At 42.7% G+C, this 144,179-nt stretch overlaps 5 protein-coding genes and 1 pseudogene across 7 annotated transcripts; 5 read left to right on the top strand and 1 right to left on the bottom strand.

The window, feature by feature from the left end:
• Positions 1–9,268: 9,268 nt before the first annotated feature.
• Positions 9,269–16,542, top strand: LOC134481935 (disks large homolog 5-like). Of its 2 annotated transcripts, XM_063274752.1 has the most exons (5): positions 9,269–9,471; positions 10,213–10,375; positions 11,509–11,640; positions 12,098–12,274; positions 15,947–16,542. In XM_063274752.1, exons 1-5 carry the CDS (start codon positions 9,321–9,323, stop codon positions 16,029–16,031), a joined length of 708 nt encoding a protein of 235 aa, XP_063130822.1. In that variant the 5' UTR covers positions 9,269–9,320; the 3' UTR covers positions 16,032–16,542. The 2 variants fall into 2 exon arrangements, with proteins under 2 accessions (XP_063130822.1, XP_063130823.1); XM_063274753.1 differs by lacking the exon at positions 12,098–12,274 and having other exon boundaries at positions 9,275–9,471.
• Positions 16,543–24,254: 7,712 nt separating this feature from the next.
• Positions 24,255–24,681, top strand: LOC134482072 (glutaredoxin-1-like; annotated as a pseudogene).
• An 8,675-nt stretch (positions 24,682–33,356) lies between these two features.
• On the top strand, positions 33,357–50,278 carry LOC120096905 (uncharacterized). 2 transcript variants are annotated; one of them, XM_063274750.1, is made up of 9 exons: positions 33,357–33,525; positions 34,276–34,435; positions 36,938–37,113; positions 38,227–38,496; positions 40,547–43,627; positions 44,366–44,528; positions 45,692–45,823; positions 46,282–46,458; positions 49,684–50,278. In XM_063274750.1, the coding sequence occupies exons 5-9, from the start codon at positions 43,477–43,479 to the stop codon at positions 49,766–49,768; spliced, it is 708 nt and encodes a 235-aa protein (XP_063130820.1). In that variant the 5' UTR covers positions 33,357–33,525; positions 34,276–34,435; positions 36,938–37,113; positions 38,227–38,496; positions 40,547–43,476; the 3' UTR covers positions 49,769–50,278. The 2 variants fall into 2 exon arrangements, with proteins under 2 accessions (XP_063130820.1, XP_063130821.1); XM_063274751.1 differs by lacking the exon at positions 36,938–37,113.
• Positions 50,279–63,504: 13,226 nt separating this feature from the next.
• Spetex2b (Spetex-2B protein) lies at positions 63,505–66,655 on the top strand. Its single transcript, NM_001011697.1, has 4 exons — positions 63,505–63,595; positions 64,346–64,505; positions 65,880–66,011; positions 66,454–66,655. The coding sequence occupies exons 1-4, from the start codon at positions 63,505–63,507 to the stop codon at positions 66,653–66,655; spliced, it is 585 nt and encodes a 194-aa protein (NP_001011697.1).
• A 19,289-nt stretch (positions 66,656–85,944) lies between these two features.
• Positions 85,945–93,219, top strand: LOC134481934 (uncharacterized). Its single transcript, XM_063274749.1, has 5 exons — positions 85,945–86,217; positions 86,958–87,120; positions 88,282–88,413; positions 88,872–89,048; positions 92,658–93,219. Exons 1-5 carry the CDS (start codon positions 86,067–86,069, stop codon positions 92,740–92,742), a joined length of 708 nt encoding a protein of 235 aa, XP_063130819.1. The 5' UTR covers positions 85,945–86,066; the 3' UTR covers positions 92,743–93,219.
• A 24,331-nt stretch (positions 93,220–117,550) lies between these two features.
• On the bottom strand, positions 117,551–117,850 carry LOC134482246 (small integral membrane protein 14-like). Its single transcript, XM_063274939.1, has one exon. The coding sequence runs from the start codon at positions 117,848–117,850 to the stop codon at positions 117,551–117,553; it is 300 nt and encodes a 99-aa protein (XP_063131009.1).
• Positions 117,851–144,179: the final 26,329 nt, after the last annotated feature.

Genomic DNA, 144,179 nt, shown 5'->3' with positions numbered 1-144,179 from the left:
GATCTGACGCCCTCTTCTGGTGTGTTTGAAGATAGCTACAATGTACTCACACAAGTAAAAATTAAATATTAAAAAAAAAGGAAAAATGTGACCTCTCAGGATAATCTGGCAGACGTGACCATCATGGACTTGCTGGGTGAAGCAGGGTGGCCTTGATCCTACAGGAATCTACCTACTTCTTTATCCCAAGTACTGAAATTGGCACTTTGAGTCACTATGCCCAGTTGTGAAGAGTCCTTTCGTGGTTGTGGTGAGCAACTTTGCTTATCATTTCCCTTCAGCCAATTCTTTCTATGTAAATGAGACCATGTCTGTAGTGTCTGGTTTCAGGTGAATTCTGATTGGCTGTGTGATTCTGACATTTTTGTGGCTCCAGTTGACTAAAGAGGAACCCATCCACGTTTTTCTAGGTCTCTGAGTGTTTTTACCTCTTTTAAAAATATTAATCAATCATGCTTACTTAAACTATTGTTTATCAGAAATTTTTAATGGGAATTTAAAAGAAATCAGTAAACAACCAAATCGATTTTCCTATTCTAGCCATATAAGCCAGCTGGACTTTGTAAGAAAAATGATCTAAAGCATCAGTGTCAAGGACTACAGAAAACTGCCACCCACAGGTAAACTGCCACAGAAAAGTGACTACAGCACGGCTCTGTCACTCATACCAGACAACCCAGAATAAATACCTGGGGCTTCAGCACTTTGTCTGAGTCACTGTCATTGCCCACTTCACTATTGTTCTTCCCGTCACGGTGCACATTGTTCCTGCTGCTTCCATTTGAAGAAATTGCCTCATTTTACCTGATGAAGAAGAAAGAGAAAATCCTGGGACTCTTCATACTGGACGTCCAGAAAGAGTTCTATTTCCTGAGCATTCACTGTACTGGGTTATATTAACCAAGTAGGCATGTTCTCCTTCTGTCGTTCCTTCCTTTCTTCTTTCTTCCTTCCTTTTGCTAAAGCATCGAATTAAAAAGACAGGGAAATATCTACTGAATATGTACCAGTGTGCACTATTCAGGAAGACACTTTAGACCTCGCTTGCCTTTAGAAGTCCTTAGGTAGACATTATGTTCAGTGCCTCTGTGAAAGTAGAGTTTCAAGGATCAACTCTGGCTTTGCCTTCTAAGGTCAAGTCTGTGCTCTCTCGTGATGGGGAAAGTTAATGACAGAAATTGTCTTATGGGAGGTGAAGACTGATACAAACATTATCCCTACGGAATTAGCAGGGATTGGGCTGGTGCTGTAAGTCTGTTATTTCATCTACTCTTCCACTTAGGCCTGTGCACGCAGGATGGTTTGACACACAACTGACAAAAGAACCGAGTCAGTGGAAGGATTGACCATTTCACATTTCTGAAGGGTTGTTTGACTGAGTAGGAATTAGGCATTTTATTCATTTCTTTACTTTGTAGTCCAGGAGTAGAACAGGAACCAAAAGAGGAGAGGGGTATATGTTCCCTCGAAAATGTGCATCAATAATTCAGTAGGCACACCTAAGAGTTAATGAGATCTTGACTCAGGAAATATTCAGGCAAAGGTTGCCCTGTGTGGGCCAGTGAGATATCTCCATGGGTAAAGTGCTCGTCAGGCTCACAGAAGAACCTCAGTTCAGTGTGTACAACCCATGTCAAAAGCCAGGTACATATACACATGGCCAATATCAGAGAAGGAGTGATAAAGACATTTTGGTGGCCAAGTCTTCTTATCAACTTCCAAGCCAGTGAAAGACTTCATCTCATAAAGCACTGTGGACAATAGCTACTATGAAAAAAATACCATAAGTTGATAGTCTCCATTTTCACATAAATATATAGATACATAAATACACAAACATACCCAAAGAAACAAACAGACACACATAAACACACACACAGAATGCACAAAGACACACACACACACACACACACACAAACACACACACCACCCAAGTCATCATATTCCTTAGTAATTCTGTCCAGAGCAGAGTGGTTATAGGGATAGAAGAAAGTACAATTCCGAGCAATTCCAACTGAATATCATGTAATGCATATTTATGAAATACGTATTTCACGGTATTTTAGGATTCAAGTACATTATACTATCTATCCTTTATTTTCAAAAGTATCGAAAGTTATGAAGAGAATTCAGGCCTAGTATCAGACTTGGGGCCATCAGAATCAGAACAGGTTGCTGATTGAAACTTTCTTTTATTACAACTATTTCCTAATGTCACATAGGAAAACCAGCTTCAGCCAGAAATGCCTTTAGCTACCACATGCATCTGAATCTCACCCTGGGAAAACCATGAGAATCCATAAGAGAATGTGTGTGGCTCTTTGATGTCCAGCTTTCCTGTAGGTCTCTTCTGGCTTGCACGGATACCACTCCTTGATTCCTCCCTCTAAATGGCCATGCTACCTTCTTGTCTTTGCTCTGCTGATGATCATTGACAATTTGAGGAAGGTTAAAAAGTGCCTAGTGTGTTAGTGAAGCACGCCTTTGAATGTCACTCTGAGGGGTTTTGGGGAGAGAATCGACGTAAAACTCACTCTGAATGGTGGTAACACCATAACTCTCAGGCCAGGTGCCTGCACTAAATGGCACAGAGAGGAAGCTAAGAGCTAGAATTTCCCTATTTCTGCTCCCTGCTCCACCCACATGGAAAGAGTCTCATTCACATCCTGCCAGCCAGTCCACTTCTACCAACTGCACCTCTCACGGCTACACTCACCCCTTCTAGGATGGAGTCTATGCTTCCCGACTCTGAGCCAATGGAACCCTCCTTTCTTAAAATGCTTCTGTGACAGAACGGAAAACACGACCAGTGCAGTCACTGCTTCCTTCTGCCCTTTGCAGTCTCCTCCCACCTGGCTCCCTCACAGCCTTTCCAGTCCAATGTGTCTCCAAGAAAACAGGCTAAAGATGTCACCTTAATTCTCCTTTGACTTGTCTCTGGAAAGAGCCTTTTGCTACATCAGCCCAGGTAGAAGAGTGAAAGAGGAAAAAGAGAAGAGAAGACAGTAGATGGCCTAGGCAAGGGATAACTGAAGTTCTCCTTGTAACACAAGCTACTTCCCAAGATATTACCATTAATCCAGTTTCTGTGTCAATATGGCCCCCAAAACCTAATCACCTATCATTAGAGCACATTTGCTGACACACTTTTATTGCAGTTCAATTTCTAATACATGACTTTTGAAAACACATCTAAAAGTGGGGTGGGCTTTTCCAGCTGGATTCATGACCTCTTCTCTCCCACTCAGCACCCATACTCAAATCACCTGTGATATCTTGTTTCCTAAACACAGGTGTGGCTGTCTCTTTTACTTTTCCCCATGGGATAGTTTAGTTAGAATGACCTTACCGCACCAGCCCATCAATTACTGGCCTTCTAGCTTTAATGACTTAGGAAAATTTTTGTTTGTTGATAATGGAAATCGCCCGCTGTATAAAGTCATTTGCTCCTGCTCTCAAACAGAGGAAAAGAAAGAGAGAGAAGGTCTGCCTGCTAGGCATAGTCAAGGTAAGTCAAGGCCCGTGGGCAGATTTTTCAGCCTGCTGAGGTATGGAACCTTAAGAGAAGGTGTACCTGAGGCTTAAAATTCTATTGACCTTGGTGGAAAAAATGGAGAAGTTTGGGGAACGGGAACGAATGCATTGTTTATTTTAACAATTTGTTCCTGTCAGCTTGTGGTTATGCTTCCCACAGTGCTATAGTAAAACAGGGCTTTGAGAATTACGCTTGTTGTTGCCTTGTACCCACCAGCAGCCCTTTCATAACAGTGTCTTTCCTCTTCTTTTGGCCTTTCCTATTATGATCCTCATCTGCCCCTCAGAGGACCTTTCCACTTCCTACCAGTCAGTCCACCAAAGTAGGGCCATTCCGTTTCAGGAAACTGGAATTTCTGAAAAGCCCACTGAATCTGGAAGGCAATGTACCCCAGGATATGTCCTGCAGCTCAGAGTAAGATGTTGCAAAAAGAGGAAAACTGACTGATCTCCCACTTTGTGCTTTCAAACAGAACAAATACTTAAAAACTTAGTTTCTCCCTCCGCCCCATTACAGAATCCGATTTCAGCCCTGCACACTGTGCTCTCTTGGATCCGTGGATGCTAAGCTGCAGGTTCTGGAGATGCCAACCCCTCAGATGAATTCAATGTCTGCTCAACTCAGTCCATTCATTCACAGTTCCTGGAGTCATTGTGTCCACGGACCCAGACACCCATCGCCGATCGAGAGTATTCCACGCAGGGGATCGAGTTCCAGCAAGCAGAAGGATCTTCAGTCACAGAGCACATTGCTGAACTTACCTGACAAGCTGGACAGAACTAAGAGGTTAGTGAGAAACAAGTGTGTGTGAATACCATCCTATGTCGCCATCTGCTGGGCAAATTCAGAATTACATCCTATTACCTTACTTTGGAGTCAGAGGCTTCCTTCTAGCCTCTCATGTGCCTCTGTTCAAGTCACAGATGCAGATATTCACAGCCAACCATTGGACTAAGCCTGGGGACCACAATGAAAGAGTTAGGGGAAAGCCTGAAGGAGATGAAGGGGATTGGAACCCAATATGAAGAACAACAATATCAATTAACTGGAGCCTTCAGAGTTCCTCGGGACTAAACTACCAACTAAAGAGGATATATGGTCCCGGCCATGGCTCCTGATACATATAGTGTAGAGCACGTGTAGCAACAACTGGTTCATCTGACATCTCTGGGAAGGGAGGCAACTGGCCCTGTAGAAACTTGATGTCCCAGAGAAGGGGGATGCTAGAGGGGTGAAGTGGAAGTGGGTAGGTAGGTGGAGGAGTGCCCTCTTAGAACAAAGAGGATTGGGAGGGTATGGGGGTTCAAAGTGGAGAGACCAATGATGGGGATGACATTTGAAATGTAAACAAATAAAATGACTACTGTATAATAGATGGTAACAGATGTCTCCATAAGGACTAGATATTCATTATCTGAAACAGGTTCATTGAAAGTCAAAATCCATAATTGTTGTGACTTACTTATTATTGAAATTTCACATAGATGAACCCAATCAACATTTAACTTCTCTCCTTGCACCTATAATAAATCATTAGTTACCTTTATAAAACAATTTAAAAAGCAGTTAGGGTTTCTACTCTCTTAGGCTTCGATACAGTGCCTCATTTTAGCTGTCCCTCTCTATGTTCCCTCCATTGCTGCCCTCTCCCTGTCTCTTCACATTTCACATTCCTATCCCTGACACTGTCCCTCAGCAATCCATGAGTGAACTTGTACTTCCCTAAATGAGGACAGTCTGGCCCACGTCCCTAGACCCTCACACTAAACTGATCATACAGTTACACAGATTGAAGAATTAACAGCTAACATCCACATTTAAGTGAATATGTATCCCATTTGTCTTTTTCAGTCTAGATTACCTCATCCAGAATGACTTTTACTAGATCCATTCATTGTCCTGCATATTGCATGCTTCCTTTTGCCTTTTGTAATTGTTAAGCAGCAATGCAGTGTGTAAATGCACCACGTTTTCTTTATGCATTCATCCGTTAAGGGACAACTTAAATATTTCCAAATTCTAAGTATTATAAACGAGCTTCACTGAACATGGTTGAGCAAAGGTCTCTATTCTAGGATGAATCAACATCTGGACATGAGACCTGGAGTTGTATCTTAAGGTATAACAATTTTCACCTTCCTGAAGAACCGTCGTACTGATTTCAGAAGTTGTTGTAGAAGTTTGCCTTTTCACCAGGAGAATATGAATGTTCCCCTTGCTCCATAACCCAGTCAGCTTGAGTTGTCACACGTGTTATTAACCTTAGTCATACTGGCTAATATGAAAAGTGATCTCAGAGTAATTTTGATTTGCATTTGTGTGATGTACAAGAATGATGAATATTTCTTATGAATTTCTCAGTCATTTGAGTTTTTTCTATTATGAATGTTATGCTTAGATATGTAGCACATTTTAATTATTTTTCTTGATATATAGTGTTTTCATTTTTCAAATATATTTTTATATTAGCCTGTTGGGCCCTACCTTGGAGTGTTTCCCTTCCCCCTCACTGTGCCTTTCAGCCAAAAGTTGTTTACACCCTTGGCAGCTGCTCTCAGCCCCTGATTTGGGGCCAGGACTTGTCACAATGCAGATTTCTCCTGTTTTCCTATTTTCCTGGTTGGGGATTTTCACCTGCTTTATTGTTTTTCCACAGCTTTTGCCTCTGGTATATAAGGAGATCTCAGTAAAGCCTGGACAGCATTCTTTTAACACGAATGACCCCAGTGTGTGTTTCTTCTTAACTCTTATAGGCCTATGCCCGGTACTGAGTGTCCTGATGACACAGGCATCATCAAATGGAGGTCGCACGAAGATTGGGAAAGAGAGGACAACCTGACGAGATGGTCCCAGGAAACCGGCCAGTGAAGGAGGGACACATTGGGGAAAATGGGCCAGGAAAGGTCCCAGTGAACAGGATACAGAAGCACCGTGGGAATTGAAAGCACATGCAAAGAAAAATAAAGATTTGGGGTAGTGGTGAGTAAACCTTGTAAAAAGGGACAAGGTAATAATGGTAAAATGTTTCTTTGTGTGTGTTCTTTTAGAGTTATGCTACAATCTAGAGAAGCAAAGTCAATTCTCATAGATGCTTTTAGTCTTTGGACCCTGATTAGAGACAGTTTACACCCTAGATAAGAGAGAAAATGCTTTGAGAAAAGCATTCCTCCCAGACGCTCCACAGATGCTTTGGCAAAAGAAGGAAAATGAGATTAAGCTTTTTAAGAGCTCTCCTAGGGACATCCTGCCGCCTTGCTGGTTCCTATTGGAGAAGTGTTTATTTCTGGTTCTGGGTCCTTCAAGTAGGGTATCTGGGTCCTTTTAGTGGGACACCATTTGCTCCTTCCTCTATGTCTATTGTCTGTCCTTGGTGTACCAAGCTGTCCATGGATGTCAATTTATGTCTGGGTTTTGCTTCTCGTTGCTTGAATGTTTTATGTTTCATGTTTAAAAGAAAAAATGGTGAAAACTTTAAATGCTGGTTGATTCCCACCTTGATTTAGTTTTAAGTCCTTTCAAGAAAGGAACAAATAGGGGTTGGGGATTTAGCTCAGTGGTAGAGCGCTTGCCTAGGAAGCGCAAGGCCCTGGGTTCGGTCCCCAGCTCCGAAAAAAAGAACCAAAAAAAAAAAAAAAAGAAAGGAACAAATAAACAAAAACAGTTTCAATTGACCTTTGGAGCCCTGCATCCTAGATAACTGGTTATCTCTGGTGTTAACTGTCATGTGTGTCTCTGACTGGATCCGGCCTCAAAAGAGGAATGTAGCTAGGAGCCTAGGTCTTTCCACTGGGGAAGCTCCCCAGGGGGCTGGCTAAATGTCTACACTAGCTGGCCTTAAAGGTGCCAGCAGCTTCAAAGCTTCTATGGTAAGGGAGCTGATGTCTGATTCTCTTAGAGAAATCTGTGACTGTGATTATTGGAATCAACAGGTAACAAGGTGCTTCTTTTAAAATGACAGCTAAAAAAGTAAGAATGGTGTTTGATCTAAATACTAAAGATATGTGTACTCACTTCATTTTTTTGTTTTAAATGTATAATACGCTTTACATGTCTTAGCTATAGGTGATTGGCTTTTAAGTTATTGGTTATGGTTGAAAATTTGTAACATTGGTAATAGAGAGTTGGCTTAAAAAAGGAGTCATTCTAGACAACACGTGGCATGAGCCAACCCAGGGAAACAGGTCTAGATTGGGATAATATTTTAATATATTTCTTATCATGGAAACTGGACTAATAAAAGAATTTAGGGCAATGTCTCTTTGCTGAGGTATTAGAGCCTGCACCATCGTTCCTTCATATGCAAGGCTTGGCCGCCATACTTTATAGCATGAGGAATGGACTTGGTGTTCTGGAGAGACTGGATTTTGGAGGATAGATAGTTTGGTGGAGGGTGAGTTTTGCTTTCCAAAGTTATGGCTGTGCTCTGGTGTTAGGAGGGAAACTTGAAGATTGTGGCTAATGATTGCTAGTGTTACATTGACTACAGTTTACAGTCTGATCCCAGACAGACTCGGGATTCTAACTCACACATATTTGTGCTTAAGAAAAAGTCAAACAGGTGGAGACTGTGACAAGGGATGATGGGGCTATGGAACTTATAAGAGCATTACAGCCCGGTTGCTTACTGCAACTGCTATTTCAAGAAATACATATAGAATGATTATAGATTTAAGAGATTGTTTTTATGCTGTTTCTTGCACTCTTGGGTTGTTGTGAAATATTTCATTTCTTGTGTTTCCTTGGGTTTTGTTTGACTTGCCCATACATTTGTATGTCTTTTTGAAAGAAAAATGTATTTATTTTTATTTATTTTGGTGAATTGTTCTTTGTATGACTTTTGTCTGTGGTTCCTCTGAATGCAGTTCCGTCGGTGGCCAGAGGAGGGCATCAGATACCGAGTTATAAATGATAGTTAAGCACCCTGTAGGTCCTCTGAGTGAAGCCAGCAGGTTGTCCAGGTCCAACTCTAGTTGTAGCTCCCTGTGCACCATGATGTGCTATAGCTTCTCTGCTTCCTCCTGCTCTTCCTTGGCCAGCAGCACCTCTGCATTCTGCCCCTCCATGGCTCTCGCTTGGGTCTCAGTTCCCTCACTTTTGGGGATTTTAAATTTTAAGAATGGACAGAAAGATTACAATTTGATGTTTGCCCTATACCTGAGAAGCTTTTTGCCAGGAAAAGGGAGTTTCCATTGCACAAAATGGGATGGTAAGGCCAAGATTTCAGGAAAAACATGGGTGAATATATTGAAACCATGACCCCTCTCAAGGCACACTCCATGAAACAACATTCTCCAACTAGCATACATTTAAAGGTGTAGGAAAAAAATATTGGCCTCTGGGGAACAGTAAAAATTGTGGCAAATGGATTATATGTCACATGCATGGACCCTGGGTTTATACATTTCAGGAAGAAGAATATCCCTCATCCACGGTCTTTAGATCTTTGGCTGTTAACAAGGATGTTCTATCCATTTCAAGGCCTGATACAACTCTCCCTCTCCTCAGCAACTGCGTTGTAATGAAGCAGTGAGAACTCTGAAGCTCTGGAAGGAGAGTGTGCGAATGGGTGTCCCTGGCTCAAAAGTGAGTCTCTGGAAAAGCCACTGCAGAACCTGGTCAGTCTGGGTGGAGGTAGTTAGCAAGTAAGCTATGGCATTTCCCACTGACATCACCGGTAGTGTCTTCCCAGGAAATTCTCTTGTATCCAGGAGACACTAGAATCTTCTGTGATGTCACCAGTGTTGTGGTGACACCAACTGCCTGAGCGATTTCCCTTCAGTTTCTAATGGGTTTCCGAGGAGGCATGTTCTCCAGGATCCTCAGTCTCTTTCAGAGGGACAATCATATCCATGCAGGCACCAGACCAAGGCAGAGGGAGGCCAGCCTTCCATCACGTTGGAGAACAAGACGAATGGAAAGATCCTTGAAGAGGTCAAGTGAGTACTGGGCAGGGCAAGGGGAGCTTCCTGGAGGAGGTTGGCTTGAGGTGGTCCTTCCAGGAGTAGGACGTATGATTTAGAGCCTCAGTCTTCCTAAATGGCTGACCCAGACTCAACAATTTCTGATCATTAGTTTGACAGAAAACCAAGAACTGTTATATGTCAAGGGGCTTTCCTTGGATCTCTTTAACATCATGGGCAGTGTCAAAGAATACCAGGATGAGCCTCTGTAAGAATAACAAAGTGTCTCTCTCAGGATCGGCTGTTGAAGCACTTCATTCTCAGCAGTGTCCTGTAGATTACGTGGGTAATAGATGCCAAGAGGGATACTCTCCTGGTCATATATCAAGGTCTCAGTCACTTTGTCCTTGAACACACAGACTAGGGATTCAAGATGTTAAGCAGCTTGGACTCAAGGACTTACCTGCTTCACATCAGACATTAGCTGAGAATGTCCTCCAATTCTTCTTGTTTAGGCCAGCTTTAGAATTTCAGTGCCAGAGGAATGGCTTTAGGAGGTGTAGTCTATATCTATGATGGCATGTGTCATCCTATGGCTATGATGGTGGGAACAGGGTCCTAGCTGAGTTCAGCTTAAAGATAGCTTTCTTGCTCTGTCAGGGATTCACTGTATCTGTAGAACTGTTTATCCTCAGACTTCTGTTTTAGACTAAGCATAGTTTTCCTTGACACTGTGTCCACATATATGCCTGTTCCTTGGTGTTTATCTACCTACAGAGTCTGATCAGAAGGCATCGTCCCAACCCTCCATGACACCTGTTGAGGAGGAGAGAATGAAGCGTCTGGAGAACCTCAAAATTGCTCTCCACAAGATGCAAAAGGAGAGAGATGAACTCAGGAGAATCCTGGCGGATTACCCGGGAAAGAATTTAAATGACAGGTAGTCACAATGCAACTTCTGTTATATCCACATTTCCTCACATCACAGTAGGCTACAACTCCAGGGTGTCCTCATGGTCAAAATCACTTTCCTGATTGCATCAGAATGTGAAGTTCAGATGGGAATGGGATGGTGGCACAGGCTATTTTGATTCCTACAAATGTAAATCATAGCCTGTGGCCTGAATCACAGTCTGGGAATGAGGGTATAGTGTGTGAGCTCTCATTGTGTGGTATAAGTAGCCTGAACAGGTGTTGGCTTGTGGGAATTTCTAGGTGCTCTGATTATGACCAATCATTGTTGTAATTGACGTGGAGGTGCTTTGGGTTCAGTAGGTCCTGTGAAGAGCTGGAGAAGCCCAATCCCACTTGGTGCCTCACAGTGTGTGACTGGACTGACAACAGGGGATCATTGGTGTTCTCTGATTTTATTCATTGTATTTGGAGATAATGCCACATCCTTGTATTTAATTGGCATTCTAATTGTATTTGAGAGAGAGAGAGTGTGTGTGTGTGTTTTGTGTGAGTTTGTGTGTGTGTATGCATGTGTGAGTGTGTTTGTGTGTATCACTTAAGATCTGGGTATTCTATGTACTGATTTGGACTAAGAATTATCCTGTGTCAATTTTCATGGCATGATGATGATGAGGGTGAGAGCCTCACTGTGATCAGTAGAACATTTCACATCTGCTCAGGTGGACGCACATGGGAATCTCCTGGTGCGTGTTATAAATTCTTTTCCCAGTAAATACTGTTCATGTTCCTTTGGGTTTTCATGTAGCAATAGATTGTATGATTGAGAATTGTTACCTAAGAATAGGAGAATAGTCTTCATGGGCTTAAGTTGGAGCCTGGATCGTGGCACAGGGTCCTCGAATGTTCTTGGCAAGCTTGTCAATTCCTTCAAACTCTCTCAGGGAGCTCAAGGAAATCAGCTCCCTCCTTTTGTTTGCTGGCACTGCTGTCCCTGTGTCCATAATAATAAACTTATAAATACCAAATGGACCCAGTACCAAGAAGCAAGGGCGTGGCATGTCCTAGGCTGGGGTAGTTCAGGATTCAGTCTGAATTCATGTAATACTTGAATCCTTCATTCATAATGCTATTTCATCCTTGGACCATGCCTTACCACAGGAACAACTTTGAGTCTGAGATGCTCACGATGCAGCACCAGGAAGTGATGACCGACATGAAGAAAATGAGCGAGCAGGTCAATAGAGCTTTGGTCAAATGTACACACCTTACACTGGAAAATGACTGGTACTGGTGAGTAACTTACAAGGCTGTGACCCCAGCACAAGGCACAGCATGTGTCAGCCCATTCTTATGTTTGAAGTAAAGTGAGGATCAGGCTTTATAGTGTTTGAAGCAGACCAGGAAGCCTGTGTCTAAGGAAGGCTCTAGGACACACAGGACACAGAAAGATTGCCCTCAAGCGACATTCTAATAAAATGGACAAATAAGCACACATAGGGATTAAGTCCTCTTCTGGGAAAAACTTGAATCAATGGTGTCAGGTTTTTGAGAAGTGCCCTGAGTCTTCTGGAATGTGGCTCTTTTCTCCATTTGACCTGTCTCTAGGTGATGCTCCATGGCTACTGTGGACTTGGAGTATAATCTGGGGCTCTCTTTGGATCAGGACCCTAGAAGGAGTAATGGACTTGGAGACGTGGGAGGAAGTTGGAGACTGGCTGGGATTCACCATTTTTTCTTTGTGTCTCAGCCGCAGCTTCTGCCCCCTCCTAACTGAGTTGTTTGAGCTGAAGAACAATGCCCAGAGAGCACAGAATGAGAACAGGGAGCTTCTATGGGAACAGATTGCACTGGAAGAGTCCATTAAGGAAACAACAAGGATCTGTGGGGAAGCCAGTATGAAAATCCGCATAACAAGCAGCCTCAGGTAGATGAATGAAGCATCAAGGGCAGGTTTTCCTGATATCTAAGCATAAACCACGTCAAACCAGTTCAACCTTCTCCACCTTATCCAGACACTCTCCTAGTTCTCATCCAGTTGTTCATCTCTTTGACCATTTACTAAACGTTCTGTGATGTTAGCTTCATGCAAGAAACTGGAGGATTGACAACCAAATCCTCCTGCTCAACTAGAAAATGCATTTCCTTAAGGGGGATCTGTTGATCACACACTGCACACTTACATGCCATTATGCTAGAGGGATGCCATGAGGTAGCCGTCTTTGTAGTGCACAGAACTGATTAGAGTTCAGTTCAATTGCCAAAAGAATGGTTCTCATTGTCAATCATGATGGGGCTTGTGGACTTTCTCTCCTTTTCCCCGTACATTGAAAATGGTCCCTTCTGCCTGTCCAAATCGTGGTTTCTAGTGACAGAGCTTGAGAAGCAGTTTGTCAGTCCTGTTCTATGTCAGTGTTTTAGTGTTCTTTCCTGTGGCTTATGTCCTGGAGCTGACTGGATGAACAGGGATGTAGGAAAGACTTCTCTCAGGGTGAGGGTTTGTGTGAGATATGTGAGGATTAGAGGGAAATTTTTCTCCAACTCCCTCAACCTAGTGTGCCCAAGAAGTGCATTCCCTACACAGGTTTACTCTATAAGGGATGGAGAGCAGTGTCTAAGCTCTCACTTGACACATTTCCTTTGCCTAATCTGCATTCAACAACTGTTCTTCCAGCATGATGGCCTCCCCATTCTTTTCTGCTTCTCACTTATGATTTCTGTTCTCTCTCTTCTCTCTCTCTCTCTCTCTCTCTCTCTCTCTCTCTCTCTCTCTCTCTCTCTCTCCCTCACCCCGGCCTCTCTCTCACTCTGTGTGTGTGCGTGTGTGTGTGTGTGTGTGTGTGTGTGTGTGTGTGTGTGTGTGTTTGTCTGTGGGCACAGATGTGTGAGCATATTTATTGCTATGGTGCATATTGAACATTGGGAGTTTTAAGTGTTTGTGGTATGGGTGCTTATATATAGAAGTGTGTGTATATGTGTGTATTTGTGCATGTGTGTGTGTGTGTATGAGAGAGAGTGTGTGTGAACTCATCTAGTTTCTGAACACAGACACATATATTTATATATGTTGTATTAGTCTATATGAACATATATAGAACCATGTTAAAGTATATATATATATATATATATATATATGTATATATATGGAGAGAGAGAGAGAGAGAGAGAGAGAGAGAGAGAGAGAGAGAGAGAGAGAGGAGACACAATTTTTCCAATTAGTTTTAAACTGTTCTTAATGGGATTTTGATTACTATTAAAATTATTACACTGGGGAAACTATTCATCAACATTGACAATATTTGGAGAAAAACTCAGGAATGGGGTACAGGGATGTGAGGAGAGGCTGCTGTGTGATATTCATGTACCTGAGTGTGGAAACTGCTGACTCAGGGCTCTTCTGCCTCCTTTGCTCTCGGTGTATAGTAACACTGGAAGGTCATGTGCTTGTTGTCTCTACTCAACATCCTGGTTATGTTAATCGTTACCTGGCACCACTTTCTCTCCAGAATCGCCTAAACTTGGTTGAATACACCTTGGCTTTGGAGTTTGGCCTGGAATTTGTTAATTGAAAGATTAATTTGCTTAGAGTTGAATCTGCAAGCAGAAGATGTCCAGGAGTTATGCTGAGGTGGAATCACATCTTTGCCTCAGACAGAAACTTAGGCCCAAAATAGTCGACAGCACTCACCCTGTGTTGTGTTGTGGCAATCTTAACCATTGTTATTCAAAATCATTTGATCTGAGTGAAAATCATCTGTAAGGAGGGTTTAGAACAGTGATGACCCTCAGACATTGCTGGAGGTGTCAAATGGGTAGCCCTGTGAGAAACCATGTACAACTCTTGTGAAAGTTCAACCTTTGACACAGCGATTCCAGAACAAGAAGTCGGTGTGAGCAGAGAAACTGTGGCACATTAGTGTTGTAGTGGTTCACCTCACAGCAGCCATGAAGCAAAATTATCCAGATGTCCATCAATCAGAAAGGGAAAAGGTACAATGTTGTCCAGCCCTTCCATGGACTGTGGCTGAGTTTGATTATACCTGCCAGCATTTGGCTTTGAATTAGCCTTCTCTTACTCGAATTATATCTGATAGCATCCCATTACAAGTTTTACCTTGGATTGTGGTTATGGAGATTTCCTAGCTGTTTGTGCTGGTAATTTGTTTCCCCTGTCAGGTACTGTATGGTAAAGGGACCTCATATTGAAAAATGCAGCTCACTTTGCATGCACTGGGAAACAGTGAGCAGAGGGCAGAAGAGGCTCACCTGCCCCCACCCAGTGCTCTGTTGCCTGAAATCAGCCTCCTGTGCACAGCCTTGTGAACTTGCTAAGGAGGCTTGGCTAACAGGCCTAGATGTCACATTTCTAATTTCTGATTTTCAGGGGAATACACTTTATTGGCTGAGCTGTCTTTAGGCTATGCTCACTGTGTACTTACCCCATTCCAGGTTTTTTTTTTTTTTCTTATGCCACAATAGTAGACTGGGTGATCTCTTCTATTGCCATTAACTGGGAAACCAACCACGTTCTGCAAAATACTCTGCTTGTATGTGTGAACAAATATATTTGGGTGAGTTCAAAAGTGTGTATTTCTGGGTGTCTGTCTGTCTGTGTCTGTATACATGCCTGTCTCCATGGACAATATAATCTTCTAACGACCAGGATGAGGAGAGCATGGAGGAAAGTCTGCAGGACCCCCTGAATCAGAAAAAACTGGTTACTGAGGAAAAGGCCTTGTGTGAGAAGATGCAGCATCATTTCAGTGTCACTGAGACGGTTTGAAAGCACAGGATGAAAGGACCCAAGTAGATTCCCTGTACTTATAAACTGTCTTATTGGGTGTGTGACTTTCTCCATAGTTCTCAGCATCTGTCAGCTAGGAGCAGCTCAGAATATTATTCTTGTGCATTTAAAAGAAATTCCGTCCATGAAGTGTATGTGATCCATAGAGATTCTGGCTACTGTGTACTGATCCCTCCAGTCTGAGCTCTCTTGTATTATCTGAGCCCAGTGCCTTTAAGTCTCCCCATAAATAGTTTTACGATACCCATAAACAGAGGAGTGTATAGTTTATTTTCTGCATGAGAATCTCCTTTAGAGTTCAATGCTTAGTCTTGGCAAGATTTCCATGCACCATATTCTTGCCAAATATAATATCACTTCGGTGTGCATGTACTTCTTGAGATATTGTTTCTCTGGGTCTTTGCAGACATTGAGGTTGTCAGGTGGACCCCAGGCATATTCCTGCACTGGAGGAATAATAATAGTCTTCATTGCAGACATGGCCAAGCTTCCAAGGCCTTCCTATTGTTTTCTAGGTTGTTCATATCTCTCCTCAAATGACATTTAGACATTGTTACATAATATTAAAATATAATATATATGAACGATTAGAATTATCTGCTTTTCACTGTTCAATTTTTAGCAGTTTTAAAAGCTGAGAAAATATGCAGGCCTGTGGGATCTCTTACCCTTCTCTCTTGGGCATGAGTTAATGGCCTCAGATGAAAGATCATCCTGCATTATCCTGCTGAATTGTGCTGCTGTGTATGGGATAAGTGACATGGCAGGTCCTCACCAGGTCTTTTCCACCCCTAGGTCTGAACACTGCAGCAGAAGCTTTCCCAGGGCCCAGACCAGGACTACAGCTCTCAGAGACAGGACTGTCCACCAGGAGCACTGAGGGTGCAAAGATTGACACCACCTCCCGCATCTCAGTCCTTGTAACCATACCAATCTTGGGCTAAATTTGAAAGACCTTGAGATGTGGCCTGGAACATGCCTCACGTTTAACCTTTTGATGACTTGTCCACCAACAACCAACTACACTGAATGAGGCGTCTACATGCCTCTTGAAGAGATTTTTACCATCTTACCTGCCGTTCTGCTGTGTTTGCAAGGCCAGCAACAGGCTGGAGTTATATGTTGAAAAATCAGCAGGAATTGAATGCTGACTAATTTACTTGTTATATTTAGTTTTTAGTTTGAAATTTGGTTGTTTTATGCATTTGGTTTTATTTGTTTACATTTGAAGTTTTGTTATTTATTTGTTAACATTAGATTTTTAATTAATATGCTATATTCTTAAGGCTATATACATTGAACTCATTGACTCCCTACTTTAAAATTTTCTTGAATAAATTAATGTTTGTCTATAAATAAAAATGTGACCTTTAATCCCTAACTCACAAGACCGTCCTGAGTCGTGTGTGGTTCTTCCTCCTGTAACAGCACAAGTGTAAGGCAAGAGTGGTTTTCTGCAAGTCTCATGCAGCTTAGGCTTCACCATCAGTTCACAGCCAGCCAGAGCTGCACAGGAAACTGTGCTCTTGATGTAGACAGTGTGTCGTGCTCTGTGGAACCCACCTTCATGATGAAAAATATCCTTGCTTTATCCTGGGGCTCACAAATTTGGCTTCCTTTATAATGACAGACAAAGGAGAAACACAGAAGTATTTCTCTAATACCTTAGAGGAAATAAAACCATTCAGTAGGGGAATATAAAAAGCGATCAGGACACACGGAGCTGTATGCCTCTGCATTCCTTGTAATATAGCATCGGTTATTACTGCAGATTTATTGAATTCCAGCAATTTTGGAGGAACGATATTTTTAAAATTTTTTATTATATATATCTCTTTACTTACATTTCAAACGTTATTCCCCATCCTTGTTTCCTTCCTTAAGCACCCATTCCCTTCCCTCTCCCTTCCCCATATGTGTATCCCCCTATACATCCCCCTTATTGTTCACCCATATTCCCCTGCACTGCCCCTGGAACATTTTCTCTATTGTTTTTGTTGGTTTGTTTGTTGTTATTCTTTTTCTCCCATTTTTATTAAATTGGGCATTTCTTATTTACATTTCAAATGTTATTCCTTTTCCCGGTTTCCTGTGCATCAGCCCCCTAACCCCTCCTCTTCCCGTTCTAAATGGGTGTCCCCCCCCCACCCTACCCCCGTTACTGCCCTCTCCAAAATTCCCTTCACTGTGGGTTCAACCTTGGTAGTACCAAAGGCTTCCCCTTCCAGTGTTGCCCCAACAATGCTATTTACTGCTACCTATGGAGGGTCAGTCCATGTGTAGTCTTTGGGCAGTGGTTTGGTCCCTGGAAGCTCTGGTTGGTTTTTATGGGGTTGCAAGCCCCTTCAGCTCCTTCAGTCCTTTCCCTAGTTCCTCCAATGGGTGTCCCGTTCTCAGTTCAGTGGTTTCCTTCTGGCAGTTGACTCTGTATTTGACATGTTCTGGCTGTGTATTTCAGGAGAGATCTATATCTGGTACATGTCAGCATGCACTTCTTAGCTTCATCCCTCTTATCTAGTTTTGGTGGACATAGATAGATAGATAGATAGATAGATAGATAGATAGATAGATAGATAGATAGAAAGATAGGTGTGGACCACATGTGGGGCAGGCTCTGAATGGCGTTCCTTCATTCTCTGCTCTAAAATTTGCCTCCCTATCCCCTCCTGTGGATATTTTTGTTCCCCCTTTAAAGAAGGAGGCTTCACTCCTTCTTTAAAGGGGGAACAAGAATACCCTTGGCAGGGAAGAGAGAGGCAAAGATTAAAACAGAGACTGATGGAACACCCATTCAGAGCCTGCCCCACATGTGGCCCATATATATACAGCCACCCAATTAGACAAGATGGATGAAGCAAAGAAGTGCAGACTGACAGGAGCCGGATGTAGATCGCTCCTGAGAGACACAGCCAGAATACAGCAAATACAGAGGCGAATGCCAGCAGCAAACCACTGAACTGAGAATAGGACCCCCGTTGAAGGAATCAGAGAAAGAACTGGAAGAGCTTGAAGGGGCTCGAGACCCCATATGAACAACAATGCCAAGCAACCAGAGCTTCCAGGGACTAAAGACTAAATAACTTCCAATACCTAAAGACTATACATGGACTGACCCTGGACTCTGACCTCATAGGTAGCAATGAATATTCTAGTAAGAGCACCAGTGGAAGGGGAAGCCCTGGGTCCTGCTAAGACTGAACCCCCAGTGAACTAGACTGTTGGGGGGAGGGCAGCAATGGGGGGAGGGTTGGGAGGGGAACACCCATAAAGAAGGGGAGGGGGGAGGGGGATGTTTGCCCGGAAACCCGGAAAGGGAATAACACTCGAAATGAATATAAGAAATACTCAAATTAATAAAAAAAAATGGAGTGAAGCATCCACATTTCAGTCATCCTTCTTGAGTTTTATGTGGTCTGTGCCTTAGATCTTGTGTATTTCGAGTATAACCAAGAGGTGAGGATGCAAAAGAATCAAATGGATAGCTTGACGCCAGAGGTTGGTGGTGAACACCAGAGGGAAAGATCATTCTTCCAGAAATAATTGGCAGGTTTCTGGTAACTCACCTTTACCAGACTACTTGTTTGGGTCCACAGAACTCTCTCAGTTGCCATCAGCAAGGTATGTTATACCCACATACACTGGACAGTGTAGAAGGAGATGTCAAAGCCAGATGCCACATTTACACCTATGTAAATAAAAAACAGAGATCATTTACCCATAAAGGATTGCATACAGGTAGCCAACGCTATAATAAATTATGGGAACCTGAATTAACTGACACATGGCCTCCTAGAATAAGATAAAAGTACCTGCTTGTTTTATTGATACCTTTTCTGGGTGAGTAGAAACTCACTACATCAGACTGAAACTGATCATAGAGCAACTAGAAAGCTCTGCTAGGAACTTTCCCCCTAATTTTGCCACTCACTAGGAATGCTGCCATATAATAGCCCAGCTCTCACAGCCAAAGCCTGTAAATAACAGTCAAAGATGTATGCATAGTTTGGAGTCTTTGTTGTGCAGAATTCTGGGCAGGTGGAAATAATGAACAAGACGTTAAAGGAAACACTATGGAAACTCTCATTAGAGTCCAGGAAGGGTGGAAAGGCTCTTTTCTTATTTTGGGCCTGCTGTACTCCATACAAGGAGGGATTGAACCATATGATATTATGTTTACAATACACCCCCCCCATGGCTTCTAAGTCTTAGAGATCAGCACTTGGCAGAATTCTTCAACTATTTTATTCTTGAAATCCTGTCCGTCCAGTTCTCTGTAAAGTCTATTACTTTGACTATCAGAGAGACCCAGTAAACCTCTAAATCTATCAACAATATCCCCTAATTTGGACCTGGTGGTAGTGAAACTGCATGAGCCAAGTGGGCATCGAAAAGGACAATGAAAGCAATTTACAAGGACCTACGTGGCGATGTTTTACACTCTTACAGTTATGAGGTTAGGTGGAATTTTAACATGGATTCCTTACAACTAGGTCAAGAAGGTAGAAGCCACAGATGACAAGGCCAAATAGACTCCCTCCAGAACTTCTGGACCTATTAACGTTGAGCTTTCACCTGACCTCAAGCCCTTCCACTCCCTGCCCAACCTCCTGGATCTTATGTTTGGCATGAATACAGGGTCATGGTCCAAACTCTAACACCCTCAGGCCTGTCCCTGGGAACTCAGGAAGGTGGACACTAGAGAAGTGACGTCTAATGGAACTGCAGAGGACCAATCTCCGTCCACGTTGTCCTTTGCTCACTGATATCTGGTTATTTTTTGGAGAAAGGATTTGGAAGTTTATCATTTGAAGTAGGTGCACAACATTTAAAGTTTTATATTCACTGTATAACTGGGTTCACTATGTTACCAAGATCATTGCAACAGAGGGATGCAAAACAGAGACTTTGTGAGTACACATCCATGAATATGTGTAAAGAAAGACACCTTGGAAGGAATGCACAATAAGAAAATGAAATCAATATCCAATAAATTAAAGGTCTGGAGGGAAATACTGGCTTTTGGGAAACCAGGAAAACCTAGGAAATTGGAATGTATGTCACAGGACTGGATCTGGGAATAAAATTATTATCCAGAAGAATCTTCCACCCCGTGTCCCTTGATGTTTTCTCCCCATGCCAGGCCCCTGACGCAATCTGCCCTTTCAGAGCAGGTAACTACTAATGAAGCAAAGAGAAATCTCTAGCTTTAGAGGGAGGAGACATGGAAAGGGTTCCATTGTGTCACTGGAGAGCCTCCTGGAGATGGCACCTCAGAATCTGGTCACCATAAGGAAAGCTGGTTAGCAGGAGGCCCTGGCAGTTCCCGGTGACGTCGTCAGTAGACCCTTCCCTGAACAATCTCTTGTATCCAGGAGAGCCCTGGCATCTTCTGTGGTGTCACAAGTGTTGTGGTGGCACCAACTGCCTGTGGGATATTCCTTCAGTGCCTCTATGGTTCACTGATTGACCTGTTGTCCAGGCTAAGCAGGCCATTTGTGAGAAAGAACAAAGAGCATGAAGAGATGAGAGTTGGGGAGAAGGAAGATGCCCTTCTGTCTTGTCGTATAAAAGGAAGAAATAAATGGTCCTTGGGAAAGCTCAGTGACCTCTGGGCAAAGGGTGAGGAGGTTCCTTGAGGAGAGAGCCTTGAGCTGAGGCTTCCAGGTATGGAAATCTGGAGCTGGGAGCATATAAGAAGCAGCTGGACTTCCCTGCTTGTTATGGTTCCTGGAAGTCAGAGCCTTTACATCATTAATTTCTCTATTTCAGAAGCCAGTTGTTGGGAAGGACACCACTGTTTTCCTGAGACATTATGCCTTTTACTCCTTTTACTTAGAAGACAAAGGTCCTTAGGAAGAAGGGAGAGACTAGTGTCGTATCCTCGGCTCAGAGCTGACTCTTCCCCCTTTGGATTGGTTCAGTTTGTGTCTGACACTCATATCTGGGAGAGAGAAGACTTCTAGATGAGACCTCATCATCTCTGGCTTTCCACTAGAGTTATTCTGACTACCATTCCCTGATAGTGGTCCCCTTAGATTTCTGAGTCAACACGTGTGAGTGTCATGCAGTTTTCTAGTGCAGTGAAGAACTGTTAGTCAGTGAACCAGAACCAGGACTGGCTCCTTCCTGACTTCTCTAGGTGTCCTGAGCAGTAAGTGGGTGCACTAAACGATCATGTTCTACCAATACAAGGCATCTATTACTACAGTCCTGGGGTCTAGAGAGATCGATCTGTGATTCTGGGCATCACCACAGCAAATGAGTGCTGATGGAGTTTGTATTTTCATCCTGGCTTTGTACCTACAGACTACGGTGTTCTGAAGCCAAGTTCCATCCTGTGCAGCTGTGAATATGCCTGAGGAGGCTGTCTCCTTGGTTTTCTGAAGCATTGCTAAGGGAGCCAGAGGAAATCAGCTCCCCCTGCTCAACAGAGCTCTGGGGATGTTGACATTCTCAGCTTCAGCTACATATTAAGCTAGGTCAAAAGATCACCTGTCAGGTCCATTCTTAAATACCCTTCAGGGTGCTAGGGGTGGACTATAATGAAGTAGTATGCAGGAGAGGCGCTTGCCCTCTGGTGCTACAAAGCAGTGTGTGTGAGAAACACCTGAACTCTTCTATTACAGATCAGAGAGATGAGCTGCGATCACATTCAATAGACTGTGTACATTCCTGGGCTTTGGCTTTGACCATGCAGGTCTGTTGTTTCTCACTGCATTGTTCATGTGGCCAAGGTGTGGGAAAGCCCCACTCACAATTGTTTCCCATCCTCTATCCTAGGGTCTTAGAGTTTAGCACAACACTTCACCTCTTATCTTCTAGATCCACTGTCCTAACTTTACTTCAACATGCACATCTCTATTATCCTTGCACCGTGTGTGTGTGTGTGTGTGTGTGTGTGTGTGTGTGTGTGTGTGTGTGTGCGTGTGTGTATGGTTAGTTTGCATACAACTTTAGGGAAACCTTGCCACTGAATTCCTCTAGGAGTCTATATAAGTAATCTGTAAACTGTGGATGGGGCAAAATCCAAATGCTCTCCCGCAACGTGGCCTTCTAGAAAGAGTAGCATAAACTGCAATAAAAGGATATACTTGAAAGTAAAACTTGGAGGAAATGCCCTGGCATATCTACATTGTCACTGTGAACTGTGACATTGCTCTCTTGGCTTCTGTGCCCAGACATGAGGGCTCTGAAGCTATGCTGCATCCTGTGGAACTGTGAATGAGCTTGTGTCACACGAAGCATGTGAATGCAGTGAGAAGACAGTAGGAGGACATTGTGACACTGCCCTCCCAATGGAGACATGGAAGTGTTGACAATCACAGTGGGTGAGTCTCAAGCTGCACTTTGAGACCCAGCAAGGCTACGTTTCACCTATCAGCTCACTTCCTGCACATCCACCACAGGCCAAGGGCAGGCTCAGATGAAGCCCTGTTGAAGACAGGTGCTGTCCCTTGTGAGCTGCGTCTCAGGGTATGCGGAAGACCATTCAGCCTCCTGTGATGTGGGACATCAGAGTAGTAAGAGGCAGACAGAGGGGACAGTTCTGTGTTTGTTTTCTTGGCTACCATAACTACATCTTCCAGGCTAAGGATTTGCTCATGGAAGTCTGCTGTGTCACTTTTCTAAAGGCCAAGCTGTCTGAAGTCTCAATAACACAACTGGCTCCAGGCTGCTTTCTCAGTCACTAGGATTTTCACGCAGTCCTTCGTACCTTGTCTTCTAGAACCACAAATTCTTTTCTGGCTTCATATGTACAAGGCATATTTTCTCACTCTTGCCCCGACCCGCAGGGCAGTCGACCAGGGTCTGGGGTCCACCTAGGAGAGAATGGGGGACAAGAGACACATAGAACGGACAGCAAGTCAAGAAGTCTGATCAAGCTGACAATTTTTAATTTTTCTCAGGCTGAAGATATACTGGTAGAAGCAAAATGTGGGGAGGGGTTGGGTGACCAGAAAGAATGGGCCTGGCTTGATAACCAGGATATTGGCCAGGTAAATCGGCCAAGCGGGGGAACAGCAGGGTGGGTTGCTTAGTGACCTGACCATCAGTGCCTGACCACCGGTACTCAGTGATCTGACACCTAGATTTATGCTATCTATTGAATTTATGTAGAGCTGCAGGTGCTGCTTTGATCTAACCTAAGGCTATTGTTTTTTGTTCTATCATAAGGCTAAAATATAATGCTTTTTAGCCTGAAGAATATTGCTTATTATTCCAGCATAAGGCTAGAACACAATTGCTTTTTAACTTGAAGGCTGCTTTCGCCATCTTGAGGCTGCTCCCAACACACTCTCTCTTACTAGAGACCAGTAGGAACACATATATTGGACAGTCGTGATTATTGTCTAAACTGCTGGTGTCCATGTACGGCATTAGTGGGTACAGCATCATATCTCAGCATCTCTTACTGTAAGGGTTGGAGCAGAACTCCCACATCTCATCCTGCGTGACGATGTAGATTAGACCCATCAGATTAAATAAAGAATTGAAAAACTCTCCTGGGGGTGAGGTGGTAAGGAAATCATGTTGCCGTCCCATAAATGCACTGCTATGAGCAAGCTTCAGACACCCTCAGGGATGCAGCCTGCAGCAGAGACCACAGGCCTTTGGTGGAGAATGATTCAGTTCAAAAAGGGGAAGAGAGAAGGATGGTTGATATTGTTCCAGTAGATCTCACTGCCTATAAAAAGAGTTTCTTCCAGATCAGTGAATGGTTCTTGTAAAGCAGCTCCTGGACTGGACTACTGAGACCAACTATGAGCCCTCCAGACTGGCCTTTCCAACCAACAGACAAAAGTATCCACTCTGCGAATGATACATAGATACATACACAGAATACCAGGAAGGATACAGAGTTTCTTCAGTTCCATGATTGAGGGATTCAGCAGGAGAGATGGCTCAGCAGATAAAGGTAAACGTTGCCAACTCCCTACACCTGAGCTCCTTCCCTAGGACCTACATGATTGAAGGAAAGAACAAACCTCTCACACCTTGTCCTCAGATTTTTATGTAGTTTGGTTTTCCGGTCTTGGTCCACAGAAGCAAAGACATCAGGTTTTCCAATTCCATTTGACACGGGACCAGTACCTTCAACCGAATGTTCCTTCCTGGAAAGCTGCAGCCTGTCAGCGTGGCTCAGTGGTTTGTGAACTGCAAGTTCCCATCTGGGAAGGTGGTCGTGTTCATCCAGCACACCTGCCCCTATTGCAGAAAGACCCAAGAAATCCTCAGTCAACTGCCTTTCAAACATGGTCTTCTGGAATCTGTGAACATCACAGCCACTAACAACACCAATGAGATTCAAGATTAATTACAACAGCTCACTGGATGGAGAACAGTTCCTCAGGTTTTCATAGGTAAAGAAAGACTGCATAGGCAGACGCAGCGATCTGATCTCCATGCAACAGAATGGGGAGCTGATGACCTGACTGGAGGAGATTTGAGCTCTGCAGTTAGGAAAGGGATGCAGGCAGAGCCCATGCCAAGAGCCATCATTCAGCCATTCTGACGGCCAGTGCCCCTGAGAGATGATGTGCATCACAGAGGATGTCAGTATTTTCTGGTGACCAGACTTTTCAACAAATTGGCTTTTATTTCTTCTTTTCCTCAGTGCTAAACCCTGTTGCCGTTTGCCTCTAACCATGAGGATGAGAAGCTTAACAGACAACACTGGCTTGATTTTCCACTCTTCATGTGCTGACACGTCTCTGCCTCTAAGCCCATGTTTCCCATCCAGTTGATCTAAATCCCCATTGAATCTGTTTCTGGTTTCCTGCCATGCTGGTCAGCTCAAGTCATTTTGCAGAAGTCCACTTCCTGAATGGTTATTAAATCAATGGATATTGTGAATTTGTTCATGAGCCACACTCAGGCCTTTCCCTCCCTCCTGCATGCACCGTCCCACTTCTCCATTCACAGCTCTGAGCCAGTGTTCTCAACCTTGCCCTCCCACAACCCACAGAAGTTCACACTTGTATGAGCACGCTGTTTGAAAAATCAGATGAAGAGCTTTAGCATACTTGGTCCTCACTGTAGCCATAATAACATAGACGACAGAGCTGATGGTTCATTCATCTCTATTCTTAAAGGAGATTAAGAAAATCCCAAGAAGTTTTATGTTGATCCCAGTCAGAGTACCAGCAAAGTCAAATATGAAATGCAAAATTGCAGAGCTCTCCTACCAAGAATATCTGTATCAAAACTTGTTGGCAAAACACTGTCCTAAATAATTTCCTCCATTCACACTTCGACATTTTGTTTTGATGTCTTGCTATGACATTTAAGTATCATGGAACTGTAGGTCTCTTCTTTGGTCTCCAGTGAGAAGGACACATTCCTAATAATGATGTATCTGTAGATGACTAAAAAAGAAAAAAGAAGATCAGGATTAAAGTTCTGGGTTAAAGGTGTGACTTCCTACCTCAATTATCCAGATTAGAAGTAAATTTGAATTTACATTAAACAGAAATCCCTCACAGATTTCCCCTCTACTTTTGTGGTTTGGTAAATCTCAGATGAAGACAATTCAACAACCAAGAATAACCTTTAGAGTCATATTCTCCTCCTCACTAATATTCTTAAACAAATGGAACACTAAAAGATCAAAAGGAAGGGATGGTTATAATCAAAAGCTACATCTGGGTCAGCTCTAACTCTCTTAGTCAAGGTGACTTTGGATTCGCTCCTTAATGCCCATGGATTGCTCACATAGGACTCTGTAGAGTGTTGTTTCTACTGCCTCACTTTAAGCTCTAGGCAGACCAAGCCATCAGGTTTCTTTGGATTGCACATAAAAGACACACACATTAAGATACTTTGGATGAGATGGCTCAGTGGCCAGGTTCTTCTAAGTCTCCTCCAAATAGGATGCCCTCCTTTTTACTCCCAACTCAGCACCTCTAAATCTGCCCGCAGCTCAGTTGCTCAGGTGCCTTTAGTCATAGCTCAGCTCCCCAAATCAGCTTATTGTGTTTCTAACCTCCTGCCTGCTACACCAAGCCCAGTCTGGGAGGCCACCAATTGCCACTCAGCCCTAGATCTCAAATGGCTGGTAGTTTTTACTCCCTCTGAAGTATTAAATCCCTTCTCCTCTCCTGTGTCTCCTAGCCTGCCTGGAGGAAAACTAGAAGACCTGACTATGCCACCCAGCTGGTTGGCCAACAGCATCTTTATTGAACTATCAGGGATCAGTGTTCACAGGAAGATTCCTGATCTAAGCATCAAAACCACACCCTACAGGACTCAACGCCTGTCTCTGGTTTGGGATAGGAGATAGAGTAGTTAGAATTGGATAATTGAAATTCAAATAATTATGATAGATATGTTACTAATTATGACTGGATAAAAGCATGCAAGAGAGTGAAAATGAGTAACATGTAAGGCAAAAGGGAAAAAGCCCTAATGCAGCAAACACAGTGGACCTGCCAGAAAGACTGGGGTCTTTCTGTGCATCTGAATTTGTACTTGACCTTTTTCCGACCACTTCTTGACCACTCCATGCACCCTAAGAAGAATAGAACAAAAAGAAAAACAAAACAAAATAAAACAAAATAAAATAAAAAACAACCAAAACGAAACAAAAAGCAAAAGCAAAAGCAAAAAAAAAAAAATACCCTTGCTAAAACAGGAGGACTGAGGGAAGATTGCTTGAGGTCTTCATTGTTAACTACAACTACAAGCTACCAATGGCTTTCAATGCAAAAAGTATTTATTATTTTACTTGAAGCTTCTGTCTGGGTCAAAGAAACAGGGTTTGGAAGCAGCACCACCAGGAAACTGGAACAAATAATACTATAGAGCTCACCACTGATATTACCGTGGTGACTGAGGGCACAGCAGAGAATACTGGTGTGAGACAATGAGTCTTGTGGTGTTCTAGATGCTTGCGATATCTATGACTCTGAAGTTAGTTAGAGCCGTCCCCAAGTCAAGGCTAAATGGATTCCTCCATGTCTTTGGAGCACAAGATCTGTCATCCAATTGACTGACTATGGTTTGTACCTGGGACCTAGGCTCTGTAGTAAGGCTAAGGCTTCTGATGGAAAATCCTCCACCAAAACTCTGGATGGTCCATGGTGGTGCCAGCCAACAACCATGCCCTGAGTCCACCCTGCAGCCTCCAGAAGAGGTTTCAAGAAGTCAAAGTTACCAACATTTTATTTGTGGCTTCAGCTTGTTGTCACTTTTTATTTTAAATAAAGTGCAATTTCTGTCATAATTCCTTCTAATTTCTTCCTCACATGAAACTTCACTTTTGACCTCAAATTCTATTCATGAAGTGTTACTTTTATCTGGAGCAGGCTAAGGTTTGTATTTTCCTTTTATAACTTACTGTGATGGCTAATTGTAGTTGTCTAAATGATGCATTCTGGAGCAATTGACGCCATCAGAATGGCTGGCAGGCTGTGTCTTTGGCATTTTCTTGATGGCAGTTGATGTATGGGGACTTAGCCCACTGTGGGTGGTACCAGCCCTAGTAAGGGGAGGAGAGGTCATAGAGAAAGGTAGCTGAGCAGATGAGTAAGCAGAGTTCCTATCTGTTTTGAAGCTGCTGCCTTGTGTTCTTATCTCGTATTCCATTGATGATGAACTGTAACTTATGGGGTGAATAAAACCTTCACTTTCCCACATTGGCATTTTTATGTTTCCTATAACAATAGGAAACTAACTTGAACATTCGGAATTTTCTTGAGATCTGCTCTGATAGTCCCTCCTCCTGCAGGTATGGGACCTCAGTTTTTAAATCAATAAACACAGTTCCTGGACACCCTAAACTGTTGAAATATTCGCTCTGCCAACCGCATGACACTGCTTAAGTATCTATCACATTTTTTCTCATGACAATTTTTCCTTCCTCTTTTTTTCTCTTTAAAATTATATTTCTAAACATGTTAGCTCTTTGTACTTTAAAAGTTGTCCTTTTTCCCATAGTAGAATATTTATATTCAAATTCATGCGTTTCATAAAAGTGGGTGATTTATTGTAGTAAAATATTCTAATCACTATTTATTGTATTAATTTTATTAATTCATCAAAAACTGACCTTATTATATTATCTACTTATCCATAAAGATATAAAAGCTTTGATTTATTCAAGTCTTTAAGGTCTTTCAGAACATCAGCTGGAAAGTTCTTATATGTGTTCAGGATGGATCGTGGGTACTTCCTATGTCTTCTTACTAATAGTATGCTTTATAAGTGTGCTTATCCAGGGTGTTTTGTTATATATTTTAAGACTATTTTGAGTAGAATATTTCCCTGATTTCTTTCCCATGGTTTGTTTTTGGTATACAGGAAAGGTAATGAGTTTTGTGTGTTATTTTGCATTCTACTACTTTAATGAATGTATTTTCAGCTTTAAGAAACTTAATTTTTTAGAGACAACTTGTCTGTTTAGCATCACCTGTAGCTAATTCATAGTTGTCTTTGCATTAAATATTTTAATCCACATCATTTTATTTTATATTTTCAAATTATTATGAGGGGAATTTTTCCCAGATTGTCTCATGGTATGAATTGGATTGGCATAAAGGAAGGCTAAGGAATTTTGTGTGTTCACATTGTATTGTGCTTTTATGAATGTATTTATCAGTCTTAAGAGACGGTGATACATTTTTAGAGTTTTTAAAATAGAATCAGGTCATCTGTAAATGAGGACATTTTGACTTCTTCATTTTTCATTTGGGTTACCCAAGTTCACCACCCACCACTGGTGCTTATTGTCATTGATTCCACTTTTCCTCTGGGTTTCTCTCTTGTCTCTTTTCATTGTTGCTACTCCCCCCCGCCCCTTGTCCATCCTTCCCTGCCTCTACCTAGGTCCCTCCATCCCTCTGCCTCCCATGATTATGTTCTTCCCCCTTCTGAGTGGGTTTCAAGCATCCACAATTTGGCCTTCTGACATGTTACCGTTCATGTGATCAATGAAGTGGCTATGCAGCCAGTAATGGCACCAGCAATGGAGGAGTGTTCCACTTTCTCTACATCCCAGCCCACTCTGCTGCTGCCCCAGTTTTTTATCTTTGCCATTCTGATTGGTGTAATGAAGAATCTCAGGTTCGTTTTGATTTTCCTTTTTCTGATAAGTAAGGATGTTCAACATTTCTTTTTTTTTTTTTTTTTTTTTGGTTCTTTTTTTCGGAGCTGGGGACCGAACCCAGGGCTTTGCGCTTCCTAGGCAAGCGCTCTACCACTGAGCTAAATCCCCAACCCCGGCATTTCTTGATCTGTTTCTCAGGCATTGAGATACCTCAGGTGAGAATTCTTAGTTTAGCTCTCTGTCCCAGTTTAAAAGTCGGGTTATTTGGTTGTCTGGGAGTTTACCTTTTTGAGTATTTTGTTTATTTTGAATTTTGGCACTCTCTCAGATATAGGGTTGGTAAAACTCTTCTCTGAATCTGTAGCTTGCTGTTTTACCTATTGGCAGTGTCCTTTGCTTTCACGAAAGTTTTCAGATTGTTGAGATTTCATACATTTACTGTTGATCTTAGAGCCTGACCCTTTGGTATTCTGTTCTGAAAACTTTCTCCTGTGCAACTGTGTTCTAGGAACTTGGCGACAGTTTCCCTTCTATTAGCTTCTGCATGTTTGGTTTTAAGTGGATTTCCTTCATTCACTTGGACTTGAACTGTGTAGAAAGAGATAGAAATGGATCCATTGGCACTCAACTACATGCAGACCACCAGTTAGGGTAGCATCATTTCTTAAAATGTCTTCTGTTATGTTCAAAATCCTCAGTCATCAGGGAAATGCAAATCAAAACAACCCTGAGATTCCACTTCACACCAGTCAGAATGGCTAAGATCAAAAACTCAGGTGTCAGCAGATGCTGATGAGAATGTGGAGAAAGAGGAACACTCCTCCACTGTTGGTAGGATTGCAAACTGGACAACCTCTCTGGAAATCAGTCTGGAGTTTCCTCAAAAATTGAACATTGCACTGCCTGAGGACCCAGCTATACCTCTCCTGGGCATATACCCAAAAGATGCTCCAACATACAATGAAGGCACATGGTCCACTATGTTCATAGTAGCCACATTCATAGCAGCCAAAAGCTGGGAAAAACCCAGATGCCCTTCAACAGAGGAATGGATACAGAAAATGGGGTACATCTACACAGTGAATACTACTCAGCTATTAAGAACAATGACTTCATGGAAATCTTACGGCAATGGAAGGAACCAGATAATTATCATCCTGAGTGAGGTAACCCAATCACAAGAAAAGACACATGGTATGCACTCACTGATAAGTGGAGTTTAGCCCAAGATCTCAGATTACCCAAGATGCAATCCACAGACCACATGAAGCTCAAGAAGGATGACCAAAGTGTGGAAGCTTCAGTCCCTCTCAGAAGGGGGAACAAAAATACTCACAGGAGGAAGTGTGGAGATGAAGTCTGGAGCAGAGACTGGAGGAAAGGCTACCCAGGGACTGCCCTAACTGGGGATCCAGTCTATATACATCCACCAACCTCAGACAATATTGGTGATGCCAAGAAGTGCGAGCTGACAGGAGCCTGATATAGCTGTCTTCTGAAAGGCACTGCCAGAGCATGACAAATACAGAGGCGGATGTTTGAAGTCAACCATTGAACTGAGAACAATGGAGGAGGCAGAGAAAGGATTGAAGGAGCTGAAGGGGTTTGCAACCCCATAACAACAATAATACCAACCAACTACAGCTCCAAGAGACTAAACCACCATTCAAATGGTACACATGGACAGACCCAGGGCTCCAGCAGCATGTGTAGAAAAAGATTGGCTTGTTGGGCATCAATGAGAGAAGAAGCCCTTGGTCCTGCGAAGGCTCTATGCCCCAGTGTAGAAGAATGTGAGGGCAGGGTGGCAGGAAGGGTTGGGTGGGTGGGAGAACACCCTCAGAGAAACAGGGTGAGGGGGATGGGGTAGGGGGGATATGGGTGTGAAACAGAGAAAGGCTGTAACATTTGAATGTAACTAAAAACATATAAAGAATAAAAAAATTTAAAAGGCATAACAAATGCAAAAGATTGTGGTGCCATTCCATAGTCGTGATGTGTTTCTTCTGTGAGAGCATAATGGTTAACTCACTTCTCTATGACTGTCTTCTTATTTGAAAGTAAATAATGGGATCATCTGTGGAGTGGTTGGTAAAAATAAAAGCATTGCCTAACATGAATAAGTTCCTCCAGAGCATGTGCTTAACATTCTAGGTATAGAGCAATTAGCTGGGGGGATTAAAAAGAAAAACCAAACAAAAAACAACATCAATGATTAAAATAAATTTTGAATGCTGGGATTAAGGTGTGTGCCAACTGTGATAGGCTTTGTAGATATTTCTAATAAAGAAACACAGGTCCTGTCACAATTCTAGCAGTCGCCAGCAGAGAGAGCTGTGAGGTAGTGTGTGCTTCTTCCTTTCCAAGATACCCCATGGACTCAGGCCTGCATCCAGTGAGCTGGAAGGAAGAGCAGCCTAGTTGAAACTGCTGATGTGTTGATTACCTGAGACCATATGAGTTAACTCTCTTTTTCATGCCTGTTTTTCTTATTTGAAAGTAAATAATGTGATCATGTGCGGTGTGGGTGGTAAGAATAAAATCTTTAACATGAAGAATAGGGCCATGAAGAGTGTGGGTAACATTCTAGGTACAGAGTAAATAGAGGGAATTACCAAAGAAAACAATGGGAATTCTAACAACAATTGCAAAAAAAGAAGAGAAAAAAGGAGAAAAAAACTTTATGGGTGCTGGGATTAAAGGCATGTATCAACACTGACCAGCATTGTAGGTATTTCCAATAAAATATTAACAAACAAACAACCCTATTATTCTTTTAGCAATTGCAGCGGAGAAGACTGAGAGATCGTGTGCTGCTGCCGCCATGCCAAGATTCTGTAGCAACAACTTCCTTGGTGATAGGAGCCTGTATGCAGCAGGCCCCTTGGTGGGCCTGTCATCTCACAAAAAGATGCTTCAGTAATCCAAAAGATTGGACTCCAGTATACTTCAGGCCAGGAAAGAAGCCAGCTACCATGGGTGAAAGAACAAAGGAAAAATTACATTGGAAAAATCTGTGCCTTATTTGGCAGAAATGACCCTAAACTTCTGAGGCGTCCACCATCTCCACCCCTCTGTTTTGAGCTTTGCATAGCGATGCTTTCCAACTCCAGGTGGGAGTCAAAGCCAGAGCCCTTCCCAGAGAAGCCATACGTGTTTTTGTCTCTTACATCTGTGAGGTTAGGAGGCGTCATAGCACAGACTGAGCACACCTAGGATAAGAACACAGAAGCCACACATGACAATGCCAAATGGACTTTCCCCTGAACTTATGGACCCACTAAAATTGAGGTTTAACCTGACCTCAGGCTGTTCGACTCCCTGCCCATCCTGCTGATTCTTATGTTTGTTAGGAATAAAGTATCAAGGGGCAACCCCCAATATCCTCATGCCTGGACTTGGAAATTAAGGAAGACAGATATTGGAGAAGTGATGGCTATCGGGCTACAATGGAGGAACACGCAGTCCAGGTTGACCTTTACTCACTGATGACCAATTTAATTGTCTGAGTGTATTTGAGAAAGGGAGGATGTCCAACTTAATATGTAAAAGAAGGGACAGAAATTTATGATTTTATATTTGCCCTGTATCTGATCCCCTATATTCCCAAGAAAAGGGAGTTTTTATTGCAAGAAGTAGGATTATTAACCATTGACTTTGTGAAATACATGGACGTGTATGTGGAAATAGTCCTGGCTATCAAGGAATGCACAATAAGCAAATATTATTCAGGTTTTATAAAATTAAAAGTACAGGAGAAATATATTGGCCTCTAGGAAACAGGGAAACTTTGGGAATTGGACTGTATGTATGTGCATTGTCTCAGGTGTAGACTTATTATTGAGAGAAATCTCCCTCATTTATGGTCCCTAGAGATTTGGGTACTAACAAAAGTCTCTTATCCAATTCAGGGTTGTAACCAACTCTCCCCATCAAAAGCATTGATGACATCCGATGAAGCAGAGAGAAATATCTAACTTTGGAGGAGAAGTTGCCAAAGGATATTCCCTGGGTCACAGGAGAGGCTGCAGAAAAGGGCCCCATAGAAATTGGTTGCTTTGGGGAGAGCTGGGTAGCAGGGAGGCCATAGAACTTCCCAGTGACATCATCAGTAATCTCTTCCTTGGACAATCTCTTGTATCTAAGAGAGCACTAGAATCTTCTGTGACGTCACCAGTGTTGTGGTGACACCAACTGCCTGTGGAATTCTTTCAGTGCCTTTTGGGTTCACAAACAGGCATGTTTCACCAGCTGCTCAAGCTAGTTCAGAAGGAGAGGGGAGACCAAGGAGAGACCAGAACGAGGCAGAAGAAAACTGGCCTTCTGTCCTGTAAGTACGGAAGAATGAAATCATTCTGGGGAAGGCACAGTGAGTACTAGGTAGAGTTGGGGAACTTCCTCCAGGAGGCAGGTTTGAGCTGAGCCTTTCAGGAGTTGGCCTTACAGGCAGGAGCCTTGGAATTTGTCAATTGCAGACCAAGAGTTAAGAGTCCTGATGATTAATTTGACAGAGAGCCAGGAATTGGCAGGCCTGCAGTTTCTTTTCTATGAGCTTTTTAATTTCTACTGCCAAGGAATGCCAGGAGGAAGCCCTATGAGGATAACAATGTGGCCATTCATGGTTGGGTGCTGAAGCACTTCATCCTCTAGATTCCTGTAGGTTACTAAGTCTGTGGTGACAACAACAAGGAAGGATGAACCCCCTAGTCATGAATTGAGGTCTCAGACACTTTAAGCTTGAACACACGATTAGGGTTTGATGGTGCTATGAACTCCAGGATTGACCTGCTCCACATCTGATATCTGCTGACAATGTCCCAAATCTTTATGTCAGAGGTAGATTCTGTCTTTCACGATGAGGGATCATGTAATAGTGAGTGAGGCTTATGTATGGCAATGGAGGTTGGGAAGAGGGAAATAGCTTAAGAGTCCACATTAGAGATAGCTTTTCTTCTCTTTCAGGGATTCAACAAGTCTCCAGCCTTTCCTCTTCCTCAACCTCCATTTTGAGACTCAGAATGGTCTTTTCTACCCATGGGCTATCCAATATGTACATTCACTTGTGTTTATCTATCTACAGGGTTTATTCGGAAGGCATCATCAGAAAATTTCATCAGTAACCATGAAAAGCGTATAAAGAAATTGGAGGAACTACAATCTGAAATCCAGAAGTGTAAAATCGAGCGGGATGAACTTTCTCAAATCCTGGACCTTTATGTCAATGATGGTTTGAACTACAGGTAGTCATTATGCCCTGTAACCTACTGACTGTCTTGTGCTCTCTCTGCTAAGCCAAGATTTCCTCACATTAAGAAAGTGTTTCACCTCTCATCCTGGACTTTAAGGAGCCTTGGCAGGTGCTGGCCTGTGAGAGAAGCTAGGTGCTGTGTGTTTAGGGTCAACCTCTCTTGTACTTGACCCTGAGCTCCTTGGAGTTGGATTGGATTTTTTTCAACAGCTGGAAGGACCTGGTCACACTTGCTGCATCTAAGTGTGTGAATGAAATGCCTGAATGTCCTCACTCTTACTCTGATTTAGATCGTATTGAAAGACCCCCTCCCAAAAAGGGAATTGTACAAGCCCAAGGCCCTCAACTATAAAAGTAAAAAATAAGTTTTTAGATATGTGAGACAAGCTGACCCATGATTTAGACGAAACAGACCAGAAAAGATAACAAAATGCAGAAACCAGACTAAATTATGGACATTGCTCCATGGGCCACCTGACAAGAAAAAAAGACAGTCCCTGAGCCCCCAGAAGCCCTGACCACCCTGTACTTTTTGCTAACTCACTGTTATGATTATAGCCAAAATAGATAACATACACGTATGCCTCATTTACTCCACCAATCACATCCCTGTAACCATACATCTGCTTCTATAAGCCTGCTTCTGCTCCCAATACACTATAAAAACCCGTCCCTGGTTCTGCTAGGCGCGCCAGTCTTCCGAATTGACTGGGACGCCCACAGATACCTGTGTATCCTGATCAATAAAAATCCTCTTACAGATTACAGCCTGTGGACTCGGTCTGGTCATTGGGCTTGAGGATCTCCCTCCTGAGGGAAGATTCTCTCTGAGAGTCTTACATATGGGGGCTCGTCCGGGATCGGAGATCCTCTGCCTAGAGACCACCGACCACCCACCGGGAGGTAAGCTGGCCAGCATTTGTCTTGTCCTGTCTTGTCTTGCTTTGTGACTTGTTCTGTAAATGCTTAGTTACTTGGCTTGGGTCTAAACCGTTTGTATTTGGGCGGGCCAGAGAAGGAGCTGATGAGCTCGGACTTCTCCCCCGCAGCCCTGGAAGACGTTCCAAGGGTGTTTGGAGCCCAGTTTTTTGGGGGGGCTCAGTCTGTATCGGAAGGATACATGGTTTTGGGTTGGAGGAGAGAGGAGAGAGTCGGATCCACTGAAGGATTCAGACCCTCGTCGCCTCTGTCTGAATTTTTTGGTTTCAGTTTGACACCGAAGCCGCGTGGTGCGTCTGTCTGTCTGACTGTTGAAATTGTTTGTCTTCTTTGTGTCCTAATTTTCTTTGAACACCTGTGGAAATTGGTTATAGGATTCTTTGTCTTGGTCTTGTTTGTCTGGGCTGTTTTCTGTGGTATTGTCCAGTGTCTTTTTGGCTTTTGTTTCGTTTTTGGACTTTGGACAGACGACTGTGTTTAAAATCATGAAACTATTTGCTTTGTTTGTCAAGGAGTTTTACTTGGTCCTCTTGGTGCTTAACTTAAAAGTTAAAAGTTAAAAATAATTTGCTTGAGAAAAATTGTTTTCTGCCGGGGAGTTTTATCTTTCTCTCTTGAGCCTCCTCCCCAAGGAGAGATGCCCCTCCCTTTGCTCCCCTTGTCCAGTCTAGCTGCTGTTAACAGTTGTGTATGAAGAACTCCAGGTTAGTGAGTGACCCTGTCTGAAGCAGGTATTAACAAGAGCCTGAAAGCTTTACCTTAGATCCTGAAGAAAAATTCTCCCTGTTGCTTAAACATTCACAGCTTCTAAGGAAGGGACAGCACAGAGTAGAAAAATATAGGGGCTGAGGGTGACAAGCATGCAGGCCTGCTAGCAAGCTGCAGGCTGCACGTGGGCAGTGGCGCAGCTCAGGCCAAGTCAGCGTAAGAGGAGTTTCAAGGTGATGAGGCCGGCTGGGGTTGACGCTTTGACAACAAAAAGATAGGTATAGAGTTAGTGGTTGTTTTATAAGACTTTTGGCCCTGAAAAAAAATAATAATTCCAGTTGCTGCCTTCAGTGGCCAGACCTTCAACACTTGCTCACAGAAGGAGAGTGTTCATTAAGAGAAGTTCTTTAAGGGAGCCTGCCATATCTGCTGGCCCTATTCCAAGAGAGGAGTTGATCTCCAACATTAAGTAACCTTCCCTGTTAGTCATCATTGACATGGAGAGTGCCTTTGATCCTATCCCCACAGCAGCCAGTTCCTACCCCTGTGGTCAAAATGCCCCTGGTTGGGGGACAGAGAAGCCCCTGAGATAGTTTCGGAGGGAATCTGCAACAAACTGTGAAGAACTTTGTTTTGCCAGTCAAAATTTAGAAGTCAGGCTTTGGCTGTGGCCAAGGTCAGGATTAATGTTTTCTTTTCCATGGGCCTTTAGCCCACTGAGACAGTTTGGTAAAGGGCTGCTACTGAGGTCCTGAAAGTCCCAGGTGAATAGGTGTACAATTCTTATGTCAGCCACTTGGCATCTAGCACCCAGGTCCTAACCATTTCTCCATCCTTTTGTTATTAGTTCTTAAGTCCAGATGCTTCTGTGACAGAATGGGAAACACGACCAGTGCAGTCACTGCTTCATTCTGCCTTTTGCAGTCTCCTCCCGCCTGGTTCCCTCACAGCCTTTCCAGTCCAATGTGTCTCCAAGAAAACAGGCTAAAGATTTCACCTTAATTCTCCTTTGACTTGTCTCTGGTAAGAGCCTTTTGCTACATCAGCCCAGGTAGAAGAGTGAAAGAGGAAAAAGAGAAGAAAAGAGAGTAGATGGCCTAGGCAAGGGATAACTGAAGTTCTCCTTGTAACACAAGCTACTTCCCAAGATATTACCACTAATCCAGTTTCTGTGTCAATATGACCCCCAAAACATAATCACCTATCATTAGAGCACATTTGCTGACACACTTTTATTGTGGTTAAATTTCTAATACATGCCTTTTGAAAACACATCTAAAAGTGGGGTGGGCTTTTCCAGCTGGATTCATGACCTCCTCCCTCCCACTCAGCACCCGTACTCAAATCTCCTGTGGACATCTTGTTTCCTAAACACAGGTGTGGCTGTCTCTTTTACTTTTCTCCATGGGATAGTTTAGTTAGAATGACCTTACCGCACCCGCCCATCAATGACTGGCTTTCTAGCTTTAATGACTTAGGAAAATTTCTGTTTGTTGATAATGGAAATCACCCACTGTATAAAGTCATTTGCTCCTGCTCTCAAACAGAGGAAAAGAAAGAGAGAGAAGGTCTGCCTGCTGGGGATAGTCAAGGAAGGTCAAGGCCTGTTGGCAGATTTTTCAGCCTGCTGAGGTATGGAACCGTAAGAGAAGGTGTACCTGAGGCTTAAACTTCTATTGACCTTGGTGGAAAAAACGGAGAAGTTTGGGGAATGGGAATGAATGCATTGTTTATTTTAACAATTTGTTCCTGTCAGCTTGTGGTTATGCTTCCCACAGTGCTATAGTAAAACAGGGCTTTGAGAAATGTGCTTGTTGTTTCCTTGTACCCACCAGCAGCCCTTTCATAACTGTGTCTTTCCTCTTCTTTTGGCCTTTCCTATTATGATCCTCATCTGCCCCTCAGAGGACCTTTCCACTTCCTACCAGTCAGTCCACCAAAGTAGGGCCATGCCGTTTCAGGAAACTGGAATTTGTGAAAAGCCCATTGAGTCTGGAAAGCAATATCCCCCAGGATATGTCCTGCAGCTCAGAGTAAGATGTTGCAAAAAGAGGAAAACTGACTGATCTCCCACTTTGTGCTTTCAAAAAGAACAAATACTTCAAAAACTTAGATTCTCCCTCCTCCCCATTACAGAATCTGACTTCAGCCCTGCACACTGTGCTCTCCTGGATCCGTGGATGCTAAGCTGCAGGTTCTGGAGATGCCAACCCCTCAGATGAATTCAATGTCTGCTCAACTCAGTCCATTCATTCACAGTTCCTGGAGTCATTGTGTCCACCGACCCAGACGCCCATCGCCGGTCGAGAGTATTCCACGCAGCGGATCGAGTTCCAGCAAGCAGAAGGATCTTCAGTCACAGAGCACATTGCGGACCTTACCTGACATGCTGGACAGAACTAAGAGGTTAGTGAGAAACAAGTGTGTGTGAATACGATCCTATGCGCCATCTTCTGGGCAAATACAGAATTACATCCTATTACCTTTTTTTGGAGTCCGAGGCTTCCTTCTAGCCTCTCATGTGCCTCTGTTCAAGACATAGATGCAGATATTCAGAGCCAACCATTGGACTAAGCCTGGGGACCACAATGAAAGAGTTAGGGAAAAGCCTGGAGGAGATGAAGGGGATTGGAACACAATATGAAGAACAACAATATCAATTAACTGGAGCCTTCAGAGTTCCTCGGGACTAAACTACCAACTAAAGAGGATATATGGTCCTGGCCATGGCTCCTGATACATAAAGTGTAGAGCACGTGTAGCAACAACTGGCTCATCTGACATCTCTGGGAAGGGAGGCAATTGGCCCTCTAGAAACTTGATGTCCCAGAGAAGGGGGATGCTAGAGGGGTGAAGTGGAAGTGGGTGGGTAGATGGAGGAGTGCCCTCTTAGAAACAAAGAGGACTGGGAGGGTATGGGGGTTCAAAGTGGAGAGATCAATGATGGGGATGACATTTGAAATGTAAACAAATAAAATGACTAGTGTATAATAGATGGTGACAGATGTCTCCAAAAGGACTAGATATTCATTATCTGTAACAGGTTCATTGAAAGTCAAACTCCATAATTGTTGTGACTTACTTATTATTGAAATTTCACATAGATGAACCCAGTCACCATTTTAACTTCTCTCCTTGCATTAGTTACCTTTATAAAACAATTTAAAAAGCAATTAGGGTTTCTACTCTCTTAGGCTTTGATACAGTGCCTCATTTTAGCTGTCCCTCTCTATGTTCCCTCCATTGCTGCCCTCTCCCTGTCTCTTCACATTTCACATTCCTATCCCTGATAGTGTCCCTCAGCAATCCATGAGTGAACTTGTACTTCCCTAAATGAGGACAGTCTGGCCCACGTCCCTAGACCCTTACACTAAACTGATCATACAGTTACACAGATTGAAGAATCAACAGCTAACATCCATATTTAGGTGAATATGTATCCCATTTGTCTTTTTCAGCCTGGATTACCGCATCCAGAATGACTTTTACTAGATCCATTCATTGTCCTGCATATTGCATGCTTCCTTTTTGCCTTTTGTAATTGTTAAGCAGAAATGCAGTCTGTAAATGCACCACATTTTCTTTATGCATTCGTCCGTTAAGGGACAACTTAAATATTTCCAAATCCTAAGTATTATAAACGAGCTTCAGTGAACATGGGTGAGCCAAGGTCTCTATTCTAGGATGAACCAACATCTGGACATGAGACCTGGAGTTGTATCTTAAGGTACAACAATTTTCACCTTCCTGAAGAACCATCATACTGATCTCTGAAGTTGCTGTAGAAGTTTGCCTTTCCACCAGGAGAGTATGAATGTTCACCTTGCTCCATAACCCAGTCAGCTTGAGTTGTCACACGTGTTATTAACCTTAGTCATACTGACTAATATGAAAAGTGATCTCAGAGTAATTTTGATTTGCATTTGTGTGATATACAAGAATGATGAATATTTCTTATGAATTTCTCAGTCATTTGAGTTTTTTCTATTATGAATGTTGTGCTTAGATATGTAGCACATTTTAATTATTTTTCTTGATATATAGTGTTTTAGTTTTTCAAATACATTTTTATATTAGCCTGTTGGGCCCTACCTTGGAGTGTTTCCCTTCCCCCTCGCTGTGCCTTTCAGCCTGCTGTGGCCAAAAGTTGTTTACACTCTTGGCAGCTGCTCTCGGACCCTGATTTGGGGCCAGGACCTTCCATGGCACCCATTCCTCTTGCTGAGCCTTTCAGCTTATTGATGTTAAGAAGTTGTTTATGCCCCTGTGTTGGGGCCAGGACTTGCCACGATGCAGACTTCTCCTGTTTTCTTACTTTTCTGGTTGGGGATTTTCACCTGCTTTATTGTTTTTCCACGGCTTTTGCCTCTGGTATATAAGGAGATCTCAGTAAAGCCCGGAGAGCATTCTTTTAACACGAATGACCCAAGTGTGTGTTTCTTCTTAACTCTTATAGGCCTATGCCCGGTCCTCAGTGTCCTGATGACACAGGCATCATCAAATGGAGGTCCCACCAAGATCGGGAAAGAGAGGACAACCTGATGAGATGGTCCCAGGAAGCCGGCCAGTGAAGGAGGGACACATTGGGGAAAATGGGCCAGGAAAGGTCCCAGTAAGCAGGATACAGAAGGACCGTGGGAATTGAAAGCACATGCAAAAGAAAATAAAGATTTGGGATAGTGGTGAATAAACCTTGTAAAAAGGGACCAGGTAATAATGGTAAAATGTTTTTGTGTACGTGTTCTTTTAGATTTATGCTAAAATCTAGAGAAGCAAAGTCAATTCTCATAGATGCTTTTAGTCTTTGGACCCTGATTAGAGACAGTTTACACCCTAGACAAGAGAGAAAATGGTTTGAGAAAAACAGTCCTCCCAGACTCTCCACAGATGCTTTGGCAAAAGAAGGAAAATGAGATTAAGCTTTTTAAGAGCTCTCCTAGGGACATCCTGCCTCCTTGCTGACTCCTATTAGAGAAGTGCTTATTTCTGGTTCTGGGTCCGTTAAGAAGAATATCTGGGTCCTTTTGGTGGGACACCATCTAGCTCCTTCCCTCTATGTGTATTGTCTGTCCTTGTTGCACCAAGCTGTCCACGGATGTCAATTTATGTCTGGGTTTTGCTTCTCGTTGCTTGAATGTTTTGTGTTTCATGCTTAAAAGAAAAAATGGTGAAAACTTTAAATGCTGGTTGATTCCCCCCTTGATTTAGTTTTAAGTCCTTTCAAGAAAAGAACAAATAAATAAAAACAGTTTCAATTGACCTTTGGAGCCCTGCATCCTAGATAACTGGGGGCTGGCTAAATGTGTACACTAGCTGGTCTTAAAGGTGCAAGTAGCTTCAAAGCTACTATGGTAAGGGAGCTGGTGTCTGTTTCTCTTAGAGAAATCTGTGACTGTGATTATTGGATTCAACAGGTAACAAGGTGCTTCATTTAAAATGATAGCTACAAAAAGTAAAAATGGTATTTGATCTAAATACTAAAGATATGTATAATCACTTCATTTTTTTCTGTTTGGTTTTAAATGTATAATACGCTCTACATGTCTTGGCTATAGGTTACTGGCTTTTTTTTTTTTTTTGGTTCTTTTTTTCTGAGCTGGGGACCAAACCCAGGGCCTTGCGCTACCTAGGCAAGAGCTCTACCACTGAGTTAAATCCCCAACCCCAGGTCACTGGCTTTTAAGTTATTGGGTATGGTTAAAATTTTTAACATTGGTAACAGAAAGTTGGCTTAAAACTGGAGTCATTGTAGACAACATGTGGCATGAGCCAAGCCAGGGAAACAGGTCTAGATTGGGATAATATTTTAATATAACTCTTATCATGGAAACCGGACTTTAAAAGAATTTAGGGAAATGTCTCTTTGCTGAGGTATTAGAGCCTGCACCATCGTTCCTTCATATGCAAGGCTTGGCTGCCATACTTTATAGCATGAGGAATGGACTTGGTGTTTTGGAGAGACTGGATTTTGGAGGATAGATAGTTTGGTGGAGGGTGAGTTTTGCTTTCCAAAGTTATGCTTGTGCTCTGGGGTTAGGAGGGAAACTTGAAGATTGTGGCTAATGATTGCCAGTGTTACATTGACTACAGTTTACAGTCTGATCACAGACAGACTCGGGATTCTAACTCGTACATATTTGTGCTTAAGAAAAAGTCAAACAGGTGGAGACTGTGACAAGGGTTAATGGGGCTATGGAACTTATAAGAGCATGACAGCCTGCTTCCTCCAACTGCTATTTCAAGAAATACATATAGAATGATTATAGGTTTAAGAGATTGTTTTTATGCTGTTTCTTGCACTCTTGGGTTGTTGTGAAATATTTCATTTCTTGTGTTTCCTTGGGTTTTGTTTGACTTGACCATACATGTGTATGGCTTTTCGAAAGAAAAATGTATTCATTTTTATTTATTTTGGTGAATTGTTCTTTGGCTGACTTTTGTCTGTGGTTGCTCTGAATGCAGTTCCCTCGGTGGCCAGAGGAGGGCACCAGATACCGAGTTATAAATGATGGTTAAGCACCCTGTAGGTCCTCTTGAGTGAAGCCAGCAGGTTGCCCAGGTCGAACTCCAGTTCTAGCTCCCTGTGCACCATGCTGTGCTAAAGCTTCTCTACTTCCTCCTGCTCTTCCTTGGCCAGCAGCACCTCTGCATTTTGCCCCTCCATGGCTCTGGCTTGGGTCTCAGTTCCCTCACTTTTGGGGATTTTAACTTTAAGAATGGACAGAAAGATTACAATTTGATGTTTGCCCTATACCTGAGAAGCATTTTGCCAGGAAAAGGGAGTTTCCATTGCACAAAATGGGATGGTAAGACAGAGATTTCAGGAAAAAACATGGGTGAATATATTGAAACCATGCCCCCTCTCAAGGTACACTCCATGAAACAACATACTCCAGCTTGCATACATTTAAAGGTGTAGGAAAAAAATATTGGCCTCTGGAGAACAGTAAAAATTGTGGGAATTGGACTATTTGTCACATGCATGGACCCTGGGGTTTATACATTTCAGGAAGAAGAATATCCATCATCCACGGTCTTTAGATCTTTGGCTGTTAACAAAGATGTTCTATCCATTTCAAGGCCTGATACAACTCTCCCTCTCCTCAGCAACTGAGTTGTAATGAAGCAGTGAGAACTCTGAAGCTCTGGAAGGAGAGTGAGCGAATGGGTGTTCCTGGCTCAAAAGTGAGTCTCTGGAAAAGCCACTGCAGAACCTGGTCAGTCTGGTAGAGGTAGTTAGCAAGTAAGCTATGGCATTTCCCACTGACATCACCGGTAGTGTCTTCCCTGGAAATTCTCTTGTATCCAGGAGACACTAGAATGTTCTGTGATGTCACCAGTGTTGTGGTGACACCAACTGCCTGAGCGATTTCCCTTCTTTTCCTAATGTGTTCCCCAGGAGGCATGTTCTCCAGGATCCTCAGTCTCTTTCGGAGGGACAATCATATCCATACAGGCACCAGACCAAGGCAGAGGGAGGCCAGCCCTCCATCACGTTGGAGAAGAAGACGAATGGAAAGGTCCTTGAGGAGGTCAAGTGAGTACTGGGCAGGGCAAGGGGGATTCCTGGAGGAGGTTGGCTTGAGCTGGTCCTTCCAGGAGTAGGACGTATGATTTAGAGCCTCAGTCTTCCTAAATGGCTGACCCAGATTCAACAATTTCTGATCATTAGTTTGACAGAAAACCAAGAACTGTTATATGTCAAGGGGCTTTCCTTGGATCTCTTTAACGCCATGGGAAGTGTCAAAGAATACCAGGATGAGCCTTTATAAGAATAACAAAGAATAACAGGATCGGCTGTTGAAACACTTCATTCTCAGCAGTGTCCTGTAGATTACTTGGGTAATTGATGCCAAGAGGGATACTCTCCTGGTCATATATCAAGGTCTCAGTTACTTTGTCCTTGAACACACATGATTAGGGATTCAAGATGTTAAGCAGTTTGAACTCAAGGACTTACCTGCCTCACATCAGACATTAGCTGAGAACGTCCTCCAATTCTTCTTGTTTAGGCCAGCTTTAGAATTTCAGTGCCAGAGGAATGGCTTTAGGAGGTATGGTCTATATCTATGATGGCATATGTCATCCTATGGCGATGATGGTGGGGAACAGGGACCTAGCTGAGTTCAGCTTAAAGATAGCTTTCTTGCTCTGTCAGGGATTCACTGTATCTGTAGAACTGTTCATCCTCAGACTTCTGTTTTAGACTAAGCATAGTTTTCCTTGACACTGTGTCCACATATATGCCTGTTCACTGGTGTTTATCTACCTACAGAGTCTGATCAGAAGGCATCATCCCAACCCTCCATGACACCTGTTGAGGAGGAGAGAATGAAGCGTCTGGAGAACATCAAAATTGCTCTCCAGAAGATGCAGAAGGAGAGAGATGAACTCAGGAGAATCCTGGCAGATTACCCGGGAAAGAATTTAAATGACAGGTAGTCACAATGCAACTTCTGTTAAATCCACATTTCCTCACATCACAGTAGGCTACAACTCCAGGGTGTCCTCATGGTCAAAATCACTTTCCTGATTGCATCAGAATGTGAAGTCCAGATGGGAAAGAGATGGTGGCACAGGCTATTTTTACAAACGTAAATAATAGCCTGTGGCCTGAATCACAGTCTGGGAGTGAGTGTACTAGTGTGTGAGCTCTAGGTGTGTGGTTTAAGAAGCCTGGACAGGTGTTGGCTTGTGGGAATTTCTAGGTGCTCTGATTATGACCAATCATTGTTGTAATTGACGTGGAGGTGCTTTGGGTTCAGTAGGTCCTGTGAAGAGCTGGAGGGGCCTAATCCCACTTGTTGCCGCATAGTGTGTGACAGGAATGACAACAGGGGATCATTGGTGTTCTCTGATTATATTCACTGTATTTGGAGATAATGCCACAGCCTTGTATTTAATTGGCATTCTAATTGTATTTGAGAGAGAGAGAGAAAGAGAGAGAGAGAGAGAGAGAGAGAGAGAGAGAGAGAGAGAATGTGTTTTGTGTGAGTATGTGTGTGTGTATGCATGTGTGAGTGTGTTTTTGTGTATCACTTAAGATCTGGGTATTCTATGTTCTGATTTGTCCTGAGAATTATCCTGTGTCAATTTCCATGGCATGATAATGATGAGGGTGAGAGCCTCACTGTGAGCAGTAGAACATTTCACATCTGCTCAGGTGGATGCACATGGGAATCTCCTGGTGCGTGTTATAAATTCTTTTCCCTGTAAATACTGTTCATGTTCCTTTGGGTTTTCATGTAGCAATAGATTCTATGATTGAGAATTGTTACCTAAGAACAGGAGAATAGTCTTCATGGGTTTAAGTTGGAGCCTGGATCGTGGCACAGGGTCCTCGAATGTTCTTGGCAAGCTAGTCAATTCCTTCAAACTCCCTCAGGGAGCTCAAGCAAATCAGCTCCCTCCTTTTGTTTGCTGGCACTGCTGTCCCTGTGTCCATAATAATAAACTTATAAATAGCAAATGGACGCAATACCAAGGATCAAGATGTGGCATGTCCTAGGCTGGGGTAGTTCAGGATTCAGTCTGAATTCATGTAATTCTTGAATCCTTCATTCATAATGTTATTTCATCCTTGGACCATGCCTTACCACAGGAACAACTTTGAGTCCGAGATGCTCACGAAGCAGCACGAGGAAGTGATGACCGACATGAAGAAAATGAGCGAGCAGGTCAATAGAGCTTTGGTCAAATGTACACACCTCACACTGGAAAATGACTGGTACTGGTGAGTAACTTACAAGGCTGTGACCCCAGCACAAGGCACAGCATGTGTCAGCCCATTCTTATGTTTGAAGTAAAGTGAGGATCAGGCTTTATAGTGTTTGAAGCAGACCAGGAAGCCTGTGTCTAAGGAAGGCTCTAGGACACACAGGACACAGAAAGATTGGCCTCCAAGCGACATTCTAATAAAATGGACAAATAAGCACACATGGGGATTAAGTCCTCTTCTGGGAAAAACTTGAATCAATGGTGTCAGGTTTTTGAGTAGTGCCCTGAGTCTTCTGGAATGTTGCTCTTTTCTCCATTTGACCTGACTCTAGGTCATGCTCCATGGCTACTCTGGACTTGGACTATAATCTGGGGCTCTCTTCCGATCAGGACCCTAGAAGGAGCAATGGACTTGGAGAAGTGGGAGGAAGTTGGAGACTGGCTGGGAGTCACCATTTTTTCTTTGTGTCTCAGCCGCAGCTTCTGCCCCCTCCTAACTGAGTTGTTTGAGCTGAAGAACAATGCCCAGAGAGCACGGCATGAGAACAGGGAGCTTCTATGGGAACAGATTGCACTGGAAGAGTCCATTAAGGAAACAACAAGGATCTGTGGGGAAGCCAGTATGAAAATCCGTGTAAAAAGCAGCCTCAGGTAGGATGAATGACGCATCAAGGGCAGGTTTTCCTGATATCTAAGCATAAACCAAGTCAAACCAGTTTAACCTTTCTCCACCTTATCCAGACACTCTCCTAGGTCTCATCCAGTTGTTCATCTCTTTGAACATTTACAAAACTTTCTGTGATGTTAGCTTCATGCAAGAAACTGGAGGATTGACAACCAAATCCTCCTGCTCAACTAGAAAATGCATTTCCTTAAGGGGGATCTGTTGATCACACACTGCACACTTACATGCCATGAGGTAGCCATCTTTGTAGTGCACAGAACTGATTAGAGTTCAGTTCAATTGCCAAAAGATGGCTCTCATTGTCAATTATGATGGGGCTTCTGGACTTTCTCTCCTTTTCCCCGTACATTGAAAATCTTCCCTTCTGCCTGTCCAAATCGTGGTTTACAGTGACAGAGCTTGAGAAGCAGTTTGTCCGTCCTGTTTTATGTCAGTGTTTTAGTGTTCTTTCCTGTGGCTTATGTCCTGGAGCTGACTGGATGAACAGGGATGTAAGAAAGACTTCTCTCAGGGTGAGGGTTTGTGTGAGATATGTGAGGATTAAAGGGAAATTTTTCTCCAACTCTCCCAACCTAGTGTGCCGAAGAAGTGCATTCCCTACACAGGTTTACTCCATAAGGGATGGATAGCAATGTCTAAGCTCTCACTTGAAACATTTCCTTTGCCTCATCTCTATTCAACAATATATATATATATATATATATATATATATATATATATATAGAGAGAGAGAGAGAGAGAGAGAGAGAGTGAGAGAGAGAGAGGGAGGGAGAGAGAAAGAAGAGGAAACACAATTTTTCCAATTAGTTTTAAACTGTTCTTAATGGGGTCTTGATCACTATTGAAATTATTTACACTGGGAAAACTATTCATCAACATTGACATTACTTGGAGAAAAACTCAGGAATAGGGTACAGGGATGTGAGGAGAGGCTGCCGTGTGAAATCTATATACCTCAGTATAGAAACTGCTGACTCAGGGCTCTTCTGCCTTCTTTGCTCTCGGTGTATAGTAACACTGGAAGGTCATGTGGCTTGTTGTGTCTTCTCAGCATCCTGGTTATGTTAATCATTACCTGCCACCACTTTCTTTCCAGATTGGCCTAATTGGTTGAATATACCTTGGCTTTGGAGTTTGGCCTGGAATTTGTTAATTGAAAGATTAATTTGCTTAGAGTTGAATCTGCAAGCAGAAGATGTCCAGGAGTTATGCTGAGGTGGAATCACATCTTTGCCTCAGACAGAAACTTAGGCTCAAAATAGTCCACAGCACTCACCCTGTGTTGTGTTGTGGCACTCTTAACCATTGTTATTCAAAATCATTTGATGTGAGTGAAAATCATCTGTAAGGAGGGTTTAGAACAGTGATGACCCTCAGACATTGCTGGAGGTGTCAAATGGGTAGCCCTGTGAGAAGCCATGTACAACTCTTGTGAAAGTACAACCTTTTGACACAGCGATTCCAGAACAAGAAGTAGGTGTGAGCAGAGAAACTGTGGTACATTAGTGTTGTAGTGGTTCACCTCAGAGCAGCCATGAAGCAAAATTACCCAGATGTCCATCAGTCAGAAAGTGAAAAGGTACAATGTTGTCCAGCCCTTCCATGGACTGCGGCTGAGTTTGATTATACCTGCCAGCATTTGGCTTTGAATTAGCCTTCTCTTACTGGAATTATATCTGATAGCATCCCAGTCCAAGTTTTACCTTGGATTGTGGTTATGGAGATTTCCTAGCTGTTTGTGCTGGTAGTTTGGCTCCCCTGTCAGGTACTGTATGGTAAAGGGACCTCATATTGGAAAATGCAGCTCACTTTGCATGCACTGGGAAACAGTGAGCAGAGGACTGAAGAAGCTCACCTGCCCCCCCCCCCCCCCAGTGCTCTGTTTCCTGAAATCAGCCTCCTGTGCACAGCCTTGTGAACTTGCTAAGCAGGCTTGGCTAACAGGCCTAGATGTCACATTTCTAATTTCTGATTTTCAGGGGAATATACTTTATTGGCTGAGCTGTCTTTAGGCTATGCTCACTGTGTACTTACCCCATTCCAGGTTTTTTTTTTCTTATGCCACAATAGTAGACTGGGTGATCTCTTCTATTACCATTAACTGGGAAACTAACCACATTCTGCAAAATACTCTACTTGTATGTGTGAACAAATATATTTGGGTGATTTCAAAAGTGTGTATGTCTGGGTGTCTGTCTGTCTGTGTCTGTATACATTCCTGTCTCCATGGACAATATAATCTTCTAACGACCAGGATGAGGAGAGAATGGAGGAAAGTCTGCAGGACCCCCTGAATCAGAAAAAACTGGTCACTGAGCAAAAGGCCTTGTCTGAGAAGATGCAGCATCATTTCGGTGTCACTGAGATGGTTTGAAAGCACAGGATGAGAGGACCCAAGTAGATTCCCTGTACTTATAAACTGTCTTATTGGGTGTGTGACTTTCTCCATAGTTCTCAGCATCTGTCAGCTAGGAGCAGCTCAGAATATTATTCTTGTGCATTTAAAAGAAATTCTGTCCATGAAGTGTATGTGATCCATAGAGATTCTGGCTACTGTGTACTGATCCCTCCAGTCTGAGCTCTCTTTTATTATCTGAGCCCAGTGCCTTTAAGTCTCCCCATAAATAGTTTTACGATACCCATAAACAGAGGAGTGGTACAGTTTATTTTCTGCATGAGAATCTCCTTTAGAGTTCAATGCTTAGTCTTGGCAAGATTTCCATGCACCATATTCTTGCCAAATATAATATCACTTCAGTGTGCATGTACTTCTTGAGATATTGTTTCTCTGGGTCTTTGCAGACATTGAGGTTGTCAGGTGGACCCCAGGCATATTCCTGCACTGGAGGAATAATAATAGTCTTCATTGCAGACATGGCCAAGCTTCCAAGGCCTTCCTATTGTTTTCTAGGTTGTTCATATCTCTCCTCAAATGACATTTAGACATTGTAACATGATATTAAAATATAATATATATGTACGATTGGAATTATCTGCTTTTCACTGTTCGATTTTTAGCATTTTGAAAAGCTGAGAAAATATGCAGGCCTGTGGGATCTCTTACCCTTCTCTCTTGGGCATGAGTGAATGACCTCAGATGAAAGATTATTCTGCATTGTCCTGCTGAATTGTGCTGCTGTGTATGGGATAAGTGGCATGGCAGGTCCTCACCAGGCCTTTTCCACCCCTAGGTCTGAAAACTGCAGCAGAAGCTTTCCCAGGGCCCAGACCAGGACTACAGCTCTCAGAGACAGGACTGTCCACCAGGAGCACTGAGGGTGCAAAGATTGACACCACCTCCCGCATCTCAGTCCTTGTAACCATAGCAATCCTGGGCTGAATTTGAAAGAACTTGAGATGTGGCATGGAACATGCCTCACGTTTAACCTTTTGACGACTTGTCCACCAACAACCAACTACACCGAATGAGGCATCTACATTCCTCTTGAAGAGATTTTTACCATCTTACCTGCCGTTCTGCTGTGTTTGCAAGGCCAGCAACAGGCTGGAGTTATATGTTGAAAAATCAGCAGGAATTGAATGCTGACTAATTTACTTGTTATATTTAGTTTTTAGTTTGAAATTTGGTTGTTTTATGCATTTGGTTTTATTTGTTTACATTTGAAGTTTTGTTATTTATTTGTTAACATTAGTTTTTAAATTAATATGCTATATTCTTAAGGCTATATACATTGAACTCATTGACTCCCCACTTTAAAATTTTCTTAAATAAATTAATGTTTGTCTATAAATAAAAATGTGACCTTTAATCCCTCACTCACAAGACCGTCCTGAGGCGTGTGCGGTTCTTCCTCCTGTAACAGCACAAGTGTAAGGCAACAGTGGTTTTCTGCAAGTCTCATGCAGCTTAGGCTTCACCATCAGTTCACAGCCAGCCAGAGCTGCACAGGAAACTGTGCTCTTGATGTAGACAGTTTGTCATGCTCTGTGGAACCCACCTTCATGATGAAAAATATCCTTGCTTTATCCTGGGGCTCACAAATTTAGCTTCCTTTATAATGACAGACAAAGGAGAAACAGAGAAGTATTTCTCTAATACATTAGAGGAAATAAAACCATTCAGTGTGGGAATATAAAAAGCGATCAGGACACACAGAGCTGTATGCCTCTGCATTCCTTGTAATAAAGCATCGGTTATAACTGCAGATTTATTGAATTCCAGCAATTTTGGAGAAACGATATTTTTAAAATTTTTTATTATATATATATCTCTTTACTTACATTTCAAACGTTATTCCCCATCCTTGTTTCCTTCCTTAAGCCCCCATTCCCTTTCCTCTCCCTTCCCCATATGTGTATCCCCTATACATCCCCCTTATTGTTCACCACTATTCCCCTGCACTGCCCCTGGAACATTTTCTCTATTGTTTTTGTTGGTTTGTTTGTTGTTGTTCTTTTTCTCCCATTTTTATTAAATTGGGCATTTCTTATTTACATTTCAAATGTTATTCCTTTTCCCGGTTTCCTGTGCATCAGCCCCCTAACCCCTCCTCTTCCCGTTCTAAATGGGTGTACCCTCCCCACCCTACCCTCATTACTGCCCTCTCCAAAATTCCCTTCACTGGGGGTTCAACCTTGGTAGTACCAAAGGCTTCCCCTTCCAGTGTTGCCCCAACAATGCTATTTACTGCTACCTATGCAGGGTCAGTCCATGTGTAGTCTTTGGGTAGTGGTTTGGTCCCTGGAAGGTCTGGTTGGTTCTTATGGGGTTGCAAGCCCCTTCAGCTCCTTCAGTCCTTTCCCTAATTCCTCCAATAGGTGTCCCGTTCTCAGTTCAGTGGTTTGCTTCTGGCAGTTGACTCTGTATTTGACATGTTCTGGCTGTGTCTTTCAGGAGAGATCTATATCTAGTACATGTCAGCCTGCACTTCTTAGCTTCATCCCTCTTATCTAGTTTTGGTGGACATAGATAGATAGATAGATAGATAGATAGATAGATAGATAGATAGATAGACAGATAGATAGATAGATTGATAGACAGATAGAAAGATAGATATGGTCCACATGTGGGGCAGGTTCTGAATGGCATTCCTTCATTCTCTGCTCTAAAATTTGCCTCCCTATCCCCTCCTGTGGATATTTTTGTTCCCCCTTTAAAGAAGGAGGCTTCACTCCTTCTTTAAAGGGGGAACAAGAATACCCTTGGCAGGGAAGAGAGAGGCGAAGATTAAAACAGAGACTGAAGGAACACCCATTCAGAGCCTGCCCCACATGTGGCCCATATATATACAGCCACCCAATTAGACAAGATGGATGAAGCAAAGAAGTGCAGACTGACAGGAGCCGGATGTAGATCGCTCCTGAGAGACACAGCCAGAATACAGCAAATACAGAGGCGAATGCCAGCAGCAAACCACTGAACTGAGAATAGGACCCCCGTTGAAGGAATCAGAGAAAGAACTGGAAGAGCTTGAAGGGGCTCGAGACCCCATATGAACAACAATGCCAAGCAACCAGAGCTTCCAGGGACTAAGCCAATACCTAAAGACTACACATGGACTGACCCTGGACTCTGACCTCATAGGTAGCAATGAATATCCTAGTAAGAGCACCAGTGGAAGGGGAAGCCCTGGGTCCTGCTAAGACTGAACCCCCAGTGAACTAGACTGTTGGGGGGAGGGCAGCAATGGGGGAGGGTTGGGAGGGGAACACCCATAAAGAAGGGGAGGGGGATGTTTGCCCGGAAACCGGGAAAGGGAATAACACTCGAAATGAATATAAGAAATACTGAAGTTAATAAAAAAAAAGGAGTGAAGCATCCACATTTCAGTCATCCTTCTTGAGTTTTATGTGGTTTGTGCCTTAGATCTTGTGTATTTCGAGTATAACCAAGAGGTGGGGATGCAAAAGAATCAAATGGATAGCTTGACGCCAGAGGTTGGTGGTGAACACCTGAGGGAAAGATCATTCTTCCAGAGTCAATTGGCAGGTTTCTTGTAACTCAGCTTTGCCAGACTACTTGTCTTGGGTCCACAGAACTCTCTGAGTTGCCAACACCAAGGTATGTTCTACCTAATACACTGGACAGTGTAGAAGGAGATGTCAAAGCCAGATGTCACATTTGCACCTATGTAAATAAAAAACAGAGATCATTTACCCAGAGAGGATTGCATACAGGTAGCCAATGCTCTGATAAATTATGGGATCCTGAGTTAACTAACACATGGTCTCCTAGAGTAAGATAAAAGTGCCTGCTTGTTTTTATTGATTCCTTTTCTGGGTGAGTAGAAGCTCACTACATCGGACTGAAACTGATCATAGAGCAACTAGAAAGCTCTGCTAGGAACTTTCACCCTAATTTTGCCACTCACTAGGAATGCTGTCATATAATAGCCCAGCTCTCACAGTCAAAGCCTGTAAATAACAGTCAAAGATGTATGCATAGTTTGGAGTCTTTGTTGTGCAGAATTCTGGGCAGGTGGAAATAATGAACAAGACATTAAAGGAAACACTATGAAAACTCTCATTAGAGTCCAGGAAGTGTGGAAAGGCTCTTCTTACTTTGGGCTTGCTGTACTCCATACAAGGAGGGATTGAACCATAGAATATTCTGTTTAGAATATACACCCCCCCATTGCTTCTGAGTCTTAGAGATCAGCAGTTGGCAGAATTCTTCAGCTTTTTTATTCTTGAAATCCTATCCGTCCAGTTCTCCGTAAAGTCTATTAATTACTTTGACTATCGGAGAGACCCAGTGAACCTCTAAATCTACCAACAATATCCCCTAATTTGGACCTAGTGGTAGTGAACCTGCATGAGCCAACTGGGCATCAAAAAGGACAAAGCAATTTGCAAAGGACCTATGTGGTGATGTTTTACACTCTTACAGTTATGAGGTTAGGTGGAATTTTAACATGGATTCCTCACAACTAGGTCAAGAACGTAGAAGCCACAGATGACAATGCCAAATAGACTCCCTCCAGAACTTCTGGACCTATTAACGTTGAGCTTTCACCTGACCTCAAGCCCTTCCACTCCCTGCCCAACCTCCTGAATCTTATGTTTGGCATGAATACAGGATCATGGTCCAAACTCTAACACCCTCAGGCCTGGCCCTGGGACCTCAGGAAGGTTGATACTAGAGAAGTGACATCTAATGGACCCGCGGAAGAGCAATCTCCATCCACGTTGTCCTTTGCTCACTAATATCTGGTTATTTTTTTGAGAAAGGATTTGGAAGTTTATCATCTGAAGTAGGTGCAAAACATTTAAAGTTGTATATTCACTGTGTAACTGGGTTCACTATGTTACCAAGATCATTGCAACAGAGTCTCTGCAAAACAGAGACTTTGTGAGTACACATCCATGAATATATGTAAAGAAAGACACCTTGGAAGGAATGCACGATAAGAAAATGAAATCCAATATCCAATAAATTAAAGGTCTGGAGGGAAATACTGCCTTTTGGGAAAGAGGAAAACCTAGGAAATTGGAATGTATGTCACAGGACTGGATCTGGGAATAAAATTATTATGCAGAAGAATCTTCCATCCCGTGTCCCGTGACCTTTTCTCCCCATGCCAAGCCCCTGACGAAATCTGCCCTTTCAGAGCATGTAACTACTAATGGAGCAAAGAGAAATCTCTAGCTTTAGAGGGAGGAGATATGGAAAGGGTTCCATTGTGTCACTGGAGAGCCTCCTGGAGATGGCACCTCAGAATCTGGTCACCATAAGGAAAGCTGGTTAGCAGGAGGCCCTGGCAGTTCCCAGTGACGTCATCCAAATGCTCTCCCGCAACCTGGCCTTCTAGAAAGAGTAGCGTAAACTGCAATAAAAGGATACACTTGAAAGTAAAACTTGGACGAAATGCCCTGGCTTATCTACATTATCACTGTGAACTGTGACATTGCTCTCTTGGCTTCTGTGGCCAGACATGAGGGCTCTGAAGATATGCTGCCTCCTGTGAACTGTGAATGAGCTTGTGTCACACGAAGCGAAGCATGTGAATGCAGTGAGAAGACAGTAGGAGGACCTTGTGACACTGCCCTCCCAATGGAGACATGGAAGTGTTGACAATCACAGTGGGTGAGTCTCAAGCTGCACTTTGAGACCCAGCAAGGCTACGTTTCACCTGTCAGCTCACTTCCTGCACATCCACCACAGGCCAAGGGCAGGCTCAGATGAAGCTCTGTTGAAGACAGGTGCTGTCCCTTGTGAGCTGCGTCCCAGGGTATGCGGAAGACCATTCAGCATCCTGTGATGTGGGAGATCAGAGTAGTAAGAGGCAGACAGAGGGGACAGTTCTTTGTTAGTTCTTCTTGGCTACCATAACTACATCTTCCAGGCTAAGGATTTGCTCATGGAAGTCTGCTGTGTCACATGTGTAAAGGCCAAGCTGTCTGAGTCTCAATAACACAACTGGCTCCAGGCTGCTTTCTCTCTCTCTCTCTCTCTCTCTCTCTCTCTCTCTCTCTCTCTCTCTCTCTCTTTTTCTTTTTTATTAACTTGAGTATTTCTTATATACATTTCGAGTGTTATTCCCTTTCCCGGTTTCCGGGCAAACATCCCCCTCTCCCCTCCCCTTCCTTATGGGTGTTCCCCTCCCAACCCTCCCCCCATTGCCGCCCTCCCCCCATAGACTAGTTCACTGGGGGTTCAGTCTTAGCAGGACCCAGGTCTTCCCCTTCCACTGGTGCTCTTACTACTCAGCTATCAAAAACAACGAGTTTATGAAATTCGTAGGCAAATGGTTGGAACTGGAAAATATCATCCTGAGTGAGCTAACCCAATCACAGAAAGACATACATGGTATGCACTCATTGATAAGTGGCTATTAGCCCAAAGGCTTGAATTACCCTAGATCCCTAGAACAAACGAAACTCAGGCTGCTTTCTCAGTCACTGGGATTTACACGCAGTCCTTCGTACCTTGTCTTCTAGAACCAGACATTCTTTTCTGGCTTCATATGGACAAGGCATATTTTCTCACTCTCTCTTACTAGAGACCAGTAGGAACACATATATTGGACAGCCATGCTTATTGTCTAAACTGCTGGCGTCCATGTACAGCATTAGTGGGTACAGCATCATATCTCAGCATCTCTTACTGTAAGGGTTGGAGCAGAACTCCCACATCTCATCCTCCGTGACGATGTAGATTAGACCCATCAGATTAAATAAAGAATTGAAAAACTCTCCTGGGGGTGAAGTGGTAAGGAAATCATGTTGCCGTCCCATAAATGCACTGCTATGAGCAAGCTTCAGACAGTCTGGGGGGATGCAGCCTGCATCAGAGACCACAGGCCTTTGGTGGAGAATGATTCAGTTCAAAACTGGGGAGGGATAAGGATGGTTGATATTGTTCCAGTAGATCTCACTGCCTATAAAAAGAGTTTCTTCCAGATCAATGAATGGTTCTTGTAAAGCAGCTCCTGGACTGGACTACTGAGACCAACCATGAGCCCACCAGACTGGTGCTTTCCAACCAACAGACAAAAGTATCCACTCTGCGAATGATACATAGATATCTACAAAGAATACCAGGATGGATACAGAGTTTCTTCAGTTCCATGAATGAGGGATTCAGCAGGTGAGATGGCAGCAGATAAAGGTAATTGTTGCCAACTCCCTACACCTGAGCTCCTTCCTAGGACCTACATGATTGACGGAAAGAACAAACCTCTCACAACTTGTCCTCAGATTTTTATGTAGTTGGATTTTTCCGGTCTTGGTCCACAGAAGCAAAGACATCTGGTTTTCCAATCCCATTTGACACGGGACCAGTACCTTCAACCGAATGTTTCTTCCTGGAAAGCTGCAGCCTGTCAGCGTGGCTCAGTGGTTTGTGAACTGCAAGTTCCCATCTGGGAAGGTGGTCGTGTTCATCCAGCCCACCTGCCCCCATTGCAGAAAGACCCAAGAAATCCTCAGTCAACTGCCTTTCAAACCTGGTCTTATGGATTCGTGAACATCACAGCCACTAACAACATCAATGAGATTCAAGATTAATTACAACAGCTCACTGGATGGAGAACAGTTCCTCAGGTCTTCATAGGTAAAGAAAGACTGCATAGGCAGACACAGCGATCTGATCTACATGCAACAGAATGGGGAGCTGATGACCCAGCTGAAGCAGATTTGAGCTTTGCAGTTAGGAAAGGGATGCATGCAGAGCCCATGACGAGAGCCATCATCCAGCCATTCCGACGGCCAGTGCCCCTGAGAGATGATGTGCATCACAGAGGATGTCACTACTTTTTGGTGATGGGGATTTTCAACAAATTGGCTTTTATTTCTTCTTTTCCTCAGTGCTAAAACCTGTTGCCGTTTGCCTTTAACCATGGGGCTGAGAAGCTTAACAGACAACACTGGCTTGATTTTCCACTCTTCATGTGCTGACATGTCTCTGCCTCTAAGCCCATGTTTCCCATCCAGTTGATCTAAATCCCCATTGAATCTGTTTCTGGTTTCCTGCCATGCTGGTCAGCTCAAGTCATTTTGCAGACGTCCACTTCCTGAATGGTTATTAAATCAATGGATATTGTGAATTTGTTTATGACCCACACTCAGGCCTTTCCCTCCCTCCTGCAAGCACCGTCCCACTTCTGCCTTCACAGCTCTCAGCCAGTGTTCTCAACCTTGCCCTCCCACAACCCACAGAAGTTCACACTTGTATGAGCACGCTGTTTGAAAAATCAGATGAAGAGCTTTAGCATACTTGGTCCTCACTGTAGCCATAATAACATAGACGACAGAGCTGATGGTTCATTCATCTCTATTCGTAAAGGAGATTAAGAAAATCCCAAGAAGTTTTATGTTGATCCTAGTCAGAGTACCAGCAAAGTCAAATATGAAATGCAAAATTGCAGAGCACTCCTACCAAGAATATCTGTATAAAAACTTGTTTGCAAAACACTGTCCTAAATAATTTCCTCCATTCACACTTTGACATTTTGTTTTGATGTCTTGCTATGACACTTAAGTATCACGGAACTGTAGGTCTCTTCTCTGGTCTCCAGTGAGAAGGACACATTCCTAATAATGATGTATCTGTAGATGACTAAAAAAGAAAAAAGAAGATCAGGATTAAAGTTCTGGGTTAAAGGTGTGACTTCCTACCTCAAACATCCAGACTAGAAGTAAATTTGAATTTACATTAAATGGAAATCCCTCACAGATTTCCCCTCTACTTTTGTGGTTTGGTTAATCTCAGATGAAGACAATTCAACAACCAAGAATAACCTTTAGAATCATATTCTCCTCCGCACTAAAATACTTGAACAAATGGCACACTAAAAGATCAAAAGGAAGGAATGGTTAGAATCAAAAGCTACATCTGGGTCAGCTCTAACTCTCTTAGTCAAGGTGACTTTGGATACGCCCCTTAATGCCCATGGATTGCTCACATAGGACTCTGTAGAGTGTTGTTTCTACTTCCTCACTTTAAGCTCTAGGCAGACCAAGCTATCAAACCTGCCCAGGTCTCTTTGGATTGCACATAAAAGACACATACATTAAGATACTTTTGATGAGATGGCTCAGTGGCCAGGTTCTTCTAAGCCTCCTCCAAATAAGATGCCCTCCTTTTTACTCCCAGCTCAACACCTCTAAGTCTGCCCTCAGCGCAGTTGCTCAGTTGCCTTTAGTCATAGCTCAGAGCCCAAATCTGCTCTCAACTTATTGTGTTATAGCCTCCTGCCTGCTACGCCAAGCCCAGTCTGGGAGGCCACCAATGGCCACTCAAACCTAGATCTCAAATGGCTGGTAGCTCTTACTCCCTCTGAAGTATTAAATCCCTTCTCCTCTCCTGTGTCTCCTAGCCTGCCTGGAGGAAAACTAGAAGACATGCCTATGCCACCCAGCTGGTTGGCCAACAGCATCTTTATTGAACTATCAAGAATCAGTGTTCACAGGAAGATTCCTGATCTAAGCATCAAAACCACACCCTACAGGACTCAACGCCTGTCTCTGGTTTAAAGTGGGAGATAGAGTAGTTAGAATTGGATAATTGAAATTCAAATAATAATGATACATATGTTACTAATTATGCCTTGATAAAAGGCTCCTAGAGAGTGGAGATGGGTAACATTTAAGGCAAAAGGGAAAAAGCCCTAATGCAGCAAACACAGTGGACCTGCCAGAAATGCTGGGGTCTTTCTGCACATCTGAATTTGGACTTGAACTTCTTCAGACAACTTCTTGATCACTCCATGCATCCTGAGAAGAATAGAACAAATAGAAAAACAAAACAAAACAAAATAAAATAAAAAAAATCACCAAAATGGAAAAAAAGCAAAAGCAAAAGCAAAAAACAAAACAAAACAAAAAACAAAAAACTTAAAACAGGAGGACTGAGGGAAGATTGCTTGAGGTCTTCATTGTTAACTACAACTACAAGCTACCAATGGCTTTCAATGCAAAAATTATTTATTATTTTACTTGAAGCTTCTGTCTGGGTCAAAGAAACAGGGTTTGGAGGCAGCACCACCAGGAAACTGGAACAAATAATACTATTGAGCTCACCACTGATTATTACCGTGGTGACTGAGGGCACAGCAGAGAATACTGGTGTGAGACAATGGGTCTTTTGGTGTTCTAGATGCTTGCAATATCTATGACTCTGAAATGAGTTAGAGCCATCCTGAAATCATGACTAAATGGACTCTTCCATTTCTTTGGAGCACAAGATCTGTCATCCAATTGACTGACTATGATTAGTACTTGGGACCTACCCTCTGTAGTAAGGCTAAGACTTCTGATGGAAAATCCTTCACCAAAACAGTGACTGGGCCATGGTGGTGTCAGCCAACAACCATGCCCTGCGTCCAACCTGCAGCCTCCAGAAGAGGTTTGAAGAGGTCAAAGTTACCAGCATTTTATTTGTGGCTTTGACTTGTCACTTTTTATTTTAAATAAAGTTCGATTTCTGTCATAATTCCTTCTAATTTCTTCCTCACATGAAACTTCACTTTTGACCTCAAATTCTATTCATGAAGTGTTACTTTTATCTGGAGCAGGCTAAGGTTTGTATTTTCCTTTTATACCTTGCTGTGATGGCTAATTGTAGTTGTCTAAATGATGCATTCTGGAGCAATTGACGCCATCAGAATGGCTGGCAGGCTGTGTCTTTGGCATTTTCTTGATGGCAGTTGATGTATGGGGAATTAGCCCACTGTGGGTGGTACCAGCCCTAGTAAGGGGAGGAGAGGTCATAGAGAAAGGTAGGTGAGCAGATGAGTAAGCAGAGTTCCTCTCTGTTGTCAAGCTGCTGCCTTTTGTTCTTATCTTGTATTCCACTGATGATGAACTGTAACTTATGGGGTGAATAAAACCTTCACTTTCCCACATTGGCATTTTTATGTTTTACTATAACAATAGGAAACTAACTTGAACATTCAGAATTTTCTTGAGATCTGCTCTGATAGTCCCTCCTCCTGCAGGTATGGAACCTCAGTTTTTAAATCAATAAACACAGTTCCTGGACACTCTAAACTGTTGAAATATTCGCTCTGCCAACCGCATCACACTGCTTAGGTAACTATTAAATTTTTTCTCATGACATTTTTTCCTCCATGTTTTGTTCTCTTTAAAGCTATCTCTCTAAACATGTTAGCTCTTTGTACTTTAAAAGTTGTCCTTTGTCCCATAGTAGAATATTTATAGTCAAATTCATGAGTTTTATAAAGGGGGTGATTTATTGTAGTAAAATTTTCTAATCACTATTATATTAATTTTATTAATTCACCAAAAACTGACCTTATTATATTATCTACTTATCCATAAAGATATAAAAGCTTTGATTTATTCAAGTCTTTAATGTCTTTCAGAACATCAGCTGGAAAGTTCTTAGATGTATTCAGGATGGATCGTGGGTACTTCATATGTCTTCTTACTAATAGTATGCTTTATAAGTGTGCTTATCCAGGGTGTTTTGTTATATATTTTAAGACTATTTTGAGTAGAATATTTCCCTGATTTCTTTCCCATGGTTTGTTTTTGGTAAACAGGAAAGGTAATGAGTTTTGTGTGTTAATTTTGCATTCTACTACTTTTATGAATGTATTTTCAGCTTTAAGAAACTTAAGTTTTTAGAGACATGTTGTCTCTATTTAGGATCACCTCAAACTAATTCATATTTGTCTTTGCATTTCAAGTATTTTACTCCACATTATTTAATTTTATATTTTCAGATTATTATAAGGGGAATTTTTCCCAGATTTTTCTCATGGTATGATTTGGATTGGCATAAAGGAAGGCTAAGAAATTTTGTGTGTTCACATTGTATTGTGCTTTTATGAATGTATTTATCAGTGTTAAGAGACAGTGATACATTTTTAGAGTTTTTAAAATAGAATCAGGCCATCTGCAAATGAGAAGATTTTGACTTCTTCATTTTTCATTTGGGTTACCCAAGTTCAGCACCCACCACTGATGCTTATTGTTATTTATCCCACTTTTCCTCTGGGTTTCTCTCTTGTCTCTTTTCATTGTTGCTACTCCCCCCGCCCCTTGTCCATCCTTCCCTGCCTCTACGTAGGTCCCTCCATCCCTCTGCCTCCCATGATTATGTTGTCCCCCCTTCTAAGTGGGTTTCAAGCATCCACAATTTGGCCTTCTGACATGTTACCCTTCATGTGATCAATGAATTGTATAGTGGGTCTTCTGAACTTTTTGTGGGAGAGAGTAACCGGGTGTCAGGGGGCAGTGAGCAGCATGCAATGTGAATAAGTAAAATATGTATAAATAAAAAATAAAATAAAGTTCTTTAACAAAATGGGACACAGTGTAATGTTGTAGTAACTCTACTATGTTTACACTAGCTAACACTTTAACAACTAGAGTGACTAGACATGATAAAGTAGGATGCCTCTGTCACTTACAAATACTATTTACACAGCAAAGATAAATGCACGACTTGCAGCCCAAAGATCGATTGTTTCCAGCACATCTATGTGACTCTCCTTCCCTTTATCAGGACTCTGGAGGCCTCTGTTCATCCAGGTCTCACAGATCATCCAAAAGGCAGTCCCTTACCAGCTCTGGTCAAGTGCCCTTGTGCTCTTGGCAGACCTCTGCCTCAGGCTGCAGAGGCACTGAAGGGCAGCCTTTTCCATGCGTGGGAAGCCATTATTTCAGCCTTTCCAGACTCTCTGCTACTCAACTGGAGACTTCTGCAGAGGCCTGTCAATCTCAAAACCAGAAGCTTGGGTAATCCAAAACCCTAGGATGCCATCCTGCACTCATGATGTGTTGATTACCTGAGACCATACACGTTAACTCTCTTCTTCATTCCTGTTTTCCTTCTTTGAAAGTAAATAATGTGATCATGTGTGGTGTGGGTGGTATGAGCAAAATCTTTACCATGAAGAATAGGGCCATGAAGAGTGTGGACTTAACATTCTAGGTACAGAGCAAATAGAGGGAATTACCAAAGAAAACAACAGGAATTCTAACAACAATTGCAAAAAAAGAAGAGAAAAAAGAAAAAAAACTTTATGGGTGCTGGGATTAAACGCATGTATCAACTCTGACCAGCATTGTAGGTATTTCCGATAAAATATTAAAAAACAAAAAAACCCGATTATTCTTTTAGCAAGTGCAGCAGAGAAGACTGTGAGAGATCATGTGCTGCTACCACCATGCTATGATTCTGTAGCAACAACTTCCTTGGTGATAGGAGCCTGTATGCAGCAGGCCCCTTGGTGGGCCTGTCATCTCAAAAAAAGATGCTTCAGTCATCCAAAAGATTGGACTCCAGTATACTTCAAGCCAGGAAAGAAGCCAGCCACCAAGAGTGAAAGAACAAAGGAAAAATTACATTGGAAAAATATGTGCCTTATTTGGAAGAAATGACCCTAAACTTCTGAAGCATCCATCATCTCCACACCTCTGTTTTGAGCTTTGTATAGCGATGTTGTCCAACTCCAGGTGGGAGTCAGAGACAAAGCCCTTCCCAGAGAAGACAGACGTGTTTTTGACTCTTATGTCTGTGAGGTTAGGAGGCGTCATAGCACAGATGAGCTAACCTAGGAGAAGAACACAGAAGCCACAGATGACAATGCCAAATGGACTTTCCCCTGAACTTATGGACCCACTAAAATTGAGGTTTAACCTGACCTCAGGCCCTTCGACTCCCTGCCCATCCTGCTGATTCTTATGTTTGCTAGGAGTAAAGTATCAAGGGGCAACCCCCAATATCCTCATGCCTGGACTTGGAAATTAAGGAAGACAGATATTGGAGAAGTGATGGCTGTCGGGCTACAATGTAGGAACACGCACTCCAGGTTGACCTTTACTCACTGATGACCAATTTAATTGTCTGGCTATATTTGAGAAAGGGATGATGTCCTACTTAATATGTAAAAGAAGGTATAGAAATTTATGATTTTATATTTGCCCTGTAGTTGATCCCCTATATTCCAAAGAGAAGGGAGTTTTTATTGCAAAAAGTAGGATTATTAACATTGACTTTGTGAAATACATGGACGTGTATGTGGAAATAGTACTGGCTATCAAGGAATGCACAATAAGCTAATATTATTCAGGTTTTATAAAATTAAAATTATAGGAGAAATATATTGGCCTCTAGGAAACAGGAAAACTTTGGGAATTGGACTGTATGTATGTGCATCGTCTCAGGTGTAGATTTATTATTGATAGAAATCGTCCTCATTTGTGGTCCCTAGAGATTTAGATACTAACAAAAATCTCTTCTCCAATTCAGGGTTGTAATCAACTCTCCCCATCAAGAGCATTGATGACATCCGATGAAGCAGAGAGAAATATCTAACTCTGGAGGAGAAGTTGCCAAAGGATATTCCCTGGGTCACAGGAGAGGCTGCAGAAAAGGGCCCCATAGAAATTGGTTGCTTTTGGGAGAGCTGGGTAGCAGGTAGGCCATAGAACTTCCCAGTGACATCATCAGTAATGTCTTCCTTGGACAATCTCTTGTATCTAAGAGAGCACTAGAATCTTCTGTGATGTCACCAGTGTTGTGGTGACACCAACTGCCTGTGGGATTCCCTCAGTGCCTTTTGGGTTCACAAACAGGCATGTTTCACCAGCTGCTCAAGCTAGTTCAGAAGGAGAGGGGAGACCAAGGAGAGACCAGAACGAGGCAGAAGAAAGCTGGCCTCCTGTCTTGTAAGTACAGAAGAATGAAATCATTCTGGGGAAGGCACAGTGAGTACTGAGTAGAGTCGGGGAACTTCCTCCAGGATGTAGGTTTGAGCTGTGCCTTTCAGGAGTCGGCCTTACAAGCAGGAGCCTTGGAATTTGTCAATTGCAGACCAAGAGTCAAGAGTCCTGATGAGTAATTTGACAGAGAGCCAGGAATTGGCAGGCCTGCAGCTTCTTTTCTATGAGCTTTTTAATTTCTACTGCCAAGGAGTGCCAGGAGGAAGCCCTATGAGGATAACAATGTGCCCATTCATGGTTGGGTGCTGAAGCACTTCATCCTCTAGATTCCTGTAGGTTACTAAGTCTGTTGTGACAACAACAAGGAAGGATGAACCCCCTAGTCATGAATTGAGGTCGCAGACACTTTAAGCTTGAACACACGATTAGGGTTTGATGGTGCTGTGAACTCCAGGATTTACCTGCTCCACGTCTGATATCTGCTGACAATGTCCCAAATCTTTATGTCTGAGGTAGATTCTATCTTTCAGTATGAGGGATCATGTAATAGTGAGTGAGGCTTATGTATGGCAAAGGAGGTTGGGAAGAGGGAAATAGCTTAAGAGTCCACATTAGAGATAGCTTTTCTTCTCTTTCAGGGATTCAACAAGTCTCCAGTCTTTCCTCTTCCTCAACCTCCTTTTTGAGACTCAGAATGGTCTTTTCTGCCCATGGGCTATCCAATATGTACATTCACTTGTGTTTATCTATCTACAGGGTTTATTCGGAAGGCATCATCAGAAAATTTCATCAGTAACCATGAAAAGCGTATAAAGAAATTGGAGGAAGTAAAATCTGAAATCCAGAAGTGTAAAATCGAGGGGGATGAACTTTCTCGAATCCTGGACCTTTATGTCAATGATGGTTTGAACTACAGGTAGTCATTATGCCCTGTAACCTACTGACTGTCTGTGCTCTCTCTGCTAAGCCAAGATTTCCTCACATCCAGAAAGTGTTTCACCTCTCATCCTGGACTTTAAGGAGCCTTGGCAGGTGCTGGCCTGTGAGAGAAGCTCGGTGCTGTGTGTTTAGGGTCAACCTCTCTTGTACTTGACCCTGAGCTCCTTGGAGTTGGATTGGATTTTTTCAACAGCTGGAAGGACCTGGTCACACTTGCTGCATCTAAGTGTGTGAATGAAATGCCTGAATGTCATCACTCTTACTCTGATTTTGGTCGTTATACACTGATTCTATGGCACCACTATGATAAAGTTGGCATTCTAATTATGTTTGTATATGGGTTGGGATGTATGGATGGATGTGAAAGTATTTGTGTGTGTTTTGCTCAGGATCAGGGAGTCTGGGACCTTTGATTGGGTCTGAGGATTTGTTTGATGAACAGTTTGCAGGTCATGATAGTGATGAGTCCATGGAGGCCGTCATTGATCAACAGAGCACTTTGCTCCTTCTGTTTACCTTGCTGGCAAATAGGACTCTCCTGAGGGGAGGAGGTGTTATGAATCCTCTTCCCTGTAAAAAGTAGTTTCGGCCTCTGGGAGTCTTGTAACTAGGATTGAGAATCCCTGCATTCAAAACAAGAGAAATGTCATCACATCTTTCTGTTGGACCCAAGGCTATGACACAGACTGGAGGAAACATCTTATACTTCTTACACAACTGTTCAATTCCTTCATGCTTACCTGGCCAGATCTTGAAGGTCTGTTCCCTCCATTTGGTCCCCTGGCTCTGCCGTCCAATGCCCAGGATAATGAGTTTAACCAGCACCAATAGGAAGGAGCAAGTTTGTGTTATATACTGGGCTTAGGTAGGCCAGAGAACAGTCTGATTTCATTTATTTATTTATTTATTTATTTATTTATTTATTTATTTATTTTCCTGCTTTGAACTTTATTTTCTTTTTTTAATTATCCAAGGATGGTTTACTGTGACCTAGAAAAGGTCACTGTGGGAATAAATTCTTGGCACTTGTTATTTCCAAACATGCAGCTCTCAGAATTTCCCCCCTCCTATACAGAGGGTCTTTATAGGACCATACTTCACCAGCCTTTTAAGGATTACTTATTTCAAAACAAATGTGTGCTGACTTGCAGAGAAATATTTTCTATGGAAGAGTGATGGTTTGAGTCTCACTGTTGTGTTTTTGCTGTGGTCTTTGAGTTTTCCACTTTCTTCCCTAGCCCCCATTCCTTGAATTTGAATTTTTATTGAAAATTTTTTATTTACACTTCACCTAATTGTGAAATCATGAGTTCAGACAGTTATTTGTTCCTTGGGCCATGTTCTAACACAGGCTGAACATTGAATTGCCAATGCTTAAATCCCAACATGAGATGAGAACGATGGATATGCATAAGATGACCAACTGGATAAGTGATGCCATGGAGAAGTACAAGGAGCTCACACAAGAGAACAATTCCTACCGGTGAGTCACTGACAGAAAGGAGACCCCAGCACTAGGCGGGGAATATTTCTGTCCAGCTATGACTTTGAAAAAAGATCTGGGATCCATGAGAAACACATGGGAAGATTCTATAGCTGCTGGGTCTTCTATCACCCCTCAGAGGGGATTGGCCCTCTACCTGCCAATGACTTTAGAATACCATGAACACATAAGCACCCGTATGCACCATTTCCTCTTCTTTGATGTATATATACCCTCTAGTGTCAGGATTTTCTGAAGTACTTTGATTCCCGTGGAATGCGGACTCGGGATTTGACCTTCCTCTAATTGGTGCTAACATGCAAACTGTGGCTCTAGTCTGGCTATGCCTGGGGATGGGGCCCTTGAAGGGATGATTGTACTTGCAGGAGTGGCAGGCAAACAGAAACTGCCTGGGATTTACCATTATTTGTTTTTGATTCAGCATCAGAAACTTCCACCTCCTGAATGAACGCAATGAATTGAAGAAGAATGTAAGGATTTTGATGAATGAGAACAGAAAACTGCTGGTGGAGCAGACTGAACTGCAAGCATCCTGTGAGGAGGGAAAGAGGTTCTGTGAGGAGGCCAGCAAGACCATCTACACCGCAGATATTGAATCCTTGTGTCCTGTTACTTTTGAGTAAATCGAATGTATCCTTGTGAATCAAACAGTGATCTCGAACTCGTCACTCTTAAGAACCTTCTTTATTGAAGTGTGATGTAACCATCTGAAATCCCACAGCTCTCAGGCAGGGATGGACCTCTGCATTCTCACAGGGATTGGGCATCATAATTACTTCCCAGTCAGACTGAGATACAAAGACAATTGGACTTTCAGTGTAGACTGTGTGTCCAACTCTGAATACCAGCTTCATGATGAAAAAATTATCAATGCTGTATCCTTATCAAATATTTAGCGACCGCTAAAATATACTCTTTTGTGGATGAGAGTGTTGAACATATTAATGGAATATTCATCAGGCTTTCTGTAGTATATCCCAGGAAATAAAACAATATTATAGCGAGTATAGAAGCAGTCATGAAACAGAATTGCTTGGTTTTGGTTTCCTTCAAACATGATATCAATTATAACTGCACAGAAGAGATAATAAATTGCAAGACCTTTCAGGGGATAGGGTTTTTATGGTTGGTTGTTTTCTTGTTCTTGATTAGGATGATGACTTTTGTTCTTGACAATGTACTATGTTCCATTTGGGATTTCAACTCAAGCAGACCACATAGTTTACAATTCAGTTTCTAGATTTCTTTAAAAGCTGGACAAAATATCCAGGCAAAGGTGCCCTATGAGTTTTCTCCTTTGGTTTTCCCTCCTTTGGGTGCTTTTGTTTTTGTTTGTTGTTGTTGTTGATTTATTTTACATTTATGAGTGTTTTGCCTTCTGTAGGTCTGTGCATGCTGTTCCCCAAAGGCCAGAAGAGGTCATTGGGTTTCACCTGGAACTTAAATGACAGAGGATTGCTAGGTGCCTTTTGAGAAACAAATTCTCAAATGATGAGCCATCTCTCCAGCCCCTACCATGGACGTTTGTCCTTCATCGTGTTCCTTATTTGTGGCAATGGATCATACCTGAATAAAGTGTTTCTTGAGATATGTAGGGACACATTTATGGGGTCTGCATGCTAATTATCTAAACTTCCAGGCATCTATGTGAAGTTTTTAGTTAGGGTTTCACTGCCGAGAACAGAAACCATGACTAAGACAAATGTTATAAAGGACAGCATTTAATTGGAGCTGGCTTAAAGATTCAGATCTTCAGTTCCTTATCATCAAGGTGGGAGCCTGGCAGCATCTAAGCAGATATGGTCCTGTAGGAGCTGAGAGTTCTACATCTTCATCTGATGTTTGCTAGCAGAATCCTCAGTTTCAGGCAGCTAGGATGAGGGTCTTAAAGCCCAGACCCACAGCGAAACACCTGACCCAACAAGGAAATACCTACTCCAAAGGAGCCGTACCGTATAATAGTACCGCTCCCTGGGCCAAGCATATACAAACCTTCACATTCCACTCTGAGGCTTCCAGGGGCTTCTTCAAACATATGAGACTATGGGGGCCACATAGTGGTGTTTCTGAGACTTCCTTTTTCAATTCAATTTATCTGATTTTCTTAATCTAGGTCTTACGCAGAATCTTCAGAGAAGTGCAAAAGGTAGCCACATTCTTTACCATAAAATCTCCCCAAAGAGTCTCTAAGCAAATATTGAAATTCTTCACAAAACGCTTGGGACAGAGTCACACAATTTAAACCACTTTCAGTAACAAAGTCTTCCATATTTGTTCTAGGATAGCCCATTAAGCCCTATTTAAAGCATTTCCACAGCTTTCCAAATCCAAAGTCCCCATGAAAGAGCCCGAGTTGGAACAAATCTGAGGCCAGTGGGAAAATTCCACCACCAACCTCTGAGCACAGAAGGACCCCTCCCTTCCAGGAGGAGTAGAGCTAGTGTAGTTCCTGCAACAGCTGCAAACCAGACTGTTGAAAAAGCCTCCTGTGACTCCCCATCCGACTCCCTCAGAAAGTCCCAGAACAGCCCACTGACTGCCAGTCTATTTGGAGGTTGCCTCTCCCCCCTGATTGTACCCTATATAGTTACCTTTGTCCAAATTCTGCCCCAATTGTTTGAATTCTACCCTAATTGTAAGTATATAACTCCCTGGTAGACTCTGCTCAGGGACTTCTCTCTCTGAATGGGATGACCCCGATATTTTGGAATGACTAAACTCTTGCCTTTACATAGATTTCCTCCTCTGTGAGTGACATTTCAGGAGGTTCAGGTAGTGGTTCAATTTGTACCTCATATTTTGTGTATTGGCCAGTAAACTCACCTCTTGGAGGAGACCCACAGGAGAGTGGTGAATCGGGGAAGTGACAACTTGAGCAATGTACCACAGTTGTCTACGTCTCCTCTATCTAGCTTCCATGTGTTCTGCTTTTGGTTAGATTCATATGTGCAAGCTTAAGGAGGGCTCGGACAGCCTCAGTAACAGGACTTTGATCTGGCCAGTGGCTCGAGCAGAAGGCCTGAGTTATCCTGTCCGTGGCATGGACAGGCTGGTCTGTGTACTTCAGCTGCGAAAGAGGGCGCTTTGTGTTAGTTGTTCTTTTGTTTTCTGTGTTCTTGGACTTGGACTGATGAAATTTTTTGACATGGGACAGGTTGTTAGGACTAATGACCACTTAATGTAACTTAGAGTGGCCTGCTTTTGATGTTAAATGGCCACAGGACCCCCCCCCCCAAGGTGTCAGCAGTAGAGGATATAGTGTTTCAGAAGTTTTCCCTCCTCCTTCCTGCTAACACTTCTTTGTCAACGGGAACAAAATCTGAGTCCAGCCTAGTGGTTAGCTCCATCCTTGTTGACAGTGTTAGCTTTGGGGCTAGAGAGATGGCTCGGTGGTTAAGAACACTGACTGCTCTTCCAGATGTCCTGAGTTCAATTCTCAGCAGTCATTTGTTGAGTTTCTTTTTCCCTCAGGACCAGCTCCAGGTTTTACATTTCTCACCGGTTTATCCCCTCTTCCCCTCTCCTTCTGCCTAGGGCAGACACAGTGCAGTCTGGCATCCAGGGTCCATGACAGGAGAGGCCCCAAGTGGTCATATGTATCCATTAACAGAGTTTGCAACTGACTCCTGCTCACATCTTTTGTTCAGTAAATGAATATCCTTCTTGCCAAGAGAAATGCATGCTCCCTGTCCGAGTAAATGTGGTCTCTGAGTTTTTAAGATGAAAAAGATTTATTTTATATAAAGAAAGGGGATGCCTCTGGTAGGCTCATGTTGAGGCATCTCTTCCCCTGAGGGACCAGCCACAAGATGGCATAATGTAGAGTAAACTGTATTCAGGACATGACACCAACTCCCCCGAAAAGTTCTTACATTCTCTTCACCACAGACATAGGCCAAGAAACTGGCCCTTGGGCCCACAGGGAACCCACCCAGGTTGGTTATTTAATGGGTGTAAGGGTTAGGGATCTCCTCCAGATTTGCCACCAGGCTCTACAAGCAGGTTTAAACAATAATTGGACAGTGTTTAGATATGATATGAAATAAGAGAAAACAGAGAACTCTAGTACAGGGCGTTCTTCAATTAGTTAGTGCCAAATATTAGATAAAAGTTACAGATACAAGGTAATAAAAGTTGCAAAGATTATAGAAGAGTGCAGATTAGACAAGAAGAATGAATTAGAGCCCCTCTAGCCAACAAAGCCCTGGATCCAGGAGAAAAGACTACCATAGAAATGGCCAATGGCTTATTTATCATAGAAACTGGACTCAGTGACAGCAGGATTGCCTGCTTATTATTGTTGCCACAGCACTGTTGGATAAAGATGCAGATAAGTTAACTTTGCGACTCATCACACACACACACACACACACACACACACACACACAAAATTCTGATTGTTGTTCAGTAATGCCTACAGGCTTCATTTTCTGACTTTCTCAATTTACCATGGCTTACATATTTTCCAGCCACCTGTTTCCCCGAACCGTGCATTTCTGCTGCCCGACCCTGACTTGGACTGTCCACTCCATCAAAGTGATTCTCCTCTGCCAGAGACAGAACAGATCTGGTTTATTAACAAAAGCAGCTTTACCCATGAGGGTCAGAGGAGTGCAGGGGCAGTGGTGACACTGGAAATGGAGGTAGTCTGGACTCAGTCTGTTCCTCCAGACACTTCAATTCAAAGGGCCAAGCTAATAACATTAACACAAGCCCTCATCATGGAAAAAGAAACCAATGGCTAGAGATAACACATGGGCTAACAAGGCCGCTAAGGACATAGTCTTAAAGAAAACAGCATCTCTAGATTGGATACTGTTCTATCTGAACCACCTAGATCAACTGATATATGGAGAAAAAGTAATTAAATGGGATGGTGATGATCGACTGAATGTAAGCTAATATTATCCATCTCTTTAACAAGAACTCTTCTCAGAAAGATCCACAGAGTCACTCACTTGGGAGTAAAACGAATGACAAACTTTAAAGCTTATCAGCTGAGCAACACTCCCAGCCACCCCAAATATCCAAACTCCTGACTGAGAGGTAAGAGCCTGGAGGCCTCTACTGGGAAAATTGATTTTATAGAGATTAAGGAAGAAAGACATGGCTCAAAATACCTGCTGGTTTTTGTGGACATTTCCTCCTGGATAGACGGATAGAGATACTAGAAGAGATTTTCCCAGATTTGAAGCACCTAAAGTAATAGGACAAGATAATGGGCCTGCCTTCATATTTCAGAAATGTCAGTGACTGACTAAGATCTTGGGGACAAATTGGAAGCTTCATTATGCATATCATCCCCACAGCTAAGGGCAGGTAGAAAGGATAAATAGAACTCTAAATTAGACCTTAACTAAATTAGCCTTAGAGACTGGTGGGACTGGATGATGCTCCTTCCCTTTGCCCTATACTAGATGTATATGGCATTCTAGCCCCCGTTGTATCCAGCCTACAGTTGGCAGCTATTACAGAACTGAAAATGATAATTTAATACTTAAGGTCAGCGCTACTCAATAGGCTCATGACTATGTTTGCCCTAAATTATGTGCCCTCAACACCCTGGCAGTCCCCTACATTGGGGAAATGATCCTTCAGAGGACCGTGAAGTTAGGGTTTTACTGCTGAGAACATATAGCATGACCAAAGTAAGTTTTATAAAGGACAACATTTAATTGGGGCTGGCTTATAGGTTCAGATGTTTAGTTCAATATCTTTAGGTGGGGACGTGTCACCCTCTAAGCAGGTGTGGTGCTGTAGGAGTTGTGAGTTCTCCATCAGAAGGCTGCTAGCAGAATACTAACACTCAGGCCTTTCTCTGACCCCAGATATCTTAATCAAGCAACTGGCTTTTGAAAATGCTAGTACAGTAGAAAAACACTGTCTCAAAAACCAACCAACCAACCAAACCAACAAAGACAAATTAAAAACAGCAGCAACGGGGTTGGGGATTTAGCTCAGTGGTAGAGCACTTGCCTAACAAGCGTAAGGCCCTGGATATGGTTCTCAGCTCTCAAAAAAAAAAAAAAAAAAGACAAAATAAAAACAGGAGCAGCAGCAACAATAACAACAGCAAATGAAAGAAAGAAAACACCAATGCATACTCTTATGTGACCTTACCACCAAGTTATTTCTGAATTGTAAATTAAAATGCCTATAGTCAAAAGCTGTACAGAATTAAGACAGGTGTTCCCTGGTGTTCCCAGCTTGGGGATGGGAGGAGACCATGACAGACAGGGGTAGAAAGAAGAACATAAATAGAGGAGAAGCCACCATGAGGTAAGAATCTTTAAATAATGGCCATGTGAGTGGTCTAATTGGAGTTTAAAGCATCCCAGACAAAACCATGGCAAATTATATAACGGAATTATTGGAAAAATATGCATAATAGTATAGAGGATAGCTATCTGCCCAGCTCTTGTGCTGATTAAGGATTATCATAGATATAAAGCTAGTGTGAATCTTTTATCCAGAAACTAACTGGGCAAAGGATAGGCAGAAATCCATGGTTGGGATCAAATACTTTCTACACACAAAAGCAGATTCAGCACCTAGAATTACAATCTTCCCAAGCCCAAATAACTACAGACCAGCATAGAATCACAACCAGTAACAGCCAGGGCATTCAAATCTCTATTAGAGCCCATCAACACTATGACAGAAGGCCCTGAATATGTCAACATGACTGAAGAACAAGAATAAAAAAAAGACTGCAAAACAGCATTTGCACATATGGGAGAGGCCTTTAAAGAGAAAGTAAAGAAATGTGTGAAAACAATAACTGTGGAAGGAAATGAATAAAGAAATCCTAAACAGAGAGGTGTGGATGAGTAAAATGTAGGAACTCAAATAGTCTCTCAGAGGCAGACCTTAATAACAGACTCCAACAGATGGAATAGAGAACCTCAGGCATTGAAGAGATGATAGAAGGAATGGATACGTAGATAGAGGAAATCTTAAATCCAAAGGGAGGAAAAGAGTGGAGGGGGGAAAGGAATAAAGGAAAAGCAAAGGAAGAAAGGAAGGAAGGAAGGAGGGAAGAAGGAAGGAAGGAAGGAAGAGAATCCTGGGAGAAAACATGCAAGAAGTAGGATTTTTCTGCTAAATAACAAATATAATCATAAAATGATAAAGACAATAAAGTATATAGGAAGGATGAAAATATGGGCTGGAGAGATGGCTCAGCGGTTAAGAGCACCCGACTACACTTCCGGAGGTCCTGAGTTCAATTCCCAGCAACCACATGGTGGCTCACAACCATCTGTAAAGAGATTTGATGCCCTCTTCTGGTGTGTCTGAAGGAAGGATGAAAATAAACTTGGGTCAAAGGCAAATAAGACAAAAAAAAAACAAAAATAAAAACCAAAAACAAGAAAAAAAACCATTCTCAACCGAAATCATAGAAGAAAATGTCCTTAACTTAAGCAAGAGTCTTATCAAAGTAAAAGGAGCACACAGTATGAAACAGACTGGAGTCGCGAAGAAATTCCCCTGGGCATATATTACCTAAGACAGGAAACATGGAGAACAAATAAAGTGTAATAAAAGCTGCAAGGGTAAAAGTACTGGTAACATACACAGTCAGTCCTCCCATGAGAATTACACATCACTTCTTGCTAGAGACTCTAAAAGCCAGAAGAGCCTGGATAGATGCACTGAAGACTAAGAGACCAGACTAATAAAGTTGGATTTTAGTTGACCCAAGTGCCTCTCTTCTTTTATCACATGCAATATTATTAGATACTTCCTAAAATTGCCTTCAGAGCTTCTTTGAGGAAGCCTGAGGAGCTTAAGACCTCTGATAAAGTATTTTGTACAAAAGGACCTGCTTGCTTTTTTCTTATTTCTACTACAGCAGGATGGAGGCAAAGTTTTTTGCAAACTACTTTTAATAAGTAGCCCACATCATAGGTAATGGAAGAGAAAAGTTATTAGGATATGGGGGAAGAGGACCTGTTCAGCAATAGTTCTTCAGGAACGAGCTTGTTTTTCTTTGGCAGCAGTTCAGTACACAGCAAGCAGCAAACATGACTCCAGAGGGGATTTCACAGGGGAGGAAAGCAGGAGTGTGGTGGAAACATTGTGCAGCGGCTGTGCAGACTCAGGAGCTCCTGCAAAGCTGCAACAAAGCACCCTGTGCTCTGAAGCACAGCAGCTTAGCCAGTTAGCTGGAGACCTGGCTCTCCCACTGCCCGCCTTACCTGGAATCCGCACAGGATCCAAGAGGACAAACAACTGTGCCTAAGCTGAGCCGGCAGGGTCAAAGCGCCTGTGAAGGACCTGCAGGCACCACCTTTGTCAGCTTCATCAGAGCAGAGAGTCTTTTCCTCCTTCAAGCATGGCACCCCGCCCATTTTCTTTCACTCCCTGCCCTCATTTTGATGGCTTCTACCTCCCTTCATAAGTTTGTCGTTTAGTTTCTTTTTTCCCTCTTTTTTTTTGCTTCTTTGTTACTTTCTTTCTTTCAACTAATATAAAGGACCAGCAATTTGATATTTTTTAACATTTATTTATTTATTTATTTATTTATTTATTTATTTATTTATTTATTATGTATATATCATACAGCTTTCTGCCTGCATGTATGCACCTGCAGGCCAGAAGAGGGCACCAGACCTGATTATAGATGGTTGAAAGCCACCATGTGGTTGCTGGGAATTGAACTCAGGACCTCTGGAAGAGCAGACAGTGCTCTTAACCTCTGAGCCATCTCTCCAGCCATTTTTTTTAACATTTATTTATTATAAGTGCACTGTAGCTGTCTGCAGACACACCAGAAAGGGCATCAGAACTCATTACAGGTGGTTGTGAGCCACCATGTAGTTGCTGGGATTTGAACTCAGGACCTCTGGAAGAGCAGTCAGTGCTCTTAACCACTAAGCCATCTCTCCAGCCCGCAATTTGATATTTCTAACCTAATATTTGTTGTGGTTTATGCCATGCATACTTGCACATTAAAATTCTTTTTTCTTACATTTGCCTCACTTTAATCGGACTCATTAGCTTAGCTCAATCTCGGTTCTTGGGTTTTCTGAGGTGAGTGAATGTTGGGGTGACCTCATTTCCAACTCCTGATCCTTCTGCCTCTAAAGTCAAATGCTTATAATTTTCAAAGTTTTCTTTGTCAGTGGATATGTGTGTGTGTCTGTGCACATACGTGCTACAATTTTCAGTTCATGTTTCTACCATGGGTCCCAGGTATTGAACTCAGATAATCACACTAGTGCAGCAAGTTCTTTACCTGCTGAGTACCTTGCTGCTATTGCACGTGTGTGTGTGTGTGTGTGTGTGTGTGTGTGTGTGTCTAATTTTCATATATGTATATACCATATATTGTGCCTATCTCTGCCTCTCAATACCATTGTCCTTCCTTTCCTTACCTCTTCTATCATTTCTTTTTATCCCTCTGGACAGTTTCTCTTTGTTCACATCAGTTTAAAATGTAGGAACACACACACACTGTTTGAAACCAAATTAAAATGAAAAAATAAAAATATGCAGTCTTTTTGATCAGTACTCCTTAGCAATAGCTTTTCTTTGATTTTTTTATACAATTGATATATAATAATTAATGGGCAATCAGCTTGAAATTTTTCCTTAATGATTATATCCTTGGAATTTTCATAAATGTTTCATAAATGTTATTATACTATCTGCAGATAAAAATGTCAACTTTTCATTCCTACAGTGACAGGCCTTAAATTATCACCTTCCTCCATTCTGACCACAGCAGTCTGCTGTCTCTAAGGGCGATCACCACTTACTGCTCAATAAAAGGGGAACAGAAGAGTGGTGTTGTTCTGACCCCTTCTAGCCAAATGGCCCTTATGTGTTTGTCCTGAAGAAATGTGGATATGGATTGCTAGGTATGGGCTGCCACCTTGTGGAAGTGAGAATTCAGTGCACCTGAGGGATGTCTCCTCCCACAGTTGCCTTGGCTGGAGGAGACCTGAATCATCCCAGTCACAAGCACTCCACTCTCAAAAGAAACCCAACCTCAGCCTTAAAGGAAACGGACACTTAATTTCCAGTGAGATTCGTGCACATCCCTCACTCTGGCATAAGTCCAAAGGACTTTCAGAAAAATGATAGGGCACATAACACCATTAGAAAATTCATCGCTTCTCAGCCTTTTGGCTAAGATCAAGTGTAGAAAATTCATGCCAGAGTCTTCTGTCTAGTCCAATGGAACAATGCCTCGAAATACCCAGCTACAAGTTGTTAATCTATACGCCATGTCATGAACCATCTAAGGTGATAGCATATTTCATAATGCCCTAGTATGCCCTAGTAACAAACATAATTGCTTGTTTGTGGATTTAGGACACAAAGAAGAAAGTGCCTTTCATGGTGGTGGTCCACTGTTACTTCAAGAGTTCAAGCAGGAGGGCAGAGGCAGGGAGGAGAACATCCTTGTTTACATAGATAGTTCCATGCTAAATACAAACAAAAAGATCTTGGATTACAAAATGCAAAACCCCAAATGAACATGTCATTGCAGATGTGTGTCCCTTCTGAGTGCACAGGTTAAAATCAAACTTTATCATACCAAGAGAACATTCATAAGGAAATTACTGGAGACATCAGGCAGATTAGAATAGAAGTAATGGTGCCAGAGAGGTGGTTCCACAGTTAATACTGGCTACTGTTCCAGAGGTCTGGAGTTCAATTCCCATTAACCACACAGTGGCTCACAACCATCTAGAGTGAGATCTGGCGCCCTCTTCTGGCCTGTAAGCATGCATGCAGGCAGAATGCTGTATACGTCATAAATCTTAAACAAACTAAAATAAAAATAAATAGGTTTGGAAAGCTCTGTGTGTTTTATGTAAAAAGTGCAACTACATCTACTGCTATCCTGCATAGATATCCAGTGGCCTGCGGCGTCCTCTATTTCTGATCGTTTACTCACCACTTCAATATCTGAGACCAGTGTCACTTATGAAATACTTCATCTAAGTTATAATGCACCATTGTCATTCAAGCCTGGAAATATTAACCCTTTGAAGGAATGTATAAAGCGTTTTAGTCAGTATGTTGTCACAGGATCTGTCAGGGGTTGGAGAGATGGTTCAGGGATTAAGAGTACCAACTGCTCTCCCAGAGATCCTGAGTTCAAATCTCAACAACCACATGGCTACCTACAGCCATCTGCAATGGGACCTGACGCCCTCTTCTGGTGTGTTTGAAGATAGCTACAATATACTCACACAAGTAAAAAGTATGAAAAAAAAAAAAAAAGGGAAAAAACGGGACCTCTCAGTATAATCTGGCAGAACTAAACATCATGGACTTGCTGGGTGAAACAGGGTGGCCTTGATCCTACAGGAATCTACCTACTTCTTTATCCCAAGCACTGAAATTGGCACTTGGAGTCACTATGCCCAGTTGTGAAGAGTCCTTTCATGGTCGTGCTGAGCAACTTTGCTTATCCTTTCCCATCAGCCACTTCTTTCTATGTAAATGAGACCATTTCTGTAGTGTCTGGTTTCAGGTGAATTCTGATTGGCTGTGTGATTCTGACATTTTTGTGGCTCCAGTTGACTAAAGAGGAACCCATCCATGGTTTTCTAGGTCTCTGAGTGTTTTACCTCTTTTAAAAATATTAATCAATCATGTTTATTTAAAGTATTACCATCAGAAATTTTTAATGGTAATTAAAAAAATCAGTAAACAACCAAATCAATTTTCCTATTCTAGCCATATAAGCCAGCTGGAGGGCCCTGGCAATTCCCGAAGGCATTCTGTGTTGGTACATTAGGCCCGGGACTGCCGGAGCAGATTGATGAGTCTTCTCATAGTGCGTTCATGAGAGCAAATACATTCACAGGGATCAAATCCCCCTTCAACCATGGTTGGTTACCAGCTTGTTTTTACTCAACTCTTTAAAGCCACCCATACAAGTGGTGGTGGGGACGGTGGTGGCCTGGAGTGTTCTGGATGCCCCTGTCGCTGCCACTGCTGCTGCTGGCCGCCACCCTCCTCCCCTCCAGATTAGATAGACCATGTCACTATTAGCCACTAGACCCAGATCTGTGTTTTGCCTTTTGTATGGGTGGATGCATCACGAGGTTGTCAAGTGTGGGCAGAATCTGGGAGACAGCTTTGCCTATCGAGGTTGGTGTTAGTCTTTGTATGGTTACCAGGAACCAATTCCAGATCCTCTGGAAGAACAGTAAGTGATTTCAACTGCTGTGATATCTTCCCTGCCCCTTCCTCTATACTTTGATCTTTCTTTTTTTTTTTTCTTTTCCGGAGCTGGGGACCCGAATCCAGGGCCTTGCGGTTTCTAGGCAAGCGTCTACAACTAAGCTAAATCCCCAACCCCATACTTTGATCTTTCTGTAGTCTCTCTGACTCCATCTGCCATAATGAAGACTTCATCTCATAAAACACTGTGGACAATAGCTACTGTGAAAAATACCATAAGTTGACAGAGCCTCCATTTTCACATAAATATATAAACACATAAATACCTAAAGAAACACAGAGACACACATAAACACATGCACAGAACACACAAGACACACAGAGACACACACAGCCCAAGTCATCATATTCTTTAGTAATTCTGTCCAGAGCCAAGTGGTTATAGGGATAGAAGAAAGTACAATTCCCAGCAATTTCAACTGAATATCATGTAATGCATATTTATGAAATGCATACTTCACAGTATTTTAGGATTCGAGTACATTATACTATCTATCCTTTATTTTCAAAAGTATCGAAAGTTATGAAGAGAATTCCAGCCTAGTATCAGACTTGTGTCCATCAGAATCAGAACAGTTTGCTGTTTGAAACTTTCTTTTATTACAACTGTTTCCTAATGTCACATAGGAAAACCGGCTTCAGCCAGAAATGCCTTTAGCTACCACATGCATCTGAATCTCACCCTGGGAAAACCATGAGAATCCATGAGAGAATGTGTGTGGCTCTTTGATGTCCAGTTTTCCTGTAGGTCTCTTCTGGCTTGCACGGATACCACTCCTTGATTCCTCCCTCTAAATGGCCGTGCAACCTTCTTGCCTTGCTCTGCTGCTGGTCACTGACAACTTGAGGAAGGTAAAAATTGCCTAGTGTGTTAGTGAAGCAGGCCTTTGAATGTCACTCTGAGGGGTTTTGGGGAGAGAATCGACGTAAAGCTCACTCTGAATGGTGGTAACACCATAACTCTCAGGCCAGGTGCCTGCACTGAATGGCACAGAGAGGAAGCTAAGAGCTAGAATTTCCCTATTTCTGCTCCCTGCTCCACCCACATGGTAAGAGTCTCATTCACATCCTGCCAGCCAGTCCACTTCTACCAACTGCACCTCTCACGGCTACACTTACCCCTTCTAGGATGGAGTCTGTGCTTCCCGACTCTGAGCCAATGGAACCCTCCTTTCTTCAAATGCTTCTGTGACAGAATGGGAAACACGACCAGTGCAGTCACTGCTTCCTTCTGCCTTTTGCAGTCTCCTCCCGCCTGGTTCCCTCACAGCCTTCGCAGTCCAATGTGTCTCCAAGAAAACAGGCTAAAGATTTCACCTTAATTCTCCTTTGACTTGTCTCTGGGAAGAGCCTTTTGCTACATCAGCCCAGATAGAAGAGTGAAAGAGGAAAAAGAGAAGAAAAGACAGTAGATGGCCTAGGCAAGGGATACCTGAAGTTCTCCTTGTAACACAAGCTACTTCCCAAGATATTACCACTAATCCAGTTTCTGTGTCAATATGACCCCCAAAACCTAACCACCTATCATTAGAGCACATTTGCTGACAAAATTTTGTTGCAGTTAAATTTCTATTATATGTCTTTCAAAACACATCTAAAAGTGGAGTGGGCTTTTCCAGCTAGATTCATGACCTCCTCTCTCCCACTCAGCACCCATACTCAAATCACCTGTGACATCTTGTTTCCTAAACACAGGTATGGCTGTCACTTTTACTTTTCTCCATGGGATAGTTTAGGTAGAGTGACCTGACCACACCTGCCCATCAATGATTGGCCTTCTAGTTTTAATGACTTCGGAAAATTTATGTTTGTTGATAATGGAAATCCTCCCACAGAATAAAGTCATTTGCTCCTGCTCTCAAACAGAGGAAAAGAAAGAGAGAGAAGGTCTGCCTGCTAGGCATAGTCAAGGTAGGTCAAGGCCTGTTGGCAGATTTTTCAGCCTGCTGAGGTATGGAACCTTAAGAGAAGGTGTACTTGAGGCTTAAATTTCTATTGACCTTGGTGGTTAAAAAAGGAGTAGTTTGGGGGATGGGAACGAATGCATTGTTTATTTTAACAATTTGTTTCTGTCAGCTTGTGGTTATGCTTCCCACAGTGCTATAGTAAAATAGGGCTTTGAGAAATGTGCTTGTTGTTTCCTTGTACCCACCAGCAGCCCTTTCATAGCTGTCTCTTTCCTCTTCTTTTGGCCTTTCCTCATCTGCCCCTCAGAGAACCTTTCCACTTCCTACCAGTCAGTCCACCAAAGTATGGCCATGCCGTTTCAGGAAACTGGAATTTCTGAAAAGCCCATTGAATATGGAAAGCAATATACCCCAGGATATGTCCTGCAGCTCAGAGTAAGATGTTGCAAAAAGAGGAAAACTGACTGATCTCCCACTTTGTGCTTTCAAAAAGAACAAATACTTCAAAACCATAGTTTCTTCCGCCTCTCCTTTACAGAATCTGATTTCAGCCCTGCACACTGTGCTCTCCTGGATCCATGGATGCTAAGCTGCAGGTTCTGGAGATGCCAACCACTCAGATGAATTCAATGTCTGCTCAACTCAGTCCATTCATTCACAGTTCCTGGAGTCATTGCGTCCACCGACCCAGACGCCCATCGCCGATCGAGAGTATTCCACGCAGGGATCGAGTTCCAGCAAGAGAAGGATCTTCAGTCACAGAGCACATTGTGGAACTTTCCTGACATGCTGGACAGAACTAAGAGGTTAGTGAGAAACAAGTTTGTGAAAACGATCCTATGTCGCCATCTTCTGGGCAAATACAGAATTACATCCTATTACCTTACTTTGGAGTCTGAGGCTTCCTTCTAGCCTTGCATGGGCCTCTGTTCAAGACATAGATGCAGATATTCACAGCCAACCATTGGACTAAGCCTGGGGACCACAATGAAAGAGTTAGGGAAAAGTCTGAAGGAGATGAAGGGGATTGGAACCCAATATGAAGAACAACAATATCAATTAACTGGAGCCTTCAGAGTTCCTCGGGACTAAAGTACCAACTAAAGAGGATATATGGTCCCGGCCATGGCTCCTGATACATATAGTGTAGAGCATGTGTAGCAACAACTGGCTCATCTGACATCTATGGGAAGGGAGGCAACTGGCCCTGTAGAAACTTGATGTCCCAGAGAAGGGGGATGCTAGAGGGGTGAAGTGGAAGTGGGTGGGTAGATGGAGGAGTGCCCTCTTAGAAACAAAGAGGATTGGGAGGGTATGGGGGTTCAAAGTGGAGAGACCAATGATGGGGATGACATTTGAAATGTAAACAAATAAAATGACTAGTGTATAATAGATAGTAACAGGCGTCTCCATAAGGACTAGATATTCATTATCTGTAGCAGGTTCATTGAAAGTCAAAATCCATAATTGTTGTGACTTACTTATTATTGAAATTTCACATAGATGAACCCAAGCAACATTTTAACTTTTCTCCTTGAACCTATAATAAATCATTAGTTACCTTTATAAAACAATTTAAAAAGCAATTAGGGTTTCTACTCTCTTAGGCTTCGATACAGTGCCTCATTTTAGCTGTCCCTCTCTATGTTCCCTCCATTGCTGCCTCGCCCTGTCTCTTCACATTTCACATTCCTATCCCTGACACTGTCCCTCAGCAATCCATGAGTGAACTTGTACTTCCCTAAATGAGGACAGTCTGGCCCACGTCCCTAGACCCTCACACTAAACTGATCATACAGTCACACAGATTGAAGAATCAACAGCTAACACCCACACCCACATTTCAGTGAATATGTATCCCATTTGTCTCTTTCAGTCTGGATTGTCTCATCCAGAATGACTTTTACTAGATCCATTCATTGTCCTGCATAGTGCATGCTTCCTTTTTGCCTTTTGTAATTGTTAAGCAGCAATGCAGTGTGTAAATGCACCACGTTTTCTTTATGCATTCATCCGTTAAGGGACAACTTAAATATTTCCAAATTCTAAGCATTATAAATGAGCTTCACTGAACATGGTTGAGCAAGAGTCTGTATTCTAGGATGAATCAACATCTGGACATGAGACCTGGAGTTGTATCTTAAGGTACAACAATTTTCACCTTCCTGAAGAACCATCATACTGATCTCCGAAGTTGCTGTAGAAGTTTGCCTTTCCACCAGGAGAGTATGAATGTTCCCCTTGCTCCATAACCCAGTCAGCTTGAGTTGTCACATGTGTTATTAACCTTAGTCATACTGACAAGTGTGAAAAGTGATCTCAGAGTAATTTTGATTTGCATTTGTGTGATGTAGAAGGATGATGAATATTTCTTATGAATTTCTGTCATTTGAGTTTCTTTTATTATGAATGTTATGCTTAGATATGTAGCACATTTTAATTATTTTTCTTCATATACAGTGTTTTAGTTTTTCCAATATATATTTATATTAGCCTGTTGGGCCCTACCTTGGAGTGTTTCCCTTCACCCTCGCTGTGCCTTTCAGCCTACTATGGCCAGAAGTTGTTTACACCCTTGGCAGCTTCTCTCGGTCCCTGATTTGGGGCCAGGACCTTCCATGGCACCCATTCCTCTTGCTGAGCCTTTCAGCTTCTTCTTGTTAAGAAGTTGTTTACGCCCCTGTATTGGGGTCGGGACTTGCCACGATGCAGATTTTTCCTGTTTTCCTATTTTCCTGGTTGGGGTTTACACCTGCTTTATTGTTTTTCCACGGCTTTTGCCTCTGGTATATAAGGAGATCTCAGTAAAGCGTGGACAGCCTTCTTTTAACACGAATGACCCGAGTGTGTGTTTCTTCTTAACTCTTATAGGCCTATGCCCGGTTCTGAGTGTCCTGATGACACAGGCATCATCAAATGGAGGTCCCACCAAGATTGGAAAAGAGAGGACAACCTGACGAGATGGTCCCAGGAAGCCGGCCAGTGAAGGAGGGACGTATTGGGGAAAATGGGCCAGGAAAGGTCCCAGTAAGCAGGATACAGAAGCACCGTGGGCATTGAAAGCACGTGCAAAGAAAAATAAAGATTTGGGGTACTGGTGAGTAAACCTTGTAAAAAGGGACAAGGTAATAATGATCAAATGTTTTTGTGTACGTGTTCTTTTAGAGTTATGCTAAAATCTAGAGAAGCAAAGTTAATTCTCATAGATGCTTTTAGTCTTTGGACCCTGATTAGAGACAGTTTACACCCTAGACAAGAGAGAAAATGGTTTGAGAAAAACATTCCTCCCAGACTCTCCACAGATGCTTTGGCAAAAGAAGGAAAGTGAGATTAAGCTTTTTAAGAGCTCTCCTAGGGACATCCTGCCTCCTTGCTGGCTCCTATTGGAGAAGTGCTTATTTCTGGTTCTGTGTCCTTTAGGTAGGGTATCTGAGTCCTTTTGGTGGGACACCATCTAGCTCCTTCCCTCTATGTCTATTGTCTGTCCTTGTTGCACCAAGCTGTCCATGGATGTCAATGTATGTCTGGGTTGTGCTTCTTGTTGCTTGAATGTTTTGTGTTTCATGTTTAAAAGAAAAAATGGTGAAAACTTTAAATGCTGGTTGATTCCCCCTTGATTTAGTTTTAAGTCCTTTCAAGAAAGGAACAAATAAATAAAACAGTTTCAATTGACCTTTGGAGCCCAGCATCCTAGATAACTGGTTATCTCTGGTGTTAACTGTCATGTGTGTCTCTGACTGAATCCTGCCTCAATGGAGGAATGTAGCTAGGAGCCTAGGTCTGTCCACTGGGGAAGCTCCCCAGGGGGCTGGCTCAATGTCTACACTAGCTGGCCTTAAAGGTGCCAGCAGCTTCAAAGCTTCTATGGTAATGGAGCTGTTAGCTGTTTCTCTTAGAGAAATCTTTGACTGTGATATTTGGAATCAACAGGTAACAAGGTGCTTCTTTTAAAATGACAGCTAAAGAAGTAAAAATGGTGTTTGATCTAAGTACTAAAGATATGTGTAGTCACTTCATTTTTTTCTGTTTGGTTTTAAATGTATAATAAGCTTTACATGTCTTGGCTATAGGTGACTGGCTTTTAAGTTATTGGGTATGGTTGAAAATTTGTAATATTTGTAATAGAATGTTGGCTTAAAAAAGGAGTCATTCGAGAAAACACGTGGCATGTGCCAACCCAGGGAAACAGGTCTAGATTGGGATAATATTTTAATATAACTCTTATCATGGAAACCGGACTTGTAAAAGAATTTAGGGCAATGTCTCTTTGGTGAGGTATTAGAGCCTGCAATATCGATCCTTCATATGCAAGGCTTGGCCGTCATACTTTATAGCATGAGGAATGGACTTGGTGTTTTGGAGAGACTGGATTTTGGAGGATAGTTTGGTGGAGGGTGAGTTTTGCTTTCCAAAGATATGGCTGTGCTCTGATGTTACAAGGGAAACTTAAAGATTGTGGCTAATGATTGCCAGTGTTACATTGACTACAGTTTACAGTCTGATCCCAGACAGACTCGGGATTCTAACTCACACATATCTGTGCTTAAGAAAAAATCAAACAGGTGGAGATTGTCACAAGGGTTGATGAGGCTATGGAACTTATAAGAGCATGACAGCCTGCTTCCTCCAACTGCTATTTCAAGAAATACATATAGAATTATTATAGATTTAAAAGATTGGTCTTTTTTTCTTTCCTTTTCTTTTCTTTTTTTTTTTTTTCTTTTTTTTTTTTTTTTTTTTTTTGGTGCTGGGGACCGACCCGGGGCCTTGCTCTACCACTGAGCTAAATTCCCAACCCCTAAGAGATTGTTTTTATACTGTTTCTTGCACTCTTGGGTTGTTGTGAAATATTTCATTTCTTGTGTTTCCTTGGGTTTTGTTTGACTTGACCATACATTTGTATGCCTTTTTGAAAGAAAAATGTACTAATTTTTATTTATTTTGGTGAATTGTTCTTTGGATGACTTTTGTCTGTGGTTCCTCTGAATGCAGTTCCAACGGTGGCCAGAGAGACACCAGATACTGAGTTATAAATGATGGTTAAGCACCCTGTAGGTCCTCAGAGTGAAGCCAGCAGGTTGCCCAGGTCGAACTCCAATTCTAGCTCCCAGTGCACCATGATGTGCTACAGCTTCTCTGCTTCCTCCTGCTCTTCCTTGGCCAGCAGCACCTCTGCATTCTGCCCCTCCATGGCTCTCGCTTGGGTCTCAGTTCCTCCCTCACTTTTGGGGATTTTAACTTTAAGAATGGACAGAAAGTTTACAATTTGATGTTTGTTCTATACCTGAGAAGCTTTTTTGCCAGGAAAAGGGAGTTTCCATTGCACAAAATGGGATGGTAAGACAGAGATTTCAGGAAAAAACATGGGTGAATATATTGAAACCATGACCCCTCTCAAGGCACACTCCATGAAACAACATACTCCAACTTGCATACATTTAAAGGTGAAGGAAAAAAATATTCGCCTCTGGGGAACAGTAACAACTGTAGAAATTGGACTATATGTCACATGCATGGACACTGGGTTTATACATTTCAGGAAGAAGAATATCCCTCATCCACGGTCTTTAGACCTTTGGCTGTTAACAAAGATGTTCTATCCATTTCAAGGTCTGATACAACTCTCCCTCTCCTCAGCAACTGAGTTGTAATGAAGGAGTGAGAACTCTGAAGCTCTGGAAGGAGAGTGAGCGAATGGGTGTTCCTGGCTCAAAAGTGAGTCTCTGGAAAAGCCACTGCAGAAACTGGTCAGTCTGGGTGGAGGTAGTTCGCAAGTAAGCTATGGCATTTCCCACTGACATCACCGGTAGTGTCTTCCCTGGAAATTCTCTTGTATCCAGGAGACACTAGAATGTTCTGTGATGTCAGCAGTGTTGTGGTGACACCAACTGCCTGAGCGATTTCCCTTCATTTCCTAATGGGTTCCCGAGGAGGCATGTTCTCCAGGATCCTCAGTCTCTTTCGGAGGGACAATCATATCCATGCAGGCACCAGACCAAGGCAGAGGGAGGCCAGCCTTCTATCATGTTGGAGAAGAAGACGAATGGAAAGGTCCTTGAGGAGGTCAAGTGAGTACTGGGCAGGGCAAGGGGAGCTCCCTGGAGCAGGTTGGCTTGTGTTGGTCCTTCCAGGAGTAGGACGTATGATTTAGAGCCTCAGTCTTCCTAATGGCTGACCCAGACACAATAATTTCTGATCATTAGTTTGACAGAAAACCAAGAACTGTTATATGTCAAGGGGCTTTCCTTGGATCTCTTTAGTGTCCTGGGCAGTGTCAAAGAATACCAGGATGAGCCTTTATAAGAATAACAAAGTGTCTCTTCCAGGATCGGCTGTTGAAACACTTCATTCTCAGCAGTGTCCTGTAGATTACTTGGGTAATTGATGCCAAGAGGGATACTCTCCTGGTCATATATCAAGGTCTCAGTTACTTTGTCCTTGAACACACATGATTAGGGATTCAAGATGTTAAGCAGTTTGAACTCAAGGACTTACCTGCCTCACATCAGACATTAGCTGAGAAGGTCCTCCAATTCTTCTTGTTTAGGCCAGCTTTAGAATTTCAGTGACAGAGGAATGGCTTTAGGAGGTGTGGTCTATATCTATGATGGCATATGTCATCATATGGCTCTGATGGTGGGAACAGGGAACTAGCTGAGTTCAGCTTAAAGATAGCTTTCTTGCTCTGTCAGGGATTCAAGGTATCTGTAGAACTGTTCATCCTCAGACTTCTGTTTAGAGTAAGCATAGTTTTTCTTGACACTGTGTCCACATATATGCCTGTTTACTGGTATTTATCTACCTACAGAGTTTGATCAGAAGGCATCGTCCCAACCCTCCACGACACCTGTTGAAGAGGAGAGAATGAAGCGTTTGGAGAACATCAAAATTGCTCTCCAGAAGATGCAGAAGGAGAGAGATGAACTCGGGAGAATCCTGGCCGATTACCCGGGAAAGAATTTAAATGACAGGTAGTCACAATGCAAGTTCTGTTAAATCCACATTTCCTCACATCACAGTAGGCTACAACTCCAGGGTGTCCTCATGGTCAAAAGCACTTTCCTGATTGTATCAGAATGTGAAGTTCAGATGGGAATGGGATGGTGGCACAGGCTATTTTAATTCCTACAAACGTAAATCATAGCCTGTGGCCTGATTGAATCACAGGCTGGGAGTGAGGGTAGTAGTGTGTGAGCTCTCATTGTGTGGTTTAAGGAGACTGGACAGGTGTTGGCTTGTGGGAATTTCTAGGTGCTCTGATTATGACCAATCATTGTTGCAATTGACATGGAGGTGCTTTGGGTTCAATAGGTCCTGTGAAGAGCTGGAGGGACCCAATCCCACTTGCTGCCTCACAGTGTGTGACTGGACTGACAACAGGGGATCACTGGTTTTCTCTGATTTTATTCATTGTATTTGGAGATAATGCCACATCCTTATATTTAATTGGCATTCTAATTGTATTTGAGAGAGAGAGAGAGAGAGAGAGAGAGAGAGAGAGAGAGAGAGAGTGTTTTGTGTGAGTTTGTGTGTGTGTATGCATGTGTGAGTGTGTTTTGTGTGTATCACTTAAGATCTGGGTATTCTATGTTCTGATTTGGCCTGAGAATTATCCTGTGTCAATTTCCATGGCATGATAATGATGAGGGTGAGAGCCTCACTGTGAGCAGTAGAACATTTCACATCTGCTCAGGTGGACGCACATGGGACTCTCCTGGTGCGTGTTATAAATTCTTTTCCCTGTAAATACTGTTCATGTTCCTTTGGGTTTTCATGTAGCAATAGATTCTATGATTGAGAATTGTTACCTAAGAACAGGAGAATACTCTTCATGGGCTTAAGTTGGAGCCTGGATTGTGACACAGGGTCCTCGAATGTTCTTGGCAAGCTAGTCTATTCCTTCAAACCCCCTCAGGGAGCTCAAGCAAATCAGCTCCCTCCTTCTGTTTCCTGGCACTGCTGTCTCCGTGTTCACAATAATAAACTTAATAAATATCAAATGACCCAGTACCAAGAAGCAAGGGCGTGGCATGTCCTAGGCTGGGGTAGTTCAGGATTCAGTCTGAATTCATGTAATTCTTGAATCCTTCATTCATAATGTTATTTCATCCTTGGACCATGCCTTACCACAGGAACAACTTTGAGTCTGAAATGCTCACGATGCAGCACCAGGAAGTGATGACCGACATGAAGAAAATGAGCGAGCAGGTCAATAGAGCTTTGGTCAAATGTACACACCTCACACTGGAAAATGACTGGTACTGGTGAGTAACTTACAAGGTTGTGACCCCAGCACAGGACACAGCATGTGTCAGCCCATTCTTATCTTTGAAGTAAAGTGAGGATCAGGCTTTTTAGTGTTTGAAGCAGACCAGGAAGCCTGTGTCTAAGGAAGGCTCTAGGACACACAGGACACAGAAAGATTGGCCTCCAAGCGACATTCTAATAAAATGGACAAATAAGCACACATGGGGATTAAGTCCTCTTCTGGGAAAAACTTGAATCAATGGTGTCAGGTTTTTGAGAAGTGCCCTGAGTCTTCTGGAATGTGGCTCTTTTCTCCATTTGACCTGTATCTAGGTCATGCTCCATGGCTACTGTGGACTTGGACTATAATCTGGGACTCTCTTCAGATCAGGACCCTAGAAGGAGTAATGGACTTGGAGACGTGGGAGGAAGTTGGAGACTAGCTGGGAGTCACCATTTTTTCTTTGTGTCTCAGCCGCAGCTTCTGCCCCCTCCTAACTGAGTTGTTTGAGCTGAAGAACAATGCCCAGAGAGCACGGCATGAGAACAGGGAGCTTCTATGGGAACAGATTGCACTGGAAGAGTCTATTAAGGAAACAACAAGGTTCTGTGGGGAAGCCAGTATGAAAATCCGTGTAACAAGCAGCCTCAGGTAGGATGAATGAAGCATCAAGGGCAGGTTTTCCTGATATCTAAGCATAAACCAAGTCAAACCAGTTTAACCTTTCTCCACCTTATCCAGACACTCTCCTAGGTCTCATCCAGTTGTTCATCTCTTTGAACATTTACAAAACTTTCTGTGATGTTAGCTTCATGCAAGAAACTGGAGGATTGACAACCAAATCCTCCTGCTCAACTAGAAAATGCATTTCCTTAAGGGGGATCTGTTGATCACACACTGCACACTTACATGCCATTATGCTAGTGGGATGCCATGTGGTAGCCGTCTTTGTAGTGCACAGAACTGATTAGAGTTCAGTTCAATTGCCAAAAGAATGGCTCTCATTGTCAATCATGATGGGGCTTGTGGACTTTCTCTCCTTTTCCCCGTACATTGAAAATGGTCCCTCCTGCCTGTCCAATACGTGGTTTCTAGTGACAGAGCTTGAGAAGCAGTTTGTCCGTCCTGTTTTATGTCAGTGTTTTAGTGTTCTTTCCTGTGGCTTATGTCCTGGAGCTGACTGGATGAACAGGGATGTAGGAAAGACTTCTCTCAGGGTGAGGGTTTGTGTGAGATATGTGAGGATTAGAGGGATATTTTTGTCCAGCTCTCTCAACCTCGTGTGCCCAAGAAGTGCATTCCCTACACAGGTTTACTCTATAAGGGATGGAGAGCAGTGTCTACGCTCTCACTTGACACATTTCCTTTGCCTAATCTGTATTCAGCAACTGTTCTTCCAGCCTGATGGCCTCCCCATTCTTTTCTGCTTCTCACTTATGATTTCTGTTTCTCTCTCTCTCTCTCTCTCTCTCTCTCTCTCTCTCTCTCTCTCTCTCTCTCCCTCTCCCTCTCTCCATCTCTCTCTGACTCTGTGTGTGGGGGGTGTTTTTTGTGTGTTTGTGGGTACATATATGTGTGATCATGTTTATGACTATGGTGCATATTGTACTTTGGAAGTTGTTTTAATTGTTTGTGATATGGGTGTCTTATATATATAAGTGTGTGTATATGTGTGCTTTTTCACATGTGTGTGTGAAGTCATCAAGTTTCTGAACACAGACACAGACACATATATATATATTTATATATATTGTATAAGTCTATATGTGCATATTTAGAAACATGTAAAAGTATACACACACACACACACACACACACACACACCACAAACACTCTGAGAGAGAAAGAAGAAGAGAAAACATAATCTTTCCAATTACATTTTAAACTGTTCTTAATGGGGTCTTGATCACTATTCAAACTATTTACACTGGGAAAACTATTCATAAACATTGATATTACTTGGAGAAAACTTGAATAGGGTACAGGGATGTGAGGAGAGGCTGCTGTGTGAAATCTATATACCTCAGTGTCGAAACTGATGACTCAGGGCTCTTCTGCCTTCTTTGCTCTCAGTGTATAGTAACACTGGAAGGTCATGTGGCTTGTTGTGTCTTCTCAACATCCTGGTTATGTTAATCGTTACCTGCCACCACTTTCTTTCCAGATTGGCCTAAACTTGGTTGAATATACCTTGGCTTTGGAGTCTGGCCTGGAATTTGTTAATTGAAAGATTAATTTGCTTAGAGTTGAATCTGCAAGCAGAAGATGTCCAGGAGTTATGCTGAGGTGGAATCACATCTTTGCCTCAGACAGAAACTTAGGCTCAAAATCGTCCAAAGCACTCACCCTGTGTTGTGTTGTGGCACTCTTAACCATTGTTATTCAAAATCATTTGATCTGAGTGAAAATCATCTGTAAGGAGGGTTTAGAACAGTGATGACCCTCAGACATTGCTGGAGGTGTCAAATGGGTAGCCCTGTGAGAAGCTGTGTACAACTCTTGTGAAAGTTCAACCTTTTGACACAGCGATTCCAGAACAAGAAGTAGGTGTGAGCAGAGAAACTGTGGCACATTAGTGTTTAGTGGTTCACCTCAGAGCAGCCATGAAGCAAAATTACCCAGATGTCCATCAGTCAGAAAGTGAAAAGGTACAATGTTGTCCAGCCCTTCCATGGACTGCGGCTGAGTTTGATTATACCTGCCAGCATTTGGCTTTGAATTAGCCTTCTCTTACTCGAATTATATCTGATAGCATCCCAGTACAAGTTTTACCTTGGATTGTGATTATGGAGATTTCCTAGCTGTTTGTGCTGGTAGTTTGTTTCCCCTGTCAGGTACTGTATGGTAAAGGGACCTCATATTGAAAAATGCAGCTCACTTTGCATGCACTGGGAAACAGTGAGCAGAGGACTGAAGAGGCTCACCTGCCCCCCCCCCCCCAGTGCTCTGTTTCCTGAAATCAGCCTCCTGTGCACGGCCTTGTGACCTTGCTAAGCAGGCTTGGCTAACAGGCCTAGATGTCACATTTCTAATTTCTGATTTTCAGGGGAATACACTTTATTGGCTGAGCTGTCTTTAGGCTATGCTCACTGTGTACTTACCCCACTCCAGGTTTTTTTTTTTCTTATGCCACAATAGTAGACTGGGTGAACCCTTCTATTACCATTAACTGGGAAACTAACCACATTCTGCAAAATACTCTGCTTGTATATGTGAACAAATATATTTGGGTGATTTCAAAAGTGTGTATGTCTGGGTGTCTGTCTGTCTGTGTCTGTATACATGTATGTCTCCATGGACAATATAATCTTCTAATGACCAGGATGAGGAGAGAATGGAGGAAAGTCTGCAGGACCCCCTGAATCAGCAAAAACTGGTCACTGAGCAAAAGGCCTTGTCTGAGAAGATGCAGCATCATTTCGGTGTCACTGAGAGGATTTGAAAGCACAGGATGAGAGGACCCAAGTAGATTCCCTGTACTTATAAACTGTCTTATTGGGTGTGTGACTTTCTCCATAGTTCTCAGCACCTGTCACCTAGGAGCAGCTCAGAATATTTTTCTTGTCCATTTTAAAAGAAATTCCGTCCATGAAGTGTATGTGATCCATAGAGATTCTGGCTATTGTGTACTGATCCCTCCAGTCTGTGCTCTCTTGTATTATCTGAGCCCAGTGCCTTTAGGTCTCCCCACAAATAGTTTTACGATACACATAAACAAAGGAGTGGTATAGTTTATTTTCTGCATGAGTATCTCCTTTAGACTTCAATGCCTACCCTCGGCAAGATTTCCATGCAGCATATTCTTGCCAAGTATAATATCACTTCAGTGTGCATATACTTCTTGAGATATTGTTTCTCTGGATCTTTGCAGATCTTGAGGTTGTCATGTGGACCCCAGGCATATTCCTGCACTGGAGGAATAATAATAGTCTTCATTTCAGTGATGGCCAGACTTCCAAGGCCTTCCTATTGTTTTCTAGTTTGTTCATATCTCTCCTCATCTGACATTGAGACATTGCTACATGATATTAAAATATAATGTATATGTATGATTGGAATTATCTGCTGTTCACTGTTTAATTTTTAGCAGTTTTAAAAGCTGGGAAAATATGCAGGCCTGTGGGATCTCTTACCCTTCTCTCTTGGGCATGAGAGAATGACCTCAGATGAAAGATCATCCTGGATTATCCTGCTGAATTGTGCTGCTGTGTATGGGATAAGTGACATGGCAGGTTCTCACCAGGCCTTTTCCACCCCTAGGTCTGAACACTGCAGCAGAAGCTTTCCCAGGGCACAGAGCAGGACTACAGCTCTCAGAGACAGAACTGTCCACCAGGAGCACTGAGGGTGCAAAGATTGACACCACCTCCCACATCTCAGTCCTTGTAACCATACCAATCTTGGGCTAAATTTGAAAGACCTTGTGATGTGGCCTGGAACACGCCTCATGTTTAACCTTTTGACGACTTGTCCATCAACAACCAACCACTCCGAGTGAGGCAGGTCTACATTCCTCTTGAGGAGATTTTTACCATCTTACCTGCCGTTCTGCTGTGTTTGCAAGGCCAGCAACAGGCTGGAGTTATATGTTGAAGAAACAGCAGTTATTGAATGCTGACTAATTTACTTGTTATATTTGTTTTTAGTTTGAAGTTTGGTTTTATGCATTTGGTTTTATTTGTTTAAGTTTGAAGTTTTGTTATTTATTTGTTAACTTTAGTTTTTTAATTAATATGCTATATTCCTAATGCTATATACATTGAGCTCATTGACTCCCCACTTTAAAATGTTCTTGAATAAATTAATGTTTGCCTAAAAATAACAATGTGACCTTTAACCCTTCACTCACAAGACCGTCCTGAGTCGTGTGTGGTTCTTCCTCCTGTAACAGCACAAGTGTAAGGCAACAGTGGTTTTCTGCAAGTCTCCTGCAGCTTAGGCTTCACCATCAGTTCACAGCCAGCCAGAGCTGCACAGGAAACTGTGCTCTTTATGTAGACAGTTTGTCGTGCTCTGTGGATCCCACATTCATGGCGAAAATTATCCTTGCTTCATCTTGTGCTCACAAATTTAGCTTCCTTTATAATGACAGACAAAGGAGAAACACAGAAGTATTTCTCTAATACATTAGAGGAAATAAAACCATTCAGTAGGGGAATATAAAAAGCGATCAGGACACATGGAGCTGTATGCCTCTGCATTCCTTGTAATATAGCATCGTTTATGTCTGCAGATTTATTGAAATCCAGCAATTTTGGAGGAACGGTATTTTTAAAATTTTTATTAGATATATTTCTTTACTTACATTTCAAACTTTATTCCCCTTCCTTGTTTCCTTCCTTAAGCCCCCATTCCCTTCCCTCTCCCTTCCCCATATGTGTATCCCCTATACATCCCCCTTATTGTTCACCACTATTCCCCTGCACTGCCCCTGGAACATTTTCTTTATTGTTTTTGTTGGTTTTTTTGTTGTTATTCTTTTTCTCCCATTTTTATTAAATTGGGCATTTCTTATTTACATTTTACATGTTATTCCTTTTCCCGGTTTCCTGTCCATCAGCCCCCTAACCCTTCCCCTTCCCGTTCTAAATGGGTGTCCCCTCCCCGTCCAACCCCCATTACTGTCCTCTTCAACATTCCCAACACTGGGGGTTCAACCTTGAAAGTACCAAGGGCTTCCCCTTCCACTGTTGCCCCAACAATGCTATTTACTGTTACCTACGCAGGGTCAGTCCATGTGTAGTCTTTGGGCAGTGGTTTGGTCCCTGGAAGCTCTGGTTGGTTTTTATGGGGTTGCAAGCCCCTTCAGCTCCTTCAGTCCTTTCCCTAATTCCTCCAATGGGTGTCCCGTTCTCAGTTCAGTGGTTCGCTTCTGGCATTTGACTCTGTATTTGACATGTTCTGGCTGTGTCTTTCAGGAGAGATCTATATCCGGTTCATGTCAGCCTGCATTTCTTAGCTTCATCCCTCTTATCTAGTTTTGGTGGATATCTATATCTATATCTATATCTATATCTATATCTATATCTACCTATATATCTATGTATATCTATATATCTATACCTATCTATCTATATCTATCTATCTATATCTATATCAATCTCTCTCTATATCTCTATATCTATATATATCTATATCTATATCTATATATATATATATATATATATGTGTGTGTGTGTGTGTGTGTGTGTAGACCACATGTGGGGTAGGTTCTGAATGGCTGTTCGTTCATTCTCTGCTCTAAAATTTGCCTCCCTATCCCCTCCTATGGATATTTTTGTTCCCCCTTTAAAGAAGGAGTGAAGCATCCCCTTTTGCTCATCCTTCCTGATTTTCATGTGGTCTGTGCCTTAGATCTTGTGTATTTCGAGTATAACCAAGAGGTAAGGATGCAAAAGAATCAAATATATAGCTTGACGCCAGAGGTTGGTGGTGAACACCAGAGGGAAAGATCATTCTTCCAGAAACAATTGGCAGGTTCTGGTAACTCAGCTTTACCAGACTACTTGTCTTGGGTCCACAGAACTCTCTGAGTTGCCAACACAAAGGTATGTTATACCCACATACACTGGACAGTGTAGAAGGAGATATCAAAGCCAGATTTCACATTTACACCTATGTAAATAAAAAACAGAGCTCATTTACCCAGAGAGGATTGCATACAGGTATCCAATGCTATGATAAATTATGAGAACCTGAATTAACTGACACATGGCCTCCTAGAGTAAGATAAAAGTACCTGCTTGTTTTTATTGATACCTTTTCTGGGTGAGTAGAAGCTCACTACATCGGACTGAAACTGATCATAGAGCAACTAGAAAGCTCTGCTAGGAACTTTCCCCCTAATTTTGCCACTTACTAGAAATGCTGCCATATAATAGCCCAGCTCTCACAGCCAAAGCCTCTGAATAACCGTCAAAGATGTATGCACAGTTTGGAGTCTCTGTTGTGCAGAATTCTGGGCAGGTGGAAATAATGAACAAGACATTAAAGGAAAGACTATGAAAACTCTCATTAGAGTCCATGAAGGGTGGAAAGGCTCTTTTCTTATTTTGGGCCTGCTGTACTCCATACAAGGAGGGATTGAGCCATATAATAATATGTTTAGAATACACCCCCCCCCATTGCTTCTAAGTCTTAGAGGTCAGCACTTGGCAGAATTCTTCAACTATTTTATTCTTGAAATCCTGTCCTTCCAGTTCTCCATAAAGTCTATGACTTTGACTATCAGAGAGACCCAGTGAACCTCCAAATCCATCAACAATATCCCCTAATTTGGACCTAGTGGTAGTGAAACTGCATGAGCCAACTGGGCATCGAAAAGGACAAAGCAATTTGCAAAGGACCTACGTGGCGATGTTTTACACTCTTACAGCTATGAGGTTAGGTGGAATTTTAACATGGATTCCTCACAACTAGGTCAAGAACGTAGAAGCCACAGATGACAATGCCAAATAGACTCCCTCCAGAACTTCTGGACCTATTAACGTTGAGCTTTCACCTGACCTCAAGCCCTTCCACTCCCTGCCCAACCTCCTGGATCTTACATTTGGCATGAATACAGGATCATGGTCCAAACTCTAACACCCTCAGGCCTGTCCCTGGGAACTCAGGAAGGTGGACACTAGAGAAGTGACGTCTAATGGAACTGCAGAGGACCAATCTCCGTCCACGTTGTCCTTTGCTCACTGATATCTGGTTATTTTTTGGAGAAAGGATTTGGAAGTTTATCATTTGAAGTAGGTGCACAACATTTAAAGTTGTATATTCACTGTGTAACTGGGTTCACTATGTTACCAAGATCATTGCAACAGAGGGATGCAAAACAGAGACTTTGTGAGTACACATCCATGAATATGTGTAAAGAAAGACACCTTGGAAGGAATGCACAATAAGAAAATGAAATCCAATATCCAATAAATTAAAGGTCTGGAGGGAAATACTGACTTTTGGGAAACAGGAAAACCTAGGAAATTGGAATGTATGTCACAGGAATGGATCTGGGAATAAAATTATTATCCAGAAGAATCTTCCACCCCATGTCCCTTGATCTTTCTCCCCATGCCAGGCCCCTGACGCAATCTGCCCTTTCAGAGCATGTAACTACTAATGGAGCAAAGAGAAATCTCTAGCTTTAGAGGGAGGAGATATGGAAAGGGTTCCATTGTGTCACTGGAGAGCCTCCTGGAGATGGCACCTCAGAATCTGGTCACCATAAGGAAAGCTGGTTAGCAGGAGGCCCTGGCAGTTCCCAGTGACGTCGTCAGTAGACCCTTCCCTAAACAATCTCTTGTATCCAGGAGAGCCCTAGCATCTTCTGTGATGCCACAAGTGTTGTGGTGGCACCAACTGCCTGTGGGATGTTCCTTCAGTGCCTCTATGGTTCACTAATTGACCTGTTGTCCAGGCTAAGCAGCCGTTTGTGAGAAAGAACAAAGAGCATGAAGAGATGAGAGTTGGGGAGAAGGAAGCTGCCCTCCTGTCTTGTTGTAAAAAAGGAAGAAATAAATGGTCCTTGGGAAAGCTCAGTGAGCTCTGGGCAATGGGTGAGGAGGTTCCTTGAGGAGAGAGCCTTGAGCTGAGGCTTCCAGGTATGGAAATCTGGAGCCGGGAGCTTATAAGAAGCAGCTGGACTTCCTGCTTGTTATGGTTCCTGGAACTCAGAGCCTTTACATCATTAATTTCTCTATTTCAGAAGCCAGTTGTTGGGAAGGGCACCACTGTTTTCCTGAGAGCTCATGGCTTTTACTCCTTTTATCTAGAAGACAAAGGTCCTTAGGAAGAAGGGCGAGACTAGTGTGGTATCCTCGGCTCAGAGCTGACTCTTCCCCCTTTGGATTGGTTCAGTTTGTGTCTGACACTAATATCTGGGAGAGAGAAGAACTTCTAGATGAGACCTCATCATCTCAGGCTTTCCACTAGAGTTATTCTGACTACCATTCCCTGATAGTGGTCCCCTTAGATTTCTGAGTCAACATGTGTGAGTGTCATGCAGTTTTCTAGTGCAGTGAAGAACTGTTAGTCAGTGAACCAGAACCGGGACTGGCTCCTTCCTGACTTCTCTAGGTGTCCTGAGCAGTAAGTGGGGGAACTAAACGATCATGTTCTACCAATACAAGGCATCTATATCTACAGTCCTGGGATCTAGAGAGATCTATCCATGATTCTGGGCATCTCCATAGCAACTGAGTGCTGATGGAGTTTTCATCCTGGCTTCTATACCTCAGACTAGGGTGTTCTGAAGCCAAGTTCCATCCTGTGCAGCTGTGAATATGCCTGAGGAGGCTGTCTCCTTGGTTTTCTGAAGTATTACTAAGGGAGCCAGAGTAAATCAGCACCCACTGCTCAACAGAGCTCTGGGGATGTTGACATCCTCAGCTTCAGCTACATATTCAGCTAGGTCAAAAGATCACCTATCAGGTCCGTTCTTAAATACCCTTCAGGGTGCTAGGGGTGGACTGTAATGAAGTAGTATGCAGGAGAGGTGCTTGCCCTCAGCTGCTACATATCAGTGAGTGTGGGAAACACCTGAACACTTCTATTACAGATCAGAGAGATGAGCTGCAATCTCATTCAATAGACTGTGTGCATTCCTGGGGTTTGGCTTTGACCATGCAGGTCTGTTGTCTCATACTTCATTGTTCATGTGGCCAAGTTGTGGGAAAGCACCACTCACAATTGTTTCCTATCCTCCGTCCTAGGGTCTTAGATTTTAGCACAACACTTCACATCTTACCTTCTAGATCCACTGTCCTAACTTTACTTCAACATGCGCGTCTCTATTATCCTTGCACCGTGTGTGTGTGTGTGTGTGTGTGTGTGTGTGTGTGTGTGTGTGTGTGTGTGTATACAGTTAGTTTGCATACAACTTTAGGGAAACCTTGCCACTGAAATCCTCTAGGAGTCTATGTAAGTAATCTGTAAACTGTGGATGGGGCAAAATCCAAATGCTCTCCCGAAACATGGCCTTCTAGAAAGAGTAGCATAAACTGCAATAAAAGGATACACTTGAAAGTAAAACTTGGAGGAAATGCCCTGGCTTATCTACATTATCACTGTGAACTGTGACATGGCTCTCTTGGCTTCTGTGCCCAGACATGAGGGCTCTGAAGCTATGCTGCCTCCTGTGGAACTGTGAATGAGCTTGTGTCACACGAAGCATGTGAATGGAGTGAGAAGACAGTAGGAGGACATTGTGACACTGCCCCCCAATGGAGACATGGAAGTGTTGACAATCACAGTGGGTGAGTCTCAAGCTGCACTTTGAGACCCAGCCAGGCTACGTTTCACCTGTCAGCTCACTTCCTGCACATCCACCACAGGCCAAGGGCAGGCTCAGATGAAGCTCTGTTGAAGACAGGTGCTGTCCCTTGTGAGCTGCATCCCAGGGTATGCGGAAGACCATTCAGCCTCCTGTGATGTGGGAGAGCAGAGTAGTAAGAGGCAGACAAAGGGGACAGTTCTGTGTTTGTTTTTCTGGGCTACCATAACTACATCTTCCAGGCTAAGGATTTGCTCATGGAAGTCTGCTGTGTCACATGTGTAAAGGCCAAGCTGTCTGAAGTCTCAGTAACACAACTGGCTCCAGGCTGCTTTCTCAGTCACTGGGATTTACACGCAGTCCTTCATACCTTGTCTTCTAGATCCACAAATTCTTGTCTGGCTTCATATGGACAAGGCACTTTATATGTCTTCTTACTAATAGTATGCTTTATAAGTGTGCTTATCCAGGGTGTTTTGTTATATATTTTAAGACTATTTTGAGTAGAATATTTCCCTGATTTCTTTCCCATAGTTGGTTTTTGGTATACAGGAAAGGTAATGAGTTTTGTGTGTTATTTTGCATTCTACTACTTTAATGAATGTATTTTCAGCTTTAAGAAACTTAATTTTTTAGAGACAAGTTGTCTCTATTTAGGATCACCTCTAACTAATTCATATTTGTCTTTGCATTTTAAGTATTTCAATCCACATTATTTCATTTTATATTTTCAGATGATTATGAGGGGAATTTTTCCCAGATTTTCTCATGGTATGATTTGGATTGGCATAAAGGAAGGCTAAGAAATTTTGTGTGTTCCCATTGTATTGTGCTTTTATGAATGTATTTATCAGTCTTAAGAGATGGTGATATTGGGGTTGGGGATTTAGCTCCGCGGTAGAGCGCTTGCCTAGCGAGCCCAAGGCCCTGGGTTCGGTCCCCAGCTCCGAAAAAAAAGAAAAGGAAAAAAAAAAGAGAGATGGTGATACATTTTTAGTTTTAAAAATAGTATCACGTCATCTGCAAATGAAAAGATTTTGACTTCTTCATTTTTCATTTGGGTTACCCAAGTTCACCACCCACCACTGATGCTTATTGTTATTTATCCCACTTTTCCTCTGGGTTTCTCTCTTGTCTCTTTTCATTGTTGCTACTCCCCCACCCTCCTTGTCCATCCTTCCCTGCCTCTACCTAGGTCCCTCCATCCTTCTGCCTCCCATGATTATGTTCTTCCCCTTCTAAGTGGGTTCAAGCATCCACAATTTGGCCTTCTGACATGTTACCCTTCGTGTGATCAATGAATTGTATAGTGGGTCTTCTGTACTTTTGGGCTAACATCCATTTGTCACTAAATACATCCCATGTTATGTCTTTTTCGATCTCTGTTACTTCACTATTTTCCAGTTCCATCCTTTTGCCTATAAAGTTCCTGGTGTATTCATCTTTGATACCCGAGTACTGTTCCTCTGTTTGAATAGAGCGCACTTTCTATATTCATTCCTCAGTTGAGTTGAGGTCTATCGTGGTTGTTTCCAGCATTTGACTAATATGAGTAAGGCTGCTATGAACATATTCATCCACACATCCTTGTCATTTGTGGATCATGTTTGAGTATATGCGCTGAAGTGGGTGGTAAAGCTGGGTCTTCAGGTAAAGCTATTTGCAATGTTTCCTGATCCTCCACATTGATATCCAGAGTTGATATTGATATACAGCCAGTAATCGCACCAGCTATGGAGGAGTGTTCCAGTTTCTCTACATCCTAGCCCACTCTGCTGCTGCCTCAGTTTTCTATCTTAGCCATTCTGATTGGTGTAATGAAGAATCTCAGGTTCGTTTGATTTACCTTTTTCTGATAACTAAGGATGTTGAACATTTCTTGATGAGTTTCTCAGGCATTGAGATACCTCAGTTGAGAATTCTTGGTTTAGCTCTCTATCCCAGTTTAAAAGTCGGGTTATTTGTTTGTCTGGGAGTTTACCTTTTTGAGTATTTTGTTTATTTTGAATTTTGGCACTCTCTCAGATGTAGGGTTGGTAAAACTCTTCTCCGAATCTGTAGCTTGCTGTTTTACCTATTGGCAGTGTCCTTTGCTTTAAAGAAAGTTTTCAGATTGTTGAGATTTCATACATTTACTGTTGATCTTAGAGCCTGACTCTTTGGTATTCTGTTCTGACAACTTTCTCCTGTGCAAATGTGTTCTAGGAACTTTGCGACACTTTCCCTTCTATTAGCTTCTGCATGTTTGGTTTTATGTGGATTTCCTTGATTCACTTGGACTTGAACTTTGTAGAAAGAGATAGAAATGGATCCATTGGCACTCAACTACATGCAGACCACCAGTTAGGGTAGCATCATTTCTTAAAATGCCTTCTGTTATGTTCAAAATCCTCAGTCATCAGGGAAATGCAAATCAAAACAACCCTGAGATTCCGCTTCACACCAGTCAGAAAGGCTAAGATCAAAAACTCAGGTGTCAGCAGATGCTGGCGAGAATGCGGAGAAAGAGGAACACTCCTCCACTGTTGGTAGGATTGCAAACCGGGCAACCTCTCTGGAAATCAGTCTGGAGTTTCCTCAAAAATTGAACATTGCACGGCCTGAGGACCCAGCTATACCTCTCCTGGGCATATACCCAAAAGATGCTCCAACATACAGCAAAAACACATGCTCCACTATGTTCATAGCAGCCGTATTCATAACAGCCAGAAGCTGGGTAAACCCAGATGCCCTTCAACAGAGGAATGGATACAGAAAATGGGGTACATCTACACAGTGAATACTACTCAGCTCTTAGGAACAATGACTTCATGAAAATCTTACGGCAATGGAAGGAACTAGAAAATATGATCCTGAATGAGGAAACCTAATGACAAGAAAACCCACATTGTATGCACTCACTGATAAGTGGACATTAGCCACAAATCTCAGATTACCCAAGATGCAATCCACAGACCACATGAAGCTCAAGAAGGATGACCAAAGTGTGGAAGCTTCAGTCCCTCTCAGAAGGGGGAACAAAAATACTCACAGGAGGAAGTGTGGAGATGAAGTCTGGAGCAGAGACTGGAGGAAAGGCTACCCAGGGACTGCCCTAACTGGGGATCCAGTCTATATACATCCACCAACCTCAGACAATATTGGTGATGCCAAGAAGTGTGAGCTGACAGGAGCCTGATATAGCTGTCTTCTGAAAGGCACTGCCAGAGCATGACAAATACAGAGGCGGATGTTTGGAGTCAACCATTGAACTGAGAACAATGGAGGACGCAGAGGAAGGATTGAAGGAGCTGAAGGGGTTTGCAACCCCATAACAACAATAATACCAACCAACTACAGCTCCAAGAGACTAAACCACCATTCAAATGGTACACATGGACAGACCCAGGGCTCCAGCAGCATGTGTAGAATAGGATTGGCTTGTTGGGCATCAATGAGAGAAGACGCCCTTGGTCCTGCGAAGGCTCTATGCCCCAGTGTAGGAGAATGTCAGGGCAGGGTGGCAGGAAGGGTTGGGTGGGGGGGAGAACACCCTCAGAGAAACAGGGTGAGCGGGATGGGGTAGGGGGATATGGGTGTGAAACAGAGAAAGGCTATAACATTTGAATGTAACTAAAAACAAATAAAGAATAAAAAAATTTAAAAAGGCATAACAAATGCAAAAGATTGGGTTGCCATTCCATAGTTGTGATGTGTTTCTTCTGTGAGAGCATACTGGTTGTCACTTCTCTATGACTGTCTTCTTATTTGAAAGTAAATAATGGGATCATCTGTGGAGTGGTTAGTAAGAATAAAAGCATCGCCTAACATGAATAGGTCCCTCCAGAGCGTGAGCTTAATATTCTAGGTATAGAGCAATTAGCTGGGGGGATTAAAACAATAACCAAACAAAAAAAGAACATCAACGATTAAAATAAATTTTGTATGCTGGGATTAAGGCGTGTGCCAACTTTCATCAGCTTTGTAGATGCTTCTAATAAACACACACACACGTCCTATCACAGCTCTAGCAGTCGCCAGCAGAGGGAGCTGTGAGGTAGTGTGTGCTTCTTCTTTTCCAAGATATCCAAGGCCTCAGGCCTGCATCCAGTGTGCTGGAAGGAAGAGCAGTCTGGTTGAAACTCCTGCTGCCATGGCAGATTCTGCAGGAACATTTTCCTTTGCCCACAAGGAGCCTGTGTGGAGGAGACCTCTTGGCGGGTCCTCAAGGACTCTGCATGTCCTATTCTACAGGGAGAAGCCCAGATAGGTCTTTGAGAAAGGTCAGTGAGTTATTGGGGGAAGTCTCTGATTGTGTGGCAGAGGGCCGGGAATGGCTGAAAGAATGGTTGCTTCCCTGAGGGCAAAGGATAGACCTTCTAGGGCTCTCACCTCCTACTTTATATTTTCACCTGGTGGCTTATTATTCATATTTTCTTAATGGGATACAACTATGGTCTTGGTGAGCATCTTGTTTCTCTGATTCTTAATCAGTGCTTTGTTGTCACAACTTTTTGAGCTTACTCCAGCCCCTGGGACTTATTCATACCTCCAAATTTCTCTGACTTTTGGGATTCCTAATATTAGTGGCAAACTGAGTGACAAAAGCAATGAATTAGCCTGGTGCCCAGTGCATATGGATCTGAGGGTGTATAGATATCATAAGCCTCTAGGATACACTCTAGGAAAGCAGCAGTGTGCTCTTAGGTCCCCTGTGTGACCTCACTTAACTTTGCCAATTTGTGGGCTTCTATTCTGCTGCTCTCAGAAATGGAAACTCCTGGAATAGATGTATAGTGTCCCATTACCTTTGTCATTGTTAGAATATTAGTGGGGGTAAGTTTGTTGAAATATACTCTCAAGAACATTATCCAAATCAGTGCTTCTTGTGTGCTGTCTATATGAAGTACCAAGTTCACAGACAGATCTGCATGAACTTCCCAAAGCCAGCAAATTGGAGCATGAAGAAAGCCCAAGGCGTCCATTACCAGCATCCTCAGCACCTGCCCCAGGATGGGTAAATTGGATTTGGTGGAAGAAGGGATCTACTGTGATAGCTGGCCCTCATACACCCAGAGAAGAATATACTAGGAGACTTGGGGAAGGATTGTGGGAGAGAGAAACCGGGTGTCAGGGGGCAGTGAGCAGCATGCAATGTGAATAAGTAAAATATGTATAAATAAAAAAATAAAATAAAGTTCTTTAACAAAACGGGACACAGTGTATTGTTGTACTAACTCTACTATGTTTACACTAGCAAACACTTTAACAACTAGAGTGACTAGACACGATAAAGTAGGATGCCTCTGTCACTTACAAATACTATTTACACAGCAAAGATAAATGCACGACTTGCAGCCCAAAGATCGATTGTTTCCAGCACATCTATGTGACTCTCCTTCCCTTTATCAGGACTCTGGAGGCCTCTGTTCATCCAGGTCTCACGGATCATCCAAAAGGCAGTCCCTTACCAGCTCTGGTCAAGTGCCCTTGTGCTCTTGGCAGACCTCTGCTCAGGCTGCAGAGGCACTGAAGGGCAGCCTTTTCCATGCGGGGGAAGCCATTATTTCAGCATTTCCAGACTCTCTGCTACTCAACTGGAGACTTCTGCAGAGGCCTGTCAATCTCAAAACCAGAAGCTTGTCAATCCAAAACCTTAGGATGCCATCCTGCACTCATGATGTGTTGATTACCTGAGACCATACACGTTAACTCTCTTCTTCATGCCTGTTTTCCTTCTTTGAAAGTAAATAATGTGATCATGTGTGGTGTGGGTGGTATGAGCAAAATCTTTACCATGAAGAATAGGGCCATGAAGAGTGTGGACTTAACATTCTAGGTACAGAGCAAATAGAGGGAATTACCAAAGAAAACAACAGGAATTCTAACAACAATTGCAAAAAAAAGAAGAGAAAAAAGAAAAAAAAAACTTTATGGGTGCTGGGATTAAAGCCATGTATCAACTCTGACCAGCATTGTAGGTATTTCCAATAAAATATTAAAAAACAAACAACCCTATTATTCTTTTAGCAATTGCAGCAGAGAAGACTGTGAGAGATCATGTGCTGCTACCACCATGCTATGATTCTGTAGCAACAACTTCCTTGGTGATAGGAGCCTGTATGCAGCAGGCCCCTTGGTGGGCCTGTCATCTCAAAAAAAGATGCTTCAGTCATCTAAAAGATTGGACTCCAGTATACTTCAGGCCAGGAAAGAAGCCAGCCACCATGAGTGAAAGAACAAAGGAAAAATTACATTGGAAAAATATGTGCCTTATTTGGAAGAAATGACCCTAAACTTCTGAAGCATCCATCATCTCCACTCCTCTGTTTTGAGCTTTGTATAGCGATGTTGTCCAACTCCAGGTGGGAGTCAGAGGCAGAGCCCTTCCCAGAAAAGACATACGTGTTTTAGACTCTTACGTCTGTGAGGTTAGGAGGCATCATAGCACAGATTGAGCACACCTAGGAGAAGAACACAGAAGCCACAGATGACAATGCCAAATGGACTTTCCCCTGAACTTATGGACCCACTAAAATTGAGGTTTAACCTGACCTCAGGCCATTCGACTCCCTGCCCATCCTACTGATTCTTATGTTTGTTAGGAATAAAGTATCAAGGGGCAACCCCCAATATCCTCATGCCTGGACTTGGAAATGAAGGAAGACAGATATTGGAGAAGTGATGGCTGTCGGGCCACAATGTAGGAACACGCAGTCCAGGTTGACCTTTACTCACTGATGACCAATTTAATTGGCTATATTTGAGAAGGAATGATGTCCTACTTAATATGTAAAAGAAGGGACAGAAATTTATGATTTTATATTTGCCCTGTAGTTGATCCTCTATATTCCCAAGAAAAGGGAGTTTTTATTGCAAGAAGTAGGATTATTAAAATTGACTTTGTGAAATATATGGATGTGTATGTGGAAATAGTCCTGGCTATCAAGGAATGCACAATAAGCAAATATTATTCAGGTTTTATAAAATTAAAAGTATAGGAGAAATATATTGGCCTCTAGGAAACAGGGACACTTTGGGAATTGGACTGTATGTATGTGCATCGTCTCAGGTGCAGATTTATTATTGAGAGAAATCTCCCTCATTTATGGTCCCTAGGGATTTGGGTGCTAACAAAAGTCTCTTATCCAATTCAGGGTTGTAACCAACTCTCCCCATCAAAAGCATTGATGACATCCGATGAAGCAGACAGAAATATCTAACTTTGGAGGAGAAGTTGTCAAAGGATATTCCCTGGGTCACAGGAGAGGCTGCAGAAAAGGGCCCCATAGAAATTGGTTGCTTTTGGGAGAGCTGGGTAGCAGGTAGGCCATTGAACTTCCCAGTGACGTCATCAGTAATCTCTTCCTTGGACAATCTCTTGTATCTAAGAGAGCACTAGAATCTTCTGTGATGTCACCAGTGTTGTGGTGACACCAACTGCCTGTGGGATTCCCTCAGTGCCTTTTGGGTTCACAAACAGGCATGTTTCACCAGCTGCTCAAGCTAGTTCAGAAGGAGAGGGGAGACCAAGGAGAGACCAGACTGAGGCAGAAGAAAACTGGCCTTCTGTCTTGTAAGTACGGAAGAATGAAATCATTCTGGGGAAGGCACAGTGAGTACTGGGTAGAGTCGGGGAACTTCCTCCAGGAGGGAGGTTTGAGCTGTGCCTTTCAGGAGTTGGCCTTACAAGCAGGAGCCTTGGAATTTGTCAATTGCAGACCAAGAGTCAAGAGTCCTGATGATTCATTTGACAGAGAGCCAGGAATTGGCTGGTCTGCAGCTTCTTTTCTATGAGCTTTTTAATTTCTACTGCCAAGGAATGCCAGGAGGAAGCCCTATGAGGATAACAATGTGCCCATTCATGGTTGGGTGCTGAAGCACTTCATCCTCTAGATTACTGTAGGTTACTAAGTCTGTGGTGACAACAACAAGGAAGGATGCACCCCCTAGTAATGAATTGAGGTCGCAGTCTCTTTAAGCTTGAACACACGATTAGGGTTTGATGGTGCTGTGAACTCCAGGATTGACCTGCTCCACGTCTGTTATCTGCTGACAATGTCCCAAATCTTTATGTCTGAGGTAGATTCTATCTTTCACGATGAGGGATCATGTAATAGTGAGTGAGGCTTATGTATGGCAATGGAGGTTGGGAAGAGGGAAATAGTTTGAGTCCACATTAAAGATAGCTTTTCTTCCCTTTCAGGGATTCAACAAGTCTCCAGCCTTTCCTCTTCCTCAACCTCCTTTTTGAGACTCAGAATGGTCTTTTCTACCCATTGGCTATCAAATATGTACATTCACTTGTGTTTATCTATCTACAGGGTTTATTCGGAAGGCATCATCAGAAAATTTCATCAGTAACCATGAAAAGCATATAAAGAAATTGGACGAACTAAAACTTGAAATCCAGAAGTGTAAAATCGAGCGGGATGAACTTTCTCGAATCCTGGACCTTTATGTCAATGATGGTTTGAACTACAGGTAGTCATTATGCCCTGTAACCTACTGACTGTCTTGTGCTCTCTCTGCTAAGCCAAGAGACATCAAGAAAGTGTGTCACCTCTCATTCTGGATTTTAAGGAGCCTTGGCGGGTGCTGGCCTGTGAGATAAGCTAGGTGCTGTGTATTTAGGGTCAACCTCTCTTGTACTTGACCCTGATCTCCTTGGAGTTGAATTGGATTTTTTCAACAGCTGGAAGGACCTGGTCACACTTGCTGCATCTAAGTGTGTGAATGAAATGCCTGAATGTCCTCACTCTTACTCTGATTTTGGTCGTTATACACTGATTCTATGGCACCTCCACGATAAAGTTGGCATTCTAATTATGTTTGTATATGGGTTGGGATGTATGGATGGATGTGAAAGTATTTGTGTGTGTTTTGCTCAGGATCAGGAAGTCTGGGACCTTTGATTGGGTCTGAGGATTTGTTTGATGAACAGTTTGCAGGTCATGATAGTGATGAGTCCGTGAGGCCGTCATTGATCAACAGAGCACTTTGCTCCTTCTGTTTACCTTGCTGGCACATAGGACTCTCCTGAGGGGAGGAGGTGTTATGAATCCTCTTCCCTGTAAAAAGTAATTATGGCCTCTGGGAGTCATGTAACAAGGATTGAGAATCCCTGCTTTCAAAACAAGAGAAATGTCATCACATCTTTCTGTTGGACCCAAGGCTATGGCACAGACTGGAGGAAACATCTTATACTTCTTACACAACTGTTCAATTCCTTCATGCTGACCTGGCCAGATCTTGAAGGTCAGCTCCCTCCATTTGGTCCCCTGGCTCTGCCGTCCAATGCCCAGGATAATTAGTTTAACCAGCACCAATAGGAAGGAGCAAGTTTGTGTTATATAAATGGGCTTAGGTAGTCCAGAGAGCACTCCGATTTCACTTATTTATTTATTTATTTATTTATTTATTTATTTATTTATTTATTTATTTTCCTGCTTTGAACTTTCTTTTCTTTTTTTAACTATCCAAGGATGTTTTATTGTGACCTAGAAAAGGTCACTGTGGGAATAAATTCTTGGCACTTGTTATTCCCAAACATGCAGCTCTTAGGCTTTCCCCCTCCTATACAGAGGGTCTTTATAGGACCTTATCTCACCAGCCTTTTAAGGAGCCCTTATTTCAAAACAAATGCATGCTGATTTGCAGAGAAATATTTTCTATAGGAGAGTGATGGTTTGAGTCTCACTGTTGTGTTTTTGCTGTGGTCTTTGAGTTTTCCACTTTCTTCCCTAGCCCCCATTCCTTGAATTTGAATTTTTTATTGGGTATTTTTTATTTACACTTCATCTAATTGTGAAATCATGGGTTCAGACAGTTATTTGTTCCTTGGGTCATGTTCTAACACAGGCTGAGTGTTGAATTGCCAATGCTTAAATCCCAACATGAGATGAGAATGATGGATATGCATAAGATGACCAACTGGATAAGTGATGCCATGGAGAAGTACAAGGAGCTCACGCAAGAGAACAATTCCTACCGGTGAGTCACTGACAGAAAGGAGACCACAGCACTAGGTGGGGAATACTTCTGTCCAGCTATGACTTTGAAAAAAGATCTGTGGTCCATGAGAAACACATGGGAAGATTCTATAGCTGCTGGGTCTTCTATCATCCCTCAGAGGGGATTGGCCCTCTACCTGCCAATGGTTTTAGAATACCATGAACACATAAGCACCCATATGCACCATTTCCTCTTCTTTGATGTGCACATACCCTCTTAGTGTCAGGATTTTCTGAAGTACTTTGATTCCCATGGAGTGCGGACTCGGGATTTGACCTGCCTCTAATTGGTGCTAACATGCAAACTGTGGCTCTAGTCTGGAGATGCCTGGGGATGGGGCCCTTGAAGGGATGATTGTACTTGCAGGAGTGGCAGGCAAATAGAAACTGCCTGGGATTTACCATTATTTGTTTTTGATTCAGCATCAGAAACTTCCACCTCCTGAATGAACGCAATGAATTGAAGAAGAATGTAAGGATTCTGATGAATGAGAACAGAAAACTGCTGGTGGAGCAGACTGAACTGCAAGCATCCTTTGAGGAGGGAAAGAGGTTCTGTGAGGAGGCCAGCAAGACCATCTACACCGCAGATATTGGATCCTTGTGTCCTGTTACTTTTGAGTAAATCGAATGTATCCTTGTGAATCAAACAGTGATCTCGAACTCGTCACTCTTAAGAACCTTCTTTATTGAAGTGTGATGTAACCATCTGAAATCCCACAGCTCTCAGGCAGAGATGGATCTCTGCATTCTCACAGGGATTGGGCATCATAATTACTTCCCAGTCAGACTGAGATACAAAGACAATTGTACTTTCAGTGTAGATTGTGTGTCCAACTCTGAATACCAACTTCATGATGAAAAAATTTATCAATGCTGTATCCTTATCAAATATTTAGCGACCGCTAAAATATACTCTTTTGTAGATGAGAGTGTTGAACATATTAATGGAATATCCATCAGGCTTTCTGTAGTATCTCCCAGGAAATAAAACAATATTATAGGGAGTATAGAAGCAGTCATGAAACAGAATTGCTTGCTTTTGGTTTCCTTCAAACATGATATCAATTGTAACTGCACAGAAGAGACAATAAAGACCTTTCAGGGGATAGGGTTTTTATGGTTGGTTGTTTTCTTGTTCTTGATTAGGATGATGACTTTTGTTCTTGACAATGTACTATGTTCCACTTGGGATTTCAACTCAAGCAGACCACATAGTTTACAATTCAGTTTCTAGATTTCTTTAAAAGCTGGACAAAATATCCAGGCAAAGGTGCCCTATGAGTTTTCTCCTTTGTTTTTCCCTCCTTTGGGTGCTTTTGTTTTTGTTTATTTTTGTTGTTGATTTATTTTATATTTATGAGTGTTTTGCCTTCTGTAGGTCTGTGCATGCTATTCCCCAAAGGCCAAAAGAGGTCACTGTGTTTCACCTGGAACTTAAGTGACAGAGGATTGTTAGGTGCCCTGCATGTCTTTTGAGAAACAAATTCTCAAATGATGAGCCATCTCTCCAGCCCCTACCGTGGACGTTTGTCCTTCATCGTGTTCCTTACTAGTTGCAATGGATCATACCTGAACAAAGTGTTTCTTCAGATATGTAGGGACACATTTATGGGGTCTGCATGCTAATTATCTAGACTTCCAGGCATCTATGTGAAGTTTTTAGTTAGGGTTTCACTGCTCTGAACAGATACCATGACTAAGACAAATGTTATAAAGGGCAGCATTTAATTGGAGCTACTTATAGGTTCAGATCTTCAGTTCTTTATCATCAAGGTGGGAGCCTGGCAGCATCTAAGCAGATATGGTGCTGTAGGAGCTGAGAGTTCTACATCTTCATGTGATGTTTGCTAGCAGAATACTCAGTTTGAGGCAGCTAGGATGAGGGTCTTAAAGGCCAGACCCACAGTGAAACACCTGACCCAACAAGGAAATACCTACTCCAAAGGAGCCATACCGTATAATAGTACCACTCCCTGGGCCAAGCATATACAAACCTTCACATTCCACTCTGAGGCTTCCAGAGGCTTCTTCAAACCTATGAGACTATGGGGGCCACATCTAGACATAGCACAATGCAAAATCCATTAGGTCAACTTCCAGAATTCCCATAGTTCATAGCAGTCTTAAAAATGTTCAGTGTAAAGTTGAACGTTTCATCTGAGATTGATACACTAAAGTCAGGGCTCTGTGGGCAAAGCTGCTGACTTCTGCTGCTCGGAGGTGCTGGAATTGCTCACCTCATTCTATTCCATTATCACTAGCTTCCTGTTTTCCACTCCTTCCCTGCCTCAGCTTGCCTGTCCTGGATCTTCCTGTGTAGATTGACCTTGAACTCAGATCTTCATGCCTGTCTCAACGTCCTGGCAGTCCCCTACATTGGGTAAATGATCCTTCAGAGGACGGTGAAATTAGGGTTTTACTGCTGTGAACATATAGCATGACCATTGAAAGTCTTATAAAGGACAGCATTTAATTGCAGTGGCTTACAGGTTAAGATGTTTAGTCCAATATCTTTAAGGTGGGGGCGTGTCACCCTCTAAGCAGGTGTGGTGCAGTGGGTGTTGTGAGTTCTACATCTTCATCAGAAGGCTGCTAGCAGAATACTAACATTCAGGCCTTTCTCTGACCCCAGATATCTTAATCAAGCAACTGGCTTTTGAAAATGCTAATACAGTAGTGAAACACTGTCTCAAAAACCAACCAACCAACCAAACAGGCAAAGACCAATTAAAAATAGCAACAACAACAAACGAAAGAAAGAAAACACCAATGCATACTCTTATGTGGCCTTGCCACCAAGTTATTTCTGAATTGTAAATAAAAATGCCTATAGTCAAAAGCTGTGCAGAATTAAGACAGGTGTTCCCTGGTGGTTCCAGCTTGGGGGTGGGAGGAGACCATGACAGACAGGGGTAGAAAGAAGAACGTAAATAGAGGAGAAGCCACCATGAGGTAAGAGTCTGTAAATAATTAACCTTGTGAGTGGGCTAATTGGAGTGAAAAGCAGCCCAGACAAAACCATGGCAAATTACACAATGGAACTTTTGGAGAAATATGCATAATAGTACAGAGGATAGCTATCTGCTCAGTTCTTGTGCTGATTAAGGATTATCATAAACATAAAGCTTGTGTGCACCTTTTATCCAGAAAGTAAATGGACAAAGTATGGGCAGAAATCTATGGTTGAGATCAAATACTTTCTACCACACAAAACCAGATCCAGCCCCTAGAATTACAATCTTCCCAAGCCCAGATACCTACAGACCAGCATAGAAACACAACCAGTAACAGCCATGACATTCAAATCTTTATTAGAACCCATCAACACTATCACAGAAGGCCCTGAATATGTCAACATGACTGAAGAACAAGAATAAAAAAAAAGATTGTAAAACAGCATTTGCACATATCATAGAGGTCTTTAAAGAGAAAAATAAAGAAATCTGTGAAAACACTAACTGTGGAAGGAAATGAATGAAGGAAACATAAACAGAGAGATGTGGATGAGTAAAATGTAGGAACTCAAATAGTCACTCAGAGGCAGACCTTAATAACAGACTACAACAGATGGAATAGAGAACCTCAGGCATTGAAGAGATGATAGAAGGAATGGATACGTAGATAGAGGGAAAATGTTAAATTCAAAGGGAAGAAAAGAGTGGAGGGGGAAAGGAATAAAGGAAAAGTAAAGGAAGAAAGGAAGGAAGGAAGTAAGTAAGTAAGAGAATCCTGGGAGAAAACATGCAAGAAGTAGGATTTTTCTGCTAAATAACAAATATAATAATAAAATGATAAAGACAATAAAGTATATAGGAAGGATGAAAATAAACTTGGGTCAAAGGCAAATAAGACAAAAAAAAACAAAAATAAAAACCAAAAACAAGAAAAAAAAACCATTCTCAACCGAAATCATAGAAGAAAATGTCCTTAACTTAAGCAAGAGACTTATCAAAGTAAAAGGAGCACACAGTATGAAACAGACTGGAGTCGAGAAGAAATTCCCCTGTGCGTATATTACCTAAGACAGGAAACATGGAGAACAAATAAAGTGTAATAAAAGCTGTAAGGGAAAAAGGACTGTTCACATACACAGTCAGTCCTCCCATGAGAATCACACATTACTTCTCGCTAGAGACTCTAAAAGCCAGAAGAGCCTGGATAGATGCACTGAAGACTAAGAGAGCAGACTGATAAAGTTGGATTTTAGTTGACCCAAGTGCCTCTCTTCTTTTATCACATACAATATTATTAGATACTTCCTAAAATTGCCTTCCGAGCTTCTTTGAGGAAGCCTGAGGAGCTTAAGACCTCTGATAAAGTATTTTCTACAAAAGGACCTGCTTGCTTTTTTCTTATTTCTACTACAGCAGGATGGAGGCAAAGTTTTTTGCAAACTACTTTTAATAAGTAGCCCACATCATAGGTAATGGAAGAGATAAGTTATTAGGATATGGGGAAGAGGACCTGTTCAGCAATAGTTCTTCAGGAACGAGCTTGTTTTCCTTTGGCAGCAGTTCAGTACAGGGCAAGCAGCAAACATGACTCAGGAGGGGATTTCACAGGGGAGGAAAGCAGGAGTGTGGTGGAAACATTGTGGCAGCGGCTGTGCAGACTCAGGAGCTCCTGCTCAAGCTGCAACAAAGCACCCTGTGCTCTGAAGCACAGCAGCTTAGCCAGTTAGCTGGAGACCTGGCTCTCCCACTGCCCGCCTTACCTGGAATCCGCACAGGATCCAAGAGGACAAACAACTGTGCCTAAGCTGAGCCGGCAGGGTAAAAGCGCCTGTGAAGGACCTGCAGGCACCGCCTTAGTCAGCTTCATTGGAGCAGAGAGTCTTTTCCTCCTTCAAGCATGGCACCCCGCCCATTTTCTTTCACTCCCTGCCCTCATTTTGATGGCTTCTACTTCCCTTCATAAGTTTGTCGTTTAGTTTCTTTTTTCTCTCTTTTTTTTGCTTCTTTGTTACTTTCTTTCTTTCGTTTTTTTTTTTTTTTTTGGTTCTTTTTTTTCGGAGCTGGGGACCGAACCCAGGGCCTTGCGCTTCCTAGGTAAGCGCTCTACCACTGAGCTAAATCCCCAGCCCCCTTTTTTTTTTTTTTTTTTGGTTCTTTTTTTTTTTTTTTTTTTTTTTTTTTCGGAGCTGGGGACCGAACCCAGGGCCTTGCGCTTCCTAGGTAAGCGCTCTACCACTGAGCTAAATCCCCAGCCCCCACTTTCTTTCTTTCAACTAATATAAAGGACCAGCAATTTGATATTTTTTAACATTTATTTATTTATTTATTTATTTATTTATTTATTTATTTATTTATTTATTATGTATATATCATACAGCTTTCTGCCTGCATGTATGCACCTGCAGGCCAGAAGAGGGCACCAGACCTGATTATAGATGGTTGAAAGCCACCATGTGGTTGCTGGGAATTGAACTCAGGACCTCTGGAAGAGCAGACAGTGCTCTTAACCTCTGAGCCATCTCTCCAGCCATTTTTTTTAAGATTTATTTATTATAAGTGCACTGTAGCTGTCTGCAGACACACCAGAAAGGGCATCAGATCTCATTACAGGTGGTTGTGAGCCACCATGTAGTTGCTGGGATTTGAACTCAGGACCTCTGGAAGAGCAGTCAGTGCTCTTAACCACTAAGCCATCTCTCCAGCCCGCAATTTGATATTTCTAACCTAATATTTGTTGTGGTTTATGCCATGCATACTTGCACATTAAAATTCTTTTTTCTTACATTTGCCTCACTTTAATCGGACTCATTAGCTTAGCTCAATCTCGGTTCTTGGGTTTTCTGAGGTGAGTGAATGTTGGGGTGACCTCATTTCCAACTCCTGATCCTTCTGCCTCTAAAGTCAAATGCTTATAATTTTCAAAGTTTTCTTTGTCAGTGGATATGTGTGTGTGTCTGTGCACATACGTGCTACAATTTTCAGTTCATGTTTCTACCATGGGTCCCAGGTATTGAACTCAGATAATCACACTAGTGCAGCAAGTTCTTTACCTGCTGAGTACCTTGCTGCTATTGCACGTGTGTGTGTGTGTGTGTCTAATTTTCATATATGTATATACCATATATTGTGCCTATCTCTGCCTCTCAATACCATTGTCCTTCCTTTCCTTACCTCTTCTATCATTTCTTTTTATCCCTCTGGACAGTTTCTCTTTGTTCACATCAGTTTAAAATGTAGGAACACACACACACTGTTTGAAACCAAATTAAAATGAAAAAATAAAAATATGCAGTCTTTTTGATCAGTACTCCTTAGCAATAGCTTTTCTTTGATTTTTTATACAATTGATATATAATAATTAATGGGCAATCAGCTTGAAATTTTTCCTTAATGATTATATCCTTGGATTTTCATAAATGTTTCATAAATGTTATTATACTATCTGCAGATAAAAATGTCAACTTTTCATTCCTACAGTGACAGGCCTTAAATTATCACCTTCCTCCATTCTGACCACAGCAGTCTGCTGTCTCTAAGGGCGATCACCACTTACTGCTCAATAAAAGGGGAACAGAAGAGTGGTGTTGTTCTGACCCCTTCTAGCCAAATGGCCCTTATGTGTTTGTCCTGAAGAAATGTGGATATGGATTGCTAGGTATGGGCTGCCACCTTGTGGAAGTGAGAATTCAGTGCACCTGAGGGATGTCTCCTCCCACAGTTGCCTTGGCTGGAGGAGACCTGAATCATCCCAGTCACAAGCACTCCACTCTCAAAAGAAACCCAACCTCAGCCTTAAAGGAAACGGACACTTAATTTCCAGTGAGATTCGTGCACATCCCTCACTCTGGCATAAGTCCAAAGGACTTTCAGAAAAATGAAAGGGCACTTAGCGCCATTAGAAAATTCATGCCAGAGTCTTCTGTCTAGTCCAATGGAACAATGCCTCGAAATACCCAGCCATGCAGTGAACCATCTGAGGTGATAGCATATTTCATAATGCCCTAGTATGCCCTAGTAACAAACATAATTGCTTGTTTGTGGATTTAGGACACAAAGAAGAAAGTGCCTTTCATGGTGGTGGTCCACTGTTACTTCAAGAGTTCAAGCAGGAGGGCAGAGGCAGGGAGTAGAACATCCTTGTTTACATAGATAGTTCCATGCTAAATACAAACAAAAAGATCTTGGATTACAAATACAAAACCCCAAATAAACATGTCATTGCAGATGTGTGTCCCTTCTGAGCGCACAGGGTAAGACCAGACTTTATCATGCCAAGAGAACATTCATAAGAAAATTACTGGAGACATCAGGCAGATTAGAATAGACGTAATGGTGCCGGAGAGGTGGTTCCACAGTTAATACTGGCTACTGTTCCAGAGGTCCGGGGTTCAATTCCCAGTAACCACACAGTGCCTCACAACCATCTATAGTGAGATCTGGCGCCCTCTTCTGGCCTGTAAGCATGCATGCAGGCAGAATGCTGTATACGTCATAAATCTTAAACAAACTAAAAAAAAGTAAATAGGTTTGGAAAGCTCTGTGTGTTTTATGTAAAAAGTGCAACTACATCTACTGCTATCCTGCATAGATATCCAGTGGCCTGCGGCGTCTTTCTATTTCTGATCGTTTACTCACCACTTCAATATCTGAGACCAGTGTCACTTATGATATACTTCATCTAAGTTATACATGTACCATTGTCACTCAAGCCTGGAAATATTAACCCTTTGAAGGAATGTATAAAGAGTTTTAGTCAGTATGTTGTCACAGGATCTGTCAGGGGTTGGAGAGATGGTTCAGGGATTAAGAGTACCAACTGCTCTCCCAGAGATCCTGAGTTCAAATCTCAACAACCACATGGCTACCTACAGCCATCTGCAATGGGACCTGACGCCCTCTTCTGGTGTGTTTGAAGATAGCTACAATATACTCACACAAGTAAAAAGTATGAAAAAAAAAAAGGAAAAAAACGGGACCTCTCAGAATAATCTGGCAGAACTAAACATCATGGACTTGCTGGGTGAAACAGGGTGGCCTTGATCCTACAGGAATCTACCTACTTCTTTATCCCAAGCACTGAAATTGGCACTTGGAGTCACTATGCCCAGTTGTGAAGAGTCCTTTCATGGTCGTGCTGAGCAACTTTGCTTATCCTTTCCCATCAGCCACTTCTTTCTATGTAAATGAGACCATTTCTGTAGTGTCTGGTTTCAGGTGAATTCTGATTGGCTGTGTGATTCTGACATTTTTGTGGCTCCAGTTGACTAAAGAGGAACCCATCCATGGTTTTCTAGGTCTCTGAGTGTTTTACCTCTTTTAAAAATATTAATCAATCATGTTTATTTAAAGTATTACCATCAGAAATTTTTAATGGTAATTAAAAAAAATCAGTAAACAACCAAATCAATTTTCCTATTCTAGCCATATAAGCCAGCTGGACTTTGTAAGGAAAATGATCTAAAGTATCAGTGTCAAGGACTACAGAAAACTGCCACCCATAGGTAATCTGCCACAGTAAAGTGACTACAGCATGGCTCTGTCACTCATACCAGACAACCAGAATATACCTTATGAAAAGAATTAAAATCTATCCAAACCACTTAAAATACTTAAATGCAGAAACCTTAATTTTCCTTCAGTTGGGCCAGAAACCACCACAGACGCTATGGTCAGGTTTCCAGGGAGAACGAGTGGAAAGTTTAAGCTTAGGCCAACCAACACAGCCCTCGACTTTTCAAAGAAATCATTTACTGGGGTATACTGTAAACAAGGACTGTGGCAACACAGGAAACAAAGGCAGTTGGCAAGTGCAACTTCTAGAAGCTCATGAAAACAATACCATCCACACTGCAGATGGAAAAGGAGAGACAGGTAATGCCATGTTCTCTTCAGTCGTTCGGTCGTGCAGGGCATCAAACAATCGCTCTTTCCCACACCAGGATGTTAGCCCACAGGAGGGGCTGGCGGGACCTGTCCACTGTGAGGACTGGAGGGCTTTCCAGGAAGGCTGAAGCCTCTCAGGTTAGGAGGCCTCAGTAGAAAGAGGAGCACAGCGATCACCATCCAGGCCATCAAGATCACAGTGATGCTGATGCCACTGTCGCCTGAGGGCCCTGGCAATTCCCGAAGGCATTCTGTGTTGGTGCAATAGGACTGGGACTGCTGGAGCAGATTGATGAATTTTCTCATAGCGCGTTCATGAGAGCAAATACATTCACAGGGATCAAATCCCCCTTCAACCATGGTTGGTTACCAGCTTGTTTTTACTCAACTCTTTAAAGCCACCCATACAAGTGGTGGTGGGGACGGTGGTGGCCTGGAGTGTTCTGGATGCCCCTGTCGCTGCCACTGCTGCTGCTGGCCGCCACCCTCCTCCCCTCCAGATTAGATAGACCATGTCACTATTAGCCACTAGACCCAGATCTGTGTTTTGCCTTTTGTATGGGTGGATGCATCACGAGGTTGTCAAGTGTGGGCAGAATCTGGGAGACAGCTTTGCCTATCGAGGTTGGTGTTAGTCTTTGTATGGTTACCAGGGACCAATTCCAGATCCTCTGGAAGAACAATAAGTGATTTCAACTGCTGTGATATCTTCCCTGCCCCTTCCTCTATACCTTGATCTTTCTTTTTCTCCCCCCCCCCACCCCCGGAGCTGGGGACCGAACCCAGGGCTTTGCGGTTGCCAGGCAACCGCTCTTCCACTGAGCTAAATCCCCAGCCCCATACTTTGATCTTTCTGTAGTCTCTCTGACTCCATCTGCCATAACGAACACTTCATCTCATAAAGCACGGTGGACATTAGCTACTGTGAAAAATACCATAAGTTGACAGAGCCTCCATTTTCACATAAATATATAAACACATAAATACACATACCTACCTAAAGAAACACAGAGACACACATAAACACACGCACAGAACACACAAAGACACACACAGACACACACAGCCCAAGTCATCATATTCTTTAGTAATTCTGTCCAGAGCAGAGCAGTTATAGATAGAAGAAAGTACAATTCCCAGCAATTTCAACTGAATATCATGTAATGCATATTTATGAAATACATATTTCACAGTATTTTAGGATTAGAGTACATTATACTATCTATCCTTTATTTTCAACAGTATCGAAAGTTATGAAGAGAATTCCAGCCTAGTATCAGACTTGTGTCCATCAGAGTCAGAACAGGTTGCTGTTTGAAACTTTCTTTTATTACAACTGTTTCCTAATGTCACATAGGAAAACCGGCTTCAGCCAGAAATGCCTGTAACTACCACATGCATCTGAATCTCACCCTGGGAAAACCATGAGAATCCATGAGAGAATGTGTGTGGCTCTTTGATGTCCAGCTTTCCTGTAGGTCTCTTCTGGCTTGCACGGATACCACTCCTTGATTCCTCCCTCTAAATGGCCGTGCAACCTTCTTGCCTTGCTCTGCTGCTGGTCATTGACAATTTGAGGAAGGTAAAAATTGCCTAGTGTGTTAGTGAAGCAGGCCTTTGAATGTCGCACTGAGGGGTTTTGGGGAGAGAATCGACGTAAAGCTCACTCTAAATGGTGGTAACACCATAACTCTCAGGCCAGGTGCCTGCACTAAATGGCACAGAGAGGAAGCTAAGAGCTAGAATTTCCCTATTTCTGCTCCCTGCTCCACCCACATGGAAAGAGTCTCATTCACATCCTGCCAGCCAGTCCACTTCTACCAACTGCACCTCTCACGGCTACACTCACCCCTTCTAGGATGGAGTCTGTGCTTCCCGACTCTGAGCCAATGGAACCCTCCTTTCTTAAAAGGCTTCTGCGACAGAATGGGAAACACGACCAGTGCAGTCACTGCTTCGTTCTGCCCTTTGCAGTCTCCTCCCGCCTGGTTCCCTCACAGCCTTTCCAGTCCAATGTGTCTCCAAGAAAACAGGCTAAAGATTTCACCTTAATTCTCCTTTGACTTGTCTCTGGTAAGAGCCTTTTGCTATATCAGCCCAGGTAGAAGAGTGAAAGAGGAAAAAGAGAAGAGAAGACAGTAGATGGTCTAGGCAAGGGATAACTGAAGTTCTCCTTGTAACACAAGCTACTTACCAAGATATTACCACTAATCCAGTTTCTGTGTCAATATGGCCCCCAAAACCTAATCACCTATCATTAGAGCACATTTGCTGACACACTTTTATTGCAGTTCAATTTCTATTGCATGCCTTTTGAAAACACATCTAGGGGCTGGGGATTTGGCTCAGTGGTAGAGCGCTTGCCTAGGAAGCGCAAGGCCCTGAGTTCAGTCCCCAGCTCTGAAAAAAAGAAAAGTAAAAAAAAAAAGAAAGAAAAGAAAGAAAACACATCTAAAAGTGGGGTGGGCTTTTCCAGCTAGATTCATGACCTCTTCTCTCCCACTCAGCACCCATACTCAAATCACCTGCGGACATCTCGTTTCCTAAACACAGGTGTGGCTGTCTCTTTTACTTTTCCCCATGGGATAGTTTAGTTAGAATGATCTTACCGCACCAGCCCATCAATGACTGGCTTTCTAGCTTTAATGACTTAGGAAAATTTCTGTTTGTTGATAATGGAAATCGCCCACTGTATAAAGTCATTTGCTCCTGCTCTCAAACAGAGGAAAAGAAAGAGAGAAAAGGTCTGCCTGCGGGCATACTCAAGGTAGGTCAAGGCCTGTTGGCAGATTTTTCAGCCTGCTGAGGTATGGAACCATAAGAGAAGGTGTACTTGAGGTTTAAATTTCTATTGACCTTGGTGGAAAAAAACGGAGAAGTTTGGGGAACGGGAACGAATGCATTGTTTATTTTAACAATTTGTTTCTGTTAGCTTGTGGTTATGCTTCCCACAGTACTACAGTAAAACAGGGCTTTGAGAAATATGCTTGTTGTTGCCTTGTACCCACCAGCATTCCTTTCATAACTGTGTCTTTCGTCTTCTTTTGGCCTTTCATATTCTGATCCTCATCTGCCCCTCAGAGGACCTTTCCACTTCCTACCACTCAGTCCACCAAAGTAGGGCCATGCCGTTTCAGGAAACTGGAATTTCTGAAAAGCCCATTGAATCTGGAAAGCAATATACCCCAGGATATGTCCTATAGGTCAGAGTAAGATGTTGCAAAAAGAGGAAAACTGACTGATCTCCCACTTTGTGCTTTCAAAAAGAACAAATACTTCAAAAACTTAGTTTCTCCCTCCTCCCCATTACAGAATCTGATTTCAGCCCTGCACACTGTGCTCTCCTGGATCCATGGATGCTAAGCTGCAGGTTCTGGAGATGCCAACCCCTCAATGTCTGCTCAACTCAGTCCATTCATTCTCAGTTCCTGGAGTGATTGCGTCCACCGACCCAGACGCCCATCGCCGATCGAGAGTATTCCACGCAGCAGATCGAGTTCCAGCAAGCAGAAGGAATCTTCACTCACAGAACACATTGCCGACCTTACCTGACACGCTGAACAGAACTAAGAGGTTAGTGAGAAACAAGTGTGTGTGAATACCATCCTATGTCGCCATCTTCTGGGCACATACAGAATTACATCCTATTACCTTACTTGGGAGTCCGAGGCTTCCTTCTACCCTCTCAAGTTCAAGTCACAGATGCAGATATTCACAGCCAACCACTGGACTAAGCCTGGGGACCACAATGAAAGAGTTAGGGAAAAGCCTGAAGGAGATGAAGGGGATTGGAACTCAATATGAAGAACAACAATATCAATTAACTGGAGCCTTCAGAGTTCCTCGGGACTAAACTACCAACTAAAGAGGATATATGGTCCTGGCCACGGCTCCTGATACATAAAGTGTAGAGCATGTGTAGCAACAACTGGCTCATCTGACATCTATGGGAAGGGAGACAACTGGCCCTGTAGAAACTTGATGTCCCAGAGAAGGGGGATGCTAGAGGGGTGAAGTGGAAGTGGGTGGGTAGATGGAGGAGTGCCCTCTTAGAAACAAAGAGGACTGGGAGGGTATGGGGGTTCAAAGTGGAGAGATCAATGATGGGGATGACATTTGAAATGTAAACAAATAAAATGACTAGTGTATAATAGATGGTAACAGACGTCTCCATAAGGACTAGATATTCATTATCTGTAGCAGGTTCATTGAAAGTCAAAATCCATAATTGTTGTGACTTACTTATTATTGAAATTTCACATAGATGAACCCAAGCAACATTTTAACTTTTCTCCTTGAACCTATAATAAATCATTAGTTACCTTTATAAAACAATTTAGAAAGCAATTAGGGTTTCTACTCTCTTAGGCTTCGATACAGTGCCTCATTTTAGCTGTCCCTCTCTATGTTCCCTCCATTGCTGCCTCGCCCTGTCTCTTCACATTTCACATTCCTGATCCTGACAGTGTCCCTCAGCAATCCATGAGTAAACTTGTACTTCCCTAAATGAGGACAGTCTGGCCCACGTCCCTAGACCCTCACACTAAACTGATCATACAGTCACACAGATTGAAGAATCAACAGCTAACATCCACATTTAAGTGAATATGTATCCCATTTGTCTTTTTCAGCCTGGATTACCGCATCCAGAATGACTTTTACTAGATCCATTCATTGTCCTGCATAGTGCATGATTCCCTTTGCCTTTTGTAATTGTTAAGCAGCAATGCAGTCTGTAAATGCACCACGTTTTCTTTATGCATTCATCCGTTAAGGGACAACTTAAATATTTCCAAATTCTAAGTATTACAAACGAGCTTCACTGAACATGGTTGAGCAAAGGTCTGTATTCTATGATGAATCAACATCTGGACATGAGACCTGGAGTTGTATCTTAAGGTACAACAATTTTCACCTTCCTGAAGAACCATCATACTGATCTCCGAAGTTGCTGTAGAAGTTTGCCTTTCCACCAGGAGACTATGAATGTTCCCCTTGCTCCATAACCCAGTCAGCTTGAGTTGTCACACGTGTTATTAACCTTAGTCATACTGACAAATATGAAAAGTGATCTCAGAGTAATTTTAATTTGCATTTGTGTGATGTACTAGGATGTTGAATATTTCTTATGAATTTCTCAGTCATTTAAGTTTCTTCTATTATGAATGTTATGCTTAGATAAGTAGCACATTTTAATTATTTTTCTTGAAATATAGTGTTTTAGTTTTTCAATTACATTTTTATATTAGCCTGTTGGGCCATACCTTGGAGTGTTTCCCTTCCCCCTCGCTGTGCCTTTCAGCCTGCTATGGCAAGAAGTTGTTTACACCTTTGGCAGCTGCTCTAGGCCCCTAATTTGGGGCCAGTACCTTCCATGGCACCCAGTCCTCTTGCTGAGCCTTTCAGCTTATTGATGTTAAGAAGTTGTTTACGCCCCTGTGTTGGGGCCAGAACTTGCCACGATGCAGATTTTTCCCCTTTTCCTATTTTCCTGGTTGGGGATTTTCGCCTGCTTTATTGTTTTTCCACGGCTTTTGCCTCTGGTATATAAGGAGATCTCAGTAAAGCCCGGATAGCATTCTTTTAACACGAATGACCCGAGTGTGTGTTCCTTCGAGTCCTATGCCCGAATCTCAGTGTCTGGATGACACAGGCATCATCAAATGGAGGTCCCACCAAGATCGGGAAAGAGAGGACAACCTGACGAGATGGTCCCAGGAAACCAGCCAGTGAAGGAGGGATGCATTGGGGAAAATGGGCCAGGAAAGGTCCCAGTAAGCAGGATACAGAAGCACTGTGGGCATTGAAAACACATGCAAAGAAAAATAAAGATTTGGGTTAGTGGTGAGTAAACCTTGTAAAAAGGGACAAGGTAATAATGGTAAAATGTTTTTGTGTATGTGTTCTTTTAGAGTTATGCTAAAATCTAGAGAAGCAAAGTCAATTCTCATTGATGCTTTTAGGCTTTGGAATCTGATTAGAGACAGTTTACACCCCAGACAAGAGAGAAAATGGTTTGAGAAAACCAGTCCTCCCAGACTCTCCACAGATGCTTTGGCAAAAGAAGGAAAATGAGATTAAGCTTTTTAAGAGCTCTCCTAGGGACATCCTGCCTCCTTGCTGGCTCCTATTGGAGAAGTGCTCATTTCTGGTTCTGGGTCCTTTAGGTAGGATATCTGGGTCCCTTTGGTGGGACACCATCTAGCTCCTTCCCTCTATGTCTATTGTCTGTCCTTGGTGCACCAAGCTGTCCACGGGTGTCAGTTTATGTCTGGGTTTTGCTTCTCGTTGCTTGAATGTTTTGTGTTTCATGTTTAAAAGAAAAAATGGTGAAAACTTTAAATGCTGGTTGATTATCCCCTTGATTAAGTTTTAAGTCCTTTCAAGAAATAACAAATAAATAAAAACCGTTTCAATTGACCTTTGGAGCCCTGCATCCTAGATAACTGGTTATCTCTGGTGTTAACTATTATGCATGTCCCTGACTGGATCAGGCCTCAATGGAGGAATGTAGCTAGGAGCCTAGGTCTGTCCACTGGGGAAGCTCCCCAGGGGGCTGGCTAAATAGATTAAATAGACTAAATACACTAGCTGGTCTTAAAGGTGCCAGCAGCTTCAAAACTTCTATGGTAAGGGAGCTGGTGTCTGTTTCTCTTAGAGAAATCTGTGACTGTGATTATTGGATTCAACAGGTAACAAGGTTCTTCTTTTAAAATGACAGCTAAAAAAGTAAAAATTGTGTTTGATCTAAATAGTAAAGATATGTGTAGTCACTTTATTTTTTTTCTGTTTGGTTTTAAATGTATAATACGCTTTACGTGTCTTGGCTATAGGTTACTGGCTTTTAAGTTATTGGGTATGGTTAAAAATTTGTAACATTGGTAACAGAAAGTTGCCTTAAAAAGGAGTCATTCTAGACAACACGTGGCATGAGGCAACCCAGGGAAACAGGTCTAGGTTGGGTAATACTTTACTATAACTCTTATCATGGAAACCGGACTTATAAAAGAATTTAGGGAAATGTCTCTTTGCTGAGGTATTAGAGCCTGCACCATCGTTCCTTCATATGCAAGGCTTGGCCGTCATACTTTATAGCATGAGGAATGGACTTGGTGTTATGAAGAGACTGGATTTTGGAGGATAGATAGTTTGCTGGAGGGTGAGTTTTGCTTTCCAAAGTTATGGCTGTGCTCTGGGGTTAGGAGGGAAACTTAAAGATTGTGGCTAATGATTGCCAGTGATACATTGACTACAGTTTACAGTCTGATCACAGACAGACTCGCGATTCTAACTCATACATATTTGTAATTAAGAAAAAATCAAACAGGTGGAGATTGTGACAAGGGTTGATGAGGCTATGGAACTCATAAGAGCATTACAGCCCGGTTGCTTACTGCAACTGCTATTTCAAGAAATACATATAGAATTATTATAGGTTTAAGAGATTGTTTTTATGCTGTTTCTTGCACTCTTGGGTTGTTGTGAAATATTTCATTTCTTGTGTTTCCTTGGGTTTTGTTTGACTTGACCATACATTTGTATGCCTTTTTGAAAGAAAAATGTATTCATTTTTATTTATTTTGGTGAATTGTTCTTGGCTGACTTTTGTCTGTGGTTCCTCTGAATGCAATTCCCTCGGTGGCCAGAGGAGGCACCAGATACCGAGTTCTAAATGATGGTTAAGCACCCTGTAGGTCCTCTGAGTGAAGACAGCAGGTTGCCCAGGTGTGCACCATGATGTCCTACAGCTTCTCTGCTTCCTCCTGCTCTTCCTTGGCCAGCAGCACTTTGCGTTCTGCCCCTCCATGGCTCTCACTTGGGTCTCAGTTCCCTCACTTTTGGGGATTTTAAATTTTCAGAATGTACAGAAAGATTACAATTTGATGTTTGACCTATACCTGAGAAGCTTTTTTGCCAGGAAAAGGGAGTTTCCATTGCATAAAATGGGATGGTAAGGCCAAGATTTCAGGAAAAAACATGGGTGAATATATTGAAACCATGACCCCTCTCAAGGCACAATCCATGAAACAACGTACTCCAACTTGCATACATTTAAAGGTGTAGGAAAAAAAATATTGGACTCTAGGGAACAGTAAAAATTGTGGATATTGGATTATATGTCACATGCGTGGACCCTGGGTTTATACATTTCAGGGAGAAGAATATCCATCATCCACGGTCTTTAGATCTTTGACTGTTAACAAAGATGTTCTCTCCATTTCAAGACCGGATACAACTCTCCCTCTCCTCAGCAACTGAGTTGTAATGAAGGAGTGAGAACTCTGAAGCTCTAGAAGGAGAGTGTGCGAATGGGTGTTCCTGGCTCAAAAGTGAGTCTCTGGAAAAGCCACTGCAGAAACTGGCCAGTCTGGTAGAGGTAGTTAGCAAGTAAGCTATGGCATTTCCCAGTGACATCACCAGTAGTGTCTTCCCTGGAAATTCTCTTGTATCCAGGAGACACTAGAATCTTCTGTGATGTTACCAGTGTTGTGGTGACACCAACTTCCTCACGATTTCCCTTCAGTTTCTAATGGGTTCCCGAGGAGGCATGTTCTCCAGGATCCTCAGTCTCTTTTGGAGAGACAATCATATCCATGCAGAGACCAGACCAAGGCAGAGGGAGGCCAGCCCTCCATCACGTTGGAGAAGAAGACGAATGGAAAGGTCCTGGAGGAGGTCAAGTGAGTACTGGGCAGGGCAAGGGGGATTCCTGGAGGAGGTTGGCTTGAGCTGGTCCTTCCAGGAGTAGGACGTATGATTTAGAGCCCCAGTCTTCCTAAGGGCTGACGCAGACACAACAATTTCTGATCGTTAGTTTGACAGAAAACCAAGAACTGTTATATGTCAAGGGGCTTTCCTTGGATCTCTTTAACATCATGGGCAGTGTCAAAGAATACCAGGATGAGCCTCTGTAAGAATAACAAAGTGTCTCTCTCAGGATCGGCTGTTGAAGCACTTCATTCTCAGCAGTGTCCTGTAGATTACGTGGGTAATCGATGCCAAGAGGGATACTCTCCTGGTCATATATCAAGGTCTCAGTCACTTTGTCCTTGAACACACAGACTAGGGATTCAAGATGTTAAGCAGCTTGGACTCAAGGACTTACCTGCCTCACATCAGACATTAGCTGAGAAGGTCCTCCAATTCTTCTTGTTTAGGCCAGCTTTAGAATTTCAGTGACAGAGGAATGGCTTTAGGAGGTGTGGTCTATATCTATGATGGCATATGTCATCATATGGCTCTGATGGTGGACACAGGGAACTAGCTGAGTTCAGCTTAAAGATAGCTTTCTTGCTCTGTCAGGGATTCACTGTATCTGTAGAACTGTTCATCCTCAGACTTCTGTTTAGAGTAAGCATAGTTTTTCTTGACACTGTGTCCACATATATGCCTGTTCACTGTTGTTTATCTACCTAAAGAGTTTGATCAGAAGGCATCATCCCAACCCTCCACAACACCTGTTGAAGAGGAGAGAATGAAGCGTTTGGAGAACCTCAAAATTGCTCTCCACAAGATGCAGAAGGAGAGAGATGAACTCAGGAGAATCCTGGCGGATTACCCGGGAAAGAATTTAAATGACAGGTAGTCACAATGCAAGTTCTGTTAAATCCACATGTCCTCACATCGCAGTAGGCTACAACTCCAGGGTGTCCTCATGGTCAAAAGCACTTTCCTGATTGGATGAGAATGTGAAGTTCAGATGGGAATGGGATGGTGGCACAGGCTATTTTAATTCCTACAAACGTAAATCATAGCCTGTGGCCTGATTGAATCACAGTCTGGGAGTGAGGGTAGTAGTGTGTGAGCTCTCATTGTGTGATTTAAGTAGCCTAGACAGGTGTTGGCTTGTGGGAATTTCTAGGTGCTCTGATTATGACCAATCATTGTTGCAATTGACGTGGAGGTGCTTTGGGTTCAATAGGTCCTGTGAAGAGCTGGAGGGGCCCAATCCCACTTGGTGCCTCACAGTGTGTGACTGGACTGACAACAGGGTATCATTGGTTTTCTCTGATTTTATTCATTGTATTTGGAGATAATGCCACATCCTTATATTTAATTGGCATTCTAATTGTATTTGAGAGAGAGAGAGAGAGAGAGAGAGTGTTTTGTGTGAGTTTGTGTGTGTGTGTGTATGCATGTGTGAGTGTGTCTGTGTGTATCACTTAAGATCTGGGTATTCTATGTACTGATTTGGCCTGAGAATTATCCTGTGTCAATTTCCATGGCATGATGATGAGGGTGAGAGCCTCACTGTGAGCAGTAGAACATTTCACATCTGCTCAGGTGGACGCACATGGGAATCTCCTGGTGCGTGTTATAAATTCTTTTCCCTGTAAATACTGTTCATGTTCCTTTGGGTTTTCATGTAGCAATAGATTCTATGATTGAGAATTGTTACCTAAGAACAGGAGAATAGTCTTCATGGGCTTAAGTTGGAGCCTGGATTGTGACACAGGGTCCTCAAATGTTCTTGGCAAGCTAGTCTATTCCTTCAAACCCCCTCAGGGAGCTCAAGCAAATCAGCTCCCTCCTTTTGTTTGCCTGGACTGCTGTCTCCGTGTTCATAATAATAAACTTAATAAATACCAAATGGACCCAGTACCAAGAAGCAAGGGCTTGGCATGTCCTAGGCTGGGGTAGTTCAGGATTCAGTCTGAATTCATGTAATTCTTGAATCCTTCATTCATAATGTTATTTCATCCTTGGACCATGCCTTACCACAGGAACAACTTTGAGTCCGAGATGCTCATGAAGCAGCACCAGGAAGTGATGACCGACATGAAGAAAATGAGCGAGCAGGTCAATAGAGCTTTGGTCAAATGTACACACCTCACACTGGAAAATGACTGGTACTGGTGAGTAACTTACAAGGTTGTGACCCCAGCACAGGGCACAGCATGTGTCAGCCCATTCTTATCTTTGAAGTAAAGTGAGGATCAGGCTTTATAGTGTTTGAAGCAGACCAGGAAGCCTGTGTCTAAGGAAGGCTCTAGGACACACAGGACACAGAAAGATTGGCCTCCAAGCGACATTCTAATAAAATGGACAAATAAATCCCTATGGACACATGGGGATTAAGTCCTCTTCTGGGAAAAACTTGAATCAATGGTGTCAGGTTTTTGAGAAGTGCCCTGAGTCTTCTGGAATGTGGCTCTTTTCTCCATTTGACCTGTCTCTAGGTCATGCTCCATGGCTACTGTGGACTTGGACTATAATCTGGGGCTCTTTGGATCAGGACCCAAGAAGGAGTAATGGACTTGGAGACGTGGGAGGAAGTTGGAGACTGGCTAGGAGTCACCATTTTTTCTTTGTGTCTCAGCCGCAGCTTCTGCCCCCTCCTAACTGAGTTGTTTGAGCTGAAGAACAATGCCCAGAGAGCACGGCATGAGAACAGGGAGCTTCTATGGGAACAGATTGCACTGGAAGAGTCCATTAAGGAAACAACAAGGATCTGTGGGGAAGCCAGTATGAAAATCCGTGTATCAAGCAGCCTCAGGTAGGATGAATGAAGCATCAAGGGCAGGTTTTCCTGATATCTAAGCATAAACCAAGTCAAACCAGTTTAACCTTTTCCAACTTATCCAGACACTCTCCTAGGTCTCATCCAGTTGTTCATCTCTTTGAACATTTACAAAACTTTCTGTGATGTTAGCTTCATGCAAGAAACTGGAGGATTGACAACCAAATCCTCCTGCTCAACTAGAAAATGCATTTCCTTAAGGGGGATCTGTTGATCACACACTGCACACTTACATGCCATTATGCTAGCGGGATGCCATATGGTAGCCGTCTTTGTAGTGCACAGAACTGATTAGAGTTCAGTTCAATTGCCAAAAGAATGGCTCCCATTGTCAGTCATGATGGGGCTTGTGGACTTTCTCTCCTTTTCCCTGTACATTGAAAATGGTCCCTTCTGCCTGTCCAAATCGTGGTTTACAGTGACAGAGCTTGAGAAGCAGTTTGTCCGTCCTGTTTTATGTCAGTGTTTTAGTGGTCTTTCCTGTGGCTTATGTCCTGGAGCTGACTGGATGAACAGGGATGTAAGAAAGGCTTCTCTCAGGGTGAGGGTTTGTGTGAGATATGTGAGGATTAGAGGGAAATTTTTCTCCAGCTCTCTCAACCTAGTGTGCCCAAGAAGTGCATTCCCTACACAGGTTTACTCTATAAGGGATGGATAGCAGTGTCTAAGCTCTCACTTGACACATTTCCTTTGCCTAATCTGTATTCAACAACTGTTCTTCCAGCCTGATGGCCTCCCCATTCTTTTCTGCTTCTCACTTATGATTTCTGTTCTCTCTCTCTCTCTCTCTCTCTCTCTCTCTCTCTCTCTCTCTCTCTCTCCCTCTCTCCCTCTCTCCATCTCTCTCTGACTCTGTGTGTGGGGGTGTTTTTTTGTGTGTTTGTGGGTACATATATGTGTGATCATGTTTATGACTATGGTGCATATTGTACTTTGGAAGTTGTTTGTTTTAATTGTTTGTGATATGGGGGTCTTATATATGTAAGTGTGTGTATATGTGTGCTTTTTCACATGTGTGTGTGAAGTCATCAAGTTTCTGAACACAGACACATATATATATTTATATATATATATATATTGTATAAGTCTATATGTGCATATTTAGAAACATGTAAAAGTATACACACACACACACACACACACACACACACACAAACAAACAAACAAACACTCCGAGAGAGAAAGAAGAAGAGAAAACATAATCTTTCCAATTACATTTTAAACTGTTCTTAATGGGGTCTTGATCACTATTCAAACTATTTACACTGGGAAAACTATTCATAAACATTGATATTACTTGGAGAAAATTCAGGAATAGGGTACAGGGATGTGAGGAGAGGCTGCTGTGTGATATCCATGTACCTGAGTGTAGAAACTGATGACTCAGAGCTCTTCTGCCTTCTTTGCTCTCGGTGTATAGTAACACTGGAAGGTCATGTGGCTTGTTGTGTCTTCTCAACATCCTGGTTATGTTAATCGTTACCTGCCACCACTTTCTCTCCAGATTGGCCTAATTGGTTGAATATACCTTGGCTTTGGAGTTTGGCCTGGAATTTGTTAATTGAAAGATTAATTTGCTTAGAGTTGAATCTGCAAGCAGAAGATGTCCAGGAGTTATGCTGAGGTGGAATCACATCTTTGCCTCAGACAGAAACTTAGGCTCAAAATCGTCCAAAGCACTCACCCTGTGCTGTGTTGTGGCACTCTTAACCATTGTTATTCAAAATCATTTGATCTGAGTGAAAATCATCTGTAAGGAGGGTTTAGAACAGTGATGACCCTCAGACATTGCTGGAGGTGTCAAATGGGTAGCCCTGTGAGAAGCCATGTACAACTCTTGTGAAAGTTCAACCTTTTGACACAGCGATTCCAGAACAAGAAGTAGGTGTGAGCAGAGAAACTGTGGCACATTAGTGTTTAGTGGTTCACCTCAGAGCAGCCAAGAAGCAAAATTATCCAGAAGTCCATCAGTCAGAAAGTGAAAAGGTACAATGTTGTCCAGCCCTTCCATGGACTGTGGCTGAGTTTGATTATACCTGCCAGCATTTGGCTTTGAATTAGTCAGCCTTATCTTACTGGAATTATATCTGATAGCATCCCAGTCCAAGTTTTACCTTGGATTGTGGTTATGGAGATTTCCTAGCTGTTTGTGCTGGTAGTTTGTTTCCCCTGTCAGGTACTGTATGGTAAAGGGACCTCATATTGGAAAATGCAGCTCACTTTGCATGCACTGGGAAACAGTGGGCCAGAGGACTGAAGAGGCTCAGCTGCCCCCCCCCCCCAGTGCTCTGTTCCCTGAAATCAGCCTCCTGTGCACAGCCTTGTGACCTTGCTAAGCAGGCTTGCCTAACAGGCCTAGATGTCACATTTCTAATTTCTGATTTTCATGGGAATACACTTTATTGGCTGAGCTGTCTTTAGGCTATGCTCACTGTGTACTTACCCCACTCCAGGTTTTTTTTTTTTTTTATGCCACAATAGTAGACTGGGTGAACCCTTCTATTACCATTAACTGGGAAACTAACCACATTCTGCAAAATACTCTGCTTGTATATGTGAACAAATATATTTGGGTGAGTTCAAAAGTGTGTATGTCTGGGTGTCTGTCTGTCTGTGTCTGTATACATGTATGTCTCCATGGACAATATAATCTTCTAATGACCAGGATGAGGAGAGAATGGAGGAAAGTCTGCAGGACCCCCTGAATCAGCAAAAACTGGTCACTGAGCAAAAGGCCTTGCCTGAGAAGATGCAGCATCATTTCAGTGTCACTGAGAGGATTTGAAAGCACAGGATGAGAGGACCCAAGTAGATTCCCTGTACTTATAAACTGTCTTATTGGGTGTGTGACTTTCTCCATAGTTCTCAGCACCTGTCAGCTAGGAGCAGCTCAGAATATTTTTCTTGTCCATTTTAAAAGAAATTCCGTCCATGAAGTGTATTTGATCCATAGAGATTCTGGCTATTGTGTACTGATCCCTCCAGTCTGTGCTCTCTTGTGTTATCTGAGCCCAGTGCCTTTAAGTCTCCCCACAAATAGTTTTACGATACCCATAAACAAAGGAGTGGTATAGTTTATTTTCTGCATGAGTATCTCCTTTGGACTTCAATGCCTACCCTCGGCAAGATTTCCATGCAGCATATTCTTGCCAAGTATAATATCACTTCAGTGTGCATGTACTTCTTGAGATATTGTTTCTCTGGGTCTTTGCAGATATTGAGGTTGTCATGTGGACCCCAGGCAAACTCCTGCACTGGAGGAATAATAATAGTCTTCATTTCAGTGATGACCAGGCTTCCAAGGCCTTCCTATTGTTTTCTAGTTTGTTCATATCTCTCCTCATCTGACATTGAGACATTGCTACATGATATTAAAATATAATGTATACGTATGATTGGAATTATCTGCTGTTCACTGTTTAATTTTTAGCAGTTTTAAAAGCTGGGAAAATATGCAGGCCTGTGGGATCTCTTACCCTTCTCTCTTGGGCATGAGAGAATGACCTCAGATGAAAGATCATCCTAGATTATCCTGCTGAATTGTGCTGCTGTGTATGGGATAAGTGACATGGCAGGTCCTCACCAGGTCTTTTCCACCCCTAGGTCTGAACACTGCAGCAGAAGCTTTCCCAGGGCACAGACCAGGACTACAGCTCTCAGAGACAGAACTGTCCACCAGGAGCACTGAGGGTGCAAAGATTGACACCACCTCCCACATCTCAGTCCTTGTAACCATACCAATCTTGGGCTAAATTTGAAAGACCTTGAGATGTGGCCTGGAACACGCCTCACGTTTAACCTTTTGACGACTTGTCCATCAACAACCAACCACTCCCAGTGAGGCAGGTCTACATTCATCTTGAGGAGATTTTTACCATCTTACCTGCCGTTCTGCTGTGTTTGCAAGGCCAGCAACAGGCTGGAGTTATATGTTGAAGAATCAGCAGGAATTGAATGCTGACTAATTTACTTGTTATATTTGTTTTTAGTTTGAAGTTTGGTTTTATGCATTTGGTTTTATTTGTTTACGTTTGAAGTTTTGGTATTTATTTGTTAACTTTAGTTTTTTAATTAATATGCTATATTCTTAAGGCTATATACATTGAACTCATTGACTCCCCACTTTAAAATTTTCTTGAATAAATTAATGTTTGTCTATAAATAAAAATGTGACCTTTAACCCTTCACTCACAAGGCCGTCCTGAGTCGTGTGCGGTTCTTCCTCCTGTAACAGCACAAGTGTAAGGCAACAGTGGTTTTCTGCAAGTCTCATGCAGCTTAGGCTTCACCATCAGTTCACAGCCAGCCAGAGCTGCACAGGAAACTGTGCTCTTGATGTAGACAGTTTGTCATGCTCTGTGGATCCCACATTCATGACGAAAATTATCCTTGCTGTATCCTTGTGCTCACAAATTTAGCTTCCTTTACAATGACAAACAAAGGAGGAATACAGAAGTATTTCTCTAATACATTAGAGGAAATAAAACCATTCAGTATGGGAATATAAAAAGCAATCAGGACACACGGAGCTGTATGCCTCTGCATTCCTTGTAATAAAGCATCGGTTATAACTGCAAATTTATTGAATTCCAGCAATTTTGGAGGAACAATATTTTTAAAATTTTTTATTATATATATTTCTTTACTTACATTTCAAACGTTATTCCCCATCCTTGTTTCCTTCCTTAAGCCCCCATTCCCTTCCCTCTCCCTTCCCCATATGTGTATCCCCCTGTACATCCCCCTTATTGTTCAACCATATTCCTTTGCACTACCCCTGGAACATTTTCTTTATTGTTTTTGTTGGTCTGTTTGTTGTTATTCTTTTTCTCCCATTTTTATTAAATTGGGCATTTCTTATTTACATTTCAAATGTTATTCCTTTTCCCGGTTTCCTGTCCATCAGCCCCCTAACCCCTCCTCTTCCCGTTCTAAATGGGTGTACCCTCCCCATCCAACCCCTGTTACTGCCCTCTCCAAAATTCCCTTCACTGGGGGTTCAACCTTGGTAGTACCAAAGGCTTCCCCTTCCAGTGTTGCCCCAACAATGCTATTTACTGCTACCTACGCAGGGTCAGTCCATGTGTAGTCTTTGGGTAGTGGTTTGGTCCCTGGAAGCTCTGGTTGGTTCTTATGGGGTTGCAAACCCCTTCAGCTCCTTCAGTCCTTTCCCTAGTTCCTCCAATAGGTGTCCCGTTCTCAGTTCAGTGGTTTGCTTCTGGCATTTGACTCTGTATTTGACATGTTCTGGCTGTGTCTTTCAGGAGAGATCTATAACCGGTTCATGTCAGCCTGCACTTCTTAGCTTCATCCCTCTTATCTAGTTTTGGTGGACATAGATAGATAGATAGATAGATAGATAGATAGATAGATAGATAGATAGAAAGAAAGATAGGTGTGGACCACATGTGGGGCAGGCTCTGAATGGCATTCCTTCATTCTCTGCTCTAAAATTTGCCTCCCTATCCCCTCCTGTGGATATTTTTGTTCCCCCTTTAAAGAAGGAGTGAAGCCTCCTCCTTTAAAAGGGGAACAAGAATACCCTTGGCAGGGAAGAGAGAGGCAAAGATTAAAACAGAGACTGAAGGAACACCCATTCAGAGCCTGCCCCACATGTGGCCCATATATATACAGCCACCCAATTAGACAAGATGGATGAAGCAAAGAAGTGCAGACCGACAGGAGCCGGATGTAGATCGCTCCTGAGAGACACAGCCAGAATACAGCAAATACAGAGGCAAATGCCAGCAGCAAACCGCTGAACTGAGAATAGGAGCCCTGTTGAAGGAATCAGAGAAAGAACTGGAAGAGCTTGAAGGGGCTCGAGACCCCATATGTACAACAATGCCAAGCAACCAGAGCTTCCAGGGACTAAGCCACTACCTAAAGACTATACATGGACTGACCCTGGACTCTGACCTCATAGGTAGCAATGAATATTCTAGTAAGAGCACCAGTGGAAGGGGAAGCCCTGGGTCCTGCTAAGACTGAACCCCCAGTGAACTAGATTGTTGGGGGGAGGGCGGCAATGGGGGGAGGATAGGGAGGGGAACACCCATAAAGAAAGGGAGGGGGAGGGATTAGGGGGATGTTTGCCCGGAAACTGGGAAAGGGAATAACACTCGAAATGTATATAAGAAATACTCAAGTTAATAAAAAAAAAAGGAGTGAAGCATCCACATTTTCGTCATCCTTCTTGAGTTTTATGTGGTCTGTGCCTTAGATCTTGTGTATTTTGAGTATAACCAAGAGGCGAGGATGCAAAAGAATCAAATGGATAGCTTGACGCCAGAGGTTGCTGGTGAACACCAGAGGGAAAGATCATTCTTCCAGCGACAATTGGCAGGTTTCTGGTAAGTCAGCTTTGCCAGACTACTTGTCTTGGGTCCACAGAACTCTCTGAGTTGCCAAGAACAAGGTATGTTATGCCCACATACACTGGACAGTGTAGAAGATGTCAAAGCCAGATGTCACATTTACACCTATGTAAATAAAAAACAGAGATCATTTACCCAGAGAGGATTGCATACAGGTAGCCAATGCTATAATAAATTATGGGATCCTGAGTTAACTGACACATGGTCTCCTAGAGTAAGGTAAAAGTGCCTGCTTGTTTTTATTGATTCCTTTTCTGGGTGAGTAGAAGCTCACTACATCGGACTGAAACTGATCATAGAGCAACTAGAAAGCTCTGCTAGGAACTTTCACCCTAATTTTGCCACTCACTAGGAATGCTGTCATATAATAGCCCAGCTCTCACTGCCAAAGCCTCTGAATAACAGTCAAAGATGTATGCATAGTTTGGAGTCTTTGTTGTGCAGAATTCTGGGCAGGTGGAAATAATGAACAAGACATTAAAGGAAACACTATGAAAACTCTCATTAGAGTCCAGGAAGGGTGGATAGGCACTTTTCTTACTTTGGGCCTGCTGTACTCCATACAAGGAGGGAGTGAACCATAGAATATTATGTTTAGAATATACCCCCCCCATTGCTTCTAAATCTTAGAGATCAGCAGTTGGCAGAATTCTTCAGCTATTTTATTCTTGAAATCCTATCCGTCCAGTTCTCCGTAAAGTCTATTACCTTGACTATCAGAGAGACCCAGTGAACCTCTAAATCTACCAACAATATCCCCTAATTTGGACCTAGTGGTAGCGAACCTGCATGAGCCAACTGGGCATCGAAAAGGACAAAGCAATTTGCAAAGGACCTACGTGGCGATGTTTTACACTCTTACAGCTATGAGGTTAGGTGGAATTTTAACATGGATTCCTCACAACTAGGTCAAGAACGTAGAAGCCACAGATGACAATGCCAAATAGACTCCCTCCAGAACTTCTGGACCTATTAAAGTTTAGCTTTCACCTGACCTCAAGCCCTTCCACTCCCTGCCCAACCTCCTGGATCTTACATTTGGCATGAATACAGGATCATGGTCCAAACTCTAACACCCTCAGGCCTGTCCCTGGGAACTCAGGAAGGTGGACACTAGAGAAGTGACGTCTAATGGAACTGCAGAGGACCAATCTCCGTCCACGTTGTCCTTTGCTCACTGATATCTGGTTATTTTTTTGAGAAAGGATTCGGAAGTTTATCATTTGAAGTAGGTGCACAACATTTAAAGTTGTATATTCACTGTGTAACTGGGTTCACTATGTTACCAAGATCATTGCAACAGAGGGATGCGAAACAGAGACTTCGTGAGTACACATCCATGAATATATAAAAAGAAAGCCCCCTTTGAAGGAATGCACAATAAGAAAATGAAATCCAATATCCAATAAATTAAAGGTCTGGAGGGAAATACTGACTTTTGGGAAACAGGAAAACCTAGGAAATTGGAATGTATGTCAAAGGACTGGATCTGGGAATAAAATTATTATCCAGAAGAATCTTCCACCCCATGTCCCTTGATCTTTTCTCCCCATGCCAAGCCCTGACGCAATCTGCCCTTTCAGAGCAGGTAACTACTAATGAAGCAAAGAGAAATCTCTAGCTTTAGAGGGAGGAGATATGGAAAGGGTTCCATTGTGTCACTGGAGAGCCTCCTGGAGATGGCACCTCAGAATCTGGTCACCATAAGGAAAGCTGGTTAGCAGGAGGCCCTGGCAGTTCCCAGTGACGTCGTCAGTAGACCCTTCCCTGAACAATCTCTTGTATCCAGGAGAGCCCTGGCATCTTCTGTGGTGTCACAAGTGTTGTGGTGCCACCAAATGCCTGTGGGATGTTCCTTCAGTGTCTCTATGGTTCACTGATTGACCTGTTGTCCAGGCTAAGCAGGCCGTTTGGGAGAAAGAGCAAAGAGCATGAATCGGTGAGAGTTGGGGAGAAGGAAGCTGGCCTTCTGTCTTGTTGTAAAAAAGGAAGAAATTAATGGTCCTTGGGAAAGCTCAGTGAGCTCTGGGCGAAGGGTGAGAAGGTTCCTTGAGGAGATGGCCTTGAGCTGAGCCTTCTGGAAACCCAGAGCTGGGAGCCTATAAGAAGCAGCTGGACTTCCCTGCTTGTTATGGTTCCTGGAAGTCAGAGACTTTACATCATTAATTTCTCTGTTTCAGAAGCCAGTTGTTGGGAAGGGCACCACTGTTTTCCTGAGAGCTCATGGCTTTTACTCCTTTTACTTAGAAGACAAAGGTCCTTAGGAAGAAGGGAGAGACTAGTGTGGTATCCTCAGGGCTGACTGTTTCCCCTTTGGATTGGTTCAGTTTGTGTCTGACACTAATATCTGGGAGAGAGAAGAACTTCTAGATGAGACCTCATCATCTCAGGCTTTCCACTAGAGTTATTCTGACTGCCATTCCCTGATAGTGGTCCCCTTAGATTTCTGAGTCAACACGTGTGAGTGTCATGCAGTTTTCTAGTGCAGTGAAGAACTGTTAGTCAGTGAACCAGAACCAGGACTGGCTCCTTCCTGACTTCTCTAGGTGTCCTGAGCAGTAAGTAGGGGAACTAAACGACCATGTTCTACCAATACAAGGCATCTATTACTACAGTCCTGGGATCTAGAGAGATCTATCCATGATTCTGGGCATCTCCATAGCAACTGAATGCTGATGGAGTTTTCATCCTGGCTTCTATACCTCAGACTAGGGTGTTCTGAAGCCAAGTTCCGGGGCTGGGGATTTAGCTCAGTGGTAGAGCGCTTACCTAGGAAGCGCAAGGCCCTGGGTTCGGTCCCCATCTCCGAAGGAAAAAAAAAGTCTCCTGAAGCCAAGTTCCATCCTGTGCAGCTGTGAATATGCCTGAGGAGGCTGTCTCCTTGGTTTTCTGAAGCATTGCTAAGGGAGCCAGAGGAAATCAGCACCTGCTGCTCAACAGAGCTCTGGGAATGTTGACATTCTCAGCTTCAGCTACATATTAAACTGGGTCAAAAGATCACCTATCAGGTCCATTCTTATATATCCTACAGGGTGCTAGGGGTGGACTGTAATGAAGTAGTATGCAGGAGAGGTGCTGGCCCTCAGCTGCTACAGTGTGTGTGTGGGAAACACCTGAACTCTTCTATTACAGATCAGAGAGATGAGCTGCAATCAAATTCAATAGACTGTGTATATTCCTGGGGTTTGGCTTTGACCATGCAGGTCTGTTGTCTCATACTTCATTGTTCATGTGGCCAAGTTGTGGGAAAGCACCACTCACAATTGTTTCCTATCCTCCGTCCTAGGGTCTTAGATTTTAGCACAACACTTCACATCTTACCTTCTAGATCCACTGTCCTAACTTTACTTCAACATGCACATCTCTATTATCCTTGCACCGTGTGTGTGTGTGTGTGTGTGTGTGTGTGTGTGTGTGTGTGTGTGTGTGGTTAGTTGGCATACAACTTTAGGGAAACCTTGCCACTGAAATCCTCTAGGAGTCTATGTAAGTAATCTGTAAACTGTGGATGGGGCAAAATCCAAATGCTCTCCCGAAACGTGGCCTTCTAGAAAGAGTATCGTAAACTGCAATAAAAGGATGCACTTGAAAGTAAAACTTGGAGGAAATGCCCTGGCATATCTACATTACCACTGTGAACTGTGACATTGCTCTCTTGGCTTCTGTGGCCAGACATGAGGGCTCTGAAGCTGTGCTGCCTCCTGTGAACTGTGAATGAGCTTGTGTCACACGAAGCATGTGAATGGAGTGAGAAGACAGTAGGAGGACCTTGTGACACTGCCCTCCCAATGGAGACATGGAAGTGTTGACAATCACAGTGGGTGAGTCTCAAGCTGCACTTTGAGACCCAGCAAGGCTACGTTTCACCTGTCAGCTCACTTCCTGCACATCCACCACAGGCCAAGGGCAGGCTCAGATGAAGCTCAGATGAAGACAGGCGCTGTCCCTTGTGAGCTGCGTCTCAGGGTATGCAGAAGACCATTCAGCCTCCTGTGATGTGGGAGATCAGAGTAGTAAGAGGCAGGCAAAGGGGACAGTTCTGTGTTAGTAGTTCTTGGCTACCATAACTACATCTTCCAGGCTAAGGATTTGCTCATGGAAGTCTGCTGTGTCACATGTGTAAAGGCCAAGCTGTCTGAAGTCTCAATAACACAACTGGCTCCAGGCTGCTTTCTCAGTCACTGGGATTTACATGCAGTCCTTCGTACCTTGTCTTCTAGATCCAAAAATTCTTTTCTGCCTTCATATGGACAAGGCATATTTTCTCACTGTCTCTTTCTAGGGACCAGGAGGAACACATATATTGGACAGCCATGCTTATTGTCTAAACTGTCAGGCGTCCATGTAGGACATTAGTGGATACAACATCATCTATCAGCATCTCTTACTGTAAGGGTTGGAGCAGAACTCCCCCATCTCATCCTGGGTGACGATGTAGATTAGACCCATCAGATTAAATAAAGAATTGAAAAACTCTCCTGGGGGTGAAGTGTTGAGGAAATGATGTTGCCGTCCCATAAATGCACAGCTATGAGCAAGCTTCAGACAGCCTGGGGGGTGCAGCCTGCAGCAGAGACCACAGGCCTTTGGTGAAGAATGATTCAGTTCAAAACTGGGAAGGGAGAAGGATGGTTGATATTGTTCCAGTACATCTCACTGCCTATAAAAAGAGTTTCTTCCAGATCATGTGAGTGATTCTTGTAAAGCAGCTCCTGGACTGGACGACTGAGACCAACCATGAGCCCTCCAGACTGGTCTTTCCAACCAACAGACAAAAGTATCCACTCTACGAATGATACACAGATATATACACAGAATACCAGGATGGATACAGAGTTTCTTCAGTTCCATGAATGAGGGATTCAGCAGATGAGATGGCTCAGCAGATAAAGGTAATTGTTGCCAACTCCCTACACCTGAGCTCCTTCCCTAGGACCTACATGATTGGAGGAAAGAACAAACCCCTCACAACTTGTCCTCAGATTTTTATGTAGTTGGGTTTTTCCAGTCTTAGTCCACAGAAGCAAAGACATCAGGTTTTCCAATTCCATTTGACACGGGACCAGTACCTTCAACCGAATGTTCCTTCCTGGAAAGCTGCAGCCTGTCAGCGTGGCTCAGTGGTTTATGAACTGCAAGTGTCCGTCTGGGAAGGTGGTCGTGTTCATCCAGCCCACCTGCCCCTATTGCAGAAAGACCCAAGAAATCCTCAGTCAACTGCCTTTCAAACCTAGTCTTCTGGATTCGTGAACATCACAGCCACTAACAACACCAATGACATTCAAGATTACTTACTACAGCTCACTGGATGGAGAACAGTTCCTCGGGTCTTCATAGGTAAAGAAAGACTGCATAGGCAGACGCAGCGATCTGATCTCCATGCAACAGAATGGAGAGCTGATGACCCAGCTGAAGCAGATTTGAGCTCTGCAGTTAGGAAAGGGGTGCAGGCAGAGCCCATGCCAAGAGCCATCATCCAGGCATTCCGACGGCCAGTGCCCCTGAGAGATGATGTGCATCACAGAGGATGTCACTACTTTTTGGTGATGGGGATTTTCAACAAATTGGCTTTTATTTCTTCTTTTCCTCAGTGCTAAAACCTGTTGCCGTTTGCCTTTAACCATGGGGGTGAGCAGCTTAACAGACAACACTGTCTTTTCCACTCTTCATGTGCTGACACGTCTCTGCCTCTAAGCCCATGTTTCCCATCCATTTGATCTAAATCCCCATTGAATCTGTCTCTGGTTTCCTGCCATGCTGGTCAGCTGAAGTCATTTTGCAGAAGTCCACTTCCTGAATGGTTATTAAATCAATGGATATTGTGAATTTGTTTATGAGCCACACACAGGCCTTTCCCTCCCTCCTGCATGCACCATCCCACTTCTCCATTCACAGCTCTCAGCCAGTGTTCTCAACCTTGCCCTCCCACAACCCACAGAAGTCCACACTCGTATGAAGATGCTGTTTGGAAAATCAGATGAAGAGCTTTAGCATACTAGATCCTCACTGTAGCCATAGTAACATAGACGACAGAGCAGATGGTACATTCATCTCTATTCGTAAAGGAGATTAAGAAAATCCCAAGAAGTTTTATGTTGGTCCTAGTCAGAGTACCAGCAAAGTCAAATATGACTTTAGTCAAGGTGACTTTGGATTCGCTCCTTAATGCCCATGGATTGCTCACATAGGACTCTGTAGAGTGTTGTTTCTACTGCCTCACTTTAAGCTCTAGGCAGACCAAGCTATCAGGTTTCTTTGGATTGCACATAAAAGACACACACATTAAGATACTTTTGATGAGATGGCTCAGTGGCCAGGTTCTTCTAAGTCTCCTCCAAATAGGATGCCCTCCTTTTTACTCCCAGCTCAGCACCTCTAAATCTGCCCTCAGCTCACTCAGGTGCCTTTAGTCATAGCTCAGCTCCCCAAATCAGCTTATTGTGTTTCTAACCTCCTGCCTGCTACACCAAGCCCAGTCTGGGAGGCCACCAATTGCCACTCAGCCCTAGATCTCAAATGGCTGGTAGCTCTTACTCCCTCTGAAGTATTAAATCCCTTCTCCTCTCCTGTGTCTCCTAGCCTGCCTGGAGGAAAACTAGAAGACCTGCCTATGCCACCCAGCTGGTTGGCCAACAGCATCTTTATTGAACTCTCAAGAATCAGTGTTCACAGGAAGATTCCTGATCTAAGCATCAAAACCACACCCTACAGGACTCAACGCCTGTCTCTGGTTTAAAGTGGGAGATAGAGTAGTTAGAATTGGATAATTGAAATTCAAATAATAATGATATTTATGTTACTAATTATGCCTTGATAAAAGGCTCCTAGAGAGTGGAGATGGGTAACATTTAAGGCAAAAGGGAAAAAGCCCTAATGCAGCAAACACAGTGGACCTGCCAGAAATGCTGGGGTCTTTCTGCACATCTGAATTTGGACTTGAACTTCTTCAGACAACTTCTTGATCACTCCATGCATCCTGAGAAGAATAGAAAAAATAGAAAAACAAAACAAAACAAAATAAAATAAAAAATCACCAAAATGGAAAAAAAGCAAAAGCAAAAGCAAAAAACAAAACAAAACAAAAAACAAAAAACTTAAAACAGGAGGACTGAGGGAAGATTGCTTGAGGTCTTCATTGTTAACTACAACTACAAGCTACCAATGGCTTTCAATGCAAAAATTATTTATTATTTTACTTGAAGCTTCTGTCTGGGTCAAAGAAACAGTATTTGGAAGCAGCACCACCAGGAAACTGGAACAAATAATACTATAGAGCTCACCACTGATTATTACCGTGGTGACTGACGGCACAGCAGAGAATACTGGTGTGAGACAATGGGTCTTTTGGTGTCCTAGATGCTTGCAATATCTATGACTCTGAAATGAGTTACAGCCATCCTGAAATCATGACTAAATGGACTCTTCCATTTCTTTGGAGCACAAGATCTGTCATCCAATTGACTGACTATGATTAGTACTTGGGACCTGGCCTCTGTACTAAGGCTAAGGCTTCTGATGGAAAATCCTTCACCAAAACAGTGAATGGGCCATGGTGGTGCCAGCCAACAACCATGCCCTGCGTCCACCCTGCAGCCTCCAGAAGAGGTTTGAAGAGGTCAAAGTTACCAACATTTTATTTGTGGCTTTGACTTGTTGTCACTTTTTATTTTAAATAAAGTTCGATTTCTGTCATAATTCCTTCTAATTTCTTCCTCACACGAAACTTCACTTGTGACCTCAAATTCTATTCATGAAGTGTTACTTTTCTCTGGAGTAGGCTAAGGTTTGTATTTTCCTTTTATACCTTGCTGTGATGGCTAATTGTAGCTGTCTAAATGGTGCACTCTTGAGCAATTGACGCCATCAGAATGGCTGGCAGGCTGTGTCTTTGGCATTTTCTTGATGGCAATTGATGTATGGGGACTTAGCCCACTGTGGGTGGTACCAGCCCTAGTAAGGGGAGGAGAGGTCATAGAGAAAGGTAGCTGAGCAGATGAGTAAGCAGAGTTCCTCTCTGTTGTCAAGCTGCTGCCTTCTGTTCTTATCTCGTATTCCATTGATGATGAACTGTAACTTATGGGGTGAATAAAACCTTCACTTTCCCACAGTGGCATTTTTATGTTTCCTATAACAATAGGAAACTAATTTGAACATTCGGAATTTTCTTGAGATCTGCTCTGATAATCCCTCCTCCTGAAGGTTTTTAAATCAATAAACACAGTTCCTGGACACTCTAATCTGTTGAAATATTCGCTCTGCCAACCGCATGACACTGCTTAAGTAACTATCACATTTTTTTCTCATGACAATTTTCTTCCTCTTTTTTTCTCTTTAAAATTATATTTCTAAACATGTTAGCTCTTTGTACTTTAAAAGTTGTCCTTTTTCCCATAGTAGAATATTTATATTCAAATTCATGCGTTTCATAAAAGTGGGTGATTTATTGTAGTAAAATTTTCTAATCACTATTTATTGTATTAATTTTATTAATTCATCAAAAACTGACCTTATTATATTATCTACTTATCCATAAAGATATAAAAGCTTTGATTTATTCAAGTCTTTAAGGTCTTTCAGAACATCAGCTGGAAAGTTCTTATATGTATTCAGGATGGATCATGGGTACTTCCTATGTCTTCTTACTAATAGTATGCTTTATAAGTGTGCTTATCCAGGGTGTTTTGTTATATATTTTAAGAGTATTTTGAGTAGAATATTTCCCTGATTTCTTTCCCATGGTTTGTTTTTGGTATACAGGAAAGATAATGAGTTTTGTGTGTTATTTTGCATT

This window comes from Rattus norvegicus, chromosome 15 (assembly GCF_036323735.1).
Source record: "Rattus norvegicus strain BN/NHsdMcwi chromosome 15, GRCr8, whole genome shotgun sequence".
NCBI classification, from domain to species: Eukaryota; Metazoa; Chordata; class Mammalia; order Rodentia; family Muridae; genus Rattus; species Rattus norvegicus.
The sequence above is the reverse complement of the archived record's forward strand: the minus strand, read 5'-3'. Positions and strand labels throughout refer to the sequence as shown.

Coding starts and splice junctions, on each gene's coding strand:
- LOC134481935 (XM_063274752.1), top strand. CDS start 9,321: ATGGGTTTCCGAGGAGGCATGTTCTCCAGGATCCTCAGTCTCTTTCAG. Junction 9,472..10,212: donor AAGATCCTTGAAGAGGTCAA/GTGAGTACTGGG, acceptor ATCTACCTACAG/AGTCTGATCAGAAGGCATCG. Junction 11,641..12,097: donor CTGGAAAATGACTGGTACTG/GTGAGTAACTTA, acceptor TTTGTGTCTCAG/CCGCAGCTTCTGCCCCCTCC.
- LOC120096905 (XM_063274751.1), top strand. CDS start 43,477: ATGTGTTCCCCAGGAGGCATGTTCTCCAGGATCCTCAGTCTCTTTCGG. Junction 43,628..44,365: donor AAGGTCCTTGAGGAGGTCAA/GTGAGTACTGGG, acceptor ATCTACCTACAG/AGTCTGATCAGAAGGCATCA. Junction 44,529..45,691: donor GGAAAGAATTTAAATGACAG/GTAGTCACAATG, acceptor GCCTTACCACAG/GAACAACTTTGAGTCCGAGA.
- Spetex2b (NM_001011697.1), top strand. CDS start 63,505: ATGTTTCACCAGCTGCTCAAGCTAGTTCAGAAGGAGAGGGGAGACCAA. Junction 63,596..64,345: donor GAAAGCTGGCCTCCTGTCTT/GTAAGTACAGAA, acceptor ATCTATCTACAG/GGTTTATTCGGAAGGCATCA. Junction 64,506..65,879: donor AATGATGGTTTGAACTACAG/GTAGTCATTATG, acceptor GTTCTAACACAG/GCTGAACATTGAATTGCCAA.
- LOC134481934 (XM_063274749.1), top strand. CDS start 86,067: ATGGGTTCCCGAGGAGGCATGTTCTCCAGGATCCTCAGTCTCTTTCGG. Junction 86,218..86,957: donor AAGGTCCTTGAGGAGGTCAA/GTGAGTACTGGG, acceptor ATCTACCTACAG/AGTTTGATCAGAAGGCATCG. Junction 87,121..88,281: donor GGAAAGAATTTAAATGACAG/GTAGTCACAATG, acceptor GCCTTACCACAG/GAACAACTTTGAGTCTGAAA.
- LOC134482246 (XM_063274939.1), bottom strand. CDS start 117,850: ATGGTTGAAGGGGGATTTGATCCCTGTGAATGTATTTGCTCTCATGAA.